This window comes from Hermetia illucens, chromosome 1 (assembly GCF_905115235.1).
Source record: "Hermetia illucens chromosome 1, iHerIll2.2.curated.20191125, whole genome shotgun sequence".
In the NCBI taxonomy this organism is placed as follows: domain Eukaryota; kingdom Metazoa; phylum Arthropoda; class Insecta; order Diptera; family Stratiomyidae; genus Hermetia; species Hermetia illucens.
The window spans coordinates 212,489,387-212,595,239 of record NC_051849.1 but is presented as its reverse complement, the minus strand read 5'-3'; the positions used below and the strand labels follow the sequence as shown (position 1 = coordinate 212,595,239).

General features: G+C 46.0%; 3 protein-coding genes across 4 annotated transcripts; 2 read left to right on the top strand and 1 right to left on the bottom strand.

Annotated features, from left to right (window-relative positions):
• Window positions 1-2,689: 2,689 nt before the first annotated feature.
• On the top strand, window positions 2,690-5,830 carry LOC119658785 (phospholipase A-2-activating protein). The gene is made up of 10 exons (XM_038066495.1): window positions 2,690-2,958; window positions 3,019-3,428; window positions 3,522-3,972; window positions 4,031-4,214; window positions 4,268-4,467; window positions 4,587-4,705; window positions 4,761-4,851; window positions 4,909-4,990; window positions 5,043-5,103; window positions 5,166-5,830. The coding sequence occupies exons 1-10, from the start codon at window positions 2,819-2,821 to the stop codon at window positions 5,726-5,728; spliced, it is 2,301 nt and encodes a 766-aa protein (XP_037922423.1). The 5' UTR covers window positions 2,690-2,818; the 3' UTR covers window positions 5,729-5,830.
• LOC119658792 (male-enhanced antigen 1) lies at window positions 5,778-6,500 on the bottom strand. The gene is made up of 2 exons (XM_038066509.1): window positions 6,077-6,500; window positions 5,778-6,018 (listed from the first exon to the last, which is right to left on the bottom strand). Exons 1-2 carry the CDS (start codon window positions 6,407-6,409, stop codon window positions 5,860-5,862), a joined length of 492 nt encoding a protein of 163 aa, XP_037922437.1. The 5' UTR covers window positions 6,410-6,500; the 3' UTR covers window positions 5,778-5,859.
• Window positions 6,501-24,695: 18,195 nt separating this feature from the next.
• Window positions 24,696-105,586, top strand: LOC119646642 (transcriptional regulator ERG homolog). Of its 2 annotated transcripts, none has more exons than XM_038047155.1 (3): window positions 24,696-26,323; window positions 86,190-86,427; window positions 104,385-105,586. In XM_038047155.1, exons 1-3 carry the CDS (start codon window positions 25,822-25,824, stop codon window positions 104,734-104,736), a joined length of 1,092 nt encoding a protein of 363 aa, XP_037903083.1. In that variant the 5' UTR covers window positions 24,696-25,821; the 3' UTR covers window positions 104,737-105,586. The 2 variants fall into 2 exon arrangements, with proteins under 2 accessions (XP_037903083.1, XP_037903084.1); XM_038047156.1 differs by lacking the exon at window positions 24,696-26,323 and adding an exon at window positions 58,932-59,249.
• Window positions 105,587-105,853: the final 267 nt, after the last annotated feature.

Below are 105,853 nucleotides of genomic sequence, written 5' to 3'. Positions count from 1 at the left end.
CTGTAGTGTACCGTTGCGGTCTTGAATGAAGTGCTTTAACACACTTCAAGGCCCTGATCCAATGTGGATTGTTGTGCCAACGATTATTATTATTATTAAGAAGAAGAAGAAGACTCCGAGCACATGGTTTACTGGATGGCCACTATAATATATGGCGTAGTGGCTCTTCTCCAGGAAGCCGGTCCCTGTTCAGCGCATCTCTTGCGTTACATCAGCCTTATATTGGGACAGGGTATCGGCTAGCTGCTCAGCAGCATTCGGGCACTTTGCATGAGAAAATGCGCAAATCGTTATTCCGTTGTCGTTGTAAAATCCATCCTGTCCGGCGCCCGTTTTGTGGCTTCGTAACATCGGTTTTCCGTGTAGGATTGTCAGCCCCAACCTGAAGGACCAGTTGGCACATTTTGTCTCTTTTTTAGGCTCGGGAGACTCGCCCTCATCCTTCTCCATCTGCAGATTTTCATGAAGAAAGAACTCCCAACGATCACTACCTGGAGCTGGAGATAGGATTTGGTAATAGAGCTGTTGGTATTGGCTCACCAGGCGTTTCCAAGGTTTTTTTCTCCATCGTGTGTACCAATCCACGTTTCGCCCTGGCACCTATACTAACCTTTGACCGCCAACCTCTACATTATAACTTAAATAATTCTACATTTTTTTGGACTTTAGGGGTGTCTGGCGAGGGTTATGGGGATATGGACCACAAAACCTATATTAACATTTCCAGATGTTATCTTCACAGAATCGTGCAAAGTATGGGCCTATCTCCAGATTGCATTTTTAGCTAAGATAATGACCCGAAACACATAGCACTAAATACAAAATTCTGGCTACTCTGCAATACTCCAAAAAAGTTCGCAACTCCATCACACTCTTCAGATTGGAAAACAAAATCCGGGGCAGATATATTTCAAACAAAAATGACTTAGGATTTTTTACATTTCAAGAGATATAACAAGAATTTCCTAAATTCACTGCAAAGCCGGTTTATCATCATCATCATCATCATCAAGGACACAACAACCGGTATCCGGTCTAAGCCTACCATAATAAGGAACTCCAGACATCCCGCTTTCGCGTCAAGATCCAACAATTCGATATCCCTTAAAGCTGTCTGTCGTCCTGACCTACGCCATCGTTCCATCTCAGGCAGGGTCTGCCTCGTATTCCTTTTCTACCATAGATATTGCCCTTATAGACTTTCCGGGCTGGATCATTCTCATCCATAAGGATTAAGTGACCCGTCCACCGTATCCTATTGAGCCGGATTTTATCCACAACCTGACGGTCATGGTATCGCTCATAGATTTCGTCGTTATGTAGGCTACGGAATCGTCCATACTCATGTGGGGGGCCAAAAATTCTTCGGAGAATTCTTCTCTCGAACGCGGCCAAGAATTCGTAATTTTTGTTGCTAAGAACCCAAGTCTACAAGGAAAACATGAAGACTGGCAAGATCATTGTCTTGTACAGTAAGAGCTTTGACCCTATGGTGAGACTTTCGAGCGGAACAGTTTTTGTAAGCTGAAATAGGCTCTGTTGGCTACCAACAACCGTACGTGGATTTCATCGTCGTAGCTGTTATCGGTTGTGATTTTCGACCCTAGATAGGAGAAATTATCAACGATCTCAAAGTTGTAGTCTCCTATCTTTATTCTTCCCGTTTGATCAGTGCGGTTTGATGTTGTTTGGTTTTCGGTGCTGACGTTGCCACCATATACTTTTTCTTGCTTTCGTTGATGTGCAACCCAAGATCTCGCGCCGCCTGATTGATCTGGATGAAGGCAGTTTGTACGTCTGGGGTGGTTCTTCCCATGATGTCGATATCGTCAGCATAGACTAGTAGTTGGGTGGACTTAAAGAGGATCGTACTCCTCACATTTACCTCAGCATCGCGGATCACTTTGTCTAGGGCCAGGTTAAAGAGGATGCATGATAAGGCATCCTGGTTAAAAGGTTTTATTGACAACCAAAATAAACCACAACGCAATACCGACTCACTATGCACCAAAATGTTTTGATAAGTGTCGTTATCTGGTAATATTTCAAAAGAAAAGGTAGAGACGAGCACGTTTTTGGTGTATAACACTGGCGTTTATTTTGTATTTCTGTTTTTCTTTAAAACAATGAAGTGCTTATTTTTAATTTTATTTCTAAGGAATATATAATAGAGGAATGTTGAGAACATGAACTGAGCATTGTCGTTTTTATTTTGTTATGAAAATCCTAAGCTAATCATGGAAAAGATAAGCAAGCGAATGCTTTTTTGGCACCCTGTGTGTATTTCATACGACGGCCCGGGATTTCAATTTCGTTCACTGCATGTGCAATCTAATTTCAGTGCAGGTTCAATAAAACAAATATTAATATCTGAAGTTAAAGCAGACGCACTGTGCGATTTTTTGCTCTCAATTATAGATCGTTGCAATCGTTACAAGTTTCTAGGATTTTTCTAAACATTTAAAGCAAACTCAAAGTTGAATCACGCATTAACCACAAGAACAATTGAAAGTTGGCAATTATCCACTCATTGAATTCGTTCTTCATCAATTAATTCTATCAATTCTGGGAACCCCCGAAAAACCTGTGAAATAATATCGCATCTAAAATTTCCAACAGTTATCGCTGAACTGCATTACCTATTTGCGATTTTGAGCAATTACATCTGCCTCCTAAACACCGGCTGCGTCATTGTACTTCTGACAGTTCAAAGCAGACAACTATCAAATTTCGGTCAATAACTTCTGGAAGAGTCGACAAAAACTGTGTTCGGCACAAGCCCGTTGTTCAACGAAAACTCTAAAACCACAAGTTCAAAATGGCAGTTTCGATGGACGACTACAAACTGAGCTGCGAGCTAATCGGTCACAGCATGGATGTGCGCGGCGTTGGCGAGGTACCGGCCGGAATTGTGTCCGTTTCTCGTGACAAAACCGCGAAAATTTGGAAAACAGATGGGTTGGAATCAAGCTCGGCTTGTTTTGCAGTAACGTAGTATAACAGTTTCTTCACTGCTAGGCGGATATACTTCCTAAACACGACGCTCACTAACCACACAAATTTCGTCTCGTGCGTTTGCTACTTGGAGGATGAAGGTTGGATTTGCACGGGCAGCAATGACTCGACAATTTGCATCTACGCGGAAGCGACGAGTGCGCTGATAGGCACTCTGAAGGGGCACAAGTCGGCGGTTTGTACTCTTGCCAAGGGCCTGGGACCGAAAACACTCCTCTCGGGGAGCTGGGACCAGACCGCGAGGGTGTGGCAAATCTCCGAGGCAGGGGCTTCCACGTTCAAATCGCTCGAGGGACATCAGGCTGCCGTGTGGGCTGTGACCTCCTGGAAACCGGATAAAATAGTGACCGGGTCGGCCGATAAGAATATTATGTTCTGGAATCAAAATGGGGAGAAACTTCGAGTGCTTAAAGGTATGAGTCCGGAGATTGTTTCCCGTTAACCGCGCAAATTATGAAAATTGTGAATATGGTTGGAGTTGGACGCACTAATTGGATGTCTTTCAGGTCACACTGACTGCGTGCGGAGCCTAATCGCATTGGACAATGGATTCCTAATAAGTGCCGGCAACGACGCGGTGATTCGTTACTGGGATCGAGACGGTGAATGTGTGAAGGACCTGCACGGCCACGAAAACTACATTTACACGATTGCCCTTCACAAGCACTTCGGTGAGAACGTTGTGGTCTCGTCCAGCGAAGACTCGACTATTCGAATGTGGGACCTGAACTCGGGTCAACTAGGTCAGGCTATGCTTTTGCCGGCGCAATCCGTTTGGTCGGTGGCATGCCTTCGAAATGGGGACATCGTGACTGGCACAAGCGACGGAGTCGTCCGCGTGTTTACCAAAGACCCTAGTCGTACGGCGCCTCCCGATGCGCTAAAAGCCTACGAAGCGGCCCTCGCAGGCAAGAAAGAGGAGTCGAGTAAGATGCTGGGCGGCATCAAGCATGACGAGTAGGCTCTTGTTTGGCTGAGAAATGTCTCCGTTTGGTGATGATTTGCTTTCTTACAGTTTACCCGGCTTGGAGGCCCTCAACGAGCCCGGAACAGAGGAAGCCATTCGCGTCGTTAAACATCCAGACGGGAAGGTTTTCTGCTACCAATACATGAAAGGCAAATGGAATCTCGTTGGCGACGTCTTAGGCGCATCGGGCGGCACGCAGAAGACGTCGGGCAAAAAATTACACGAGGGGAAGGTAATCGCAAGAAATAATGCGTCGCGGATTTTTATTTTTATATTTCCGAGCAGGAGTACGACTACGTGTTCGATGTTGATATTTCAGACAACGCGCCGCCCATCAAACTGCCTTATAACCGCACCGAGGATCCCTGGCATGCAGCCCAGACCTTCATTCACAAACATAATTTACCGCAAGTGTACTTGGAACAAGTCGCCAACTTTATAATTACGAATTCAGATGGGGTACCTGCACCGCAGCCGACGCCAGCGTAAGCTCAATAAACACAACCCAAATTCCTCTAAAATCCTCGAGCAAATGCCTCAAGGACACCTTCGAATCAGGTGTAGAGATTCTGCTTGCGCTCATTTGATTGTTTCTCACTTTCAGTGGCTACGTGGACCCTTTCACCGGCGGCTCCAGATATATCCCGGGATCTGGCTCATCGAGAGCAGAAGTGGTGGGAAATGCTGATCCATTCACTGGCGGCTCGAGCTACACGACCAAAGGTTTGCTTATTCCCTGACCCATGTCCACTAAATCACTTTACAATTCCACCCGCAGAGAGTAGAGCGCCGCAAGTGAAGCATTTCCCAGTCAACGACCGAATGACATTCGACAACTGTGATGCAGCGAAAATTCTGGATAAACTACGGTAAGCCGGTGGCCTTCCCTCGCAATTTTAACTCTCAACTTAGGCTTCCTTCCACAGAGAGTTCAACGCAAAAACGGGTGATAACAATACAACTGTGAGTGATGAAGTGATCGAGGCTGCAGTGAAACTAGCTTATAAGGTAGGTCCCCGATCTTTTCCGCTCCCGTGTCAGCTAACCGACTTCCTTCCAGGAAAATGACTTCGACAAATTATCAGCAGAGGCTTTGAAATGCCTGTTAAGATGGCCCAAAGGTAGCCACGACTTCACACCACTCAGTCCTGCCTGTTCTAATCGTTCTGCCTTCATCTTTCAGAAATACTATTCCCCGTCCTAGATGTGGCCCGCTTGGCCGTACGAACTGAACGAGTCTGTGCGGCTCTCATGAGTACCGAGTTCCTAGAAAATCTCTTAGAAAGTTTATCCAGTCTTCCCGCCAATCAGCTAATGGCCGTCCGCTGCTTTGCGAATATGCTCGTCCACCCGTACGGCAGCATGCACCTGGAGCCCATGCTGCCCAACCTCCTGCAGACCGTTTCGAAGATAAACAAGGGCAGCCCCAATCTGCAAATAGCGATTGCGACGCTGCTACTGAATCTCTCCGTTTCCCAGATGCAGTACGCGAAATCAGAGAAGTGTCGTCGGATCACGGAGGCCACCCTGGAGTTCCTGAAATGGTGCACAGATCTGGAAGCGGCGTACCGGGCGATGCAGACCTTGGGCAACATAACGTGCACGCCGTTCGGGACGGAGGCAGCGGCCCAAGTGGCTTCACTGGAGGCGGTAGCTAGCAAAATCAGAGGATATGCAACCACAGACCAGCCGAGTGGGTTTGAGAAGGTCACAAAGTGCGCACAGGCCTTGGCGCTGACATTTTGAGCTCTTCCCGGGGGGCGTGTAGTAATTATGCTAAATTCAACTCAATATGTCATGGCAACGTCTTTTTTATTACAACATCAAATAAATATGTATAAAATTTAACACAACGTGTATTCTTTCCTAGAGCGTAACTACTTTGAAGTCCCCTCGCCGTTCCCAGTTTGGGAGCCATCCTTTCTCTGCCTGATCCGCTCCAACAGGTCCTGTTTCCACCTTTCCTCCGGGACAGATTGCGCCCATTCGGGTATCGCGGAGTTGGGGAGAGTAATATTAGCCATCGCTGACATAATCTGCAAGACAAAATCGGATAAACACTTGACTCTTCACCCTAAGACGCGCGGATCACACCTGTTCGGTCCTAGAACTGTCCAGCTCCAAGTCAAGAGATTCCGGTCTGGGCTCACTCCACACCTGCCTGGCAATTTCTGCATCGCTGCTTTCGATAGGCGGCAAATCGGGGTTGCTGGGGTTCTCATCCACGTGCATATTGTCTGGATCTTGCATTTGGTCCTCGGCCGTGTCGCCTAAAGGAAGTGGCTCGTACCCGTCGTAGGCAGTTCCAATCCCTTCGTCGTCGCTGTCATCGCTTGTGTTTTGACCGTAGTTGGGAATGTGAATGCCATTTGTCTGGAGGTTGTCACCGTTGTCGCCCGGGAGTTCAGGAGAACCTGACTGAACCATACTGCTAATTTGCCCGTTATTAAAATAATCCCTTGGTCCAATCAGACTCTGTGTATACAACACTTGACAGCTGATTTGGTTGGAGTGCAAGTGTCAATTGGTAATGGACAACCTCTCCATCTGGTTTGAGTCTCCACTGCAGTTGCTCAATTTTATGTGCTATTCATTTTCAATTGAATAATATACCGTTTCCTAGAGTAGATGAAGCTGCTAGTGAGTTGTAAAGATTCCAAAGAAGGGACCCCATTTTGAATGTGGCGATTGGAGGGGCATTGGTATACTCCCTATCGTTGCAAAGATAATAGCTAAAATAATCCTGGAACGCATCAAAGAACATCTCAGAAGTTTGATCGACACAGAGCAGACTAATTTCCCTACCAGATCGTCCTGCATTGATCACATCGATCTCCTTCGGATCATTTGGAATAGTGCGCGGAGTCCCCATTTTGGCTGCACCTGCTCTTCATCGATTTCGAGAAGGTAACAAAGAATGTATCTGGGGTACTCTACGAAGGAGCTACTTCCCTAAGAAACTAATCCAAGAAAAAAAACACCTTTTTTATGGATTTTTCATTATGTAATCTCCATGAACACTTACATATTTCATCACGGACTTATATGCACTGAATGCATTTTTAAAGTGTGAATCATGAAAGCCTTTGAAGGCACACACAATACACATTTGTAGTATTTTCCCAAAAGTTTTTACTTCCGTGTAATTTTTTGAGATTGGGAAACAAATGATAGTCGCTGGTAGCTAAATATAGTGAATATGCTGCTTACTACCTTCAAGCAGTTAACCGCTGATGAAAGGAGTAAATAGCTTTCGAAATGTATGCTTCATGAATAAAAGGTTTTGTGTTTCCTTATGTGAGAAACATAACGCAGTTCTCCATTGGCTGACAGCATTGACTGGAAATATTTAAATTGCTCAGTGCTGTCAGCCTCAATAATCTGCCCAGAACAGAACCAATTAAATATCTCGGGTTAATGTTATCAGCAAATGGAGAACTGCGTTTTGAGATTGCTTTACGCATTAATGCAACTTGGATGAAGTGGCATTCTACAACTGGTGTTCTTTGTGGTCGACGTACCAACGAACGTTTCAAATCTAAAATTTACCGCAATGTCGTCCGTCTGTCGCTCTCTATAGTTCTCAGTATTGGCCGAATATAAAAGTCAATGAACGGCGTCTAGCGGTAATGGAGACGAAGGTGTTGCATTGAACTGGTGGCGTGACAAGTTTTGATCACTTCCGAAATGAGAATATCCGCGATCGATATTCACTTGCCAATATTGGTCTCGAACATCGAAGTCAATGTTAAACAACCAAAAGGCAGGCCGAAACAACGGTGGCTTGATATGCTGGATACCAAATGGCGAAACCACGACGAGCCTACCCCGCTTGTGAACGGGACAAAGGCTGAAGAAAAAGAAGAAGATGTGAAGCGCGATGAGTGCACGGCAGCTCCGTGTCACATAATTAAAAATTCCATTGCCCTCTATTTTTTAGAAAGCGATTTAAATAAATCATTTGATGGAAACCCCTGTATTGATAATAATCAACCTCATACGCTTCACACTCGGAGTTTCATATTATTAGCAAATGCCAAGGATGTAATCTACATCAAATATAAAAAAAGGCGGGAGAGAAGTAGATTCTTCATGAATGGACTTTTAATATTTCATTCGAATGTCAATTATTCTCCTTAATTATGACGTCAGCATGTTATTTGTATGGCTTAGGATACGGTAGATTCGTCGGAAATTGATAAGTTTGAACTGCTGTAACTTTGACACTAACAGTCCAGCCATAAAACTTGTCAGCAGACTATCCTCTATATCGGTGCAAAATTTACTAATCCTAGGATGAACTTAAGGGGGGTTTTCAGTCAATTTCTAAAAGTTGGTAATACACTATTAATAATAATCGTTGGCGCAACAACCCATATTGGATCAGATCCTTAAAGTGTGTTAGAGCACTTCATTCAAGACCGTAATGGTACACAACAGTACACGGTAGGAAGCATTAAGTTCGCCCGAGATTATTACCCTGATTTGACTCAGGTACTCATTCACAGCTGAGTCGACTGGTATCCAACATTCAGTCACAATAACAACTCCCACCGCCACCAGTGAGATTTGAACCTCGACCTTCCGCTACGACTACGACTACGACTATATCCAGTGATTTTTTTTTTAAATTCCCCTTTTGCATGTATGGAGAGCCCCCTTTAAATACCATCTAAATTTATGTCACTCGCTGTATGCGTGGGATTTCATAGTTCAAGTCTATTCACTAAATTTCGTTCGAATCGGTTTAGTCATTTTGGAGAAAAGTGCGTCTGACAGACAGACAGACAGTGAATCGATTTCGTTTTGTTTTACACAAAACCTTAAGAGTGGTCAAAGGGTAGTATAGGTCACAGGGCGAAACGTGGATTGATACCCACGATGGAGCATAAAACCTGGGAAACGCTTGCTCAACCAACAACAACAACTCTATTACCAAACCAAATCTCCACCTCTACGTGGTGACCGCCGGGAGCTCCTTCTTAACGAAAACCTGCAGACGGGGAACGATGAAGGCGAGTCTCCTGCGCCTAAAAACCGGAACAAATTGTACCAACTGATCCTCCAGGTTGGGGGCTGGGTAGGGTTGACAACTCTACACGGAAAACAACTTGTTACGCTACGATACGCTAACGATATTGACATCATGGGATGGGATCCAGATTAAGCAAGCGGCGCGAGATCTTGGGCTACACATTAATGAAGGCAAAACGGAGTACATCGTGGCAACGTTAGGGCCAAAACCAAAACCGAAAGAACGAACAACACCGAATCCACTTTAAAGTCGCCTATGACAACATAGCCAGGGTAAAACTGTACACGGCCATGAGAGAATTCGATATCCCGACGAAATTAATAAGACTGACCAGGCTGACCATGACCAATGTGTGAGGCCAGATAAAAGCAACAGGATCACTCTCAAGACCATTCGACATCAACAACGGTCTACGACAAGGGGATGCGCTATCATGCGTCCTCTTTAACCTGGCCCTCGAGAAAGTGATCCGTGATGCTGAGGTAAATGCAAGAGGTACGATCCTCTTCAAGTCCACCCATCTACTGGCCTATGCTGACGATATCGACATCATGGGAAGAACCACCCGAGACGTACAAACTGCCTTCATCCAGATCGAGCAGGCGGTAATCGGCGCGAGACAAACAACATCAAACCGCACTGGTCAAACACGAAGAAGAATAAGAATACGAGAATACAACTTTGAGACCGTTGACAATTTCTCCTATCTAGGGTCGAAAATCACAACCAATAACAGCTACGATAACGAAATCCGCGCACGGTTGTTGTCAGCCAACAGAGTCTATTTCAGCTTACAAAGACTGTTCTGCTCGAAACGTCTTACCATAGGGTCAAAGCTCTTACTGTACAAGACTATGATCTTGCCAGTCCTCATGTATTCCTCGGAAACTTGGGTTCTTAGCAAGAAAAATTGCGAACTCTTGGCCGCGTTCGAGAGAAGAATCCTCCGAAGAATTTTTGGCCCCCTACATGAGGATGGAAGATTCCGTAGTCTACACAATGACGAAATCTATGAGCGATACCATGACCGTCCGGTTGTGGATAAAATCCGGCTCAATAGGTTACGGTGGGCGGGTCACTTAATCCGTATGGATGAGGACGATCCCACCTGGAAAGCCTATAAGGGCAATATCTATGGTAGGAAAAGAAGACGAGGCAGACCCTACCTAAGATGGAGCGATGGCGTAGGTCAGGACGCCAGACAGCTTTTAGGGATATCGAATTGGTGGACCTCGGTGCAAAACCGGGATTTCTGGAGTTCCTTATTAAGGCAGGCCTAGACCGGATACCGGTTGTTGCGCCGTTGATGATGATGATGAATTAAGACAATTGTCCCCAATGGCATAAGTCAAATCGCGAACTATATCAGCATTGGTGTTGCACCAATCACTTCGAGTCCTTCCAGGTTTACGTGGCTCGCCCGCTGGGATAACAACTCTATCGGCGCCTTTTTACCTTCTTGTCTCTGTCGATGTCGAAAAAAGATCCACTTCCAGAGTCCGGACAGGGGCTGCGCTTTACCGCCAGATGCTCCGCTTTCCTCAAAGGTGAGACGATTTCCTTCTTCTTCATCCGCCAGGACAGCTGTTTCTTCGTCTCAATCCAAACTGCTCTTCTCATCACCCGCGGTGCTAGAACTTCCCTATTCAGTGCCGTCTGTCTGAAAATTAAGCAACCAGAACTAAGAAAATCGCCAAAAAGTAATGAGAAGCCAAACGAAAATAAAAATCCAATTGTCAATAAACAAAAAGACAAAGCCAAAATAATATAAATAGTATGAAAAGGGAAAGAAAATAAATCAAAATTAAAAAGAGTGAAATGTGACAAACTCTCGAAAACCAAGATAAGCCGAAGACATAACCAACAAAAAAAAATGTACCTTGAGGACTTCTCTCTCTTTAAATTGCCAACTCCTTTAATCAATTCCCGCAAAACGCTCGGATGAACAAAATGCCATCCCAACCACAAAAATTGTTTCACCTGTGTGCAGAAAAACTTCCACACACGGTGCTTGTTAAGAAAGAACCAACAATCCCCGTCGCAGAGTACTAAATAAAAAAAAAAACAGAAATCGCGAGAATTCAATCTTCCTCGTCTGAAGTCAGAGAACAAAGTGAAGATGAATCATTGACAACCGACAACCTCCGTATTTCATCAAGGATTCATCTCACCCGTCACTTCATCCCTACGAAGAAGAAAGAATATTTAATTTTTTTCAAATGTTGAAACGAAGAGATAGCCGTTTCACATAAAGGTAGGGAAGGACATTCCTCAGAAGTTCGGACGACCTTTCTTATGGTATTCTACCAAGGATAGGGCAGGAAACTCTACGTTACAAGGTGGGAAAGGAAATTGAGGCTTTGGAACACTTGCTTCCAGGGAAAAAGGCGTGAAACCTAAAACTAGAAATGTGAAGGCAAGTGTACGTGGAGCCTAGCCAGGAACCATGTTGAGAGTCTATTGATTCTCTATCCGACACTACCAAACGAAGTTTTGAGCCGGAATAAGCTATCTTCCACTTGATTCCGAAACCTGCAAATAAGAGTTTGGTCTGAATTCAGGAAATGTTGGGCCCCACGTTGGGCGCCATTTGTAATTAACTTAAAGGATGATCGTCCGATCCTCCTATTTCCTTTAAATTCATTACATCTGTTACGCCAGACCGTCTGGTTCAACTACCAGATTCACAAGCTGGCCTGCATCGACCAACCTATCAAACATGAGCGAGGCGGAGTGTAACATTCGCGTCAGCAGCGGATGTGCAGCATTTCCACTCAGCCGCCTAACTTGCGGGTGTACCTCCTTTCTTGCCGGTGGCGTCACGATTTTCAGAATTACCGTGATGGAGGTCATCAATACCGCGAGAGTGATGTAGGGGTTTCGAATTTATCCGCCAGAGGCGCTCAATACAAGAGAAGGAAGATACGACGAGTCGCAACCGAACCTACGAATGAAGCGGACGCTCAACCATCTTGTAGCGGAAGTTCTCGCTGTTACATTTACGTGTGAAATAAAATAAACGTTATTAATCTGAAGTATGTCATGCCCACCATTGTTCGTAGCGGTGAATAGAATCTTCAATCCCTTCTGTTCATTGATACGTTTCAACGATTCCGGGACCTGCTTAGCACTCGAGGAAAGAGCATTTTTGTTGGCGATCCGATGCTCATCGATGTTCTCAGTGTATCTAGCGTCTGATTAGCAAATAAACTTAAAACGTTCTCGTCTGAAAGTCTGGAGAGACTGATTGAGCGCCACATTTGCAAGGTGGTGTTACGATCGTACCCGCTAAATGAAAACCGCTTTCCAGCGTGGAAATTTCTGTGAGTCTGCTTACCGTCCCTAGACTTACAAGGTAGAGGAAGCAACTCTGAAAGGCGTGTACGCGATGGAGGTGTTCGCGGACATCTAGGGGACTTTTGGCTGTCCTCGCTTCCAAGAACTTTTTGATGAGAAAATGATGTTGATGATATGCTAATGTAAAGATTGCTGTTGCACTGTGCGCGTTTTTGGATATCGAAGGAGCATTCGACAACACATCGCACACAGAGATACAGGATGCCCTGAGCCGCAAAGGAGTGGGAAACACCCTGGCACTCTGGATGGGCAAAATGCTAGAAAGCAGACAAATAGAGGTACAAACAGGTACAAATTCTATTATCATGAACACCACTCGAGGCTGTCCACAGGGTGGAGTACTATCGCCGCTGATGTGGAGTATGGTAGTGGATGAACTCCTGGACGTGTTAACTAACACTGGAATACAAGTCCAGGGCTAAGCGGACGACATTGTTCTAATCTGTAGGGGCAAATATGAAGATACCCCATGTGATAGAATCCAAACTGGATTAAGGGTTACTAGTGCCTGGTGCAGGAAGGTGGGACTGCGGATCAACCCAACCAAAACCACCATAGTACCATTCACTAGGAGGCGTAAGCTGGATCACCTGAAAGTCATAACATTAAATGATATAGAGGTGAAACGAGAAACAGAGGTCAAATACTTGGGAATTACGCTAGACCAAAAATTACTCTGGAAGACACATGTCGGAAACACTTGTCGGAAAGCCACGAGGGCTCTGATGACTTGCAGATCCATAGCAGGAAAAAAATGGGGTTGCAGCCCGAAGATACTACTTTGGATATATACTGCAATAGTAAGGCCAATGATTACCTATGGAGCGGTAATCTGGGCAGAAAGAACTCAACTCAGCACACAAGCCAGGGAATTACATAAGCTCCAAAGGCTGGCTTGCGTGTGTATTAGTGGAGCAATGAGGACATGCCCAACGGCATCCCTGGAGGTCCTTCTGGGATTAACCCCTCTCCATCTGCACATACAGATGCAGGCAAGGAGGGCAATATTCAGGATGGCCGGTTGTATGAGTGAGGCGGGGAGCTGCCTAAATCGAAGGAAGATTGATATCCTTTCTAGGCGGTATCCCGAATTACTGATACCGAGGGACAACATGACAACGAGGTTTCACTTCGATAAGAAATTTGAAACACGTTGAAGTAACAAGGCAAACTGGGAGAGCGTGGCTGCGACATACGGCTTAAACCAGCAACTGATTACTTGGTACACTGACGGATCCCTCACAGCAGAGGGAGCGGGTGCCGGTGTCAATGGTCCAAGGAAAATGTACTTTAAGCCAATGGGCAGGTACACTAGCATATTCCAGGCGGAAAGTTACGCTATAGACAAATGTGCCTCCTTTAATCTGCAAAGGAACTACAGGGGGCAGAACATAGCTATTCTCACCGATAGTCAAGCAGCGTTCAAGGCACTTAGGTCCAACCAGGTGAACTCTAAACTGGTATGGGAATGCCTTGAGAGTCTGAATACACTCGGCTCGTCCAACCAGGTCTGGATACTTTGGGTGCCAGGCCATGTTGGGTTGGAAGGCAACGAGGCAACGGATGAACTAGCCAAGAAGGGAGCAGGGATGCCTTTACACGGGCCAGAACCCTTCTGTGGAATCGGAAATGGTTTCATGGCTATGAATCTAAGAAACGAACAGAAGCGGTTGAGGGAACTATATTGGGCGGGCCTACCAGGGATGGAGCAGTCCAGGGTGCTTATTGGGGGATACGAACCCAAGCGTCCAAAGGATTGCTTAAACCTCACCAAAAAGAACCTCCGAATCATAGTGGGAATTCTAACTGGTCATTGTCGGCTGAACTATCACCTAGGGAAGCTAGGGATATCTACGGACACTGCCTACAGGTTTTGTGAGGAGGAGGACGAAACCTCTATACACGTCCTGGCACAGTGTCCGGCACTTGTGCAAAGTTGGTCGAGGCATCTGGGAGAACACTTAATACCAGATGCAAGGCTGAAAGATCTGGAAGTAGGGAACATACTAAAGTTCCTAACGGTTATAAGCCTGCTTGAGATACTATGATCAACAGGTACACTATAACCAGTAAAAGGGGCACAATAGTTCTTCAAGGACGCGGTGCGACTTTCCCTTAACAGAATAATAATAAGAGATTGCTGTGCGCTGAAGAAGGTGTATCTATGCAGGCGGACGTTTATCTGAAACCGACTTTCAAAAGATCCAAGCTTTGTGCCAGACCAACTTTCATTGAGTCATACATGCAAGTAATTTTCCGAGAAAAACAATTCCTGGAAGCAAGCACTCTTCACGTGTCACTTAATGCTCCAGTTATCACATGCGTTCAGTTTTATGCCCTCACTTGACCGAGTTCCTAAAATTATCCTTTTACAACTTCCTAATTTTAGTCGGCCAAATCCATTCTATTTCTGCCGATCCCATTTTTGGACATGCAAATATGCGGCATTATTTCAATTGAAAACAACTTTCAATAGCAGATTACCACACTCGCTTCCAATAAACACGGACAAGTTAGTCATTAACGTTGTTTTTATTGGCCACATGCGGCGGCGAGCGCAATCCGCCGGGCCCGCTTCCATCCTCTGCGAGCCAGCGCAACTTCAGTGGAACTGCATGCGCTTCCCGCCAAGCGCCAAGATCATTCTACTCCCCTGCAATTGAGGACATCGGACAGCTTCTCACCTACGAAATTATCAAGTCATTCATGACTCCAAAAATTATCTTTACGATGCGATAACGCCCCACCGGTCCCGCACTTTTTCCGGTTTTATCAATGAAAGTACGTTTTTCCGTTGGCTCGGTGTAAACAAAGTGAGAGGTGAGATGAGGTGGCGGCTATACCGGGCAATTCGCAAACAATTAGCATTCGTTTGGCGTAATAGCCGACGTCATCGTTTATTTGCGCTTTTTACTCAATTACTTACTACTCACGCTTGGCTGTGCAGCGGATTCATGAATGGAAATGTGTACAGAGATGACTAGGCGAGCGGCTTAGCGGAATTTGTTTACTCAACGGCGAATGGGAAAAAAGTGTCGAAAGTTCCCAGAGTTGCGCGGGATTCTTAAAAACTACCGCAGTCGAGGCGGAATCAGCTGCTTCGGGTTCGTCATGGATGTGCGGATGCGCGGGCGATGGAAAATACACAACAAACACGCACATGGCCCGTGGCGTATGCAGTGGAAAAGAGGGAAAGTGTGTCGTCATCAATCTGTGGAGCATGCACTGAGTCATAAGCTCCGCTGCGCAGGGGGATCGGCACCGATGATAATTTTCAGATGATGATGCATTAGTTTTCCCGGAAGTCGGGGATGAGTCTAGGTCATGAATGTTTAAATTTTGTTGGTAATTGGAGTCAATTGAAATATGATGGCGCAATGTGGAGCGTAGTGGTCGCAGCAACATGTTGCCAGCGCTACACGTGATGTGTGCGCGACTCGTAGCCCGGCGAAGCATGCGGAATCAATGCCAAGGCTGGACTTGCTGTTTGTTGTGGCGGAATCTGAGTGAATATTGTTTTGCTACACATGATATTGGCGCTGGTTCATCTGTGGGTACAATAGCTGGGAAAGTTCAGAAGTGGATGTGATTAAAAGTAGAAATTCTTTTGAATTCCATTCATTTTAGGTGAAGGAAATAAATAAAATGGGAAAATTGGAACCAAATTCATTTTGGGAAAATTATTTGTTATCCATATTTTGGTTCTTTGAAAAAGTGGTTGGAAAAAATTTCAAGTGAAATGATATGCGTACACACGACAACCGATTCTTGTGCTAGAAATGAAGGCACATGTTTTTCACTTCGTCTTTTATTATGCAAATTCCTTTGTGGTCTAAAGACCACGTTTGTTAGTTCCGAAATTAGGGCGGAATCCCTCACACTTCTGCTCCTTAACATTTTTGTATCAAAATATCGATATTCAAGGACAACATCTCAGTCTGCTAATTCAATACCAAGCAGGCCGAAAGAGAGCCTCCTGGAGCTGGTACCAGTAAACACACTGTTCACTTTGCTTTGCTGGGCATGGATGCATTAGGCGAATGCTCTGAGGTCCTATACAAGGCGTTTCTCGCTGATTGAAGGGCTATGACGTATCCCAGTTATTTTCTTGAGGAGTACCTACCCTGGTTATCTGTATCGAACTGCACAGAACTCAATTGGTATCTGGTCATAGGTTTGATCTGGGGATCCAGGGCAGCACTCTGGAAGCGGATTTTCTTAAAAGTTCCCTTGCGGAAACACGTTTACGTTTACGTTTACGCACAGAGTGTTGGACTCCCGCAACAGCACGCTGGCGGACTACCAACCAAACACCTCCCTGTCATCAGAGAACTAGCCTGGAACCGTTTGACACATTACTTCGGGCTAGCCCTCCCGCTCTCCCGGCTTTGGGAGCCTTCAAGTCAGGGAATTCCTTTCACCAACGGGAGGGGAAGGGAGGAAGGGAGTTGTTAGTTCAGGGAACCCCTTACCGTCCGATCCCTCTGCTGGTCGAGTTCAATCTTCTTCGTAATAAGAAGAGCCCGAACATAATGCGCAATACGATTCCAGCTGCCAGCGCTCTTCAGCATCTCTCGCACAATGTTATCTGGAGAGAGCTCCTCTGTGTCTGCATAAAGCTGCTGGCGGAGGCCGTCCCACCTCTCGCAAGAGAAAAAGGTGTGTTCAGCGTCATCCGCCACTCTATTGCAGAACACACAATCAGGAGATCGCGCCTTCCCAACCCTGTGCAGGTAAGATTGAAAACCTTCATGCCCACTTAGAAGTTGGGTAAGGAAGTAATCAATCTCACCGTGCTTTCTGTTCAACCATGGGTCTAATTTGTCGATGAGCCGCGCAGTCCACTTGCCGCTTGACTCATTTTGCCAAGAAAGTTGCCACTCGTTAAGGGTGCGTTGACGTTCTTCACGGACAACTACTTCTCTTAAGTTTTCGCTCTTACGGCGGTAGATAGCTTTGCGCTCCTTGGCAAGAAGGGCAACGGGGATCACTCCCGCAATCACCATCACAGCCGGTTCGGAGACGGTGCGATAAACAGACGCCACTCGCAAAGCTCCCCGCCTCTGCACTTGAGCGAGGCGTTTACGATGCACCTCCTTGTCAAGGGCATCAGCCCATACCTCCGCACCATAGAGAAGGACGGACTGCGTTGCTCCCATGAGGAGACGTCTCCTAGTTGATATAGGGCCGCCGACATTCGCCATTAGCCGACTCAAGGCCGCGCCTCCTGCTGCAGCCCTGTCCGCAGCTGCTTTGATTTGCTCGAAGAAGCTCATCTTCGAGTCGAGCATCAAACCAAGGTATTTAATCGCTGGTTTTGACTCTATAGTCAACTCGCCGATCGATATGGGACCCAGGGTCGGGATTCTCCTTCTGGTCAGGATGACTACTTCGGCTTTTTCCAGCGCAAGGTTGAAACCGTGAGCAGTCATCCATCCGCTTACCCGTCGCATCAATATGCCAAGTCTGCTTTGCGCCTGTTCAACAGTGCGTCCGGCAACAAGTGGCGCAACGTCGTCTGCATAACCGACCAGGCGCGACTCTTCAGGCATATCGAGTCTCAGCAGACTATCATAGGAAGCGTTCTAGAGGTCCGGCCCTAGGATGGATCCCTGCGCTACTCCCGACGTGATTTCCATCCTCCTCTGGCCCTCTAGCGTCTCATAGAACAGGGAGCGCTCTTTCAGATAATCCCTCAATATCCGCAAGAGATAGCTTGGCTCGTGAAAGGAGTTCTCTAGTGTGCCTAGCATATCTGTCCATCTTACGGAATTGAAGGTATTTCTGACATCAAGCGTTGTGAGGAGCACTATCCGTCGAGATCGGCGGCTGTGTGCCCCGGCTCGATTAAACGCATCTACGACCTCCATAACAGCATCCACTGTAGATTTCCCTGTTCTAAACCCGAACTGCCTTGCGGATAAGTCCCCGGCAGCACGGATCGCTTCAGCGAGTCTACCCCTGATGAGCTTCTCGAGCACTTTTCCGGCCGTTTCAAGCATACACAGCGGTCGGTATGCAAACGGGAGCTCCGGGTCTCCTTTACCCTTACTGATCAACGCGAGTCTGGCCACTTTCCAGCGACAAGGAAAAATGCCCTCCTTCAAGCACGCGTTGAACGCTTCGAGGAGCAATTCTGGCCTTTGGCGGAACACCAGTTTGTAAACTTCCGCCGGGATGCCATCAGGACCTGGCGCCTTCCTGTTTTTCATAGTGAGAACCGCTTCTTCGAGTTCTCCCATTGTGAAAAGGGGGTCCACGATGCTTTCCGCGCTGTTTACATCAACCCGTACAGGGTGTCTGGGGAACAATGCCCGCACAATGCGGTCCATCTGGTCGGTGCTCAATATGCAGGGCTTCCGCAGAGCCCTGATTTTCCGAGTGACAAGCTTATAGCCAAGTCCCCACGGGTCATCATTCACCTCATTTACAAGATTTTGCCAGCCGCGAGTTTTGCTTTTATTTATAGCGCTGCGGAGTCTCCTTTTTGCTGATCTATATTGTGCCTTTATGGCACATGCCTCCTCGTTGGCGTACAAACGTTGTGCCAAACGGCCGAGCTTATGACACTCCTTCCGTAGGTCGGCAATTTCCGCCGTCCACCAGTACATAGAAGGCTTGTCGCGCCTGGGGCCTCTCCGGGGCATGGAAGCCTCACACGCCGTCGTTATCAGATTCATCACTAAATTTACGACAATGTCAGCTGCGACACCACCACCCCCCGGAGTGCCCCCCCAGCGCGGCCCTACCTGCTCCAAGAGCTTCGACGAACCTTCCGATGTTCACCTTCGCGACATTCCACACGCAAGGGAAACGTCGTGTTGGTGCTCGCCGGCAAGTAGCGTCAAACACTTCGAACACAATGCACTGATGATCACTTGCCGAGAAGTCTTCTAGGACTCGCCACCCGTCCACCGATGATGCCAGAGATTCCGACGCAAAAGTGATGTCGGGAATGCTTCCTTCACAACCTGGGCGCCGAAACGTTGGCGTGGATCCGGTGTTTAAAATTACGAGCCCGGTTCTCGCCGCCATTTCCAGAATCCGTTTCCCTCTGGAGTCTGATTGAGGCATGCCCCATTCAAGAGCCCTGGCATTAAAATCACCGCCAATCAGGATTCGTCTCTCCGTGCTCGAAACGGCGTCCTCCAGAGCATCAAGCCGGCGCTGAAAGTCCGGAATCGACTCATTCGGCGTCAGGTAAACGCTAAAAAACGTTATCCCTTAACACCGGATCCAGATAAATCCGTCCCCCCGGCCTTCGGCAAGAACACGAAGTCGAACGCCGTCCCGAACCCAGATGGCAGCGGTGCCCGATAAGTCGAGATACCATGAGGACGGGTCTTTGTTTCGGTATTGCTCGCTAATCAGCACTAGATCAGCAGCGAACTGTGCTAGCAACTGGTGAGCGGTTGCACTCCAGTGCATGTTAATTTGCAAAATGCGGATCATGGCGTTCGCACCCTAGCCCTCTCCAATTCCGCCCTGAAGATTAGACATCGTCCCGAACCCGCAGTGTGTACGACGCTTTCGCCAGACGCGCCACGATCCCTGCAGAGAACACAACTCTCGCTTTCCTTGCAAGTCTTCGCTTGATGACCCGCTGGGCCGCATCTCCGGCATGCTGTCCCCCTGTCCGGACCCTTGCAAGCTGCTGACGTGTGTCCATAGTCCAGACACCTGTAGCACTTGGTGGGGACTATCCGCATTCGTACCCTGCATACTACCCATCCGATTTTGATTCTCCCGCTGTTAAGGAGTTTCCTCGCATATTGCTCGGGGACATCCACCACGGCAAGTTTTTGGCCTCGAGCATTTACAGAGGTGATACCTACCCGGGCATTGGTTACCTCTGGACATTCACGCTTTAGCGCCTCCTCTACTTCGACCTTTTCTGTGAGGCAGTCAAGATCCCGTATTTCTAGAGAGTACATGGGTTCTAGGCTGAAAACAAGAGCCTTCTCCCCCAATAGCCCCTTGACCGCTTCGCAGAACGTGCCTTTGCTGGTCGTCTTTGGACCCAGTTCGACGAGAACTCCACCACTCCTCGTTTTCCGTATCGAAGACACCTCTGCTCCGTTCTCCTCGGGTTTCATCCTGTAGCGGATTTCACTAAGGACTTCTGCCAATGTCTTGCCTTCCGTCGGCTTAATGAGCTGAGCCGACGGTCTAGTCCTTCTTCGTTTCCTCGTTTTTTCCGCTACTGGCTTTGGGTTGGCAGCCTCCTTGTTTTTGGACAGACGTGTCTCTGGCGACGGAGTCCGTTGTTTCTTTTTATCCTTTTTCGCCTTCTTTTTTTGGGCCTCGGAGACTACTTCGATAAAAACTCCTTCAGGCACGTCGTCCTCTTTCCGCTTTTTCCCCTGTTCACTTTGCAGAGGGCTATCTGCGGTCCGTTTGACGCAAGCAGCATTCTCAGCGGGGAGTGCGACTGTTTCTGCTCTACAATCGTCTTCCGCTGCTCTCCACGTGCGTCTATAAAAGGAAATGCGATCCAGTAGTTCCTCCAGTTCCATCAGCCGGTTTTTGACGCCTTTGCAGACGTTTCTCTGAAGGAACGTTGCCGACCGCATACGTTTCATCACTGCTGCGCACTTTCTAATGAGCCTTTCCTCTTCGGCTCTAGCGAGGACGGTCGAATGCACTTCCACTCGATTTGTGTCCAAATCCATCTGCTCAGGACTAGCGTTTCTCACTGAGCTTACTTCCAAAACAGGGGCACTGCAAGGTAATGGAGTTGCCATCTCCGCACGGTCAGTCGCGCCACTTGATGAGGCTTCCTCTTTATTTGGGCGCCCCGGTGTCTCATCGGGTATATCAGCCCTCGTTGCCTCTTTCACTGATCGCTGGGGTGAACGACGCATTTTTGTGCTCCGCCCAAACGCACCCAGCTCTTCCTCCTTGTCTGTTGTTTCGTCGTTTTTTTTTTATAATTTTCAGAATATTCTCCATGAAAAAGGTACCGCCTATGATAGCATAGCTAGGGTAAAACTGTACACGGCCATGAGAGAATTCGGTATCCCGACGAAATTAAGAAGACTGACTAGGCTGACCCTGACCAATGTGCGAGGCCAGATAAAAGCAGCAGGATCACTCTCAAGACCATTCGACATCAACAACGGTCTACGACAAGGGGATGCGCTATCATGCGTCCTCTTTAACCTGGCCCTCGAGAAAGTGATCCGTGATGCTGAGGTAAATGCAAGAGGTACGACCCTCTTCAAGTCCACCCAACTACTGGCCCATGCTGACGATATCGACATCATGGGAAGAACCACCCGAGACGTATAAACTGCTTTCATCCAGATCGAGCAGACGGCGCGAGATCTTGGGCTGCACATCAATGAAGGCAAGACAAAATATAATATATGTTGTCAACGTCAGCACCGAAGACGAATCAACCAATAACATCAAACCGCACTGGCCAAACGAGAAGAATAAGAATAGAAAAATACAATTTTGACACCGCTGATAATTTCTCCTATCTACGGTCCAAAATTTCTGATTAAATAACAGCTACGACGATGAAATCCGCGCACGGTTTTTGACTGCCAACAGAGCCTATTTCAGCTTACAAAAACTGCTCCTATCGAAACGTGTCACCATAGGGTCAAACCTCTTACTGTACAAGAAAATGATCTTGCTAGTCCTTATGTATTCCTTGGAGACCTGGGTACTAGCAAGAAAAATTGCGAACTCTTGGCCGCGTTCGAGAGAAGAATCCTCCGAAGGGTTTTTGGCCCCCTACATGAGGATGGACGATTCTGTAGCCTACATAACGACGAAATCTATGAGCGATACCATGACCGTCCGGTTGTGGATAGAATCCACCTCAATGGGTTACGGTGGGCGGGTCACTTAATCCGTATGGATGAGGATGATCCGGCCCGGAAAGTCTATAAGGGCAATATCTATGGTAGAAAAAGAGGACGAAGCAGACCCTGCCTAAGATGGAGCGATGGCGTAGGTCAGGACGCCGGACAGATTTTAGGGATATCGAATTGGGCGCAAAACGGGGATGTCTGGAGTTCCTTATTAAGGCATGCCTAGACCGGATCCGGTTGTTGCGCCGTTGATGATGATTACCACTGACAGAAGAGTCTGGTGCGTACAGTGTTGATCTCACCGCTTCCTTGTGTCCGATTTCTCTCGACAGTCACGTCCATGTTCTCATTCACCGGGTGCTTCATCTTCCTTCGCAGTGCCTTCCTCTGCCGCCGGTTTGGGGCATTTCCAGGTTCACGGTGGCCGGACCGCTTGGAGCCATTTCCACATCATCATCAGCCATTTCCACATGCCGGCGTTAAACCATTAGTTTCCACGTCACCAGCTCCTTTTCTCCTGCTCCTCCCGGTAATGGTGAAGGAGAAAGGTGGATTCAGCCTGTAGTCCCCTTAGTAGCTGAAGTTCCCTTCTGCCGAGCCTTCCTCTTCCCTTTACGAGTAGCTTTAAACTGTAGTACCGCATACGGCCCGACCGTAGTCGGATTTCCAGTTTCTCCCAAGTTGAGAATTCCTATACTTTCCTTTCTGGCCAGTCTGACCTCGTGGCAAGAGTTCACTATGCTCCACACTGTGGTAATCGATGAAAACCCTGAGCATCGCGTTCTTCTTTGACTGGAAGCGACGCGGTTTCTTCGGTCTCGGCTCATCCGATGCGCGCTATTCATTCGCCTGACATCTGAACTGCGTGTAGTACTCATAAACCCACGTCTCGTCTCCAGTAATGATGCGTTTGATGAATGTTGGGTGAAAATCAGCCATGGAAATCATGTCTTTGGCGATGTGCTCACGGTCCTTCTTTTCCATTAAATTTAAGTCTTTCGGCACCAATTTGGCTGCAACATGACGGAGACCCAAATCGTTCACCACAATGCTTTAAACGGATCCAAAAAATCTCTCTGATGATTAATTTGCGGTGTTTGGCCAACATTTACTTCACTTTGTCAACGTTTTCTTCGGATTTCGATGTCGATGGCCTGCCGCTGCGCTCGTCATTGGCGATGCACTCGCGACCTTTTCTGAAGCGTTCGTGCCACTCTAAAATGGCAGTTTTCTTAAAATCATCGTTGCCGAAACACTTTTCCAACATTTGCAAGGTTTGCGCACCGTTGAAATCGTTTTTAACACAAAATTTAATGCAAACTCGTTGTAGGTTATTCAAATCCATTTTGAAAATTCTTGAAAGTCGTGAACATGCTCGTAGATATATGTACTCAACTCGACGTAATTTTCACAACTGATGATGAAATAACGCCAAACTTTGGCAGCAATATGAGTGACAGTTGAGCAACACACACACAAAGAAGGACAACCGAATGCTAAGAGCGCTACATGGCGATCATTCCGTGAACTTTTCGATCAAGGTAGTATCTTCGAACATGGACGCTTCGAACAACTCAGTGAACATGTCCGGTCTAGATTTCATGGCGAGCTTAAGGGGTGGAGTTTTGTCGTCGCCTACTTTGCAACCGATATGCTGCATCGTCTCGTCTCTGATGATTGCCGTCACTTTCAAAGATTTCTGAAGGGTGTGCCCTTACTTGCTGGCGGGGCAACCCCTGGATGATACTTTTCATACCTGAAGCGCTGAGTTTCCGACTCGTTAGAATTATTATTGCAGTTCTATAAGTCTTAACTTTCCCTCATATTTACAACCTGTTAAGATTTTATTAGTGTGCATTTTTCATTTGAAGGCCTCTGTTTCCCTCAAAGATATTTGCGGAAAACCGGTTCCCCCAAAGGAAATTGGTTCATTTTGCATTGTAATTCCCAAAAGATAAAAACACCAAAAATTCCAACATTCCGAAACCTCTTATCAGTTCCCTCGAAACCACAATTTTGCCAATTCCGCTGTCCAAATTTCCAGTGATTTGTCACGAATTGTTGCCCACAAGCCAGCTAGTGGTCAGTACGCGTGCATCCAATCCATTTCCAAAACACCAACTGCCTCCCCAATTCGCCACCAAACACGTTTGCCTAGCTTTCAACATGATGCATGGAAAATTCGTCATTTCAGACAATCGCGATCACTATCATGTTTCTGCAACATCGATCACCCAAATAAGTCGCTATTCTCTCGCATCACGACCAGGCCCCAATGCTCTCGCACATCCGCAGCATGTAGACACGAATGCCACGTGAGTTTTCGCGAGCCCCCTGCACGCGGACCCCCTACACATATGAACTTTTACGTTTTTCATGAATGAAATTTTTCGCGAAAGCCCGGCATGAATCACCGCCAACGGAACAGCGCCAGCGGCCCCAGCGTACTGTAGCGTATTTGTGTGGCGGATCAGTCTCAATTACTCGGTGCACAAAATCAGCCGTTGTTGCGCCTGGGTCTCTGTCGCCGGTTAAGGATCAAAGTTGTAGTAGGATTCGAGTGCATCCCGGGGATTGATTAATGGAGTTTAATTTGAATTGTGTGAAAAGTTAATTAGTTTTGAGTTTTGTTTAAAAGGAGCCGGGCAGGGTTTTCTTTAAATCTGGTATAGGCAAAAGCTTGGGGGACATGTAGCCTGTTGAGGATATGAGTGCAGTCGTCCGAAATCCAAGTCGTGCGGTTCGGTATAAGCACAGTCAGTGAGGAACCGTTTTTTACTATTTCACAAAAATTCACAATAACGTAAACCCGGTCGTAAAAAATCATTCGATTACACTTTCACTCAGCAAAACGTATTACTCATCGGAATCTTCGAAAAGCTACAATTTTTTAATAAGTATCTCCTGTAGTGAATGTGCCTATTTTTAGTGTGTGACTTTTTTAAAAAAATCCAGTGCCTGTTATAATTCCAAGAAATTCTGTCTGATTGTGAATCATCTCGTTTTGTTTTTCGTTCGTCTCTCGAAACTCTGCAGAAACTCATGCTCGCGGCAAATAGATCGCTTCAACGTTAATTTATGTTTCCGACTAACGACCACGTTCAAGGATTCAATTGTAAAACGTGAAAATTCCTCTATCAATTGCTCATTGCTGGGGAATTCCCGAGACAGTGTACAGCCATTGCCTCGACCGTTATCCTTGAAAATATCTTTAACAATTGACGTCCAACTATTGTTGAAAATCGGTCAAAATAGATACAAGCAAGTACCCCCCGAAAAGACGTTGAACAGACAACGACGACAGCACGATCTCTTTACGCAATGAACAAGAGTTGATGGTCGCCCGCTTAACAATCTTCTGTGGTTTTTCTGAGAAAACCGTTTCTGGTTTTGGCGATCGCGAGTGTGATTCAAAGGAAAAATGAATATTTTGTGCAAAACTGCACGACAGTTACGGTGAAGTGACGTGAAACGCACGTCCATCTCATCAAGGTGAAAAATTTCAGAAAAATAATTATTATGCGATGTGCGAATTGTGCGACAATCGAGTTTGTAAACAAATGATAACCACCAGCTCGACTAGGTGCTGTGCAGTGCGGGCGTAAGTGAACTCCTCATTTCGAATGCTCTTCAAACAGAGAAATTACTGGAATATGTATGAAAATGACCCGGAAATCGAGAAGACGCCGAAAGAAAGTGATGCCGAGGTGGAAAAGAAGGATGAAGAGGAAGTGCTTGAGAAGGACGAGGAGGATATCCTGGACCTAGAGGTTCAGCAAGTGCTTAGCGGTAGTGTACCTAGCAATAAGAGCAGTGATGAGGAACCCGAGGAAGAGGAAGACAACGACGCCCTGGTGATGGTCCCTTCTGATCCTAACGAGTGGACTGCGGAACATATAAGCAACTGGTTGAAGTGGATCACGAAGAAATTTGAAATTGATCCTCAACCCGACCTATCCAGGTTTCCAACGACGGGGAAGGAGTTGTGTGCAATGACGCGAGCCGATTTTTGGGTATGCGCAGGATCACGGCAAGGCGGAATTATTCTGGCGAAACATTTTGCGCATTGGTTGCATAGTGGTACAGGACGAGCGACTAGTCCTTTTTTGAATGATAATGAGCCAAGTGAGTATTGAAATAATGTTAAATTTTAGAGGACACAAATGAGCAGTCCTTTTTTAATATGTGCACATATAATAAGAACCGAATCAATAGTGGAGAAGCGAGTAGAAGTGCAAATTGAGGAAGTGATAATATGAGTAATAGAGACTCTTAATAATTGGTTTGGTACATTACTGGGATAGATACTTATCAAATCGGAAACTACACTATACAGACCTGTCTTAGCGAATCCTTGGCGCCGTCGGCTTGCTCACATATTCTGTGAAACCTAAGAATTAACTTAGTGAAACCTTTGCTTAAATTAGAGGAAAAGCTAAGAAGTATATTTGAAGGTTGTTCTCACGAAAATATTTCCACCCTTTATGTGAAATTCGATGCAATCTAATTATCAAAAAAAAAATCCCTGGCAGCAGAAACAACCTCAATGCCGACGGTTACTCTCACTCAACAGACGCCAGCTCCCGACGGCATGAGATCAAAATCTTATTTTTGAATCGAATCTAGATTTGTTCAATATCTGCTTTTAAATGGAATTGGTTCCGGTTTTTTTTTTTTAATTTTTGAATTTTCAATTAATAGACAGATTTGGCCACAGCTTTGTCGATGGCTTCTTTGTTTGACCTGAGTAGTTCGTTTGTTTTATTGCGAAGAAATAAGACTACGGGAGGCCAAATCTAAAGGATGTGGTGGATGTGGAGTACTTGCCAAATGGAATTTAGTCCTGGTCAATAACCACTCTTTCCCTTTGCAATCTTCACCTCTAATCGAACGTACAATGGTATATATATTAGGTTGTTGCAAATGAAATGTCGGATTTTTCAATGAAGTGAAGTTAGTTATGATTTTAATGTTTAAAACTGCCGCAAGGTGACTCTGGTGGTATGGGATAATTGAGTATAAATAGTCGTTCGTTCGATCAAGGAGTCATTTCAGTTTCAATCGTCATTGAAGTTCCAAGTAAAACTCAAAGAAAAAAGCATGGAAGGGAGTCAAAAACGTCTACTTTTTCTATATGAATTTAAACTTGGTCACAACGCAGCGGAGGCAACCAGAAACATTTGCAGAGCATTTGGAGCTGACGCAGCAAACGAACGGACGACACAGCGGTGGTTCGAAAAATTCCGATCAGGCGACATGACCCTCCAAAGTGAACCTCGTGGACACCCAGGACCATCGATCGACAACGACGAGTTGCGTTTGATAGTGGAATCTGATCCCCGATCATCGATTCGTGACATTGCAGAGAAAATAGGCGTACACTATTCGACAGTATCTCGGCACTTACAACAGCTTGGAAAGGTGAAGAAGCTTGATAAGTGGGTTCCGCATGAACTCAACGAGCAAAACATGGCGCTGCGAATGGAAATATCCAGTTCTCTACTCAACCGCAACAGGAACAATCCCTTTTTGCGCAGAATAGTGACATGCGATGAAAAGTGGATATTGTACGACAACCGTCGCAGATCAGCGCAATGGCTAGATGCCGATCAGCCTCCACAACACATGCCAAAACCGAGCCTTCACCCGAAGAAGGTAATGGAACTGTTTGGTGGTCTGCATCTGGAATTATTCATTATTCGTTTTTGGAGCGTGGTGAAACAATTAATGCAGAGGAATATTGTGCCCAACTTGATGAAATGCACGAGAAATTACGTGTTCAGCGGCCTAGATTGGTCAACAGAGATGGAGTGATACTGCTTCATGATAACGCCCGACCTCATGTTTCCAGAATGACAGTCCAAAAATTAAATGAATTACGATATGAGACTCTTCCTCATCCACCATATTCACCCGACCTCTCGCCAACCGACTACCACTTTTTTAAGCATTTGGATCACTTTTTGGCGGGGAAACAATTCAGGAATGAAGTAGCTGTCAAAAGTGCCCTTGAAGAATTTCTTAGCTCTAGAAACCCAGACTTTTACGAAACTGGAATAAATGCCCTTGTATCTCGTTGGGAGAAGTGCATTGAAGCTGCTGGTTCTTATTTTGACTAATAAAATTAATTTTCATAAAAGTTATAGTTTTTTGAAATTTTACTCAAATAGCCGACATTTCATTTGCAACAACCTAATAGTAATCTCTATCATGGCTCCCTTTTTCAAAGTAAAAACGGATAATTTACTATTTTCTTCGACGATGTTGTGTCCCAAACTGAACCCTGGTCTTGCTAGGCCTATAATCTGCATGATGTGAATCCTTCTAATGTTCTCTTGGTTTCTATTTAGACTGGTGACCAGGGGCTCTGCTTTTTATTCTTCATGGGTCCAGTCAATTGTAATACTGGTAGGTTGCTTATTAATTGGCAGCTTCAAAATCCTTTCAAAAATATCATTCATCTTTTTCACACTTATAACAGGGACCAAGGCTCATACAACAGGATTGGATGGATTAAGATTTTATATATACGTAAAGCATTTATGGTATTTTCTCGACTTCATTATGAGAAGGACCGTATAGTATGCTTTATGAGCGGAAGTTCTCTGTACCTCGAGAGAAAAAAAAACTGGTAGAAAATTATTTTTGCCCATTGTAATATTCCGTCCTCCTCTCCTTCTTCAGGCTTGTTCCGTCCAGAAGTGAGGTCGGTCGTCTTCTATTGATTGATTGCGCCATTTTGCTCGGCCCTAGATCTGCTCCGCAAGGTTCTCAAATGAGCATTAATATCAAGCCCTCCTTGATTCTGCCTGCTTTTTGGTCGTTTCCTATCGACTTAGATGTTCAGACCAGTATTTAGAAATGAGTTTTGTTCCCTTCTAATTACATGTTGATACCATCGAGGACGCTTCCCTTGTAATTTTTCCACGATGCAACCCCATACCGATCAGATGTCCTCATTTCGGATGTGATCATGGCGATCCAACGCAACATCTTTGTCTAATTTACCGCGAGGCGCCGTTTATTGTCTTGTATAGTCAGCCAATATTTACAATCGTAGACGTCGACAGACCGGATTGGAGATGTTCCTTGATGCGTCGATCACAAAAAACGCCACTTGTGGAACGATACTTCATTAAGTTGCGCAGATAGCGTATACGAGATATTCATATCGTTTACTTGCGAGCAGGTCGCTCCTACTGACAGTGATAGTTCAACATCATCATCATAAAAAACTCTGTTTTATTGAGATTCACTCTCAGACTGTGTTGCATGAAGCGTTTTTTTTTGGACAAGTTGCTTGGGATCAGGTTTGTTATAAACTACAAGGTAAAAAAACATCGAGAGAGGAGACCCTTCCTTGATGAACACCGACAGTGACCTGAAATGATTTTAATATACCTGCTACACTTCGAACCTTACTCTTCGGATCGCCGTATTATTATTATTATTTATTTTACTTGCATAAACCGAGATTTAGGGGTCCATTTGTTCCTTTCATAATTAGTTTTATTAAAAACTATTACAAATTTTATTTCAATTAGTCCTAATTACACTACTATATTCCTTTTTAACTTATTTTTAAAGCCTGGAAGGATTAATTAGTTTTTTAAATAATAGGAAATGACAATTACCTAATTCTGAATTCAATCTTGTGTCCGCGGGCTGTTTGGTTAATTTCTCCTACCTGTTTCAGTACTTTAAGATCGTCAGTGCCAACTGTATGGTCGCATTCCACTATATGCTTAGCCACCATAGATGCTATGGATTCTCGGGAGTACTTATTAGCCACTTCTGCCTCCTTCATATGCTCCCTAAATCTAGATGTTACCGGCCTTTTCGTTTGTCCGATATATACTTTTGGACATTCTACGCAAGCGATTTTATAAATACCATTCATCTCATATACAGTTTTCTGATTCTTTTCCCTGGAAAGGTGAGATTTTAGCTGGGAAATTCTACTTGATCCTATCAACAGTATGTCTAACTTTTTTAATGTGCATTGTGTATGCTCTCCATTTTGACGTTGATCTAATCTGTGGTAGCCATTCTTCAAATTTCAATATTGCTACTTTTACCGGCGTGCTAGGGAATGAAGCTTTGACATCAAATGACACAAGGCGCCATTCTCAGCTAAAAACCCGGGTACACTCCATTTTGCTATTACTTCCTTTGAATGTTTGGCCGATTGTTTTCCATTGACCAGTCACATCACAATGTTGTATGTTGGGTAATTCGAATCCGCAAAAAATTCCCTCATCCCATTGCCTGGTTTATGTATTTTTGGTTAACATCGAATTCTAGGTAAAGAGAGGTTTGGTATCCGTAGCTGGGCTGGTTAATAAATCGCTAGAGAGCATACAGCCCCTTGCTTTTTCTACTCGTTTTATTGATGTTGGAATGGATAATTTCTTACTTCAAAGTATTTACCTCCAGTCAACTTTCCCATCACTAGACCGTCGTAGTGTTGTTTATCTATCATTACAGTGGCATTACCTTTGTCTGCTTTTAAGTATCACATCGCGTACGAGTCCCACGCTTCCTAGATATACAAATTGATCGACGCCTTCGATTCCCTCCTCATTAATGCAAATAGGGAGAGTACAATGACCCAGTTTGCCACCGAAAACTTTGGTTTTGTTGGTGGCCAAGGTCCACTGAACGGTGGGAGAGCAAACAAATGTCATCAGCATAGTTGGGATATTTGACGAAAGATGTCATGTCTATTGAACTTTTCCACGTCCTTCGGACAAGGCAACATGAAGAACGTCATCGATAACAAAAAGAAATAATATCGATGACAGGATGCGACCCTGGCGGACCCCGTTTTGTACCTCAAAATCCTTCGAGATTTTTGCTTGCGGAATGCCCCTCCTGCGTAGAGCACGCCAGATGCACTCCTTGTTTATGATGTCGAAAGCTTTCTCGAAAACGATAAAGAACAAGTGAAGCGAAAATCAAAACTGCACATTATTCCAGAATCAGTCAGAATCGTGGCGAAGAGTTCTTTCCACCTTTTCAACTGCTCATCATCATGCATGAGGAGTCGCCCGTTAAACCCAGCTTGGTTCACAGTTATTTGAATTATATCATGAATGCGGCTGTCAACCATGCGCTCAAAAATTTTCATGGTATGGTATGGATATTGACAATGGCTTGTAATCGCATAAGTGAGATCGTTTCTTCCCTTTTCTCATAAAGTCGTCACTATTTAATTCGACATACAAGTGCATTCGTGAAGCTGTTTTATCGGTGGCTCGATTCGCACGGCAGCAATTAGCGGACGGTTGGCAAGTGCACGATGATCCGGCAGTTACCCGCAATATCTCGCGTTCCCGACCGCGTGGGGTAAAAATTCTTGCATGTCCGGAATCTAGGTCGCCTCGCCTTTCGAACGACACATCGCCCACTGAAATCCAACGATTTTGGATTTTTGCCCATTTTCACGACCCGAGGAACGTGGAAATTTTCAATTTTCCGCGATTTCCACCAGGCCCTCCAGCGGTGGATTATCCGCGATATCTCGCGTCCCCGACCTCGTAGAGTAAAACTTCTTGCATGTCCTGAATCTGAGTCGTTTCCCCTTTCGAACGAGACATCGCCCAAAGAAATCCAACGATTTTGAATTTTTGTCAATTATTACGACCCGGGGTACCTGGAGATTTTCAATTTTCCTCGATTTCCAGCTGGCCCTCCAGGGGTGGATTATCCGCGATATCTCGCGTTCCCGATCTGGTAGAGTAAAAATTCTTGCATGTCCTGAATCTGGGTCGCCTCCCCCTTCGAATGAGGCATCGCCAACAGAAATCCATTGATTTTGGATTTTTGAACATTTTCACGACCCGGGGTATGTGGACATTTTCAATTTTCTTCGATTTTCACTAGCCCTTCCAGCGGTGGATTATCCGCGATATCTCGCGTTCCCGACCTCGTAGGTTCAAAATTCTTGCACGTCCTGAATCTGGGTCGCCTCCCCTTTCGAACGAGACATCGCCCGCAGAAATCCAACGATTTTTTATTTTTGCTCATTTTCACGACCCGGGGTACATAGACATTTTCAATTTTCTTCGATTTTCACTAGCCCTTCGACAGAAATCCAACGATTTTGAATTTTTTTCCCATTTTTACGACTCGGGGTACGTGGAAGTTTTCAATTTTGCTCGATTTTCACGGGGCCCAACATCTAATCGATGCTTTCCACCGACGATGTTCAGAAGGACGACCAGTTCACCCTGGTCCTGACTAAGAATGTTATTCCATACCATGTGGTAGGTTCCTTCGAGGGGATGTACGTACATTATCTTCGTTGCCTAACATTCAATTAACGAATTGCTAGCAGATTTCGGGATTGCCTGCCTACCTTTATTAGCAAATCCTTTATTATTATAGTTTTAATATCATAAGTTTGCTCTCGAATTCGTTGTCCTAATCGCTAGTCTCGACTCACACGTAATGCGCGAACCTTCTACCCCCACTTCTAGGCCCCAAATTTAACCTTACTAGCCATAAATTTCCATCTTTTCTCCCTAAAAATGCGACCAAAGCCTCCGCACTTTTTATGCCAAACGACTTGATCTACTTTCTTGATCCTTTCCGATGCTGACATCAATAGAAAGCTTCGCCTGCAACTTGCATTAAGGAAAAAAATGTTGTATTCCGGAAACTACGCTTATTTGTCCCTGCGATCCTTGGCCAAAACATTGAAGTTGATAGAAAACGACCAAAATGATGGTTTCTTACGCTGGATATGAATTTGAGGACCTCGCGCCTACATCCAGGCCAAGGCTCAAAGGCCGAACAAAGTGGCGCAATCACCAAACGCGTTTGAACGGGATAAAGGCCGAAGAAGAAGGTTCTTGGTAAAATTATTGATAATTATGTTCATTCTGGTAGGTAATGAAGTTGCGTTAGCACAAGGAACCTTGAAGTCCTTATGGTCTCGTTTTTGCAAACCAGCCTTTTCCCACTGTCATAGCCTCGGCGGCTAACGTCTCTCTTCCTTTTTCTTTTCTCCTCTGCATCAGTGCGGCCCGCCCCGTATCTTCTGTAATACTTCTTTTAGCCGAGTACCTCATTGATCATTTATTGATCTCAATTTTGATGTCAAAAGTGCACTTGATGTTCTTCTTAACATCCTTTTGCGAAAACCAACCAATATGGTATGTCTCCCCTCCCTTTGTGTAATTTTAAACAAGGATAGTGAATGGTGTCACTTTCAGAGCCGGTGAAAAGAAGCCTTTATTATTCCCATGAACACTGATGAGGGTTACAATTTCACTGAGAATTGTTGTCCTTTTTTGGTCCTTTCTTCTTGTTTCAAATTTTTTTTAAGGCATCTACCAAAGACAGATTGTGCGCTCCATTTGATCATCTTCTAACTAAAAAGCAGCATCGCTTGGTAGGTAGTGGTCGATCCAATTTTACCAAGCTACTAGACGTCATCAACTTTGTGTCAAATGTCTAAATTCCCGGTAGGAAACAACAAGGATTTCTCTGAGGCTTTTGGCTCCGTAAATTACATTTTACTTCTGTCCAAACTGAGTCCACTCAGCATTCTTCTTTCATCAACTTTCCATCGTTCTAACCCATCCAGCCGCCATTCTTTTAATGTTTGCACATCCCTTTGCTTTCTGCCTTCCTCTGATGTACTACAAGGATTCATTCTGAGACCTGTATTAGTTTTATTATTCTTCAGAGGGCTTTCCCCTTTTCACACTAGTTTTCTTTTTACTTGCGATTCTTAATTCACTTAAATCCTCACTTCTGTCTTTTGGCGCAATCTCTTCATCTTATCTAAACCCTATTTAAGGCCATGGCTTAACCTTTGACGATAAACTTCGTTTCGGCTGGCCTTTTTTCATCATGCTTCTGGAATGTTGGGCTTTATATTTTGTTATTCTTCTAATTTTGACTCTGTTCAACCCTTCTTAATATTTAACAACTGCTCGAGTGTTACTATGTTATCGGGTCTCATTCATGCGTCATTTTCATGCTCTTGGAAAGATCCCAATTCACCAGGTCTCCCTTCTTTGAGAAGAACTTTGCCCGGTTCCGGTATCCGGTTTAAGCCTGCCTTTATAAGGAACTCCAGATATCCCGGTTTTGCGCCAAGGTCCACCAACTCGATATCCCTAAAAGCTATCCGGCGTCCTGACCTACGCCATCGTTCCATCTTAGACAGGGTCTGCCTCGTCTTCTTTTTCTACCATAGATATTGCCCTTATAGATTCTCCGGGCTGGATCATCTCATCCATACGGATTAAGTGACCCGCCCACCGCAACCTATTTACCCGATTTTTATTCACAACCTGCCAGTCGTGGTATCGCTCATAAATTTCATCGTTATGTAGGCTACGGAATCGTCCATCCTCATGTAGGGGGCCAAAATTCTTCGGAGGATTCTTCTCTCGAACGTGACCAGGAGTTCGCATTTTTTCTTCTTGGTAAGAACTCAGGTCGGTGTCCGGATAGTTGAGTGGATATTTTAAAGATGGTACTCAACAACGTGATGCCTCTATGCGTGATAATGCCTCGTTGCCCGTCCCACACCCTAAGCATAAGTTGATGAACCACTTGATGTAGTTGGTCGCCTCCATATTTAACCAATCCGGCTGTAATTCCATCGGCACCTGGCGACTAGTCGTTTTTAAGTCGATGAATTGCACCGACTTTTTCTTCCACGCATGGTGGTGCCAGCATTTGCCCATCGTCTTCAGTTGGACGGACCTCCAACTCGCCGATATTTTGGTTGCTGAGCAGTTCATCAAAATACTCATCCATGCATCGGTCCAATATGTCCATTCTCTCAGAAATCAGATTTCCCACTTTGTCACGGCAGGATGAGCATCGAGGTGTGTAAGGCTCCGCCCTGCTGACTTGTTGGTAACTATGGTAAATTTTCACGCCTGATGCGGTTACTTCCTGTACTTTTCGAGTTCACAGACTTGTTGGTTTTGCCGGGACTCCTATTTCCGTCTGTGAAGTCGCTTCTCTTCTCGACGGAGTTCTTGATAAGCCTCTGTGCATGCATCGTCGAATCAGCCGTTCCGACTTTTCTTGCAGCTGGGGACAAGTATGTTTGTGACCGCATGAATGTGGCGCTCTTCAGGGGGTTGTGAAGATCATTTAATCATACTTCATCTCCAAGACATCTGTTGGCTGCGGTTAGAAAGTATAGTTGGAATTATACGACCATGCTAAATCATACCTGATCTCCCTTGGTGACAGGTCCCGCGAAAGGCCAACCAAGAACATGCATCCAATATCGTTAAAACATAATCGGATTGAGTAATCAACCTCGGAAAAAAGTTAGGGCGACCTCAGCCGATGCGGCACTGCGGGTTCTGTTTTCTGTTCTCGAATGTGCTGAATTTGCGTCGTCCCCCCTTTCGAACGACATATCACCGACAAAAATCCAACGATTTTGAATTTTCGCCTATTTTTGCGGCCCGGGGTTCATGGGAATTTTCAATTTCCCTCCATTTCCACCAGGCCCTCTTGAGGCGCATTATCCGTGATATCTTGCGTTCCCGACCTCGTAGAGTAAAAATTCTTGCATGTCTTGAATTTGGGTCGTCTCCCCTTTCGAACGAGGCCCCACCCACAGAAATCCAACGATTTTGGATTTTTCCCCATTTTCACGACCCGGGGTACGTGGAAATTTTCAATTTTCTTCGATTTTCACTAGTCCTTCCAGCGGTGGATTATCTGCGATATCTCGCGTTCCCGACGTCGTAGGGTAAAAATTCTTCCATGTCCTGGATCTGGGTCGCCTCCCCTTTCGAACGAGGCATCGCCCACCGAAATCCAACGATTTTCAATTTTTATCCATTTTTACGACCCGGGGTACGTGGAAATTTTCAATTTTCTTCAATTTTCACTAGCCCTTCCAGCGGTGGATTATCTGCGATATCTCGCGTTCCCGACCTCGTAGGGTAAAAATTCTTGCATGTCCTGAATCTGGGTCGCCTCCCCTTTCGAACGAGGCATCGCCCACCGAAATCCAACGATTTTCAGTTTTTATCCATTTTTACGACCCGGGGTACGTGGAAATTTTCAATTTTCTTCGATTTTCACTAGCCCTTCCAGCAGTGGATTATCCGCGATTTCTCGCGTTCCCGACCTCGTAGACTAAAAATTCTTGCATGTCCTGAATCTTTTGCAGGACCATTGAAAGAAAACCCGGGCCGGTGGTGAAAATTACCCGGAGAGGGTGAACATTATACAGGGTGGGGCAGCATAACTTCCTTTTTTCAAAACTCAATAAAAACTATTGTATGCATCGGAAAATATTTATTTATTTTTTATAATGTAGGTACGTGTCTAAAGTTTTTATTTACATTGTTTTGAAGATCAAATCTGTTAGGTGACGTTCCCCATTCTCTATACATTGTGTAAACCGATTTCTGGCGTTTGTCATGACTCTTGTTAGCATAGCAGGTGTTATGTTGGCAATTTCTTCTTGGATGTTGGTCTTCAAATCTTGTAGGGTTCTTGGACGGTTTACATAAACACGGGATTTCAAAAAAACCCATAGAAAAAATCACAAAGGGACAGATCGGGAGAGCGTGCCGGTCATTCCAAATCGCCTCTAATTGAGATAAGGCGCTCTGGAAAGTGTTCCCTCAAAATAGCTATCGATGCTCTTGAAGTGTGTGCTGTTGCACCGTCTTGTTGGAACCAAGTGTCCCCCAAATCCAAATTTTCTAGCCGTGGGAAAAAAAAATTCTGTAGCATGTTTACATACCGGTCCGAATTCACTGTCACTGTAACCTCATTTTCCTCAAAAAACCAGGGACCAATAATTCCAGCTGAGGAAATTGCACACCACACTGTGACTTTGGGTGAATGCAAAGGCTTTTGATGCAATTCTCGAGGGTTGGTGTCAACCCAGTAGCGCATGTTCTGTTTGTTAACCGACCCACACAAATGAAAATGGGCTTCATTGCTAAAAAAACAATAGCACCCTCGGGAACGACATCAAGAAGAAGCTCACACGCGTTCATTCGAGAATTGAAGTCACGTTCTGAAAGTTCCTGCACTATCGCCATCTTATAGGGATGAAAATGAAGATCATCACGAAGAATTTTTCTCACAGAACGATCGGATAGTCCAAGGGCAGATACGTGTTTGCGCGCAGAACGCCGTGGCGATCGCAACATTGACGCTCTCACTACTTCAATGTTCTCAGGTGATCTAACGGGCCGAGGGACTCCAGTTCTTCCTTTTGTCGCACTTGCAGTTTGTCTGAATGTAGTGACCCATGTAACAATTGATTTGCGGTCTGGGACGGGAGCCAGTGGGGCTAAATTAAAGCGATTCCGAAATGCACGCTGTGCTGCAATAACCGAACATCCGCTTGAAAAGTAAACCTCAACGGCAAAGGCACGCTCCTCACTATTCCCACACATGATGGCGACTGAATCGTGTCGGGACAAAACTTTACAGTATCCCCTCTTGAACGAGACCACTAGCGCTCCGCTATGACATCAACTAACTGAGTGGCGGGCATTTTAAAAAAGGAAGTTATGCTGCCGCACCCTGCACGAATCTGAGGCGAAAGTTTTGTGGGCCCCATATTATTTCTGTTTTGATTGAATTTTTTACTCTTGGCCCCTGGGAGGATCCCACCATTTTCACCCCCTCGTCAAGCGTGAAATCTCACGAAATAATTTCACAAAGGAAATTCATTATCTGCTTATCGGGATCAATCATATTTCAACCTTCAACTCTTCCTTAATTGAGCGCTTTTATCTCTCATCTCAACCCTCCACATAGAGTGATTCTCATAATAATTACGATTAACAGAGGAACGACTTCACTGAATAATTCAAACCCAAAGAGAACAACCCCGTTCAGTTTCCAACTTCTATACACATAAACAAAAATCGCTTCTTTTCCTTCCACTTTTCTGATAGGAATCATTCCCAAGGTGAAGATTTATTCATTTCCGATAAAACAGGTAATTGACTCATTTAATACCATTTATGGGGCAGTTTTATCTCCATCGTTTGGTCAAAGGGTTTCCAACCCCCCACAAGAAATAACAATTGTTACTTCATTCTCCCGTTCGTCGACTTATTTATTGTTAGGAAATGTCTAGCCAATCATGGGATTAAGTCCGAATACTAATGCCCACAACGTCGAAAACATTTACCTTTTCTATCGGTTAGCTTCGATGGCTATAAATTTCACTCCCTTGGAAAATACGAAGTTGAAATGAACAGGATGATAGCGGACCTGACAATAGGATTGCGAAAAGATTTCGCTGCTCTGATATAATGTCCGTTGATTCGCTAAATCTTCACTACCGGGGAAATGTTTATTTCTCTTCCCTTCCCTGATTTCACTTTTCCGTCCTTCTGTTCACCTTTCCTTCCTTCCTTCCTTCCTTCCTGCTTGGTAGTCATGTCTTCCTTCCTGGTCTTTATTGACGCTGAACAAATAAATATCCTCGCTCCGGGATGGGCTTTACATTCGTAAACGTGCGGACAACCTGCTGGGTTGAACTTACCCGGGGGGTAAATGGTTTTATATTATCATTCACTTAACCCGGTAGATTTGATGTCACTCTGGGTGATGTCTGTTGTGTATCTGCTCACGCTGATGTTTGCCATTGGACCAATGTCTTTTGGGTGATGTGAAGTGTTGTTGGGTATTCGAAGTAGTTAGTGAAATAGTATTCAGGGAAATCCAATCATTATATTTTTAACTCTATGCATTTATGCAATTTTACTAAACTGTTCTCTCGCATAAAGTGTCAATCTTTAACCAAACATATCTTAGAACCATCGTTACCTTTACGAACCAGCAACCACCCATATCCTAATGGCAACCCTTCCGCCTACACCCTCCTGGAATTTCCAGATCCTTTCTTTGCAACTAACATATCTCGGAAAAGCGCTCGAATTCCGAATAACAATGAGATGCGAACGTCGAGAAGTAGCGAATTACTAAAATACGAGCGTCATTTTCCTGCTAAAATTCAGCGAAAAACAGAATATTAATGGAGTCAAAGGACTACAAGACGATATAATTTAATTAACTTGCCAAATGTTGTTGATCCCACTCAGTGGGATATTTTGAAGTACATTGAAAGTTGACTTTTATTGCTTTTCATTCGAAGGCGTATCCGCATAATGGTAACTGGGGACGACCCAAACGACCTGAATATCAGATTTCCGTGGATGAGAGGATACGCGACAGTCGTTCAGATAAATCCTGATAGGAAGATTTGGATCAAGCATTTATATGGGTTGAGGAAGTCATTTGTGGTGGATATAACATTACTGTATTGAAGTCAGTTGTGGCTGCCAATGCAATCCTTCAAAAAAGTTGAACAACTCAAATAATTAAAAATTAAATTGGTAGTTAGGATCATAGCCTACTCGTTGCGAGTGCTTCTATAGAGCTGGAAGAGCGGGGTTGAACATGAGTACCTGCTGAAACCCACGGTCCTCTTTGAATACGGATTGATTAGAGATAATTAGCAGATTGCCCCCAGTACCAGGACTGAGTTCAGACTGGGCATGGAAGGCGATTTCAATGCGTGGGCTCTTGAATGGAGCAGCCGGATAACTAATGTCAGGGGACGTGTTCTCCTCGAAGCATTCGCGGAGCTGGACGTGGTACTGGCGAATGTTGGGTCTTCGTACACTTTCCGGGGAAGGGGCCTGGGGTCTATAGTGGACCTGACATACGTGAGTGCCAGTTTAGCCAGTAGAATCGCTTGGTATGTCAGTGAGGACTATACTCACAGCGACCACCAGGCAATCTGAATAGAGATCAAGGGCGGATCGAGCTCGAAAAAGAGTTTTCGCATAATGCCGGGTGGTATGCTTGGCTGGACAGTGAAAGCTTTCGAGGGGGACACGTTTTCCGCAGTGCTCAAATCCGACATATCCCTGAATGGTACGGCTGGAGAGAAAGCCACCCAGATCACTCGATGGGTGGCGGAAGCATGCGATGCTACTATGCCCAGAAGGCGATTGCTCCCCAGTAGGCAACCCAACTGCTGGTGGAACAACGAAATCGCAAGTTTGCGAGCCGCATGTTTTCGGGCAAGGAGGCTTTGCCAGAGGCTCAGGGGAAAACCCGGTGGCGACGGTCGAGAGGAGGCACACAAGCAATTGCGTCGCCGCCTAAAGGAAGCCATTCGGAGGAGCAAAAAGAACTGCTTCAAACAGCTGTGCGACCATGCCGACATAAACCCTTGGGGCGAGGCTTACAGAGTGGTGATAAAAAGGCTGCGGAAATCACCCCAGGTGACCTGTCCGCGCCTCCTGAAACAGATTGTTACCACTCTGTTCCCTCACCACGAAAATAGGGGAAGGCAAATTTTTGTCCAGCTAAATTACGGCATAATACCGCCTGTAACTGTGGAGGAGCTGCGGGAAATATGTGGTAGGTTCGGTGACAACAAGGCCCCAGGTTTGGTTGGCATCCCCAACCGAGCTTTGAAACTGGCAGTGAAGACTAGGCCCGACCTTTTCGCGAACACCTTCGAGGCGTGCCTAAAAGAAGGAATATTCCCTGCCCAGTGGAAAAAGCAAAAGTTGGTGTTGCTTCCGAAGCCTGGCAAGCCACCTGGAAACCCAACGTCGTATCGTCCTATCTGCCTGTTGGATACAATGGGGAAGATGATGGAGAGAGTCGTCTACAACAGACTCCTGCCCATCGTCGAAGCCAGCAATGGTTTGTCGGAACGCCAGTTTGGTTTCCGACGCGCCCACTCTACGGTGGACGCAATTGGCATGGTGGTAAACCTGGCAAAAGGTGCACTGATTTCTGGCGGCTGCTGTGCCGTGGTGGCGTTGGATGTCAAAAACGCATTCAACTCGGCCAACTGGAATAGAATTAAACGGGCGTTGGTTGACATAGGTGTCTCCGGATACTTAGCGAATTTGGTGGAAAACTACCTCTCAGAGAGGACGCTCTGGAACGGGACGGATGAGGGCCCCAAAGAGTACATTGTCATAGCCGGGGTACCACAGGGATCGGTACTTGGTCCCCTGTTGTGGAATATCATGTATAATGGGGTGCTTGCTCTTCCCGTCCCAGAGGGGACTACGATTGTCGGCTTTGCTGATGACCTAGCTGTGGTTGTTGCTGCAAAACACCCAGAAGATGTGGAAGTTTACGCAACAGAAACAGTGAGAGCGGTAAATTCCTGGTTAGAAAAGGCCGGGCTGACCTTGGCGGACGCGAAAACGGAAGCGGTCTTAATAACGAAACGCAGGAAAAATAACACTGTAAAAGTGGAGGTCGGTGAACATACGGTCGTATCAAAGCCGGCTATCAAATACCTGGGGGTAATAATTGACACCAAATTGAGTTTTAGGGAGCACCTAGAGTATGCATGCCAAAAGGCAGCCAGTGCCACCACGGCACTTGCAAAAATGTTGCCAAATATTGGTGGGCCGAAACATTGCCGGAGGTTGGTGCCAGCCGGAGTGGTGCGCTCCATCCTGCTCTACTCGTCGCCTGTGTGGGCAGAGGCGCTTGCAAACTCTCAGAGACGGAAGCAGGTGAACTCGGTTTACCGGCGGATGGCTTTGAGGGTTTGCAGTGCTTATAGAACCACATCAGATGAGGCAGAATTGGTAGTGGCAGGTATGATCCCGGTTGACATTCTGGCCAAAGAAATGAGTGTCCTGTACAATGCAAGACATATGGAGGGGCATGCACAGCGTAGAAATGCGACAAGGTCAGAGTCGCTTGATCTCTGGCAACGCAGATGGGACGAGTCTGCGAAAGGTCGGTGGACGCACAGGCTCATTCCCAACATTAGGGTGTGGCTTGAGCGAAAACATGGGGAGACCAACTACCACATTACCCAGTTCCTCACGGGACACGGGTGGTTGCTACAGGCAGTATTTGCACCGCTTTGGGTTGGATGATTTTCCGAACTGTCCCAGATGCGATGGCATACCGGAGGATCCAGAGCATGTGATGTTTCACTGCCCACAATTTGCGATGGAGAGAAGGAGCTTAAACCAGGTGCTGGGCAGGAGCGGGACCCCGGAGAGCTTGGTTACTGAAATGCTGGAGTCCGAGGAGAAGTGGCTTGCGGTTGGCTCCGCAATCATCGAAATGCAGGAGGAGTTGCTGAAGGAACAAAGAAGGAAGAAAGCTGGAAATAGGTGAAGGATGAGTGCCTAAGAGCAAACCTACCCCGCGAAGTAATACCTCAATGGTGGTCCCGCGGAGCTGGGGCTGGAGAGACCGGGGGTGGTTTTTAGTGGGTGTGAATCCCACACGCGCCCGCTGTAGTTCCGCCGTTCGGGCGGCGGAGCTGCGTCGGACGTGTCTTTCTAAGATTTTCCACCTCCGTGTACGCACAAAAAAAAAAGACTGGGCATCCATATCCGTAGGCACAAGGTCTATCTAAAACTCCGCTATATTTAAGGAGTATGTCCCCTGATTTAAAATGCGTAATTTCACATGCGATGCGGCCATAACCACAACTACCATGGAACTTTCGCAAAGGTTCCAACAGCAAATAGCTGGGGCGAGAGCACATCCTCCATTGAGGTACTATGGTACCAGATAACTTTGGGTGACGGAGGGGACAGGAGGAAGGGAGTTGCTAGATCAAGAAACCCCTTGCCATTAGGTCGCTCTACCAGTCGAGCTTAATCTTCTTAACAACGAGAAGAACACGACCCCATCCATCTGTGCTCTTCAGCATCTCTCTGACATCGTTGTCTGGAAAGAGATCCCCGAAATCTGCATAAAGCTGCTGAAAGAAACCCATTCACCCCATATAACCTATTCACAAAAGAAAAAAGGTGTGTTACGCGTTGCCCGCAACTCCATTGCAGAGCACACAACCGGGATATTGTACATTCCCGTGTTGTGCAGGTAAAACTGGAAACCTCCTTGCCCACTTAGAAATTGGGAAAGGAAATGAAAGTCCTGGGAGTTTAACGTGAGTGCCTGCCGTGTAGGCATAATCCCACGGTCCTTTTCGGACACGGATTGATTTTGGGACCACAATCAGAGCCCCGCCATGACTAGCACAGCGGTACTGGTTTATACTGAGTGCAAGCTCAGCATTCATACCAGTGGATGCGAGGCCTCTGCCGCAACTAAGGGGTATGGCACCCGAGTTGTACAGCGCAACTCCACGCTTGAGCTCCGAGGAGCTCTGCCCGCGATGTAGGCATAACCAGAATCACCATGAAACACCCACTATGGGGCCAACCGCAAACAACCGGGCCGAGAACACATCCTCCAGGAATTTTCCTGGAGCATATGCTCTCAGAGGGCCATCCCGGTTCCCATGGTACCAGATAAACTCCGGTGAGGCTTCGTGACAGAGCCACTTCAGATGAGTCCCTTGCAGACTCGGGTTTAATCGCCCTCCTCGAATACGTGGGGACGGCACTCCCCAACGGGTTAACTGGAGTCAGCCCGAAGCGGAGAACCGCAACGGAACTTTTCACCAGCTAACTACCGCTCCGCGTACTGAGAAAGGAGATAGTCAATCTCATCATGCTTTCGGTTTAGCAAGGGATCCAAATTCGCGATGAACCGCGCAGCCCATCGGCCTCTTGGCTAATTTGGCCAAGAGATTTATCACTTGATAAGTGTTCGTTGACGTTCTTCACCGGCAAAAACCGCTCTTCTGGCTGTAGATGGCTTTACTCCCTTTGGCAACAGGGAGGGTGTTCGAGAAACGCTTCAAATACAATGTTTGAAAAACGCGTTCTTAGAAAATACTGGGACCGGACTTCTTTCGAGAATCAATCAAACTCACGGTTGGGTGAGAACGAGATGATATCAAAACAAAACACACAGATTAATTTTGATTAGTTTTATTGCCTGCACAACGCAGGATGAGAAAAGAGAAGAAGAAAACGAAAACGAGAACGAGAAAACGGTCAACAGCGAATTGCGTGTGAAAGATGATCTGATAAAACGTCAAGCGGAGATCTTGATAGAGAACCGCTGTAAATTTACACAAACAGTCAGCGCTGACGCATAGATGAGATGAGATGAGAAGCGGGAGATTTGAACAGAGGGCAACAGGGATCACCATCACGACCGGTTCTGACATAGTGAAATAAGCAGACACCATTCGCAAGGCTCGCCGTCTCTGCAGAACAGACTGTGTTACTTTCATAAGAATGCTGGAGGGTAATATATGCCATTAGTTGGCTCAAGATCCAGACTCAAGCTACAGCCCTGTCCGCTGTTGCTTTCATTTGTTCCTTAAATCGCAGGGTCCGGATTCTCTTTCTGATGGGGATGACTACTTCGGTTTTTTCAGCGCAAGGTTAAAACCATCATACAAACGCTGCCAAATCACCTGCCCGCGTTTAACAGTCCATCCAGCGAAAAATGCCGCACTATCGTCTGCATAAACGACCAGGTACAACTATTCTGATATGTCGTGTCTTAACAGAGTATCATAGGAAGAGTTCCAGAAGCTCGGCCCTAGGATGCATCCCTATGCTACTCCCGACGTGCTTCACATCCTCCTCTGGCCCTCTAGCGTCTTATTGAACGATCTCTCAGATTATCCCTTGATATCGGCAAAAGATAGCTCGGGACGTGTAATGAGTTTTCTAGTGTGCCTGGCATATCTATCTATCTTACAGAATTGAAGGTAAGGCATCAAGGGTTATGACTAGCACTATCCATCGAGATCGGCGGCTGTGTGCTTTGGCGCGATGAAGCGCATCCACGAACTCCATCACTTTCCCGGCCGTGTCATACACAGCGGACGATATGAGGACGACAGCTCAGGGTCTTCTTTTCCTTTACTGATTAGCGCAAGCCTCGCCACCGTCCAGCGACAGGGAAAAGTGTCCATCCTCAGGCAAGCGTTGAACGCAATGAGCAATAAGTCTGGCCGTTGGCGGAACACCAGTCCGTCGTGAGAACTGCCTCTTCGAGCTCTTTTATGGTGAAAAGGGAGCAGTCCTTGACGATGACTAGCTTCTGCCAGCCGCGAGCTTTGCAGTTTCTTATCGCGATGTGGAATTTCCCTTTTTCTGATTTCTACTCTGCTTTGTGGTCCATGTCTCCTCGTGGGCGTGTAAACGTTGTGCCTAACGGCAGGGCTTATGACACTCTTTCCGCAGGTCGGCAATTTCTGCCGTCCACCAGTACATAGAAGGCTTGCCATGGCTGGAGTCTCTCCGGGCCTAAAAGCCTCACTGGTTGTCGTTATCAGGTTTATCATTAAATTTACGACAGTGTCAACTGCAACGCTACCACCCCCCAAAGTGCCCTCCAGAGCAACTCTACCTGTCCCAAAAGCTTCGACGAATCTCCCGAAGTTGACTCTCGCGACGTTTCATTGGCAAGAGGAGCTTCGGGTTGGTAAAGTCAACCATTTCTAAAGCGATGTACATTTGAACGGCAATCATGCTTTACTTTACCAGAAATTTAAGTTTGGATGGGAGAGTTTGTATTATACATATATGATAGCCCTTCTCTTGTCGTCCTACCATCTTTGACAGATAAATATTCTGAACAATTTATATTGGGAGGAAAACCATAGAGAAAAAATTCATGCTAAAATTATGTGAACCCCTATTATCTCTTCGGCTTTAGTTATATCGCTGTGTGTCACTATTCCCGGTCCCTGGGAAAATTCTGGGCTCGGAGGGAATCACCTTCTTTCATCAGAATTGATTTGAAACCGTGATTCACATTTCAGTTTGGGTAAGAGAATAAAGTAAGTCCCAAAATTAATCAGGGAACATCCAAAACGTAAAGTTTTCATCACTGAATGAATTATAGTAGCAACGAGGTTCTTCACGGAAGTGGGTGGGGCATAGTACGTCAATTATACCTCCCACAGAATTTTTTCCCCATCCTCCAGGATTTCCCAAAAAAGCGACGAAGGACCAGTGGACTCCACCGCTCAGCAACAGGTAGTTCTAGGGCGCCCCACTCGCCGGCCATCCTGCACGGCATAGCCAGTAATTGAGCAAAAATGCTATCAAAATGTAAGGATTGTTCGACGGCTTCGATATTCTGCCCAGAAATGCAAATAGGGTGGGTTCGATGGTCATTCAACCTGAGAAGATTGGTTTTATAGTTGTTTATCTTCAGTCCGGTTCAGTTACCGCCTTTTCCAAAAAAGAACCATTTGGCCAAGGCTGGTGACTCAGTGGCAGAGCAAACCGATGCAATAAACCTAGTCACGGTGCTGAAGGAAAAATAACTTCGTCAACTGAATCCCCCCACGTCTTCCAGTTAAGGTAACCTTATGGATGCCATCGATAACAAGAGGAAAAATAATGGGGTGACACTGGCGAACTTTCCTTTCAACTTCAAATTCCACTGAGATTTTACCTGAATGCAGCACATCTCATTTTCAGTTTCTCTGGAATGCCCCTTCTGCGCAGAGCGTTACAACCAGACCCCCTGTTGATACTGTCAAAGACTTCATCGAAATCGATGAAAAGCCGGTGAAGCAATAAAGTAATTGACGCAACTACTCCACAATGTTAATGTGGTCGGTAAAGAAGAATACAGAGCGGAATCCACCCTGATCTCTGTCAATCATGTTCCTTGATATGTTTGAAGATCATTTAGGGCATCGTTTTCAGCATCTTCTCCAGTTGTCCTATTCAATACTTGGGGGAGAAAGCTACCGTAGGCTCCTGCCAGACGATTATGTGAGACTCCTACTCCCTAAAACCACCTTCTTCTCCTTCCACTCTTCCCGCGGGGCTCCCGTATGGTATTACGTCCCGGGACTGGATCAGAATTTATCTTGCACTCGTGTTCGCTCTTGTGCTCCTCGCTCATGCCTTCTTCCGGCTGACTTCCTCCTGTCTAAGCTTCCTGTGGAGGACTTCGATCCTTTTCTTGACTGCAGTCAATACCTCCATCGATTTCAACGTGTTTTCCGGAGTAAAGTACTCCCCAATTTTAACTTCTAATGCGGCTCTTTTAACTGCGAACCTCGGATATTGAAATAATACGCGTTCTGCGACATCCCGACACATTGGACAATATGGCGATTCGTCATGCTCAAATCGATAGAGGTATGCTCGATAACCTCCGTGCCTGCTCAATACTTGCGTTAGGTCGTCGTGGGGTCGTCTGATCCATCGCTGAATACCCCATATGATTCCTTAAGTCTATCAGACGTTGGCTTTTTCTCGCCAGAATGCCAATTGGGATCATCCCTGCAATCATCCAGACCGCTTCGTCGGATATTGTTCGATAGGCTCAACGTGTTCGGAGTGCAGTTAAGCGATATGCAGCTCGCATTTTTCACCTATTTACTTCCTTTTCCAGTGCATCTGCCTTTACTGGGGCTGCAAATAGTAGGATCGAGCTAACAACCCTTGAAACAAGGAGGTGACGACACTGCCTTAGGCCACCTATATTCGGTAACATTCTCGCCAGCAGCGTTTCGGTGTTATATGCCCTAGTTGCTGCACTCTCCCAAGAAATTTGAAATTTAGGCTCTGGTCGATCATTACGCGTAAATACTTCAGAACAGGCTGGGAATCTATTACCCGTAACTGACCTATTTATACCCCAGCCGATCTTACCGATTTGATAGTCCTGCAAGCCTGAGTTGGCCGCAAACCCTCCAAGCAAGGCTCTGAATCACAGTCATCTTCGCTGGCGGGAAAATGCGTCTGAAACAACAGCACAGTTTTCACCAGAAGATTCAGTGAAAGAGCCTTCCAACTTCTTAAGAAAGGATGGGCTCCTATGTTCCTTGGACAGAATCTTACTGAACTTCGAGGATTAGCCGCCTCTTGGCGGCCTCGATGGCCGACTTGTGCTTCTTCAGGTACTGCCTGTTTGCCTGCCAATATTTATGCCTGTAACAGATATTGAAGATTTCTCTGGTCATCTTCCTGAGGCTGGAGAGATTTTCATTCCAGTTTGACCACGACTCGGTCGCTGGAACTCAGATCCGGACACGGAAAAGCGTCCTGATCAGCTGTGCTGTGGAATAAACTAAAATATTTGCTTTGCACCCCTTGGATGGTTCGGTCGTATTAGCGTGATGTCGATGTCGATATGCACTTCGAGTGCTTCAGATTTATCTGCGTTACCCTCAGCATGATCTGTTTCCCTGTCAGCCCTCGTCGGACCGTCGATCTTCATCTCCTCCAATAACTCGTTGGCGGCGTCGATTGAATACAGGTCCTCGGCCGGTTTTCCAGAGTGGAACACTTTTACCTATGGATTCCTGACTCAGAACCACAATTTATAGTCAACCTTTTCCAGTGCCTTCAGGCACTCTCCGTTTATACAGAGCAGAAAAGTTTGGCTGTTTGTTTGGGGTTCCTTGATAACAACCCAGTCGTGCATGAGAATCCTGGGGTTTTGTAGGCGCAGAGATTGGACGAGCTTGTCGTTATCCATGCGGATCTTCTGCAACCAGATGCGGGCGAATGGTCTCATGGGAATCTCGTCATAGAGATGACTTTGAGCTTTACGCCCTCCCAGGCGTCGCTGATCTTAGCGATGCACGAACCGAGAAAGCCCCTAGAGAATAGCAATAACGTGGAACCCACGGACCACCTGAGAAGAATCAAAGCAGGGATGGAGCCCGTGTGTGTGCCTTTGACGTCCAAGAGATGATCAATGACCATTTCCGACAGCTTGGCCACAACACTGGTCCACATCTCCGGCGTTAGCTTCATGCTAGCGGAATTACCATCCACCAGTGCCACACATAAGTGGCTCCTGGCCACGTCACTGAAGGGTTTCGTAGTTTTTAGTTCGTCGGCTGGTTATTGCTGTGTACTTTTCTCCGGAGGTTGCTTAGCGTCCGAGCCCTTGCCCACTCTGCTCTGCGTATGTTCTTGTTCGACCTAGTCTTAAGATCGATTGCCGTGGGCTTCGCCTTCTGCTCATCTGCCAGGCGTTTGCTGTTATATTTCTCAACAATCGCCTGGTATTTAGGGGGGTCTTTTTCATCCCGCTCGTCGACAGTACCGGCCTCCTTATTCTTAGCAATCTTGCTGAGAATATGCATAGTCTTTTAGTACCGGCTCTTGAGCAGGACACCAGTGATCGACGTTCTTGTCGGTTTCTGCTTTTGAGGGATCCCCAACGTCGAGGGTTTCGGGTTAGGAGTTCTTTGTTTGGTACTCGCTATACCCAGCTTGACGGCAATGGATTTCAGGCTGGAAACCACTAGTCCAGGTCTCTGGCACCGAGCGTGCTGCTCTAGACGGCAGCCAGTAGACAGGCTGGATGCCAGCAGCTCGTCCTCCGATGATGCACTTAGCATCATCACCTCGTCTTTTTTCGTCGATTTGTTTGTTCTTTTAATAACTGGATCCATGTTTTGGTACCACCATTAGTCCGGGAAGAATATGCACCCTGACTAGACCGGCCACCAAGGTAAGAATCTTATTTGAAACTGAAAGTGCCCAAGGTATTCAGAGTTCGCATACTAAAGACCAACCTTCCCATTGGCCACACAGTCTTTGGCGTATGCTGTTCCACCTATTGGCACCTTCTCCAGTGCTGGGAGGACGATCCCTGGGCTTGTGCTTCGGCTCACCCCTCCACCAGATCAACTTGCCCCTAACACATGACCAGCAGACAAGCAGATCGTCGTCAGCTGGATAAGCCCTCCTCGCATCCCAGCCTTACACACTCTTGGCTTGTCCGAAGACGGTTTCCAGTGGCTACCGCGAGAAGGTCGTGTGAGAAATTGCCGAATTATGCAACTTTAACTTGAAGCATAATCAGACCAGGTCGCCGCACAAAGCAAGTACTCTTCAGAGTTCCACCATCCCACTTCCCTTAAGCCCAGAATGTCCAATCATTGGGATTTTCATCTAAGTTGGAAAAAGCGATTATTCTGGGGGCACTCGAGAGTGTGCACATTCCAGAAACTAATTTGGCGATAGCCAAAGAGGTTAGTCCCTATCTGAGGCGTTGTTGACGTTTCGGTAGGATGGAAATTTCGGAAGTTGCAGACTGCAGGCCCAGAAGTTTCTATTTTTTTGGTTTTTTATAGTAGAGGGGGAATACTTTGAGTATATTCTTAATCCCAACTCGTTTATATGTCCACCATATTTGAACATCATTATCATGACTTAGTATTTCGGCCTTACCATTATCCTTAATTTGTATCTTTCTGCTGAAACCAACTACCATAATGAATGATCTGAGTGGTCGGAGTTGATTATTATTATTATTCTGTTAAGGGAAAGTCGCACCGCGTCCTTGAAGAACTATTGTGCCCCTTTTACTGGTTATAGTGTACCTGTTGATCATAGTATCTCAAGCAGGCCTGTAACCGTTAGGAACTTTAGTATGTTCCCCACTTCCAGAAGTTTCAGCTTTGCGTCTGGTATTAAGTGTTCTCCCAGATGTATCGACCTACTTTGCACAAGTGCCGGACACTGTCCCAGGACGTGCATAGAGGTTTCGTCCTCCTCCTCACAGAACCTGCAGGCAGTGTCCGTAGATATCCCTAGCTCCCCTAGGTGATAGTTCAGCCGACAATGACCAGTGAGAATTCCCACTATGATTCGGAGGTTCTTTTTGGTGAGGTTTAAGCAATCCTTTGTACGCATGGGTTCGTATCCCCCAATAAGCACCCTGGACTGCTCCTTCCCTGGTAGGCCCGCCCAATATAGTTCCCTCAACCGTTTCTCTTCGTTTCTTAGATTCATAGCCATGAAACCGTTTCCGATTCCACAGAAGAGTTCTGGCCCGTGTAAAGGCATCCCTCCTCCCTTCTTGGCTAGTTCATCCGCTACCTCATTGCCTTCCAACCCAGCATGGCCTGGAACCCAAAGTATCCAGACCTTGTTGGACGAGCCGAGTGTATTCAGTCTCTCAAGGCATTCCCATACCAGTTTAGAGTTCACCTGGTTGGACCTAAGTGCCTTGATCGTTGCTTAGCTATCGGTGAGAATAGCTATGTTCTGCCCCCTGTAGTTCCTTAGCAGATTAAAGGAGGCATACTTGTCTATGGCGTATATTTCCGCCTGGAATATGCTAGTGTGTGCTAGTGCCCATTGGCTCAAAGTACATTTTCCTTGGACCAATGACACCGGCACCCGCTCCCTCTGCTTTGAGGGATCCGTCAGTGTACCAAGTAATCAGTTGCTGGTTTAAGCTGTATGTCGCAGCCACGCTCTCCCAGTTTGCCTTGTTACTCCAACGTGTTTCAAACTTCTTATAGAAGTGAAACCTCGTTGTCATGTTGTCCCTCGGTATCAGTAATTCGGGATACCACCTAGAAAGGATATCAATCTTCCTTCGATTTAGGCAGCTCCCCGCCTCACTCATACTACCGGCCATCCTGAATATTGCAGATGGAGAGGGGTTAATCCCAGAAGGACCTACAGGGATGCCGTTGGACATGTCCTCATTGCCCCACTGATACACACGCAAGCCAGCCTTTGGAGCTTATGTAATTCCCTGGCTTGTGTGCTGAGTTGGGTTCTTTCTGCCCAGATTACCGCTCCATAGGTAATCATTGGCCTTACTATTGCAGTATATATCCAAAGTAGTATCTTCGGGGTGCAACCCCATCTTTTTCCTGCTATGGATCTGCAAGTCATCAGAGCCCTCGTGGCTTTCCGACAAGTGTTTCCGACATGTGTCTTTCAGAGTAATTTTTGATCTAGCGTGATTCCCAAATATTTGACTTCTGTTTCTCGTTTCACCTGCATATCATGTAATGTTATGACTTTCAGGTGATCCAGCTTACGCCTCCTAGTGAATGGTACTATGGTGGTTTTGGTTGGGTTGATCCGCAGTCCCACCTTCCTGCACCAGGCACTAGTAACCCTTAATCCAGTTTGGATTCTATCACATAGGGTATCTTCATATTTGCCCCTACAGATTAAAACAATGTCGTCCGCGTAGCCCTGGACTTGTATTCCAGTATTAGTTAACACGTCCAGGAATTCATCCACTACCATACTCCACATCAGCGGCGATAGTACTCCACCCTGTGGAGTTGGCAAATCTCCCATCAGGCGCGTCCCTTCGTGCGGATAAGGGAATGCTCGGCGAATGTGTCATGGCCATGCACATGCACGCATCCGGATGGGATGGTGTATGGGCATGTTTATGCGCAGGCCGGGTAGGTGGGATTTAAACGCCCACCCGTGGATAAAAATTGGCTATGGGAAGGATACCCAGAAATAAAACCAAACATGGAGGAGCAGAAGAAGAATGAAGTTACGGTGCAGGGCTTCGGAAACCCAGTGCCGGCGGTTTTTGGGAGTGAGCAAGCGGGCTCCCGGCCGTCGATATCCAACGACCGCAGTGCCTCAGTAGTGGGAACCTTGGCTACTGTGGCATCTAATGTTACAAGCGTACGGGAGGAACTTGAACTGGCTCCAGTGATGGATCCGTTCAGAAGGAGCTCGATTTTTCGCAGATCCCCTCCCACACGGGCACATGCCTCCACGATCGCTACCCCCAGTGGGAAGCGTATAGCGGGAGTCTCGATGAGGAAGAATCACTGACGCCGATTCACCCGAGCGATGTTTTGGGCAGTGATCAGTCTGGAGCTGCCTTTACTGCCCTCGGTAAAAAGATCATGGAGCTGTGTGAGTTTATAAAGGAGCGCAGGAACATTCACCAAAATATAAGGGCCATGATAAGAGGCATCCGTTTGACGTACGGCAAGGCCCAGGATGAACGAGTAGGGAAGTCGCCGTTTGGAAAAGTGAACCAGGCAACTCAAGTAACACCGGTTCAAAACACAAAAGGGGAGAAACCGGGGAAGAGGTTGCGCGAGAAGCTGAATGACTCAACAGGCCAGCAAACCCCGAAAAGAAAAAAGGACTCACCTCCCAAAAAGGCGGAGTTCATGAAAGGTTCTTCTGAAGCTACCAGTGGAAATACTGCAGTGGCTACCTCGAGAAAAGAGATCGAACCTTCAAAGGCGGATGCGGAAGCTTGGAGGAAGGTAGAACCGCGGAAAAGAAATTATCGGAGGAAGATTAGACCGGAGGTGATTTTCATTTCCAAAGGGGGCGAAGGGTCATACGCCGACATTCTCAGGAAAGTGAAGGCAGACCCCGAACTCACCAATTTGGGAGACAACGTCAGCCGTATTAGACGGTCGCAGAAGGGAGATCTTACGTTGGAACTTAAGAAATCCAAGGATGTAACCGCGGACAAATTCTTAAGCCTAATCAGGAAGACTTTAGGGCAGGAAGCCGACATAAGAGCTAGCAGGCCGGAGATCACTATAATCTGCAAAGATGTAGATGAAATCACGTCGAAGGAGGAGGTTCGCGAAGCGTTGGAGAAACAGTTCGATCTTGCCGGACTACAAGAGTCAGCGGTGAAAACGCTAAGGAAAGCCTATGGGGGAACACAAACCGGCATCATCAGCCTACCAGTGGAGAACGCACTCAAACTGTTAGCAGCAGGGAGAGTGAGAATAGGCTGGGTTATGTGTCGCCTTAGGGAACAGGTGGCGTTAAAACGGTGCTTTAGATGCCTTGGATTTGGTCACATTGCGAAGTCATGCACTAACCCAAATGACAGGTCAAAGCAATGCAGAAGATGCGGAGTGGAAGGCCACATCAGCAAGGACTGCGGAGCTGACCCAAATTGTCTACTGTGCAAAGGAAAGGAGGGTGTGGACCATCGGCACATTGCGGGCAGCAGCAGGTGCCCGGAATACAGGAGAGCCCTTAGCACAAATCGCAGATGAGGTTGATACAAATCAACCTCAACCACTGCGAGGTGGCGCAGGATCTACTCGCGCAAACCATCCGCGAGAAAAACATCGATGTGGCCATACTAAGTGAACCATACCGAAACCGCGGTGGTAGCGTTTGGGTTAAAGACCAAACGGGCCAAGCAGCGCTGTGGACTTGTGGAGAACAAGCCTTCCAGGAAATAATGGAGCACCCGGAGGAGGGCTTCATCAGAGCGAAGGTGAAGGGCATCCACATCTACAGCTGCTATGCTCCACCCAGCGCTACACTCGTCGAGTATGAGCGGATGCTTGCTGCTCTTGTTTTGAATGCAAGAGGACGTTGGCCGATCATAATAGGAGGCGATTTCAATGTATGGGCTCTTGAATGGGGCAGCCGGATAACTAATGTCAGGGGACGTGTTCTCCTCGAAGCATTCGCGGAGCTGGACGTGGTACTGGCGAATGTTGGATCTTCGTACACTTTCCGGGGTAGGGGCCTGAGGTCTATAGTGGACCTGACATACGTGAGTGCCACTTTAGCCAGTAGAATCGCTTGGCATGTCAGTGAGGACTATACTCACAGCGACCACCAGGCAATCTGCATAGAGATCAAGGGCGGATCGAGCTCGAAAAAGAGTTTTCGCAAAATGTCGGGTGGTATGCTTGGCTGGACAGTGAAAGCTTTCGAGGGGGACACGTTTTCCGCGGTGCTCAAATCCGACATATCCCTGAATGGTACGGCTGGAGAGAAAGCCACACAGATCACTCGATGGGTGACGGAAGCATGCGATGCTACTATGCCCAGAAGACGATTGCTCCCCAGTAGGCAACCCAACTACTGGTGGAACAACGAAATCGCAAGTTTGCGAGCCGCATGTTTTCGGGCAAGGAGGTTTTGCCAGAGGCTCAGGGTTTCCCCTGCACCAGGGTTCCCCGGTGGCGACGGTCGAGAGGAGGCACACAAGCAATTGCGTGGCCGCCTAAAGGAAGCCATTCGGAGGAGCAAAAAGAACTGCTTCAAACAGCTGTGCGACCATGCCGACATAAACCCTTGGGGCGAGGCTTACAGAGTGGTGATGAAAAGGCTGCGGAAATCACCCCAGGCGACCTGTCCGCGCCTCCTGAAACAGATTGTTACCACTCTGTTCCCTCACCACGAAAATAGGGGAAGGCAAATTTTTGTCCAGCTAAATGACGGCATAATAGCGCCTGTAACTGTGGAGGAGCTGCGGGAAATATGTGGTAGGTTCGGTGACAACAAGGCCCCAGGTTTGGATGGCATTCCCAACCGAACTTTGAAACTGGCAGTGAAGACTAGGCCCGACCTTTTCGCCAACACCTTTGAGGCGTGCCTAAAAGAAGGAATATTCCCTGCCCAGTGGAAAAAGCAAAAGTTGGTGTTGCTTCCAAAGCCTGGCAAGCAACCTGGAAACCCAGCGTCGTATCGTCCTATCTGCCTGTTGGATACAATGGGGAAGATGATGGAGAGAGTCATCTACAACAGACTCCTGCCCATCGTCGAAGCCAGCAATGGTTTGTCGGAACGCCAGTTTGGTTTCCGACGCGCCCACTCTACGGTGGACGCAATTGGCATGGTGGTAAACCTGGCAAAAGATGCACTGATTTCTGGCGGCTGCTGTGCTGTAGTGGCGTTGGATGTCAAAAACGCATTCAACTCGGCCAACTGGAATAGAATTAAACGGGCGTTGGCTGACATAGGTGTCCCCGGATACTTAGCGAATTTGGTGGAAAACTACCTCTCAGAGAGGACTCTCTGGTACGGGACGGATGAGGGCCCCAAAGAGTACATTGTCACAGCCGGGTTACCACAGAGATCGGTACTTGGTCCCCTGTTGTGGAATATCATGTATAATGGGGAGCTTGCTCTTCCCGTCCCAGAGGGGACTACGATTGTTGGCTTTGCTGATGACCTAGCTGTGGTTGTTGCAGCAAAACACCCAGAAGATGTGGAGGTTTACGCAACAGAAACAGTGAGAACGGTAAAGTCCTGGCTAGAAAAGGCCGGGCTGACCTTGGCGGACGCGAAAACGGAAGTGGTCTTAATAACGAAACGCAGGAAAAATAACACTGTAAAAGTGGAGGTCGGTGGACATACGGTCGTATCAAAGCCGGCTATCAAATACCTGGGGGTAATAATTGACACCAAATTGAGTTTTAGGGAGCACCTAGAGTATGCATGCCAAAAGGCAGCCAGTGCCACCACGGCACTTGCAAAAATGTTGCCAAATATTGGCGGGCCGAAACATTGCCGGAGGTTGGTGCTAGCCGGAGTGGTGCACTCCATCCTACTCTACTCGTCGCCTGTGTGGGTAGAGGCGCTTGCAAACTCTCAGAGACGGAAGCAGGTGAACTCGGTTTACCGGCGGATGGCTTTGAGGGTTTACAGTGCTTTTAGAACCACATGAGTTGAGGCAGTATTGGTGGTGGCAGGCATGATCCCGGTTGACATTCTGGCCAAAGAAATGAGTGTCCTGTACAATGCAAGACATATGGAGGGGCATGCACAGCGTAGAAATACGGCAAGGTCAGAGTCGCTTGATCTCTGGCAACGCAGATGGGACGAGTCTGCGAAAGGTCGGTGGACGCACAGGCTCATTCCCAACATTAGGGTGTGGCTTGAGCGAAAACATGGAGAGACCAACTACCACATTACCCAGTTCCTCACGGGACACGGTGGTTGCTACAGGCAGTATCTGCACCGCTTTGGGTTGGATGATTTTCCGAACTGTCCCAGATGCGATGGTATACCGGAGGATCCAGAGCATGTGATGTTTCACTGCCCACGATTTGCGATGGAGAGAAGGAGCTTAAACCAAGTGCTGGGCAGAAGCGGGACCCCGGAGAGCTTGGTTACTGAGATGCTGGAGTCCCAGGAGAAGTGGCTTGCGGTTGGCTCGGTAATCATCCAAATGCAGGAGGAGTTGCAGAAGGAACAAAGAAGGAGGAAAGCTGCAAATAGGAGAAGGATGAGTGCCTAAGAGCAAACCTACCCCGCGAAGTAATACCTCAATGGTGGTCCCGCGGGGCTGGGGCTGGAGAGACCGGGGGTGGTTTTTAGTGGGTGTGAATCCCACACGCGCCGTTCGGGCGGCGGAGCTGCGGCGGACGTGTTTTTCTAAGATTTTCCACCTCCGTGTACGCACAAAAAAAGTACTCCACCCTGTGGACAGCCTCGAGTGGTGTTCATGATAATAGAATTTGTACCTGTTTGTACCTCTATTTGTCTGCTTTCTAGCATTTTGCCCATCCAGAGTGCCAGGGTGTTTCCCACTCCTTTGCGGCTCAGGGCATCCTGTATCTCTGTGTGCGATGTTTTGTCGAATGCTCCTTCGATATCCAAAAACGCGCACAGTGCAATTTCTTTTGTTTCCATGGCGTCCCGTAGTACCTCTGTCAGCTGATACAGAGCAGTTTCAGTTGACCGTCCTGCCCGGTAAGCGTGTTGACAGTGATGTAGGGGATTACGCTTTAGAACGTTAGTTCTAATATAGTTGTCTATGACCTTCTCCATCGTTTTGAGTACGAACGATGTTAGGCAGATTGGTCTGAAAGATTTAAGGTGAAAAGGATCCTTTTTATCCGCTTTCGGAATAAAGACCACTTTTGCCCGTCTCCATGCCCTTGGTATGTAACCCAGTGCTATGCGTCCCCTTACCACCCTCAGAAGAGACTCTAAGATAATTCCTAGGCCTCACTGGATAAGTGCTGGGAAAATGCCATCTACTCCGGGAGATTTCATTGATTGAAAAGTTCTCACTGCCCATCTTAGCCTAGCTTCTGAGCATACCTCTTTTGCTAGTTTCCAGCTCTCTTTCCTTCCCCGTTTATTCGTTGTTGGGGTGTCAGGCAAATTGTTGTCTCCTGCCGCCGAGGGGTAGGACCCCGGGAAATGAGTTCAGAGAAGCAGTTGTACCCTGTCCTCCTCATTCTCGGTGAATGTCCCATCTTCCTTTTTCAAGCAGGCAGAGGATATTCCCCTGTCTTTGGCTACAGCCGGAGTTGATACAAGTTTCCTAGCATTTAGTTCCCATTATGGTCCTATGAAGGTCAACCTGTTTACGTGAAATTTCCTTTTCATTCTATCCAAAAATGCTATAAATCAAACTAGAATATATGCAACCTTCCCCCGACTCAAATATAATCCTCTTTTTCCAAGAACATCTTGACGTCAACAACTTTACTACGACCTTCTCTCTAAACTTCCTCATCTACTCATCCATCTTTCCACTAAACGTCACCCAAGATTCCTTATTCATTGTTTACTCAATCATAACCACAACAAGAAATAACGTAAAATATACAACAAGCAAGGAGCATCCCTTTTAATAAAGTCAAGCCGTTCAATGGCTCAATAATAAACGATGAAAATATGATAATTAGCTCCTGTATAATATCCGAATAATAATCTCCATGCGCCAAGTATCCTGTGAAGTGTTAAATGACACAGTGATAGACACAGGGAGCACAAGTTAATTCCTCGCAGAAGGAAGTGGAGGAGTGGAAGCGTGGAAGAGGTTTGTCCTTTAACTTTCTGAACCGTGTGCTCCGCTCCTGGGGGTCAAAGTCATGTGGGCTGGGGTCTGGTTGGCACGTTTATCCAGTGCCGCAGGTTAATGTAATTGATTTGCTTTTTATTCAACAGATCGTAGATTTGATTTGATCTCACAGTAGGACATGTGTTTTAATGTTTCTCCCCCGAAAGGATACAGGAGTGTGCGCTGCCTTATTTTCACTTAAGGGGTGGGCGGTGTACGAGCAATAAATAAAATTTAGAGAGTGTCCAGGCTGAAGTGGAATAATAAGATAAAAGATACAATTCTCGTTTTATAAAGAGTTCGAGAAGAGTCTGGAAGGCCGCCCTAACATTTCGAAATGATCCTGGTCCTAAGGATTTGCTGGTTTCTCTATAATGTTGCAGCAACATGTCCTTTCCATTCATAGAAAATACGCGCCTCCCTTAAATTGGTCCTTCCATCCACAGTGCCAGGAACTTTCCACCAACGGATAGTTATCCCAATTCGAGTCCTTAAGTTTCTGGGCAAGGAAGAAAATGGAGTAGCGCCACTCAGTTACCGTCTGCAACTCGCTGAATTCGGTTGTACACAATCTGTCCGGTATCTTTGAGTCATCATCCGGTAGTTAAAGTATTTCTACTTTAGCAAAGTCTAACCGCCAAATAGTTCGTTAATTAAATTTATACCAAAGTCCAGGGTGGTAATTCGATAAGGAACTAACGCTACAGAAAAGTGCTTGTAACGATGAGTGTTAGTGTCGACATGGGCGTAATGTGGCGCCTATCGGAGGATTTCAGTCGAAGATTCGGTGTCCGCGTGCAGCCTCATCATCATCACCACCACTATCACCATCACCATCCAGCAACACGATCTATGATTTATAATGGTACCGAATTGATTCAGATCTTTTTCTTTCATTATAAAACTACGAAATTTTCTTAGTAATTCGAGTGGAACTTATGGTAACCAGTTCACAGCAGTGTGTGTGGTGTTTTTTTTTTGGCAGTTAATTTGAATTATTCGATTATTTTCCAAGAATTGAAATTATTTAGTCATCGCACACAATCGTCGCAAATATCATTGGAGACCGGCGGGACAGATCCATCACATTTTGTGTAGACGAGCTTCAAAGAAAAATTGTTTTTTTAGAGATTTTTGTTTAGAAAGAAATATAACAGTGGCGCGAAGTAAAGTTAAAACAAGAGATCTAATGTTGCCAATAATAGCGCATATTACTGCGGTGAATGCCCCATTAGTCATTTTACAGATTCATTTCCAATTTCATAGGTTTTTTTTCTCCTTTCATTAGCCAAGTGAAAGTCGATCTTAGATGTCTGGTCTTTCAAAATTCGAAGTATACCGTGAGTCATAAAGCTATAAATTTGGTGCAAAACCTAACGTTGATAACAAAATCAAAAACAAATTAAAATGGAGTTTACAACGAAAAAAAGAGGCTTTGTAAATGAGAGTACATAATATGTAATTCAAAGTCCATATGAGGGCATACTCTCACCCTTAGAAAGTATCCTGAATTTTTTTTCATTCAACGAGGTTATCTCCTTATATATTTGAAGCTCATTACAGAAATAGAAATTGAGTCATTTTTAAGTTTTTGTGTAAAACAAAACCTCTTTAAAATCGGTTTACTGTCTGCCTTTTTTTTTGAGGTGCTGGAAATCTTCAAAAGACGCTGGTCTGGGCACGCCAGCGTGTGAAATTCTTACTACCCCGGACTCCCCCCAAGCCCTGTGGAACCATCATAAAGTATTACATCACCGGGCGGACTCAGCTCACCAACATCCTCTTCCTATTCTCTAAATTGACAACCCCTTTCACTGCCGACCTCCTTCGAAGACTTGGGTGTAATATTCAACGGCAAACTTCGTTTCAATTTCCACTTCGCTGAAATCATCAATAGAAACTCCAAAATGACTGGTTTTATCCTGTGTTTCTCCTCCGATTTTACCTCAATTCAGCCCTCCTTAACACTCTTCAATTCCCTTGTCAGAAACATTCTTGAATATTTATTTATTTATTTAATTAACGGACAACAAACAGATAGAATTCCAATTAATTATTGTCCTCAGGAGGAGGAGGAGAAAGTAAAAAACTTATCCTACGTTTAAAATTACTTAAAGTAGGGAAGTTAAAAGGACCAAGCTGTTTTGCATTATAATTACGGCAAAGCCTGGGAATCGGGGAATGAAAATAGACTTCGAGCTCCGCGAAGGGCACGTTGAAAATATCTGCGTTACGTGTGTCATAAGACGCAGAACGGCAGGTGATCTCGTCAGCGGCGGAGCAGTCCATCAGACCCGAGGAAAGTTTAAAGAATGTGCATAGATCCAGATAGGATCTACGCTGTTGTAGGAAGGGAAGGTTTAGAAAGCGGAGACGGGAGGGGTAATCCACACGAGGGAAGCTTTTCTTAAAGAAGAGAGAACGGGTGAATTTACATTGCACATTTTCAAGGGCAAGACAATCACAGTTACGAGTGGGTGACCAGATCACGGAGCAATACTCGAGGGTATTCCTCACAAGGGAATTGAGGAGAGCTAAGGAGGGTTGGATGGAGTCAAAATCAGAGGAGGAGCGAAGAATAAAGCCTGACAATTTTGCTGCTCGATTGATGACATCGAGGCAATGGGTGTCAAAGCGGAGCTTATTGTCGAAACTGACTCCGAGGTCTTGAGTGGAATTTAAGCAGGATAAGGAATGTCCGTCAAGCGAGTAGGAGAAAGAAGTGGGTGAGGATTTTAGGGAGTAGCACATAGAGTGACACTTTCTGACGTTTAGCGCTAAACCATTGGTCGAGCACCAACGAACCAGAGTGTCCAGGTTATTCTGAAGGGAAATACAGTCTATAGGCGACGATATAGCGGAAAACAGCTTAAGGTCGTCTGCATAGAGCAAACAGGGACAAGTAAGGAGGGGAGGAAGGTCGTTAATAAAGAATAAAAATAGCAAAGGACCCAGAATAGACTCCTGTGGGACGCCAGAAGAGGGGGAGAAGGAGCGGGAAGTACAGCCGTCAAAAGAGACGCGGTAGGATCGGTTGGAAAGGTAAGAGGCAAGCCATAAAACAAGTGGTATGGGAACGTTTAGGGGCGAGAGTTTGGATAGAAGTATCTTGTGATTTACAGTGTCGAAGGCTTTCGCGAAGTCAGTGTAAATGGTATGCACTTCTTGCCGTGAATTTAGACATTTGGCGACAAAGTTGGTAAAGTCAAGCAGGTTGGAGGCAGTGGACCTACGTTTAACGAAGCCGTGTTGTTCTTTCACTATGTGATGGCCAAAGTGGGCGGACAACCAGTCGCTGACATATCTTTCCAGGATTTTGGAACAGGAGGAGAGGAGGGAAATGGGACGGTAATTCTCGGCAAGCGAACGATCGCCACTTTTGTGAATGGGGATAATGAGAGCCTCTTTCCACAAGCTGGGAAAATGATTCTCTTCAAGGCTTTTGTTAAAAATAAGAGATAGGGGAAGGGAGATGGACTTACCAGTTTTAAGCAAAAAGAGGTTTGGAAGACCATCGTGGCCAGGTCCGACCTTGGAATCAAGTTCGCCAATGAGGTATTCGACAAGGATAGGGGTAAGTAGGGGAATGGTAGGCGATGCGGGGCATGCTACATCTACTATCGGGAGGGATTCGGAGGAAGGAGGAGGAACATAGACTGACGAAAAGTAGCGGCAGAGTAAATCACAAGATTGTTGGGGGGAGTTAGCTGAGAAGCCAGAGAATTTAATGGACGGAGGGGATAACTGGGCAGGGCAGCGGGAGTTGCGAATGTGGGACCAAAAAGGTTTCAAATTTCCGCGCTTTAATGAGTCTTCCACGCTGGACAAATATTCGTGTCTGGACTTACGTATTAAAGATTTGACCGAGGAACGAAGGGATTTAAACAAAACTAAGTCAGCAACGTTTCTAGAAGACAGGAACTTCTTTCTCGCAGTCTGTTTTTGACGTAGTTTTTTGTGAATTTCAGTGGTGAACCAGACGGGGTAAGAGCATAAGCACTTAGGAGAGGAGGGAACGTAACAAGGAAGAAGATCAGATAAAATGGTATAGAAAGTGTTGAGTGCTTGATCACATGTAAATGGAGAGAGCAGGGGGACCCAGTTGATTGACGCCAGGGCTGAGTTCAGACCTTCGAAGTTCGCCTTACGGAAGTTGAACTTGGTAGGCTTGCGAGCGACAGGAGAGTGGAGTCGGGATATCTGAACATCGAACTCGAGAGCAGGATGATGGGCGTCAGGGGCAACGTAAGACGGAGCATGAAGGGATTGGGAAAGATAACGTACAGGAAGGTTAGAGAGGACAAGGTCAAGAGTACGATCTAAGTGATTTCTAGAGAGGTTAAATTGGAGGGCCCCACAGGTGTACATGAAAGTGGATAGAGGAAAGGAAGGGTGGGTCGAGTTATTAGGGAGGGAGGGAAGGCCAGGAGTAACGGGCCAGGAGAGCATAGGAAGATTAAAGTCACCACAGAAGATGAAAAGAAGTGAGGGAAACAAAACGGTTAGGGCCTCTGATAATCTGTCGAAGAAATCCTCGTACAGAGAAGGCGGACTTAGGCAGGGAAAATATACACACGATATGATAAAGGGACATACGTTTGGCGGAAGGACACGTATGGTCACGGAATCGTAGGAGGAGGAGGAGGAGGAAAAGATGATTTCGGCACGGAGAGGGGACTTAACAGCTATTAGGGCACCTCCGCCAGTTGTCTTGCCAAGCGCAACGCAGTCTCTGTCACAACGAAAGACAGAGTAACCTTCGAGGAGCTCAGAATCTAAAATCCTGTCATCCAGCCAGGTTTCAGAAATGCAGATGACATGATGTTGGAATGCTAAGGCAGACAGTTTGAAATCCGACAGCTTGGTCCTTAGACCCCTTACATTTTGATAAAATAGCGTATAGTTATTGGAATCATTCAAGTTCGGCGAGGCAGGCGGGCGGGCCGGAAATTTTCGCGAATCTTAGACCTCTGATAAGGCTTAACGAAGACCCCCTGTGGCCAAAAGCAGGATTGGACAATAGCATCGAAGTCATGGGGATATGTCACTTTGAAGGAAGCTATCACTCGGTCAGGAGAGCCATCCTTCGTCAGCTTCACACAGGAAAGAGGTGACAAAGTTGAGTTGCTTTTGTTTCTGATATAGGCCAGAATTTCGTCGGGCGTAGTGGAGTACGCTAGCCTTGACACGAACAGCTGTTTCGGTGGCGAGGCGACGTTCAATTGGGGGCCGCTCGGACGACATTAGGTCGGAAGGGCCTGCGGTGGCGGGCCTCGATGATACACAGGAGGAAGCGTGCGATGGTGCTAATGTAGCGACTGTAGTATAAACGTCAGAACTTCGCAGCGCATCCGATGTTGCGTAGGGAACTTGTCCCTCGGATGGAGGATTTTTCAGTAGGCTAGCGGACGTCATCGGGTTGATACCATCTTTTATGGACACACTGGAATAGAGCGAGGCAGATGGAGGCTGCTGTGTAGTCTGGTCCCCAATCTGCATCCGCGACTGTCGTGCTCTTGAAGTTGTACAATGCAAATTCACCCGGACCCTTTTCTACAAAAAGAACCTTCCACAGGTTGACTATCAGCCACGACTCCACACCCTCAATTTCCTCTGCCTGCAGCAACGCCGTATCTGCCTTGATATGTGTACTCTTTTCAAACTCTGCAATTACCTGATGGACTGCTCTGCCAACTCGGATATTACTCGGCATCGCCTCTCATAGCACACGTAGTGCGGACATTTTTAGAGTACCCTTCGCGGAGCTCGAGACTTACTTCCACTCCCCGATTCCGAGGCTATGCCGGTCCTACAACACCCTACAGCTTGGGTCATTCTCTAGTTTTAAGCGTATGGTAAGCCATTTACTTTCTCCCCTCTCTGATGACAATATGTAATAAGGAATTTTCTGTATATTGTCGTCTTTAAAAAAATGTAGCTTGGTCAGCTTGCGCGTCTACGCGGTGTACGTAACCGCGCTTTGCTAGTCTCCTCTGCCTTTCCCTGTTTGCTCTGGATAGATGCGACCATGGAGTTAGTATTCTTCGCACCAGATTTTCTAGTACGAGCACCTCTCCTAGAGTCTCCTCTAGGTTCCTTCTTTCTTCCACAAATCTTGGACTCCATTGCAGTTTGGACAATCGGGTGAGGTATCTAGTTTAAACCTGGACAGTTACCGGCGATATCCTCCATGTCCCGTGAGAAACTGAGCTAAATTATAATCAATCTCACCTTGCCGTCTCTCCAACAGGGCAGGGATGAGCCTATGTATCCACCGACCCTTTTCCGTGCGTTTCCAATGCTCTTGTCATCAATTTAAAGATCTCTCTTTTTCGGCTTTCTTCGTCTGCGATAAAGGAGAAATAGGCTTCGCATTGTATATGTTCGTCATCTCATCTGCCAAGATGTCAATGGGCATCATTCCCGAGATGACATCTGAAACAGTCCTGAATGCCAAGCACACCTTTAGGGCTGTTCTTCTGTAGACTGGAGTCAGTTTTCTAGCGTCAAATGTGACGTGAAATGCTTTTCCTCAAAACTGGAGTTGCATAAAACAGGATCGAACTCATTACCCTAGCCACCAACCTGAAAGCATGCCGTGGCCGTCCCACCTTCGGCATCGTCCTTGCTAAGGCCTCACTTGTGGTGGATCCTTTGTCATAAGCATACTGCACGTATTGCTTATAGTTGAGCTTCCCGTCTATAGTCACTTCCAAGTATTTGATGACAGGCTTTGAAGTGATGATATGAATCTCAATTTGAATACGAACATAACGGCGCTTGGTGTGTTTTCCCTCCACAAGTGTCAGACCAGAACTCTCTAGCCAACCCTTAATAGCACTGATCGCTTCGGATGAGTATAACTCAGCATCTACGAAATCTTTGGCTACTACAACCAGTGTTATACCATGGCTTTCTCCGGAAGGGCAAGATTAAGTGCATCGTTGTACATGATGTTCCACAGCAGTGGGCCCAGGGCGGAGCCCTGCGGGATACCCACAGAGACAACATACTCCTGGGGTGCGTCATCAGTGACATACCAAAGCTTCCGTTCTTGTAAATAGCTGTTGACAATACCAATCTTTGCCGGAGATCCCCGTATTAGGTTCCAATTGGCCGAATTGAATGCATTTCGCACATCCAGGGTCACCATTACACAATATTTGCTTGTACTACCCTTTCCGTGGATTGCATCTTCGGCCAAACCAGTAACCACTTTGATGGCATCAATGGTTGATCTGGCTTTACAGAACCCATACTGCCGATCTGAGAGACCTCCCTGGCACTCAACAACCGAGAATAATCTATTGTAGATTACTAAGCTCAAGCGTTTTCCTCACAGTGTCTAAAAGACAAATGGGTCTGTACGAGGTTGGCTCACCTGGAGGTTTACCAGGCTTAGGCACTAGTACTAACTTCTGTCGCTTCCATGATGCAAGAAATATCCACTCGTATATGCACACTTCGAACAACCCAGCGAATATTTCCGATCTGACTCTCACGGCAAGCTTGAGGTCCCTATTCGGCACACCATCCAGACCCGGAGCTTTGTTATCTTCTATTTTAACTTAAATTTCCAGCAGCTCGTCACTAGTGATTGGCGGTATTGCCCTCCTCTTGCTCGACGAATAATCCCCGGATAATTTTTAACAAGAGTGAAGGGCATGTGATCTGCGGAGATGATCGGCCTCTGAATAGGCCCATCACGATTCTATAGACGCTCCACCACGGGTTTACATCCGCTTCAGAACCGAGCTCCTTAAAGCATTCGCTCTTGCTCCGTTGGATAACGAGCTTGAGGGTTTTGGGGGCTTCCTTATAGGCGGGCTCTTTTTGCCTGAGCCGCTCTTCTAGCTCGGTGACAGGCTGATCGAAGACTGGCTAGTTCAGTATTCCACCAGTAGTTTCGTCTTCTATTGGGGAATGAGCACCTCCTAGGCATGGACGCATTCATTACACGCTTTGGCGATGCATTGGGTCACATGGAAAGCTCTTTCCGTAGAGGCGCCTGCTTTATTAGGTTGTTCTAGCCACATCTCTATGAAGGTTTGCTCATCCAGAACTTTTGCAGACCAGCCTGACATTTTTCTCGGTTTCGGACATGATGGTCTTCTGCCCGGTGACTCCACCCATAGCCCAAAGAAGATTGTAGGGTGATCGCTGTGAGTATAGTCTTTGCTGACGCACAAGGACATACCACGTACCAGTGCAGGGCTGATAAAAGTTGAGGCGAACCCCCCTTTCTGAATAATGTTTACTTAACCTTCGTTACCCAGAATTATATCCAACTGTGCAAAAGCGTCTAATAGACTGGGGCCTTTTACATTTATCTCTCTGCTACCCCACTCACGGGCCCAAGCATTGAAATCACCAGCGTTGACCCTTGGACTATGACCTCTTGCGTCGAGAACAAGACTGTCAATCATTTTCTCGAATTCGCACAATGTCTGACTTATTTGAATAAACCTCATTTTTCATGGAAGTCAGCGCCTGCCTAAATCCGGGCATTTAGCACCTCCAGCAACCCCAGCATCCCCTTGTCTTAGACCGTTGTTGATGATGAAAGGTCTGACCTTGCACATTAATCAGGGGCAACCTAATCAGCCTTACCTAATTTGCAACTAGTTTATTCGACCATCTCTTAGGCATTTGTAAATCGTCGGTGGCTCGATTGGACATATATCTGCCTTACATTTCGACGCGACGTTGACGATCCCCTTGTTAGAACCAGGATATCCTTAGGGAATCTTAAACATGACATGATTCGTAAGAATTTTTCCAATCTTCCATCTTCTTGATATTTTTCTGCTTTCTGATTTTGGTAGCACATCCTGTCTTCTGTGATGCTTTATAACTTTGTATAGTCAATCCCTTAATTTACTGCTTGTCTTTCCAGTATAAAGCCTAGAGTAGCTCATTCTTTTGATATGGCCAAACAAATTAATTTAAAATTTATCTGTATTTTGTTATTGAACCAGTGGTTGCCGAATACTTCTATCTGAAGTTCGGCAGCTTCCATTGTTCATTTGTGGAATCCATTTTCATGACTAGTCTGCAGTGTATAGAGTTCAGCGTCAATATTGCCAGCAATTATAATAATTTCATTTCTCTTAGACACCTGTAATGAAATAAGATTTTCCAAAATAAGCATCCGATAATCGCGAAGACAGAGCTTGTCGGGAACAGCACAAATGGCGGAAGACGACTTTGACCTTTGTTGGCAAGTAAATGATGATGATGAACGACCAAACTAGAAATAAAGATTTCCTGATAATGTTGCTGCAGTGGACTGATGGACGAGCCCTAGTTGTCTGAGGTCTGCAGTGAGTTAGTGATGTCGGTCCTAGGCCTCCCCAAATCAACGGCGCAACAACGGGTATCCCGTCTAGGCCTGCTTTAATAAGGGACTTCAGACATCACGGTTTTGTGCCAAGGTCCACCAATTCGATATCTCTAAAAACTGACTGACGTCCTGACTTACGTCATCGTTCCATCTTAGGTAGGGTCTGCCACTTTTCGGGCCGGATCATCCGCATCCATATGGATTAAGTGACCCGCCTACCGCAACTTATTGAGCCGGATTTTATCCACAACCAGACGATCCTGGTATCGCTTATAAATTTCCCCATTATGTAGGCCTCGGAATCGTCCATCTTCATGTAAGGGGGCCAACAATTTTTCGAAGGATTCTCCTCTCATACGCGACCAACAGTTGGCAATCTTTCTTCCTAAGATCCCAGGTCTTCGATGAATAGATGAGGACTGACAAGATTATTGTGTTGTACAGTAAGAGTTTCGACCTTCTGGTCAGGCGTTTCGAGTGAAACAGTTTTTGTAAGCTAAAATAGGGTCTGATGTCTGCCAACAACCGTGCACGGATTTCATCGTAGTAGCTGTTATCGGTTGTGATTTTCGACCCTAGATAAGAGAAGTTATCAACGGTCTCAAAGTTGTAGTCTCCTATCCTATATTATTACCGTTTGGCCAGTGCGATTTGAGGTTCAAATGAAACAATCAAAAGAAAAATTGAAAACCTTCAGACCTATCCTAGATAATCAGTATTTCATCAGTTTGGCGTCTGCCAGAATAACGAAAGTATGGTAGACTGATAATGTGGGGCTAGTCTATGTCAATTATTGAAGGACTGATTATATTTAAATTTTTAAATAAATTCTGTCAGTTCTGCTGAACTGATGATAGGCTGAGTATAGTGTAGTTGTCATGGTGATGCTAAACGAAACATGGATGCCGAATGGTCCAGCTGTTTAAATCCATTCGACAAAAACTCTTTTTTGCCACCTTGTTTGTAGTAAACATCAAAACGTTTCGTTTTTAGAAATCACAAGCAACTGCTGCCAATTACTGAAAGTAAAATCAGAAATCCCGTGGTTGATATCATCATAATCAATATCCAGATTCTTTGGTTATAATTAATGCAGGACGAAACTTACATGGAACCACTTTCTGACAGTCAAAGCGGTCAGCTGTGATACCTCAGGCTATGTTTTCGGTTCGTATTGATGAAGTCCACAGAGTTTGAACACAAGTAAGCATCGGTCCCCAATGAAGCGTTGTTTAAGTGAAGTATTCTTCTTTCGATTGCAGGACTACTTGCTTGCTGCAATAGCAATTACAGCTCAATATGGGTGATACTATTTTTCTCACCTTCCCGTATTCCCTTTCCGTGTTGAAATATCCGCTTCACAAGCCCTACTTTGCGATTTGGCTGCTAGGGAACCAACATCACTCGATTTCGTTTCGAGTCCAAGGCTTCTCTCGTTTTTTACTGAAATTCAAGTTTAGTTCTATCCTACTTCTCATAGCCTTCAGCAATAGTGGATTCTGTCCAGTGATAAAAATCTTTTACAGAAACAAAACTGAATGATTCCAATTTTCAGAAGGGTCTAGTATAAAGTTTTCAGGGAAAAGACATAAGCCCGGAGGAGTCACAAACTTTTCGTTCCATAACGAAGTAACAACACAACCACATAACGCACTCAATGGAGTTCTTCTCCATTTGATTTCTCAGAACCTAATACTCCATATTTCATCCCCGGTGATCGAATGATTACCCAAGAAGATACAACAGTTTTATTGTTGCTAACCGACCCGACCCAATTAGGCAAGATGCGTTTAATTGCACGTTGATATGGAAATGTACATAGCATAGAGTACGTGGAGCTCTTCAATGTAACGCGCTGAAGAAGAGAACAGCTTCATCCTGAAACAAGCAATAAAATTCTTTTGGTCAAAGGCCGAACAAAAACTTGTTTTCCAAATTTGAAATATTGGCTAATAAAAGCTCCTATAGTCAGCATTTGTGGAGGTAATATCTTTTTGAAATTTTCCATTATGCAATGGCTATCATATGGTTGTCATGCGGATAGTTGGAAGTGGCATAATAACACATCGTTCAATAAGTCCCGGGACTAGCGTAGAGATGGCGCTAATAATGCCATTTATATAGCAAGGTTCAGAAGTACCAACCTTCAGATAAGATGTGTTAAAATTTGATGTAATTCGAAACATAACCAAGAAAGCTATAGTGGTTAAAGTTACGCTACCTTTGCAATCGTGAAAAAAATGGACCAAAACGAGTTTCGTGTGTTGATAAAACATTGTTTTCTAATGGGGAAAAAACACAGTTCAAGCTCAGCAATGGCTTGAAAAACGTTATCCGGACTCTACTCCGTCGAAAACAACCATTTGTCGGTGGTATGCTGACTTGAAACGCGGTCGTGCTGAAACAAATGATGCAGAACGTTCGGGTCGGCCAAATGAGGGAGTAACTCCCGAAAACACCAAGCAAGTATTGAAAATCGTGATGGGTGACCGCAAAATGAAAGTGCGCGAGATAGCTAAGATGGTGAACATATCAACTGGTAGTACATTTACTATTTTGCACCAAAAATTGGCTATGAAAAAGGTTTTTTCCAAATGGCTGCCGCGTTTGCTCACAATGGAACAAAAGCAACAGCGTATCAATGATTCGAAGAGCTGTTTGGCACTATTTACTCGCAATAAACAGGATTTTTTGCGTCGATATGTGACATTGGACGAAACATGGATTCACCATTTCACTCCGGAGTCAAGTCGACAGTCAGCTGAATGGCGTACGACCGGTGAAAGCCGCCCGAAGCGTGCAAAGACACAACAGTCGGCCACCAAAGTGATGGCGTCCGTATTCTGGGATGAGAATGGTATAATTTTCATTGACTACCTCGAAAAAGGAAAAACCATCAATAGCGACTACTGCATGGTGTTATTGGATCGTTTCAAGGCCGAAATAGCGAAAAAACGCCCACACATGAAGAAGAAGAAAGTCATCTTTCATCAAAACAACGCACCGTGCCACAAGTCAATCAAAACGATGACCAAATTCAACGAATTAGGCTTCCAACTGCTTCCTCATCTTCCGTACTCGCCGGATCTGGCCCCCAGCGACTACTGGCTCTTTGCGGATCTCAAAAAGATGCTCCAGGGAAAAAGATTTGGCTCAAATGAGGAGGTGATCGCTGCTATTGAGGCTCATTTTGAGTCAAAAGACAAATCATTCTACAAACATGGCATTGAAAAGTTAGAGAAGCGTTGGAATGATTGTATAACCCTTGAAGGAGATTATGTTGATGAATAATAAAGAATTTTGCCGATAAAATGTTGTTTTCATTGTTAGTCCCGGGACTTATTGAACGGTGTGTTAACTTGTGCCAGAACCTTTCTGTGGATAGTAAATGTTGGCCTCTACCTCGCCTGTAAAACAGAAAAGAAAAAAAAAATTTCTTCTTACCATACCTTCCATGACGTGTGATGGCCGCATTAATTGAACGTTAACCTATCAATTTCGTGTTCTGGATTCCAATCGTGGTTGCGTCATGGATGTTTATGTTTGACTTTGTGCTTGTTTTTGCTGCTGTAAGCAATGATTTATCATACTTCGAATATGGAACTAGAAGTTGCACATGTAATCAACCATGGTTCATAACGAAGGTAGACTTATCATGGCAGAAAAGCAACCCTGAAGGGGGATGGAAAGGGGAGAAGGATTGCCCCGGGTCCGGAATAGAAAATTCTATGGAAAGAGGGAAAATTGGGGACCCGCATAATTTTCACTCCAGACCCGTATAATTTTCGCCTGGGCCCTGTTTTTCCGTGATGATTTTCATCCCGAGGCCGGATTTTCTCGCTACAACCTGCAGAAAATAAATGATTTGCAGACATTGTTTCTGCGATTATTCTGAAACTTTGTTCGAACGATGCAACTTTTTTTTTTTTTGGGGTAGGGTAGGTGAATGGATTTACGCACACAGTGTTGGACTCCCGATTCGGTACGTCGTCGGACTACGAACTAAACACCTCCCCCATCGTCAGAGAGCTAGCCTGGAACCGTTTGTCACATTACTTCGGGCTAGTCCCCGAACTCTCCCGCCTTGCGGAGCCTTCAAATCAGGGAATTCCTTTCACCAACGGGAGGGGAGAGGAAGAAGGGAACTGTCAGTTCAAGGAACCCCCTGCCATCCCGCTCCTCCACCGGTCGAGTTCTATCTTCTTAGCAACGAGAAGGGCCCGAACGTAATGGGCAACACGGTTCCACCTGTCAGCAGTCCTCAGCATCTCTTCGACAATGTTGTCTGGAGAGAGATCCCCTGTGTTTAAATAGAGCTGCAAACGAACCCCATCCCACCTTCCACAATACCATCAACTTTGGGGCATTCCCATAAGTACATATGTTCGAAACCATTCGTGACTCACTGTCTAATTCATAAAATACATTTGTGTCCATTACACTCAACCCTGTTTTGCTTTTCTCTAATCCGACCAGCCTCTGCCTTCTTCAATGTTTTGCATATTCTCCATTCAAAAACTTAATTCTTTTATAACTACATACATTTGCATTTAATTATGGCTAAGACTTTTCATATTGGCAAAAGTCAAGCCTCTTTATGACTCACGAAAATTTTACGTGTAAATTTTTTTTAGAAGTCTTCCCGCACCACTCGATATGTGGCGCCAAGTCAATTTAAAAGAAAAACTTTCAAATTCGACAGCGCCGGATTAATTTCCGGAAAATGACTACTTTGCCGGCTAAAATATTATTTTTTTTGCTGAGTTGTTACGTAAGTTGGCGAATTTACTTTAGACTGTGATAAAGTAATGACGTGCGCATGATATGAGTCTATTTAAATGGAGCAGGTGATAAGGTGGAATTCAAGAGTGGATGTGGGACAGGGGCTAGGGCCAAATGGCGTAATTGTTTGATAAAGCGCGAAATCGTTATCGGTTAAATGCTGGGTTAACAGTTCAATTGTGGGATTTCCCGTGCGAATATATGGCAGTCGTGTGAAAATAATATGAAATGGCTTCTGCCTTTGCTATCTAGAGTGGCTAATAATATTGAACCTCTTCGTATTTTCTATAGGTTACGGTATTTAAATTAAAAGCAAACAGTCCAGAATCCGAAAAACCTGCTACAATTTCAGGTCAGCTAAATTGTGTGAAGTACAGAGCACCTAAAAAGGGAGCAAATTTTTGAATGAGCCATCTATAAACCCTAAGGTAAGGGAGGCGGGTTTGAGGCAACGTACTTTGTACTATCCTCGGTAAAGCAAAAATAAAATGCTGAGGTCAGTGAAAGAGATAAAGAGATAAGAGTATAGTTGGAGTTATTCCACTATGCGAAATCCTGCCTAATCTCTCTTGGTGGTAGGTCCCGTGACCGGCCAGCCAAGAAAATGCATCCAATGCCGTTAGAGACAACATGATCGGATCGAGTAACAAGCCTCGGAGAAATGCTAGAACATCCACTTCAGTTAACGCGGCAGGACAGGCCCCGGTCCTGTCGAGAAACGGGCAAGGGTTCTTGACGCATGGACGGCGTCACGGCTTAAGTAAGTTAGTCCGAGCAAAACAAAAGCATGTCTGCACGCTAAATATTGATATCCTGACTGGAAAGACCGAGGAACTCGCAAGAGCCCTTCGAAAAGGGCGCGTTGATATCAGCGATCTGCAAGAAACCCGTTGGTTTGGTGCCAAAAGCTGCGACTTAGAACGCGAACCCGGTAAAAATGGCTATAAACTATTCTCTATTTTAGTAGGTCGCACACTCAATATGGTATTGGTATTGTCATCTCAGAGGGTTTCCCTGATTCCACTAAAGAAACGAACGATTCGATGACCGGCTGATGAAGCTCGCCATTATATCAGCTGATCGTACCATTCACTTCTTCACATACGCACCACAGACAGGTCGACCCGAAAAAGATGCCTTCTGGCAGCTTCTGAAAGCCAAGACCTGCAACGTGCCTGTGGGTCACTACTGTATCATCACTACCGGCGACCTTAATTGTCATGGGTGAAAAGGCAGACCGTAACAGGTGCCATGGAGGAAGGGCGTTTGGAGTGCGCGATGAGGATGGTGGGCCTTAAAGTGTTCAGGGCCTTAAAGTGTATTAGAGCACTTCATTCAAGACCGTAGCGGTACACTATAGGATTATAGTATCCTGTAGGAGGCAATGTGGTCAGCATTGCGCTCGCCCGAGATTATTACCCTAATTTGACTCAGGTACTCATTCATAGCTGAGTCGGCTGGTCTTCTTCTTCGTTTTCTTCAGGCTTTGTCCCGTTCACAAGCGGGATCGGCTCATCGTGATCGGCTTCGCCATTTGGCTCTATCGAATGCCTGATCTGGGTGCAATCTCGAGGCTTTCAAATCCCCATCTAGCGTATCAAGCCACCGTTGTTTAGGTCTGCCTTTTGGTCGTTTACTATCGACTTCGATGTTCAGACCAATCTTGGCAAGTGAATTCTCGTTGGCACGAATTGCGTGACCATACCATCGAAGACGCCTCTCTCGCAACTTTTCCACGATCGGTCTCCATTACCGCAAGACGCCGTTCATTGTCTTTTATGGTCGGCCAACACTCAGAACCATAGAGAGCAACTCGACGGCGACATTGCGGTAAATTTTAGATTTAAGACGTTCGTTGATACGTTGATCACAAAGAACACCAGTGATAGAACGCCACTTAATCCAAGTTGCATTGATGCGTGAAGCAATTTCATAACGCAGTTCTCAATTGGCTGATAGCGTTGACCCGAGGTATCCGACGTCAAATCACGATACAAATTCCACTGTCACCAGTGATATTTGAATCGCGACCTTCCGTACGACAGTCTTGTGCTCTAACCACTCAGCTATCCGGACACTCCTGCGAATGAAGCCAGCGTGAGGAACGCACTGGCGATTTTCTGAGAAGAAAGAAGAAATGATCTCACTTTCGCGATTACCAATCATTACGAATGTGGAAGAATCGTGGAATCAAGTTGAAGACACGATCTACAAAGCGGCCTCTGCAACCCTCGGCGTCACTAAGCCAGGTAAGCGATACATCAACCGGGATACTTGGCTTTGGAATGATGATATTGAAATGAAGGTCAGTGAAAAGAAGCGCCTCCACCACAAGTTTCTCGACGATAAAACGCTCGTCACTTGACAAATTTATAAGAATACCAACCGAAATCAAAGAAAGCGGTCGCTGTCACCCGAGCGATCCATTACAAAGATCTTTACAATAAACTGTACATTTGGGAAGGTGAGAGAGATCTCACAAAGATCGCACAAAGGATATCGAACACTTCTGTTGCGTTAATGACAAGAACGGTATTTTGCTTACCAACCATCAAGCGCGACGGATAGATGGCGAGAATATTTCGAGGAGATTTCAACTGAAGAATTTGTTCATCCTCCATTTCCACAATCATTGCCGACATTTGGAACAGTTCCACCTTTCAACGCAACTGGTCTTCAGAGGTGGCGGTGAGGAAGACGGTGCGGCAACCCTGTCAGCTGAACCAAAACCAAGTGGCCAAGGAGAACCTCCATAGTGGTGGCAACGGGAGACGCTGTATGACTTTGGCTTGCCGGTCGTGATGCAGTAGGCCAATGCTGCAAAGATCTAATTTGGGCGATCAGACCCGAGTCTGCACGGGGACTCATCTGAAGTGGCAATAGTTACTTTACCAGGGGTATACTGGTACCATGGGAACCGGGATAGCGCCTGGATTCACATAATTCAGGTGACCTCCTGTTGTATGTGCCCCCTAGTGGGAGCTTCATGGGGGTTTTGGTTGCGTTCAAGTGAACAGAGACCTTCGGGTCCCAGCGTGGTGTTGCGTTTCAACACGGGTGCCGTACTCCTAGTTCGGGAGAGATTTAGGCAGGTCTCGCATCCACCAATATGAATGCACTTGGTATAGACTGGTACCGTCGTAGCTTGCTGCGACGGGGCTCTGATTGTGGTCACAAAATCCATCCGTGTCTTAAGAAGACCATGGGGTTTAAATGCACGAGACAGGTACCCACGTAAAACACGGTGACGTAACTGTCAGCGCATCTGAGTTCGGGGAGGTTATAAAACGAATGAAATCTGGCGGCATCGCATTTGAGCTCTGGAAAGCGAAGAGCCGGGACCACGGGTCATAATTATGATTGCAATCATGTAATCATGCAATCATGAAATCGTAATCACCGTGATCATAATCATGGAATCATATGGAATCACCTTAGTTACCGTTAGTGCTAACTGGTTTGCAAATAGTTTAATTAACAATTTAGTGAATTAGATACAATGGGCGGAATAAGTAACAAATGGTTTAGTTGTTGATTGAATTTATGGGCGCATGCGTTCGACAGTTATGGAAATTGAAATTGGAACTATTTTTAAGGTTTTGTACTGATATAAAATAAAGCCCTTTTAAAAAAAATGACTTTCTGTTTGTCTGCCTTTGATGACTAATTTATTGGAAACGACTGAAACTAAAAACCTCTATACAGGCAAAATTTTGAGTTTATTTGAAATAATGATTTCATTGGGGAGGTGGCCTCTTTGCTGGGATACTTTTATTTTTTAAGGTTTTGATGAATCCCCCACATATAGTAAATTACGTAATTTCCTGTTGAAGTTTGAGGGGGCTCCCAAAAATCGCAATGCGAAAGGAGGGTGTAACATTTTTTTTTCACAGAATATGATCATGTGGGTAGTAATTTTCGAAGCTGATCTTATTTCAGATATTGAATGAAACATAGGGGAGGAGTGAACGATCTCCCTAAGACACAACATCAGGTAACATCTTTACATTAAGCAAAATGTTTAGATCTATATGACTCAGATACGACTTGCCTAATATCTGAGGATAACACAGACATTGTCTGATAGATGCTTGTCCGTAATAGAGATTCGTCTGAAACGAATGTTTTTTTCAAACAGACATTTTTCTGCAAAACACGCACACACATTTGTCTGCCTGTTGTCTGGGTCAACTTGGTTCACAACGTAAATTCTTAATAACATTCAACTGAAACAAGAGGTTTCGGCCTTCTAACAATGACGCCCACCTTGCTCACTTTAATGTTATGCGCTCTACTGAGCGTCGAAGCACCCTTGCCCGTGGGAACTCACTATCACAATTCTCATAATCCCATTCGATCTCTTCCTTCGTCTGTCAGTTTTGCTGACTCCAATACCAACTCCCCACAACAACCCTCCTACTTTCTCTGCATCTACTTCTCTTCCGTGCTTCCTCGCTCGACCACTCCGCTCTCTACGCCTCTTCTAACTGCTCCAAATCTCTGGCCATTCCTTTCCTTATGCCTTCCTTGATTGAGTTCCTTATTGGTAATCTTGACCCCAATGTCGGACCTGGCCCTGAGGGGCTTCCTAACCTCTTCCTTCTTAACTATAGAAAGCACATTTCCACCCCCCCCCTCTGTGTATAATCTACAACAAAAATCTAGAAGAATGCGACTTTCCTCATTTCTGGAAAGAGGTCCTTATTCTCCCTATCCTCAAGAGAGGAGACTCTTCTCGTGCTGTGAACTACGCTTCTCTCTCTCTTCTCTCTTCTTGCTCCGAAATACTGGAAAGATACGTCAACAATTGGTTGACCGCGCACTTCGTCACCTCATTGTCAAAGAGCAGCATGGTTTCGTGGAACATAGATCTACGGCTTCAAACTTTCTGGTCTTTACCAACTTCGTTGCTTTAATTCCTACCAAGGCAGAGGTAACTCTTCAGACGCTGTCTCACCTCTACCCTGGGAGCCGCGTGACCGAAGCGGCTCGTAGATGCTATACGCTCCCTTTTATAATTCGCAAAAAAACATTCGTAAAAAACCGTTGCCGTCTTCGTCCCTGTTTTAATTTTGGAAGCTAGGGTATAAAACCCAAAAAGAGTAGTCCGTGGACCATCAACAGTGAGAGCAAGTTGCTCTCCATTTGATCCGGTCCGGCATCAAGTGGATGCGGACTTAGAACTCTCCAATTCTTTAAAAAAGTTGTGTAACTCCGGCCGAGTTTTGGTCTGAACTGTGGGTGGATTTACGTTGCATATAATTCACACCCTTATCGTGTTTTGGGAATCAGACAAAAAGAAACCGTAACCGTCTTTGTCCCTCTCGTGTCCTTTGAGAATGCAACATTACTCGGTATGCGGCATTTTTTCGTTCCGTTGCAGGCTTACATTCATTGTCGAACTTGCCCTTCCGACTTTTTTTGCGACTAGAGCCAAGTATGTTTGTGGCCGGATCAATGATAACATTCCTCAGGTGATTGTGAAGATCATTTATTGATGCTTCATCTCCAGGGTGTTGCGGAGGGCTGTGCGGTGGATGGGTTCGGTGTTAACTTTCACCTGATTATCAGAGTTGATGTTGTTATTCGAGCACGTCGTCAATTTGGTTGAAAATGGGCGCGTCTGGAGAGACCCACGTCTGTTTGTGGACCGCTTTCCGCGCAAACCAGATACTTTCAACAACCAGTTCGTGTGATACTGCTAATTGAATAACCCGCAGTCCATTATAATTTGTATTTTTATGTAAACTGGTGGAGTCAACATATCCCTACTTGGCTGTTAAAATCTCTAAAAATGATTTTTATATCATATATGGGACAGGCGAGGGTTCATTCTACTGCCTCGAAGAAGGTATCAGCCCTTCCCAACCCCCAGCCTGGAGGAACAGTTGGTACAATTTGTCCCGTTTTTAGGCGCTGCGTCTGTAGCTTTTCGTTAAAAAAAGAGCTCCCAGCGGTCACCAGGAGGTAGGAGGAGATAGGGTTTGGTAGTAGAGCTGTTCAACAGGCGTGTCCTAGGTTTTATGCTCCATCGTGAGTACCAATCTACGTTTCGCCCTGGCACCTATACTACCCTTTGACCATATTCGTTAAATGGTCGCCATTAAGGGATGGTAGATTTGGACAATAAACAACGATAGTAACGAGATTTTCGTGTCTAATGTCAAAAAAATTCCCTTCCGTGGTTTAGTTTAATTTCAAATTGGAATTTTCGACTCTCAAAAGTGGCCAGCAAAATTATATCGGCGTAATAGTTATCCTGAATAAACTCGAGGCAAAAATTAAATTCCTATAGGAAAATTGCCAATGGCGACTGTGCAACTTAGTTTGATTCACTCCCAGCCTTGGTTGTTATCAGGCGCGACGTAGGGATGCTGTGCCAGGTGAATTCTATGTAGCTTTTCAAACAGATATACAGATGGTGAATGTAGAAATGGATTTGAATCTCTTCCAGAAACAAGGACTTGTTACACTTGACATCTTTCGTGCGCTTTTCGATATATCCATGGATGTGCATTTGCAACCATGGTTTGTTTCCGCTCTTCGAATCAATAAACGATTTTGAATTCAGTTGATTTGAACCCTTGTCCTGTTCGAGTGCCCCGCCAAAATCTCATATCGAGGCCGAGAGGTACATACAGCTCTCAACCGAGAGACTGGGATTTGGCATGCAAAGTAGTATCACTGGAGCGAGTGAAATGGACACTTAACTTGTTCCATAGATACAAATCTGCAGGTCCGAATGGCATCATTCCTGCGCTAGCAATAGAGGGAATAGATGCCCTGGGTCTACATATTCGGAATTTCTATCGTGCATGCCTAGCACACGCTTATATTCCAATTAACAGGCGTGATGTGAAGATGTTTTTTATTCCCAAACCTACACGGTCGCAAAAAGCTTCCGACCGATCAGTCTAACGTCCTATCTACAAAAGGAATGGAAAGACTTGTAAATCGGTTCGTAAGGGTTACATAAGGTGCTTATTGGGGGATACGAACCCACACGCACAAAGGATTGCTTAAACCTCACCAAAAAGAACCTCCGAATCATAGTGGGAATTCTCACTGGTCATTGTCGGCTGAACAATCACCTAGGGAAGCTCGAGATATCTACGGACACTGCCTACAGGTTTTGTGAGGATAACGACGAAACCTCTATACACGTCCTGGGACAGTGTCCGGCACTTGTGGAAAGTAGGTCGAGGGATCTGGGAGAAAAGTTAATACCAAACGCAAAGCTGAAAGATCTGAAAGTAAGGAACATACTAAAATTCCTAACGGTTATAGGCGTGCTTGAGATACTATGATTAACAGGTACACTATAACCAGTAAAAGGGGCACAATAGTTCTTCAAGGACGCGGTGCGACTTTCCCTTAACAGAATAATAATAATAAGGGTTGCATACATTCCTAAATGGCCGCTTCACCATATACAACACGCCTACCAGATAGATATCGGTGGTTGGTTGGTGGCCAGAAGTCTATTGAGGCAGAATGTCTTATGGGCTGTCCACAGGGATGGGTTCTCTCTCCTCTGTTATGGCTCCTGGTCAGGGATACCCTTCTTCTTCTTCGCGCAAGCATTTGCGGACGGTCTACCCGTAATAATTACTGGCAAGTTTGAGGACACAGTATGTGACCGTTTGAATGCAACTCTGCATGAAATCCACGTTGGTACCTCCGCAATGGACTCTCAGTGAACACTAGGAAGACTGGACTAGTTATGTTCACTAAGAACGTAAGGGGGGGCTGCTATACGCTACCCACTTTAGCAGGGGCGGAAATCCACCTGACACAAACAGTCAAGTATTCAGCACCACATCCAGGGACAATATCAGAAATTCTGCAGATTGCTCTGGTGCTGTAGGACTGCGATAGGTAAGACCTTGTGACTTTCACCAAAACCGTTACATTGGATGCATACATCTATAATAAAACCCATTTTAGTGTGTGCATGTATCGCCCGAGACTGAACTTTGCTAACAGCGATCGTTATGGAGTTGCACCGATCGTGGAAAAATTGCGAGAGAAGCGTCTTCACGCAATTCATGCTAACGAGAATTCACTTGCCAAAATTGGTCTGAACATCGAAGCCGATGATAAAGGTAGGCCGAAACAATGGTGGCTTGACACACTGAATGGGGATTTGAAAGCCTCGCGATTGCATCCACATCAGGCATTTGATAGAGCCAAATGGCGAAACCGATCACGACGAGCCAACTCCACTTGTGAACGGGACAAAGGCTGAAGAAAAAGAAGAAGCAGGAAGCTGCTAACGCAGATTCAGAGGCTCGGTTGCCTAAGTATTACTGGAGCAATGAGTACTACGCTGACTGCGGCACTTAAAGCTATCTTAAATCTACCCCCCATTCACTTGGAGGTGAAACGGAAAGCAGCCAACGACGCCTATAGACTCGATACAATTGAAGCGTGGAGAAGCGGCCAATCATATGGTCATGCGTCTGTTTGGAAATTCCTTGACAAACATCCGGTAGCTCTGATGTCGGCCGATCATATGGTTTCTAGGTTCGTCTTTGAAAAGACATACACTGTCATAATCACCAAAAGAGAAAAATGGTCGATAAATGGCCATGAGTCTTTTCAGACTTAATAGTCTTCACCGATGGGTCAGTCATGGAGGGGTGTTATTGGGGAATCTGATTATGGAACTGGTACGAACCCTCGCAAAAATGACGATCATAATCCAGGGGAAGATATATCCAATTTCATTGTCAGCAGAAGCATGTCTGCGACAAAAATGAAGGGGTTGCACCATTCGAATCTGTTCCGACAATCGGCCGGCATTATCAGCACTAAACAGCAACGACATATCAAGCTAGTTGGTGTGGAGTTGTCATCAGGTGCTGCTGAAACTTGGCCGACTGAGAGAAACATTTTTGATGTGGGTGCCGGGGCACTCTAACATCGCCGGTAATGAGAAGGCTGACAGACTGGCTCGCCGAGGTTCTGGATCCACAATGGTGAGGCCAGAACTAGCTTTTGGCATCAGGCCATCCACTGGCGTCTACTCTGAAGGGTGAAATTAGAAGGATTCACTCAGCCGAGTGAGAAAATCCTTGTGAAAGAGCCTTGGGTTACTAGAGCCGCATTTTTGTTATCCCTTAAGAAATAGGACATGATACCGCTAGTAGGACATTTAACGGGACACTGCACCTTAAATTACCATATGGAAAAGATTGAGGTGGTGGTTTCGGTTATGTGCAGCCAATGTGAGGAGGAGGAGGAGACGGCCCTGCACTTTGTATGGAGCTTGCCTCCTCAGATCTTAGACGAAGACACCTTGGTAAGGTTTTCTTCAATGAAGTATCTGCACACTCTCTCTCTCTGGAGAATGTTCTCAGATTCGCTAAAGCCTGCGAATGCCGTAGGCGGGAAGCCATTGAATTGGTGATTTATCGGGATAGTACAAACGGCCTAACAATGGCCTGTGTGCTCGGAGCTGCGACTCCACCCAGTAAACTAAACTAATGCCCCGCCATCTTGTCACATCTTTAATCCTTCACTTCAACCACAACGAAAGTTTTTTTAGTATAACAATATTTCGAATACCAGAAGTATGTGGCGCGGCAGGATTCGCGGCATTTATTTCGAAATTTATTTCGAATGTTGCGAATGCGAGCGGACAGATGACGGCGCTCTCCACTCAGTTTAGACCTCGCCACAGGAGTGGAGAGCAGAGTGCCATGACTTGACGGCAGGACGTAAAAGATAAAGTGTTTAGCTCTTAAATTGGTGACCCCGACGTGATTCACCTTTTGGTGAAGAGCGGCACCTACTGCGGTGTCAGCGGTATCAACAAAAATGGCTAAAGGTGCATTTTGCAGAGGAAATGCCAAGAGTGTAGCTTCAGCCAGTTGCTGTCGGGATTTATTGAACGCGCGGACAGCCTCCTCAGACCACACGATCTCTCGTATGTCCTTAGTTTTGGGGCCAGACAAATACGCGTTCAAAACGGACTGGTGTTGGGCGGCCTTGGGCAGGAAAAGACGATAGAAGTTTAGCATGCCCAAGAACCTCCGCAAATCCTTTACAGTTTTCGGACGCGGGAAGCTTGTAATCGCTTGCACCTTGTCTGAGTTGAACTATATTCCTTCAGGGGAAATGGAGTGGCCGAGGAATCTCACCTGTGTTTGAAGAAACTTACTGAGGAACTGAGGAAGAAGCGAGGAAAACATCATCTAAATATACGAAACAGAAGTCGGGGTTTCGCAGGACCGAGTGAATGAACCTTTGAAAGGTTTGCGCCGCATTGCACAATCCGAAAATCATCCGGGTGAACTCGAACAATCCAAAGGGGGTGCATTTTGCCGTCTTTGGAATGTCTTCTGGAGCTACAGGGATTTGATAAGCCTTGGTTAAGTCCAAGGTCGAAAAGATGCGGCAATTCGGGAGGTGATGCGCAAAGTCGTGGATGAGTGGAATTGGATATCGGTCAGGAACAGTCTGTGCATTTAGCCTTCCGTAATCCCCACATGGACGCCATTTGCCGTTTAGATTAGGGACCATTTGCAGTGGGGAAGACTAACAGCTGTTTGAAGGCCTGTAGATACCCTGTTGAACGAGTTGTTCAAACTCTTTCCGCGCAATAGCCAGTTTCCGGGATGGTAGACGATGCACCTTCGAGAAGATCGGGGAATCAGTGGTGTTAATGTGGTGCTGCACATTGTGCTTCACTGGTTTCGAGAGACTACACTCGGTAGTAATCTGGCTGAACTTTTGGAGAAGTGCCCGAACATGAGAGTCGGTAATGTCTTCTAAAAGAACAGAAAGATTATTGCCTGGGTGAGATACCATTTGTCCCGACGAATTAAAGTTGGTCGTGGAATCTATAAGAGACTTGTTTTGCAAGTCTACCAGCAATCCATAGTGACACAAGAAGTCTGCGTCTAGTATGGGAAAGCTGACATCCGCCAGGATGAAACGCCACGAAAACGTCCTACGCAAGCCAAGACTTACCCACTTGCCTATACCCGTAGGTGTTGATACGCGAGGAATTTGCCGCTGCTAGTTTCAGGGATTGTGGAAATAGTTTATGGTGTTGGGGTACGGGAAGAACCGAAACTTCCACACCAGTATCCACGAGGTAGTTGCGCCTGCTGATAGGGTCGTAAATTGTTAGGTGACGTGGCGCTGCGTTCTGGGTGGCCGTCGCCAGGACCCCTCGCGGACCTAGTTTTTGCGGCACGCGTGAATTTACAAGGGATTGTACATTTAGTGGCTTTATCGCCGAATCTACGGTGGTACCAGCAAATCCCTCGGTCCGTGGACTGTCCCGACGACCTGCTACCTGATCGCTCTTTTCGAGTGGTAGACCGCGAGTCAGCTCTTGATCTGGCGCCCGAACGCTGAGCGTCCTGCGTCGCCCGCATCTCGGCCACACTGGCTGTTAAGGCGGCTTTCTCGCACCTTAAGTCGCCCACCTCGTCCGATGGCTGTTGAACGGCTGCTATGGTCGAGCGTACGTGCACCTCGTGCACTTTGTCGGCCGCAGCTGCCTTCCGGAGCAGACGCAGCCAAAGGGACTTCATCAATTTGTCGTCGATCTTACTCCCACCCAATTGTTGGTCAGTGATGGCCACTGCAGGGACGCCAAAGCGAGGTATCCACTCTCGACAGAGGACTTCGGCACAAGATTGCGCCGTAAGGTCTTTCAGAGGTATTGCCTGAGGCCACCGTGTAAACCTGTCGATGATTGTGAGGCAATACTTGTAACCGTGCGAGTCTCGCAAAGACCCTACTATGTCGAGGTGTATTGTGTGGAACCGCTTGGTAGTGCGGAGGAATGAGCCCACTTGTTTCCTTACATGCCTGGTGACTTTACACTTTTGACATGCGATGCACTCTCTGGCCAGGGAATGCAATTTGAGTCCACCCTTTTCTCGGAGTTAGGCAAACTCCTGGGGTTTAAACGCCAGCGGACTACTGCATACCACCTGCAATCCAATGGGATGCTAGAACGTTGGCACCGGTCGCTGAAATCCGCCATTATGGCCCGCGACGATCCGTCCTGAATTCAAGTCTTGCCTCTCGTACTGCTTGGCCACCGAACAACCCGCCGAGAGGAATTTGCTGCCAGCCCCGCGGAGCTGGTATACAGGGCGAACCCGAGACTCCCAAGTGATCCGGTCTTCGACAAGAGATCGGGTCTCACAGAGTCGGGGTTGGTGCGTCTGCTGAGAGACAATCTCGGACGCATCAAGGCCACTCCTTCCACCCAACACTTGTCCGCACCTGTCTGTGCGCCCAAGGAACTGGACACGTGTACGCACGTCCTGGTCAGGACGGATGCCGTCCAGAACCCGCTACAGCCTCCTTATGAAGGCCCGTACTGCGTTCTCGAGCGGGGGGAACATTTCTTCCAGCTCGAGATCGGTGACACAAAAAGGCGGTCTCCCTGTCCAGGCTGAAGCCCTTGTGCACCCTAAAATAACGGCGCGTTCGCTTCAAGAACTGATGGGGAACACAGTTCCGGATTCAGTCGCTTCATCTGGGGCGGAGTGATGTGGCGCGGCAGGATTCGCGGCATTCGAAATTTATTTCGAATGTTTAGACCTTGCCACAGGAGTGGAGAGCAGAGTGCCATGACTTGACGGCAGGACGTAAAAGATAAAGTATTTGGCTCTATAGACTCTGCTATACCAGCCAATAAAAAAAAGTGAAAAAAAAATTGTAGATGTAACCCTTTAATAAAAAAACGAATTAATTTTTTTTTAAACTAAAGTAGCCTCATATTATACATATATTTTGAGAAGGTGCATTCTTTATTACTAATGAAAAAATGATAATGCTCTTAAAAAGCCCAAAATGGCCGATACGTATTCATGTTTTTTTTTCAATAAATATTCCTAGGTATCAGTTTTTTTTACAAGTTATGCAAAGCCATAACAATAAAACAGTTTATAAAAAATTAAGTCAATAAAATTCAGAGAATTTTCAATCCGCATTTTAGTTGTGCCACAATTTAAATTTCGTCAACATTTTTTATGCGACATTTCTCAGTACTTACAACAGCAACATTCCTGGTAAAATGAAGCCGAATTTCCAGCTGGCTTCAAAACAAACTGTGGCAATAAATTAATCCTAAATAACGGCTGCGCTTATCACTTCATTTACACAATGCCTGCCACTTGGAAATTCCAGTTGTCTGAATTCCTCCCGTCCACGCCACAACCTAAAAAACCATTCGTCCTTCAGACATCCTCCCCCCAATTATTGAGTTAATTCCATCTCATCAAATTTATTGCCACATCTCCGTAAATGATACATACCACCAGGCTCCAACGCCAACTGGCCGCGGAACAGGTCACGCCGCTGCCTTCAAATCTCGGCAAACCATAAAAATAAAAATCTAAATCCCAAGAAAAGCTTCTCAATTAATTGCCGAATCAGAAACCGAAAACCGAAAACCCAGAAAACAACACAAAAAATCAATTGCCCAGGCGAAAGCCACAAACTCGATTGCCAAATTATTCATGTCCGCCTGGAATTAAAACCAAATAAAGTGCCATTGCGCCATTATAGGTCAGAATTTCCTCCATTTTTGAATTGAAATCGTTGGTCGCCCTGAAACCGCAAAGCCAATGGTCCACCCCAAATACCGTTTCCCTGAATTTTATCTACTCCAACCGCAAGCTTTTATCTTTTCTTTGTATCTTTCAGATCCGTATCAGCTGCTGAACGCTGCCTCGCATCGATTGGTCTCGCAGGGCTCGGGCCAGATCCAATTGTGGCAATTCCTGCTGGAGCTGCTTTCGGATTCGTCGAACGCCGCCTGCATCACATGGGAGGGAACGAATGGCGAGTTCAAGCTCATCGACCCGGACGAAGTGGCGAAACGTTGGGGCGAGCGCAAAGCCAAGCCCAACATGAATTACGATAAACTGAGCAGAGCGTTAAGGTGAGTGGAGTGTGATTATCAATGGGGGAGGTGTGTGCGACGTGTGTCGGAAGCGGGAATTTATGAATGAAATGCCGAGTGTGCGTGAACGGAAAGCTTCGTGGCAAGTGATTGTGAATTGATGTTTCCAGAAATGCTACCTATGTTGCTAGCAACATGTGTCCGGAGCGTAAGAAACATTGGAACTGGAGCTTGCTTCCAGCCTTTACCCTAACATAATTCATACAATTCAGAAATTCGAAATACATTAAACGTATTCGAACGAAACATTTTCGTCCGATTGAAGGAAGGATAAACTACTGAAATAGATACGAAACCAAATTGTATCTACAATAAACCATCATGAAGCCGTGGAAAACTTGGTCACAGAAGGAACACGGTAGAAGGCAAATATGGATGTGCATTCCTTATAAAGGGTGTAATTAGTACGGAACGAAATCTGAGAATATGATCCCAATGTAAGTAAAACCTTAAAAAGGATTTAGATGGAACCGCTTACTCCAAACTGTTAAGGAATGTCCACGATGTAGGCCTGGTAAGAGGGTCGTGGCAAGACGGATAGCTTCCCTCGAGCACGGAGTTTTCTTCGGGGTCCGGAATAAAAATTTCAGTGGAAAAGTGGGGACAATACAAAGCGCTAAAAATTACTAGTTCGGACCCAGTTTTTTATGCATAATTTTCACCTCGGGCCTTGATTTTCTGTATACGGCCCTTCCTCGATGAATCGTTGATGAATTCCAACGTGACCATCCTCCATAGGATGTCCAGCGGCAAGAGAGACCAAGATCACTTTCCCCATTGTTTAAATATGGCGAACTTAACTAATTCCAGCAGCTTTGCCAATTTTTCGAATTCGTCTCCGACCAATGACTTCATCAGGATATCGAGCATCTATTTTTTTTTAAAATAGTACAAACCCTTGATGTGTGACAATGTGTTTCTCCTGGCTTATTCGATACCTGGAGCAAGTTTTATACAGCCCTGGTTGCCCTCGAACCTGGTGACTGGCTCTTCTTCTTTTTCTTCAGCCTTTGTCCCGCTCACAAGCGGGGTCGGTTCGTCGTGATCGGTTTCGCCATTTGGTTCTATCAAATGCCTAATCTGGATGCAATCTCGAGGCTTTTAAATCCCCATCCAGCGTATCAAGCCACCGTTGCTTCGGCCGGCCTTATGGTCGCTTACTATCAACTTCGATGCTCTGACAAATCTTGGCAAGTGAATTCTCGTTAGCGCGAATCGCGTGACCATACCATCTGGGTCCGAGACGGCACCCTCCTGGGGGTTCTTGCCCAAGGCCGAGGGGACGGCTTTGTCTGGATTCGGTGTTCAGGGATAACGTTTTTTAGTGTCTATCTTACGCCGAATGAGACGATGCCGGACTTTCGTCGGAGGCTTGAGGCTTTGGAGGACGCTATCTTAAGCACGGATGGGCGGATCCTGGTCGGGGGTGACTTCAATGCTAGGGCACTTGAATGGGGAATGCCTCACACCGATTAAAGAGGGAAACGAATTCTGGAAATGGCGGCGAGAACAGGACTGGTAGTTCTAAACACCGGATCCACCCCAACGTTCCGGCGCCCGGGCTGCGAAGGAAGCATTCCAGACGTAACCTTCGCATCGGAATCACTGGTGTCGCTGGTGGACGGGTGGCGAGTTCTGGAAGACTTTTCGGTAAGTGACCACCAATACATTGCTTTCGAAGTGGTGGACACAAACTCTCGGTGTGCGCCACCCCAGCGATCTTTCTGTGCATAGAACGTCGCGAAAGTGAACACCGGGAAGTTTGTCGAAGCTCTGGGAACAGGTGGGGCCGCGCTGGAGGGTACTCCTGGGGGCGGTGGCGTGGCAGCTGACACTGTCGTAAATTCAGTTATGAACCTGATAACGACGGTCTGCGGAGCCTCCATGCCCAGGAAGACATCGAGGCGCGGCAAACTTTCCATGTATCGGTGGACAGTGGAAATCGCAGAGCTCCGGAAGGAGTGTCACAGGCTCCGCCGCTTAACACAACGTCTAGGCGACCGGCAGGAGGCATGTACCATAATGATGGAGTACAAATCAGCCAAAAGGAGACTCCGCAGCGCAATAAACAAGAGCAAAGCTCGCTGCTGGCAAGATCTGATCGACGAGGTGAATGGGGATCCGTGGGGACTCGGTTACAAACTTGTAACCCGAAAAATCGGGGCTCTGCGGAAACCCTGTTCACTTAAGGCCGAGCAGATGGACCACATTGTGAGGGCACTCTTCCCTGCACACCCCGTATAGGATGGTGACGTCGGCACAGAGAGCGCAGAGGACGGTCCACTTTTCTCTGTAAAAGAGTTGGAACAGGCAGTCCTCTCTATGAAAAACAAGAAGGCGCCAGGACCCGATGGTATTCCAGCAGAGGTGTACAAACTGGTATTCCAACACCGGCCAGACCTACTGCTCGGCGTATTCAACGTTTGCCTGAAAGAGGGCATTTTCCCTGCTCGTTGGAAAGTTGCGAGGCTTGCGCTGATCCCTAAAGGGAAAGGCGATCCCGGACTGCCGTCTTCATACCGCCCACTATGTATGCTTGATACTGCTGGGAAAGTGCTCGAAAAGCTCATCAGAAGTAGACTCACTGAAGCGATACACCCTGCCGGAGATTTATCTCCCCGGCAGTTTGGTTTTAGGGCAGGGAGATCGACAATTGATGCTGTCATGCAGGTCGTGGACGCCGTTCGACGAGCAGAGGCACATAGCCGCCGGACTCGACGCTTGACGTCAGAAACGCCTTCAATTCCGTAAGATGGAAAGACATTCTAGGCACACTAGACAATACCTTCAACGTGCCGAACTATCTCTTACGGATTTTGAGGGACTATCTGAGGAACCGCTCCCTGCTCTATGAAACACTAGAGGGTCAAAGGTGGATCGAGGTCACATCGGGGGTAGCACAGGGATCTATCCTAGGGCCGGACCTCTGGAACGCTACCTATGACAGTCTGCTTAAACTCGACATGCCAGAAGAGTCGCGCCTGGTCGGCTACGCAGATGATGTCGCAGCACTTGTTGCTGGACGTACTGTCGAACAGGCGCAAAGCAGACTCGGCATATTGATGCGACGGGTAAGCGGATGGATGACTACTCATGGTTTCAACCTTGCACCGGAAAAAACCGAAGTAGTCATCCTGACTAAGAAGAGAATTCCGACCCTGCGTCCCATATCGTTCGGCGAGTCGATAATCGAGTCAAAATCAGCGGTAAAGTATCTCGGGTTGACTCTTGACTCAAAGATGAGCTTTTCTGAGCAAATCCAAGCAGCAGCGAAAAAGGCTGCGGCTGGAGTTTGGGCGTTAAGTAGGCTAATGACAAACATTGGGGGTCCTACGTCTAGTAGGCGACGTCTCCTGATGAGCTCAACGCAGTCTGCCCTGCTCTACGGCGCAGAGGTATGGGCTGGCGCTCTTAACAAGGAGGTATATCGTAGACGCCTCGCGCAAGTACAGAGACGGAGAGCTTTACGGGCGTCTGCGTACCGCATAGTCTCTGAACCGGCCGTGATGGTGATCGCGGGAGTTACCTCCGTTGCCCTTCTTGCTAGGGAGCGTCAGGCCATATACAAGCGTCAGGCCATATACAAGCAAGGAAGCATGGTGAGACTGACTATTTCCTTACCCAATTTTTAAGTGGGTATGGAAATTTTCAGTCTTACCTGCACAAGATTGGAAAGGCTCGTTCTCCGGATTGTGTGTTTTGCAATGGAGTTGTGGACGATGCCCACCACACTTTTTTTTCTTGTGGAAGGTGGGATCGGGTTCGTCAGCAGCTCTATTTAAACACAGAGGATCTCTCTCCAGACAACTTTGTGAAAGAGATGCTGAGGACTGCTGACAGCTGGAACCGTGTTGCCCATTACGTTCGGGCCCTTCTCGTTGCTAAGAAGATAGAACTCGACCGGTGGAAGAGCCGGGGGCAGGGGGTTCCTTGAACTGACAGTTCCCTTCTTCCTCTCCCCTCCCGTTGGTGAAAGGAATTCCCTGATTTGAAGGCTCCGCAAGGCGGGAGAGTTCGGGGACTAGCCCGAAGTAATGTGACAAACGGTTCCAGGCTAGCTCTCTGACGATGGGGAGGTGTTTAGTTGGTAGTCCGACGACGTACCGAATCGGGATTCCAACACTGTGTGCGTAAATGCATTCACCTACCCTACCCCCCAAAAAAAAAGATACCCAGACACACATTCTTTATAGTGTGGCGAGTTTACAGCGAAAACTCTTTTGTTTCACCTTAACCCACCACACTACGGATGTATAACCGAACACCTAAGTCTCTACGTCGAGGCAAAGGTCCACCTAGACAGTCCACACACCAAGCTTTTGGAAGGACGAACAGTCGCGAACACCCCATCGCGTACTCGCCTTTCAGAGTTGCGTCCTCTATTTTTGGAACCAAAGAGTGAAGGGCAGACTCACCGAAATTCCCACGTTGATAAGCGTGTTGTTTTTAATTTAGTGAGTGCGACCTTAACGCCTTCTCGCGAATGTTACGCTCAACCAGTCTCTTCAGACATTTTAACGAAAACGATGTTAAGATGATTTGCCTGAAGTTCTTTGGATATGAATACTCATCTTTCCCAGGCTTAGGTATGAAGACTACCTTAACCTTGGCTCTTTTGGCAAAAGAAAGGCACATGGCTCAGAGCAAGACATCCTCGAAAAATATTTCGTAGAAACTGCTCTTAGTGCTCTATACCCTCCTTTAATATCGCTGGATAGACGCCATCCATGCCAGATGCTTTGAAGTGTTCAAAGGATAGTATAGCAGCTCTTGCTTTTTCATTGGTAACATCCGCTCTCACAGTGTCCCACTTCCCCTTACAACACCTTCATGTTGAAAGGTTTGCAGAAACTGTCAATTCTCTTTCTCCCATTTCTGAAACCTGTTCTCCCGGGTGGTGTACTTCCAAGAGAGTCTATATAGACTCACCTCAGGAATTCGTAAAAGTATCGTCCGGTTTTCTAAGAGAATTCAACTTGGCCGACTCACCTTTATTAAGAACTCTGCACAGCCTGGGAGTCTCCCTTTCATTTTCCAGCTCCTCACAGCATGCTTTTGCAAGCACGATTTGGAAGTCGTCTGATTGATTTCCTGTGTCTTTGGAGTTTTCGGTTCCACCAAGGAACCACAACCCACCGTGTTGTCCCTGGGGAATAGGACAAGCCTCTTCAAAGCGCTCTAAAAATCTGCGATTTAGAGTTTTCAATTGATCTTCTATCGCCAAAGGAGTTCTTAGTCGCCTGGGAAGCTCCACTTTGTCGCCAAGAAGTTCATTAAACTTTGTCCAATCCATTTTCCTAGGGTTCTGTCTTTGTATTACAGGCTAAATTTTAAGTAACGGTGACGTCCCTAAACAATACTAACAACTTTGAATTGCATATTGTTAGGTCAATTGCTTCACTTCTTCTTGGCCCCACGAACGTAGGGTGTGTCCCCATGACTGATTCAATACCTCAGGGTAACTTCCCTATCTTCTGCTTTTCCTTGGAGGCCTTTGCGCCTGAAGTTTAATTCTGCCAAACCTTCCTCTCCCGTTTTTTGAAAGAGTTAAGCAACAGCGTCACTGATAGGTATTACCCTTTCTGGCTCATCGCGCCGTAGAAACCGGGCGCAGGTTTTGCACTGAAGTGGAAAGCCTGTGATCCACAGATTTCTTCGTAAGGGAACATGGATATAGGGTGTACTAACTATGCTAAACGAAATATGAAACCATGAACCCAATATAAGTAAAATCTAAGAAAGGAGAGACATTAGTTTTACAGATTTAGATGCAATCGCTTACTTCTTACTAATTCATCGTTATAAGCCTGACAAGAGGGTGGTGGAAAGAGGGATGACTCCCCTCGGGCTCGGAGTTTTCTTGAGGATTGGAATAAGAATTTCAGTACAAAACAGGGATAATAACGGGCTCGGAAACTTGCCAGCTTGGATCCAGTTTTTCCGCATAATTTTCATCTCGGGCTCTTATTTTCTGCCTACTACCCTGCTTCGATGTATCATTGATGAATGCAAATGTAATTACCACTTTGAATAAATCTGAAACTCAAGCGGTCTTCATCTGTCTTAAATTCTTGATAAAAATTAAAAATTTCAAACGTAAGGTTAGACAAAGGCTCAAAAAGAAGAAGGAACTTAAGCTAAGGGGATGATCACGCGAGGCCTGATTTACGTGAGAAGTAGCAATTTGACGCAAAGGAGGCAACTTTGATCCTCTATAACTTTGTTAATAATAGTAGGACTTCCATAAAACTTGCCAGTATGATGCTTCATACTAACGTGTACTACTACAAAGTTTTATGGTTCTAGGATGAAGCTAAAAGTGCAGCGGCACCGTTTGAGGAACCAATGCTACCCAAATTGTTCTTGTGCGATGGTTGAATGGAACAACAGATATTTCAGTGAGAATGATGTGAAGCTGATTTGTTTAGAGTTCTTTGGATTTGTATAGCCACCTTTTCTAGGCTTAGGTATAAACACTACCTTAATCCTCCAGCCAGCCCGTAGCATTCACGAAGGAAAACAGCTCTATGAGGTCCCCCAGGAATGGTTTACTAAGTGTCCGTAGTCGGGCTTTAATTAAAGCTGGGGAATCGCAAAGGAATTTCCTGAGAATTTCTCCTCTCTTTTCCGCAGCTTCGGCAATGCGAATTGTAGGATAGGCCAGCGCCCCGTGCAGACCGCCGTAATGTTGTATGCATTTGTACGCGTCTGGCACATTTTGGATAGATTTTGTTATTGGCGGGCCAAATCTTCCTTGACTTGGCGTGAGTCCATCTGCGATTAGCGGCTGCTAAGTAGTGTGAATAGATTCCACCCGTCACACTCGCCAGTGTGGCAGAGACTGTTCCCATTGAAGGATTGTTAAGAACAGAGCCCCGCTTAGCTAGTCTGTCAGCCCGCTCATTCTTCTCTATATTTCTATGACAAAAGAGCCAGAGAAGGTTAACCATGAGCGTGCCGCCCAGGCTGTTCAGTGCGTTACTGCACTGCTCCATCAACCTAGAGGATGCCGCCGCTGAGTATAAGGCCTTAATGGCCGCTTGGTTGTCGGCTAGAATAGCTATATGACACTTGGGGCTCGCACCATGCCCCAACCAGGTACACGAGAAGACACATCTATATTCATTTGTCCAAAATCCATTACTTACAATTCATTATTCAAAGCTGAGTCTCCTTATATTATAAAATGGAACACGTCGCCGCTCTTTCACTCTGCCCTGGTTGGAAAGTCCATAACAAAGTTTCTCGTGAAGTTCGACTTGCGTACTTCGTTTAGGATGTTACTATGGCTTCGCTGTTTAACATCCGGATTCACGTAGTCTAACAGCATTGCACGGTACAGCGTATTTAATGTGGTGATCTAGGGGGAGGAAGTATACGAGTGGGACCATCTATCAGGCAGGACTGCAAAATTCTTTCAAGGTTCGCTCTATTGTACGTTACGAGGAGACCTACCATATCTGTATACATCCAGAGAACCATCATCGGCCGGGTACTAGGCACAGAATTGTCTCTCTTTCGCATGGTTGCTACTATGAAATTTAATATCAGGATTCAGGTCCTCGGTTTTGTGGATCTTTTACAGTAGAAGATCCTAGCCCTCTTACTAATCCAGTACCACACAGGTTGTTAAAGCAAATTCATGAGACTTAAACCGGAGAGTTTTCAGGGCAATCCCACAACTTTGCCCACCTTGCTGCCAGCAGAAACTAACAGGCTTTTGCATGCTTCGAATTAATTTGACCAACCTTTACGCCTTCGCAGATGAGTGTAGGCTTATATGAGATGAAGAACTGTCAGTAACCGCGGAGTCTGTTGCGTCCAGTTTCGGTCTCACCGGGGTTGTCCCCACTTTTTGGTAAGAATTCCACTCTCTTGGTTCCAACTTCTTTCGATATTGGATGTGATCAAGGCGTGATACACCACAAGTCCAACGTAACATCTTCGTCTCCATTACCGCAAGACGCCGTTCATTGTCGGCCAACACTCAGAACCATAGAGGGTGACAGGGCAAACAACATTGCGGTAAATTTTAAACTTGAGGCGTTCGACGTATCGATCACAAAGAACACCAGTTTTGGAATGCCACTTCATGTTTCATGACGATCGGTCGCGAGAGATTCAGTTTTATTTAGATTTTTCTGTGTTCAAAGTAGCGGGTGGACTCAAAGTCTACAACTTCTTACTATGTTGGAAATTACAGAAATTTTTCGCTTCCATTGGTTTGCTCTTAGTCTAGAAGTGATTTGCCACAGGTTACTTCACCACGTCCAGGGGGTATACGATGGAGTGGCCTTGCTATCATCATCATCATCAACGGCACAACAACAGTCTCCGGTCTAGGCCTGACTTAGTAAGGAACTCCAGATATCCCCGTCAACCAATTCGATATCCCTAGAAGTTATCTGTACAGTAAAAGCTTTCACTCTATGCTGAAACGTTTCGAGCGAAATAGTGTTTCTAAGGTGAAATAGACAGCCTTGCTATAGTCAATGCTCAATTGTAAAACAAGTTGGGAAACCGGAAGTTGGACGCTTCAGGTATAAAAGGTTTTGTGTATTCCTTTTATAAAAGCATTTGAATGTGCATTTGTCTCATTGGTACGTAGCACGTAATGAATATTCACGTTCGGGTGATATTGACATTCAAAATCTTGAATTTGCAAACAAGCGACGACCGACCTATTACAACTTTGTTAGTAATAGTGCGATTTCCACCAAACTTGATAGTATCATACTCTGTTATATCATACATTGTTGCAATTTCGTGGTGCTAGAAATAACTTAAGGGGGTTTGCAGCCAATTACTAAAAATTATAGTAATATACTATTATAAACTTTACTTGGACAGATACCGGCATGGGGGATATTTCGGTACCAATGGCAGCCTCTTGATTTTTTTCAAGATTTTTCGGTTGTGTGGTTTCTGAGACCCCCCTTACATTTGATACCGCACATGACTACATTTGGCGAAAAAAAATGTACACCCCCTTGTTGCATGTAACTCCCTGTATGCGTGAGGGTTCACAGTTCCCACCTTTCCAACAAATTTGGTATCAATCGTTATAACCGTCTCCGAGAAAAATGCATGTGACAGACAGACCGGTGAGGAGTTGCCACATCTCTCATTAGGCGCGACCCCAGTTGACGGATAGGGGTATAGCTATTGATGTGTAAATACACTTTCTTTTCTGACTGTACATGGGCTAGTGTTTGCCTATGTCTGGCTCGTGGAGCAAAATGGCTATGGGAAGGATACCCAGAACATAAACCACTATGGAAGACGAAAGAAGGAGGAAACTTACGGTTCAAAGGCTCGGAACCCCAGTACCGGCGTCTATTGGGTCGCCGATATTCCTCGACGCAGTGCCTCGGTAGTGAACAACTTGGCTACCCAGGCATATAATGCTACAAGTGATTTGTGTTCAAGTGAAGTACGATCTTACCGAGAACACTGATAACAAGACCAAACAAAGATTACCTGAAAGCAGATCGTTGGATGACAAAAACAGTGATAACACCTACCGCATATGTTTAAGATGAGTGAGAACAGGAGGAACGAGGAAAGGGACTCAGTCAAAAGAAGCTCGACAACTATGAGATCTCCACCAATGTCAAGGATAGTGAAGGATAAAGTACAGGCAAGGTCAATCAACGCCAAAACTGAAAGAGAGCATAGATGCAGGATTCGCCATCTCTGCGCTGGGAATTCTCGGGAAACGGTCGGTCGACTAATAGGCTCATTCTCGCCATCAAGAAGTGGTTGAAGAGACGACACGGTGAGATTAGTTATAATCTCAACCAGTTTCTCATGCCTCAACAGGTTTAAATTGGAAATCTCACCCAACTATCTAAATTGTGATGGAGTCCCAGAGGACCCAGAGCAAGTATTCTTCCACTGTCCGAGATTTGTGGAAGAAAGGAGGAATGTAGAGGATACTCCAGGAAAGGTACTGTTACCAGAAAATCTAGTGCCGAAAATTCTAGCACATCAAGAGAATTGGGATGCGGTCAACTCCATGATTGCATCTATCCAAAACAAACTGCGAAAGGTAGATGAGAGGGGAAAAGCGCGGTCACGTACGCCGCGTACAGAAGAAAAGTAACCTGACTCCACCCCGTGATTTAATACCTTATGGTGGCTCCGCGGGACAGGGAGGGAGTCGGGGATGGTTTTAGTGTCCAGACAGCAAACCAATTTTACTAAGGTTTTGTTTCAGAGAATAAACAATAAAAATGAGTCCTTCCTCAGGATACATAGGGTTATCTGAATATCTTAACCACCAAACTTCACCCGTGTTGCTTCATTTTTGAATAATGAAACTACAACATGAAAACTAACCGCTCATTCTATGTAATCTTTTAACTATTTGAATGCAATTTATTAGTCCGCTGATATGATATCTGTAGCTATATTTTTACTGAAATATCTTATTCTTCGTAAAGATCCGATGATAGTGAGAAAGCAAATTTATAACTCTTTTTCCAACTTAAATTAGCGGCATCTTTGTATCTATTTCCTACTTAAGGTGTTTGTTCCGCGGCGTCTTTGTATTGTCTGCTTGTCGGACCACCAGGGCATATAAGCATAAGATATTGCGTTCCTTAATTTTTGTATCAATCTTAATAATAATAAATATCTCCTTATTATCGAATGACCGAGGAGAAACAAGCGTAAGCAGAAAATACATCAATTTTTAGCGATCATTAAACGTGCAAAGAAGTTCGCCGGTAAAGATAAAACACCGCGTTTTATATCTTATGTAAATCGTCACCGATTTGGTATTACACCGTCAATGGCGGGAGAGAACCAAGATTTCATTCGCGTTTCCAGGAATGATTCAATTCACTTTTTGTGGCCCACACAGATCTCAATTAGCATTACAAAAAGTAACGTCCAGAAAGTATGCGGCAAGTACGAAGAAATCTTGCTTGATCGTTACTATCGGATCTTCATCGTATCTTGGGCGATAGATACTGACGATTTGGACACTTCTTCGAGGGAAATACCTCTCGTTTGTACCTGCACCACGCGTAGCGCTCATCATGCGGTGATGGCAAACATTCCTCAGTGCAGATGATTCAGTCCAGAAAAATGCCCACGATCTACTTCCATCACAACAATATTGAATTCCTTTGCTTTCTCGTTTCTCATGCCGGAGGCTAGTGAGTCGGGAATCCGTTTGGCTGGGGAAGGGGTTGGAGTTGATTCGCATGGAATTCAATGGGAAAGACCCACACATGTTTGGATTTGGTCTTTTATGGTTAGAAAGTTTAGTGGATTGTTGCCTGGCTAGGTCTGGTTACGGGAATGCTAACCGCGATGTCGTCAAGATGTTTCAATTTGTGTCACTCATACATATTTTTAAGGTTTTGTGTAAACACAAAATCTTATTAAAATCGGTTTACTGTCTGTCTTTTTTTCTTCTTTTCTTTTTTTTGAGGAGGTGGAAATCTTCAAAAGACACTGGTCTGGACACCCCTGACTCCCTCCCTGCCTCGCGGAACCACCATAAGGTATTACATCACGGGGCGGAGTCAGCTCACTCTAGCTTAATCCCATTTCTTCTATACGCGACGCACGTGACCGCGTTTTTCTCCTTTCCTCTGCCTTTCGCAATTTATCTTGAATTGATGCGACCATGGAGTTGACCGCATCCCAATTCTCTTGATGTGCCAGCATTTTCGGCACCAGATTTTCTGGTACCAGCACCTCTCCTAGAGTCTCCTCTAGGTTCCTCCTTTCTTCGACAAATCTCGGACAGTGGAAGAATACATGCTCTGGGTCCTCTGGGACTCCATCGCAATTTGGACAGTCGGGTGAGGTCTCCAATTTAAACCTGTGAAGGTATTGGAGATATCCTCCATGTCCCGTGAGAAACTGGGTGAAATTATAATTAATCTCACCGTGTCGTCTCTCCAACCACTCTTTGATGGTAGGAATGAGCCTGTGAGTCCACCGACCCTTTCCCGAGCGTTCCCACCGCTCTTGCCATCTATTTATGGATCTCTCCCTCTCAGCGTTCTTCGTCTGCGATAAGGGAGGGATTGGCTTCGCATGGTATATATTCGCCATCTCATCTGCCAAGATGTCAATCGGCATCATTCCAGAGATGACGAATGCTGCATCATCTGAGACAGTCCTGAAGGCAGAGCATACCCTTAGAGCTGTCCTCCTGTAGACTGCATTCAGTTTGCTAGTGTTAACTGACATTCGCAATGCCTCGCTCCAAATTGGGGTCGCATAGAGCATGATTGAGGTCACCACCCTGGCTATAAGCAACCTAGAGGTATGCCGTGGCCCTCCCACATTCGGCATCATCCTCGCCAGGGCTATACTAGCAGTGGATGATTTATCACAAACATACTGTACGTGTTGCTTATAGCTGAGCTTCCTGTCTATCACCACCCCCAAGTATTTGATGGTCGGCTTGGAAGTGATGATATGATTCCCGATTCTAACACAGGCGTAATTTCTCTTCCGGCGCTTCGTGATGAGGACCGCTTCCGTTTTTTCCTCCGCAAGCGTCAGACCAGAGCTCTCCAACCAGCATTTGACAGCACTGATTGCCTCGCTTGAGTATAACTCCGCATCTTCGAGATGCTTTGCGACAACAACCAGTGCAATGTCGTCAGCGTAACCCGCCACTGTGGCTTCCTCCGGAAGGGGAATATTAAGTACATCGTTGTACATGATGTTCCACAGTAGTGGGCCCAATACGGAGCTCTGCGGGACACCCGCGGAAACGACGTACTCCTGCGGTCCGTCATCAGTGTCGTACCAGAGCCTCCTTTCAGTTAAATAACTATCGACAATTGCGGCGAGATAGGCGGGAATACCAACCTTCGCTAGGGATTTCCGGATTAGATTCCAATTGGCCGAATTGAATGCATTTTTCACGTCCAGGGTTACTACCACGCAATATTTGCTGGTACTACCCTTTCCGTGGATTGCATCTTCGGCCAAGCCAGTAACCAATTTGATGGCATCAATGGTTGATCTGGCTTTACGGAACCCATACTGCCGATCTGAAAGGCCGCCTTGGCTCTCAACTACCGGGAGTAATCTATTATAGATTACCCGCTCTAGCATTTTCCCCACCGTGTCCAAAAGACATATGGGTCGGTATGAGGATGGTTCACCTGGGGGTTTACCAGGCTTAGGCAGAAGCACCAACTTCTGCCGCTTCCATACCGCTGGAAATATTCTCTCGGACATGCACGCTTCGAACAACTCAGCGAACATGTCCGGCCTGGATTTCACGGCAAGCTTAAGGGCCTTATTCGGTACTCCGTCCAGACCCGGTGATTTATTGTCTCCTATTCTGCCGCAGATCTCCAGGAGCTCGTCTCTGGTGACTGGCGGGATTGCCGTCACATTCAGAGGTGGTTGGAATGTGTCGGTGCTCTCCTCTTGCTGGGGGAATAACCCCTGGATGATTTTCAACAAGAGGATGGGGCACGTGATCTGCAGAGACGAATGGCCTCTAAATCGTCCCATCACGGTTCCATAAGCTCTCCCCCACAGATTTACGTCCGCTTCTGAGCAGAGCTCCCTAAAGCATTTCCTCTTGCTTCGCTGGATGGCGAGCTTAAGGGTTTTGCGGGCTGCCTTGTAGGCGCACTCTTTCTGCCCTTGATCGACTCTACCTACCGCCCTCTGAGCCGCTCTTCTGGCTCGGTGGCAGGCTGATCGAAGCCCGGTCAGTTCATCATTCCACCAGTAGTTTGGTCTTCTACGGGGGAATGCGCACCTCCTAGGCATGGACGCGTCACAGGCTTTGGCGATGCATTGAGCCAGATGAGCAGCTCTTTCCGTAAAGGCGCCTGCTATATCAGGTTGATCTAAGCACACCTCTAAGAAGCTCTGCTCATTCAAAGATTTTGCAGACCAGCCTGAACTCTTTTTTGGTTTCAGGCATGATAGCTCTTTGCCCTTAGGTTCGACACATGTCTGTCTGTCCGTCACACGCATTTTTCTCGGAGACGGTTATAGCGATTAACACCAAATTTGGTAGAAAGGTGGGAACTGTGAACGCTCACGCATACAGTGAATTGCATGCTTTTACGTCGAATTTAAGGGGGGGTCCATTCATTAATCTTGATTCCCCAACTACGATAGTGCCTGCAGAGATTTACAATGTATTTCTCAATCGCTTTGGCTGCCCTGTTGGGGTGGAGGTTCGAAGCGAAGATAAGCGTATCATCGGCGAATTGGATCAGCTCAACGCCGTCGTCGGGGATCGGAACGTCAGCCGTGAAGATGTTATAGAAAGTTGGCCCAGAAATGGATCCTTGCGGTACCCTCGACGTTACCGGCAAGAGATCGGAGAATTCATTCCCCACGCTGACATAAAAGTGCCTATCTTCGAAAAAACTTAACGCAAGTCTAATTATCGGGACAGGGAATTCATTGTCTATTAATTTATATATAAGTCCGTTTACCCACACGGAGTCGAAGGCCATTTCCAAATCTAACGCACATGCTACTGTGGGTTTAGTGTTGATGTTAAGTCTTGAGACGGCAGTGTCGTGTAGGTAGCTCAGTGCGTGCTGGGTTCCGTGTTTAGAGCGGAATCCGAACTGGTGGTCAGGGATAACTTTGTTGAGATTACAATGCTGGACTAGCCCAGGTAGGGTAGGTATAGGACTAGCCCAATTGTCCATGCTTTCTCAAACAGTTTGCCAAGGTTGGATAATAGGGAAATGTGCCTGAAATTGCTTGGCTCGTTGGAGGTTCCTTTTTTCCGGATCGCAATAATTTTTGCGACTTTCCACGTGGATGGAAAGTAGCTGTTATTAATGCAGTTGTTGAAAACTGCTAATGAATATTTCAGTGAGGCTTTGGGGAGGTTCTTTATGACAAAGTTCGGGATTTCATCAGGCCCGGCTGATCTTTTACCGTTGAGGTTTCTGGTTAAGTCGGTGAGCCGAGGTAAAATCAGAAAATGTTGCGATTCCGATGGCTTAACTGAGGTGTTGGTTGTGGTGAATTTAGTTAGCTTCTTGGAGCTCTCAGAGACGAAGGCCTTGATTGTTGAGTCAACAATCGACGATATAGCCGGGTTGTTTTGAGGCGGAGGGGAATTGAGCTGAGTCTCAAAAGATTCCGTGAGAACTTGCACTTTCCTAGCGTCACTGCAGATGTGCTCCCCATTCTTGGAGAGAGCGATATTGCGGGACTTATGCTTGCCGGTTAGCCTGTTGATATGCTGAAACATATTTGGGCCGGGCTTAATATCTGCTAATTTCCTTGTCAGTTCTTTGTTGCGGAAATTCGCCACTCTTTGCCGAATTATTGTACTCAGATAATTAATCCGGGAAAGTAATGCTTTATACTCAGCATTAGCTTTATTTCCGTGCTTGTGGAAAATCCGTTTGAGTTTCCTACGCCATATTTGCCTGACTTTCATGTGGAGCATGATATCGTGAGGGACTGAGTTATATTGTAACTCGTCGACTTTGATGAGCCTTGTGTTTCTGCGTGTAGCAGTATTGATGGCATCTGTGGCCAAGGTGATGGTTTCGTCGATCTCCATGTCTGATAGATTGCGGTCAGTTGCGAGTTTTTTCAAGTTCAGCCTTGGTGCAAGGTCTGCCTTGAATTTGTCCCAGTCAGTGTGGGCGAAGGACCTTACGGTGGTCATCACTCGCTTTCGGACAGTTTAAGTTGTACTAAATGGTCAGACATGCCTGGTAGAGTAGTGCACGATATCACTTGAAAGTTCAGGGAAGTTTCCTCCGAAAGGAGGAAGTAGTCAATAGTTGATTGACTACTGGGTCTTGTCGGAGAATCTGGCAAGACCAAATCGACATAGGCTGGCGAGTAAGGGTCTTGGATCCATTTAAGCAGGATTTCCCCATTTTTATTGACTGCCGTATCGCCCCAGGAGGTGTGCCTAGAGTTGAAGTCGCCAACGAAAATGAGGTACTTGTATTTTAACTGGAGATTGCCCAAGATCTTAAGATCTTGTCCCAGTTGCTCATTTCGAGAGTTGCATTTGATGTAGACGGAAACTACCAAAATCCGTCTACCATCAGTGGTTTTTACTATTGCCGCCGCAGCGGAAGAGGTCAGCAGGTTTTCAATGACGACTTCCTCAAATTCATAGTCTTTCCTGACTAAAAGGGCAGCGCCAGTGTTGTTATCATTCCGGATAATATTATACCCGGTGAATTGCACGTTATGCCTGCTGTTTAGTTTCGTTTCTGAAACGCAATAGAAGTCTGCTTTCAGACTGTCAATCAACACTTGGGCAGTGGCACGTTGGGCGTGTGAGATCAGGGGCGCGGAGTTAAAGGTGACGATATTTAATTCCATAGATTCATAATGAGTTTTATAGCGGCGAATTGCCGCTGCTCATTAGTTGAGGCCGACGCGAGAGATTGCACCAATTCGCGGAAGGCGTTTAGTGCGGGGATAGGAGCAGGTTGTGCCGCCACTCTTGGTTGAGCATTTCTGGCAGCTTGAGCGTACGATACGCTAGGATTGGCCAAGCTTTGTGACAGTTGTGTCACTGCGTGCTTGGCTCGGGAACTTTCATTGGCTCGTCTTTGTTTGGCAGCTTCCTTTCTGGCTACCATTTCTTTGTAGGCCGGGCACCCGCGATAGCTCGCCGGGTGGCCAGCTTGGCCGCAGTTGCAGCAGAGAGGCCCTTCGGTTGCCTGTCTTCCGCATTCCCCGCGAGGATGGGATTTTGTGCACCTAACACACCTGTGCACAATTGTACAATTCTGGGCGATGTGTCCAAAATTCTGACAGTTAAAACACTGCCTTTTGGTTACCTTTTGATGAAGGATATATTTTACCTTCATCACCTCGCTGAGCTCTTGAGAGGGCTCGAAAGTCGCGATGAATAATCCCGATTGGGATTTCATCGGGAGGGACGGATTTTCGCTGTGCAGAAACTTATCCCTGCGCGTAATGAGATTCACAACTGTCTTCAGTTGGAATTCTGGATGGTCGGTTTTCAGTTCTTCCAGGATGTCCACGGGGTCCGTTTCCCTGTGAAGTCCGCGGATAACTACAGACTGGGTGCGTAGGAAGGGAGGCGTCCGAGTAGTGGCGTTAAGCTCTTTCAAGAGTGCGCCGTCTCCGTAAATATGAGCGTCCTGTCAGCCCTCGTATTTTTAAGGGACGCTTTTAGCCCCTTATTCTTTAGCATTTTCAAGAACGAGGGTACGTTCAAACCGTACCCAGTTATAGCGGGGATTTTTGCTTTCTTAGACTTAGTGGGTTGGGGAGCTTGGGAGGGGGTAGCCTGTTTAGGAGCGTTTACAGTTTTTGCACTGATCTTAACTTTAGTCTGCTTCCTCCTCCGGACGAAGTTGAATGGGTCGCCTTCGTCGATGGTGACTTCCGGATATGTTGGTGGTGGTCCCACGCTGTCCATATCGTTTGTTTCTTCTCGGGTTCTTGATGATTCTTGCTGGGTTCTTGATGGTTTTTCCATTATTGATGGTGCTCCCGCGCTGTCCATGACTATTATTTCGCAATTTGCCGATTCCATTGATGTACCGGCTCGCACTGTCTCTTGCAGTGCTGCAGCTGCTGCTGGAGCTGAATTATCAGCTGTTGTTGGCACTCCAGCTGATGTGCCATCGCTGCTTTTTCACATCGGAGCTCCTCCAGCTCCTTCCTTAATGATTGATCCATTTCTGGGGGGGCCCGTGATCCCCTCCTCCTCCGAAGACAACTCCCCTGTCAGGATTACTTTAGATCTCTTGGCGGACATTACTGTCCCCAAGCCCGTCCTATATCGATGCCGAAATCCTCAGGAATTTACTGAAAAAATAGAACAATTATTTGGTCTGGTCACGGGAATGCTAACCGCGATTTCGTCAAGATGTTTCAATTTGTGTCACTCATACATATTTTTTTCTCTTAAATTGGTGAGCCATTAACAGTCTTTCTCTCTTCTTTTTGGTTTCTTGCAGATACTACTACGATAAGAATATCATGACCAAAGTACACGGGAAGCGTTACGCTTATAAATTCGACTTCCACGGCTTAATGGCTGCGTGTCAAGCACAAGCTCAAGGATGCGAGACTGCAAGTAGCATGTTGACCGCTACATCGTACAAACATCATCCAGGACTACAGGCAAGTGATTTGGCTGCACAAACACTGGGCTATGCAACATCTCCAGTTACAACATCCGGTATCGTGCGACCCAGCACAATGACGCAGGCTACAACGTCCACTGCAAGTACTTTCATTCCAAGCACATCGTACTGGCCGTACCCACCTCCGAATTTCGAGCCTCGTCCGCCGACAACGAACTTTTAATTCGTCCTCAGGCCACAATTCAGCATAACCAATTCTCATATCCTTGAAGAGATATTTAACTATGCTTCGAACTGTACATATCTAATAGCATGAATCGTGTTTCCCTCACTCAACCATACAAACGTGTACATACATACAACTTTGTCACTCTATTATCGAAGACAATGGGCTACGGAAGGTTCCCTGGAAGCGATGCGATCCCACCCTTTTGAAATAACGTTCCTATGAATCCTCATCAACTAAGTACTTAGTTTAATTACGGTTTAATATGTAATGTCCAGTGTTAAACAAATTTACTAGTCCCAGTCTGGACTTCACGTACCTTAACAGACGACGAAAGCTCTCCCCGGCAGGACCAATTCCAAAGGATGAAAGAAGGTTCACTTCGTCTTAGTCTTATAGCGATTTAAGCCTCTCACGCTGAGACGTTTATTGCTTGTATGAATCCATCTTTAATGGAACTAATTACGGATGGACAGTGCTTGTTGCTGACGCTGGGAGAGGCTTTGAAGGCCATAATGTTCCAAGGACAACCATTTACTTGCCTCCGACTCGTTGTTCGGCGGACTATGGGCTGGAATGTCTGAAATGAATGGAAGTATTTGTAATTTTAAGGCTCTCGATTTGAAATTGAATTAGTTTTAAAGACAGATTTCAATGTAAGCATTAAATGTACAACAAAGTATAATTGTCATACAATTATCCTTCTAACTGTAATTTATAACATATTATTGTAAAATTATATTGAATAATGTTGAATTGTTAGTGGTAGGTTATGTGAAAATTATTGTTTTTATTAATTTTGTTTGTAAATAGATAATGTTGCCAATTTAAATCCATAATATAAATACGCACGTATGTGATTAAATTAATACGTATCTATTTGTTTCATTTCATTGTCTGCTTTTATCAATCCTGGAAAGGCAAGTTCTATCTAAAAAGGCTCTTTATCTCATTACCCGGGAATTGAATTTAGCTACTTTTTCCTCTCGTCTTCCTCTCTACGGGCTTGGGAAGGGTAGGTAGGTATTTATCAGTGGCCGCTCCGAGGAGCCTAATTAGTGGTGTGGTGCACCGTTTTGATACCACAAACTCCTAAGACTGTCACTGCTGTTAT

What these genes read in the sequence shown, in the direction of transcription:
- LOC119658785 (XM_038066495.1), top strand. Translation starts at nt 2,819, where the DNA reads ATGGCAGTTTCGATGGACGACTACAAACTGAGCTGCGAGCTAATCGGT. An exon ending in AAAAATTACACGAGGGGAAG is followed by an intron (nt 4,215 to 4,267) that starts GTAATCGCAAGA and finishes ATTTCCGAGCAG; the next exon opens with GAGTACGACTACGTGTTCGA. An exon ending in CTCGAGCTACACGACCAAAG is followed by an intron (nt 4,706 to 4,760) that starts GTTTGCTTATTC and finishes TTCCACCCGCAG; the next exon opens with AGAGTAGAGCGCCGCAAGTG.
- LOC119658792 (XM_038066509.1), bottom strand. Translation starts at nt 6,409, where the DNA reads ATGGTTCAGTCAGGTTCTCCTGAACTCCCGGGCGACAACGGTGACAAC. An exon ending in ACAGTTCTAGGACCGAACAG is followed by an intron (nt 6,019 to 6,076) that starts GTGTGATCCGCG and finishes TTTGTCTTGCAG; the next exon opens with ATTATGTCAGCGATGGCTAA.
- LOC119646642 (XM_038047155.1), top strand. Translation starts at nt 25,822, where the DNA reads ATGCTCTTCAAACAGAGAAATTACTGGAATATGTATGAAAATGACCCG. An exon ending in TTTGAATGATAATGAGCCAA is followed by an intron (nt 26,324 to 86,189) that starts GTGAGTATTGAA and finishes TGTATCTTTCAG; the next exon opens with ATCCGTATCAGCTGCTGAAC. An exon ending in AAACTGAGCAGAGCGTTAAG is followed by an intron (nt 86,428 to 104,384) that starts GTGAGTGGAGTG and finishes GGTTTCTTGCAG; the next exon opens with ATACTACTACGATAAGAATA.